At 37.3% G+C, this 144,179-nt stretch overlaps 3 protein-coding genes across 37 annotated transcripts; 1 reads left to right on the top strand and 2 right to left on the bottom strand.

Moving 5' to 3' along the window:
• Positions 1-47,423: 47,423 nt before the first annotated feature.
• Positions 47,424-64,593, top strand: LOC114299608 (disease resistance protein At4g27190). Of its 2 annotated transcripts, XM_082887010.1 has the most exons (5): positions 47,454-47,581; positions 49,422-49,558; positions 58,899-62,092; positions 63,831-63,925; positions 64,297-64,593. In XM_082887010.1, exons 3-4 carry the CDS (start codon positions 58,907-58,909, stop codon positions 63,876-63,878), a joined length of 3,234 nt encoding a protein of 1,077 aa, XP_082743136.1. In that variant the 5' UTR covers positions 47,454-47,581; positions 49,422-49,558; positions 58,899-58,906; the 3' UTR covers positions 63,879-63,925; positions 64,297-64,593. The 2 variants fall into 2 exon arrangements, with proteins under 2 accessions (XP_082743135.1, XP_082743136.1); XM_082887009.1 differs by lacking the exon at positions 49,422-49,558 and having other exon boundaries at positions 47,424-47,581.
• A 1,643-nt stretch (positions 64,594-66,236) lies between these two features.
• LOC114299609 (uncharacterized) lies at positions 66,237-100,732 on the bottom strand. 34 transcript variants are annotated; one of them, XM_082886999.1, is made up of 11 exons: positions 99,984-100,732; positions 97,119-97,645; positions 88,293-88,418; positions 88,001-88,098; positions 87,428-87,742; positions 86,979-87,130; positions 82,306-82,496; positions 78,297-78,493; positions 73,024-73,103; positions 66,609-66,707; positions 66,237-66,530 (listed from the first exon to the last, which is right to left on the bottom strand). In XM_082886999.1, exons 1-2 carry the CDS (start codon positions 100,346-100,348, stop codon positions 97,636-97,638), a joined length of 375 nt encoding a protein of 124 aa, XP_082743125.1. In that variant the 5' UTR covers positions 100,349-100,732; the 3' UTR covers positions 66,237-66,530; positions 66,609-66,707; positions 73,024-73,103; positions 78,297-78,493; positions 82,306-82,496; positions 86,979-87,130; positions 87,428-87,742; positions 88,001-88,098; positions 88,293-88,418; positions 97,119-97,635. The 34 variants fall into 34 exon arrangements, 31 of the variants coding, with proteins under 31 accessions (XP_082743125.1, XP_082743122.1, XP_082743112.1 ...); XM_082886996.1 differs by having other exon boundaries at positions 66,237-66,707; positions 97,119-97,204; positions 97,284-97,645; XM_082886986.1 differs by adding an exon at positions 71,975-72,039 and having other exon boundaries at positions 66,237-66,707; positions 97,119-98,832; positions 99,984-100,499.
• A 138-nt stretch (positions 100,733-100,870) lies between these two features.
• On the bottom strand, positions 100,871-104,470 carry LOC114299599 (uncharacterized). Its single transcript, XM_028244375.2, has 4 exons — positions 104,369-104,470; positions 104,171-104,240; positions 101,526-101,682; positions 100,871-101,086 (listed from the first exon to the last, which is right to left on the bottom strand). Exons 1-4 carry the CDS (start codon positions 104,468-104,470, stop codon positions 100,930-100,932), a joined length of 486 nt encoding a protein of 161 aa, XP_028100176.2. The 3' UTR covers positions 100,871-100,929.
• Positions 104,471-144,179: the final 39,709 nt, after the last annotated feature.

Below are 144,179 nucleotides of genomic sequence, written 5' to 3'. Positions count from 1 at the left end.
GCTCGAGTGTCACTTCTTGCGCTCGAACGAAAAAACTTATTGTATCTTACGCTCGAGCGTCACTTCTTATGCTCGAGCAGACTGTGCATATATCAGTTCGTAACAACCATTTTTTACATCACTTTTTTTTTTATCTCTTTCTCACTTTAAAACATTTCAAAACCCTAGATCTTGAGTTTCTCTCTCTAGAACTCACATTCTCTTTACATTTTCATCTAGATCTGTTAGTTTCTCTACCTTAGTGTCTTTGGAAAAAAGATAGAGCATCTTAAGGGCTACGTTTTGATCTGAATAAACCTTGGTTTTGGAGTCTTTGGAGTTCCTCCATTGCTTTGCTCGTCTTCACACTTTGAGGTAGGGACTTTCCACACTCTCCTATGACTTTTAACTTAGTTATTTGTTGATTGTGTGAATAATGTTGGGATTGAAGGATTTTAGACAAACCTAGGGTTTTGGTTTAAAATCTAAAGAGGGCTTTTTAAATGAAGGTATTGAAAATGGTTATAGGTGTAGACATGAGAATGTGTTGTGTTAAATTTGTTGATTTTTGACACATGGGTTGGATTTGGAAGAAAATAAAGCTTTGCACTAAAATGTTTCAAATAATTATTTTGTATAAATAATGAAATTGGTACTGGGAATGTGAAATTAGATGAATGTATATATATAAATGGTAGAGTTTGATGTGTATCATCCCTCACCTATGGAAATTTGGATAATTTATCTGTCTTGGAGATTGTATATCTGTTTAGAAATATCTGTTTTGGGATATCGGTAGAGGATAGCTATGATTGTTGTAGAAATTGCATAAAGATTAGGCGAATTGGAACTAATCTCTTATTTGTTGTCATTGAATATGACTGTGTTTTAAATACATTGTATATGTAAGATGTTTGGAGGAGAAAGATGATGTACTCCATGTTTAGAAGAAGAAAAGAAATGGAATCCATTGAATTAAATTGGCCTGTGTGTCCAGGGTGAAAGTCCCGAAAACCACATGTATGCATGGGTGCTGATCTGTGGACGAAATTTTCGAAAAATAGAAAATTTGAAGTGTTTGTGTAATGATTGTATTGGTTAGAGAACCATTGAGTTGTAGCCTTAGTTGGGTTGTTTGGATAACAATGGACTTGGCTCATGGATTGAGGCGAAATGAATTGCCATGAAATGAATTAAGATAAAATGGCCTGAAATATGAAACTTGGCATGTTATGATCTTGTAAGAATATGAATGATTTTATTATGGGCATTGTATATGCATATCATACTTATATCTTTGTTAAGAATCATACATTATGGTAGATCGCTTCTACTAGGCTTTGGCTCACCCTATTTGGGAAAACCATTTTTAGGTGTTGGTGATATGTCTTCTCCAAGACAATAGCTCGGGAGGAATTGGAGCTGAAAGCTTCTTTTGTTTATTATGTCATTATTTTGATTCAAGCCAAGGGCTTTATATGTATTGGATTTGTATCCACTTTTGTTGTAACTAGGCACAGCCTTGGAAAGATGTAAGCCTTTAGGGATATGAATATTTGTTTAACTTTTATTTCTTATTACTACTTGTAACACATGCTATAGATTTAGAATGAATCATTTATGAATGTATAATGCATGTGTCAACTTTTGTATATCAACTCTAATTAATGAAAGAATACTATTTTGTTTATGTCACTGTGTATATGTTGTTGAGAGTCGATTTATGACATTTATTTCGGGGCGTTACAACTTGGTATCAGAACGTACTGGGTTTGAATACTTTGGGTATGTAGGAAGTGGTTACTACCATAATGGGTTTGTCTCGCTAGATAGAGACATTAGCATGTATGGTATGCCATGTGATAACATGCTTATGTGATTATATGGGTTTGTAATTAAATTTATAGGATATTGATCAAGTCTACAGGTTTCTATGAGTCCTATTAGAAAGGCACTTGATCACTGCTGTTTTTAATTGGAACTTTGGCAATGCTGCGGAACAGTCATTATCTGGGAATGAAATCCGTATGTGTTTACATAACTACGTGCTTATGTGGAATGAAATATTGTTGTCTACTGCATTAGGACACGAGTGAGTTAGCTTCGACACATTTGTGAAAGTGCTAATCTCTTTCGTTACCTTCATTAGGATGTTAGGACGTGGACGTGGTGGTGGTAGGCGTGGTAAGCCTAGGAGGCATGAAGTGCTTTTACCATATGAAATTTTGGCACAAGAAGAAGGGGTTGGTTAGGCCAATGTGGCCGAATTGGTTGATCAACAAACCACGGGCGCATTAGCCTGCAAGATGGCTGGAGCATTGCAGGAGTCTATGGACATTCTCAAAGCTGATAATCAAGTCTAGGCCTAAGTAGCTGAGGCAAGGCTGTCTTTCTTGAAGCGAGAGTTTTTCCAGTCGAATTTGGATGAGTTTGTGGGTGATCCTAAGGAGCCGCTGAAGGCAGATGAGTGGCTAGAGACAATAGTGAAGACGTTCGAGATGCTTGGCATAACGACCAGTTAAAAGTGACCATAGCATCCTTCCAGCTGAAGGGAGATGCGGATCAGTGGTGGAAGTATGCGCGTGGGCGCATTGGGGTGACTTGGGAGGCTTTTGTCAGCGTCTTCTAGGATAAATTTTTGCCTCCCACTATTCGGGAAAAGTTGAGAGATCAGTTCTCTAAGCTAGTGTTGTTGAACACTTCAGTGGTAGAGTTTGAGGCCATATTTACTAGCTTGGCGAGGTTTGCACTAGAACTCATGGTGACTGAGGAGCGCTATTGTTTGGAGTTTAAGAAGAGGTTGAGGACTGGGCTCATGTTTAAAGTGGTCGGGTCGATGATTATAGACTATGGACGCATTGTGGAGGCGGCGACTCATCTGAAGACCGTGATTTAAATGGAGGAGGAGAGAGTGAGGGGCTCCAGGAAGAGTTAGGACATTCAGGGGGACAGTAAGAGGCAGAGGGGTCCTACCCCACAACAGTCCCAGAGAGCACAATCGAAGTCTACCTTTCCAATGCCGAGTTCGGGTTCTGGAAAAGGTAGTCAGAGAGATTTTACTTGTTACAAGTGTGGTCAGTTGGGCCATAAGTCTCCAGCTTGCCCGTAAAAAAGAGAAGGGCAACGGCCTGCATCGTCCTCGACTCATTCTTAGAGCCAAAGTTGGGAGAGAGTGTACCCGCTTGTTATCAGTGTGGGCAGGTAGGGCACATAAAGAGATTTTTCCCTCAATTGGGTAGCACACCCTGTGCGTCTGGTTCAAGACAGACACTAAGCTACTAGCCTGCACAGTCAGCACTGGCCTCAAGGGCCATTCAGGGAGCCTCTTCGGTTCAGTTAGTACATCAACCTAATGCTCCGAGGGGTGAGCAAGTTGAGCAGAGATCTACAGGATGTGTGTATGCTATTACCGCGCCTGATCTAGTACTAGCTCCTTCAATAGTGAGAGGTACATTCTTGTTTTGCAATTCAGTTGCTTATGTGTTGATTGATACAGGTGCACCCCATTCATTTATCTCATCTGCATTTGCATCAGTTTTGGGGTTAGAGTTGGCTCAATTAGTATCTCTTCTCTATGTAGAGTCCTATTGGTAGTGAGATTGTTTTGAAGCAAGGGTGTCGGGTTTGTGACATAGAGGCTACTGGTCATCGACTTCTTTTTACATTTGTGTTGATTGATATGTTTAGCTTTGACAGTATATTGGGTATGGACTGATTGTCATCCTATCGGGCTGTTATAGACTGCTACCGTCAGATGGTTACTGTATGTACCTTGAGCGGTGATTGCTTTTATTTCTTGGGGGACCGGGTCGATAGTCTTATCACCGGTGTATGATCCGTGTGCGCGTAGTGAGCTTAGTTGCCTTCTTACTAACTTATTGAGTACTGAATTTGATGAAGTCCGAGTTGAGTTGTCAAGGGTAGTTTGTGAATACTCAGACATTTGCTCTGAGGACCTTACTAGTTTACCACCTCATCAGGAGATTAAGTTCACTATTGATTTAGTGCTTGGCACGACACCGATTTCTATGGCATCGTATAGATTTGCACCTACTGAGTTGAGTGAGTTGAAGATTCAACTCCAGGAATTGTTAGATAAGGGTTTTATTCACCCTAGTACTTCACCTTGAGGAGTACTGGCTTTGTTTGCTAACAAGAAAGATGGTGAGTTGCGACTTTGTATAGATTACCAGATGTTGAATCGGGTAACTATTAAGAACAAGTACCTAATGCCTCGTATAGATGATCATTTGTTTGATCAGTTAAAGGGGTCTTGTTACTTCTCTAAGATAGACTTGAGATTGGGCTATCACCAATTGAGAGTAAGGAAGGAAGATATCCTGAAGATGGCATTTTGTATGCAGTATGGCCATTATGAGTTCCTAGTGATGCCCTTTGGGGTAAGCAATGCACCAGCAGTGTTTATGGATTTGGTGAATTGGATTTTCCATGAGTTTCTAGACCGTTTTATGGTTGTCTTTGTAGACGATATCTTGATTTACTCACCCTCTATGGAGGAGCACAAGGAATACTTGTGAGTGGTGCTTGAGTTGCTTAGAGCCCACAAATTGGATGCTAAGTTTGGGAAATGTGAATTCTGGCTGAAGGAAGTTAAATTCTTAGGCCATGTGGTATTCGGGGAAGGGGTGACTATAGATTCATCCAAGATAGAGGTAGTGCAAGATTGGGGATAACCTAAGAATGCTTTCGAGATCCATAGTTTCTTGGGGTTGGCCGGATATTATCATAGATTTGTGAAGGACTTCTTTAAGCTAGCCTCACCATTGACTAGATTAATGAGGAAAGGGATTACGTTTGTGTGGAATGAGACTTGTAAGAAGTCTTTTCAAGAGCTTAAGGTTAGACTTACCACTGCTCCAGTATTGATTATTCCGGAGAAAGGTTTAGGGTATTCGGTGTATTGTGATGACTCATGGAAAGGTTTAGGTTGTGTTTTGATGCAAGAGGGGAAGGTAGTAGCCTATGGCTCACGGTAGTTAAAAACACATGAGAGGAACTACCCTATTCACGACCTAGAGTTAGAGGCAGTGATATTTTCCTTGAAGATTTGGACACGTTATCTGTATGGAGAGAAGTTTGAGGTGTTTTCTGACCACAAGAGTCTGAAATATCTATTTACATAGAAAGATCCGAATCTGAGATAGAGGAGGTGGATGGAGTTCATAGAGGATTAGGATTTGAGTTACACTATCATCCAGAGAAGGCTAATGTGGTGGCTGATGCTTTGAGTAGGAAATCCATTAGTAGTGTGGCTAGCATTGCCATCAGAAAATGGGAGATGTTGAGTGCCATTGGAGAATTTAACTTGCATCTTGGCGAGTCTGTTGAATCTACAGCCTTGTTTTCGGTTATTGCACAACATACACTTGTGAACTGAGTGACAGAAGCACAGAGGGGCAACCTTGAAGTGAAATCCTTCCGAGAGAAGATCTCCGGTGGGAAGGTGGAGAAAGGCTTGAATGTGTATCCCGATTCGAGTGTTAGATACTGTAATCATCTTTTCGTGTCGGAGTCTTGCCGAGAGGAAGTACTCCAGGAGTTTCACCATTCACAGCTTGCGGTGCATCCAAGAGGCACAAAGATGTTTCACGACCTTAGTTGCCAATTTTGGTGGAGGGGTATGAAGAATGATGTAGCTATGTTTGTACCGAGGTGCCTTACTTGTCAACAAGTGAAAGCCGAACATCAGAGGCCAGTGGGTTTGTTACAACCATTGCCTATAGCCTAGTGGAAGTGGGAGTATGTCTTAATGGATTTTGTTGTGGGCCTTTGGAGAACTCAACGGGGTAGTGATGCCATTTGGGTGGTAGTTGACCGGTTGACTAAGTCGGCGCACTTTATACCTATGTATGTGAGTGACTCAGTAGATTATCTTGCTGACCTTTACATTAGGGACATAGTGAGGTTGCACGAAGTCCCTGTGACTATTGTTTCGGATATAGATCCATGTTTCACGGCTCGGTTGTAGTAGAGCCTACAGAGTGCCTTGGGTACGAGATTGACCTTTAGCATTATGTATCATCTTCAGACTAACGGGCAGTCAGAGCATACTATTCAGATCCTTGAGGATATGCTTCAGGGTTTTATCCTTGACTTTAAGGGTTCGTGGGAGAGAAACTTGCCCGTAGTAGAATTTGCCTATAATAATAGTTTCCAGTCGAGTATCGCCATGGCACCGTTTAAGGCCTTGTATGGTCGACCTGTAGATCTCCTGTGTGTTGGGTAGAGGTAGGTGACGCACCTATGTTGGGTTCAGAGTTAGTCCGAGAAACGACGGAGAAGGTTGCACTTATCCGTAAGAAGTTGGTTATGGCCCAGAGTCACCAGAAAAGTTATGTCAATCATAGGAGGAGACCCCTGTCTTTTGAGGTAGGAAATCATGTCTTTTTGAAGATATCACCTAGGAGAGGTTTAATGAGGTTTGGAAAAAGTGGGAAGTTGTCCCCTCGATTCATTGGGCCTTTTGAGATCATTGAGTGGATTGAAGAGGTAGCTTATCATTTGGCCTTGCCGCCACAACTTTTTGGGGTTCATAATGTATTTCATATTAGTATGCTTTGGATGTATGAGCTGGATCTATCGCATGTGTTGGATTGAACTGACTTAGAGGCATATGAGGATGCCTCGTATGAGGAGAGACCGATGAAAGTCTTGGATACCCGGGACCAAGTCTTGTGAGGCAAGACAATTCCCCTAGTTAAGGTATTGTGCAAATATTACGAGGTTGAGGAAGCAACTTGGGAACATGAGTTGGAAGTCTGTGAGAAGTACCCAGACTTGTTTGTTAATGTTTGATCATGCATTGTATATGTTATTTATGTTTTGGAAATGTGAGTTTATTATGAACATTGTATTTGTTTTGGAAATATAAATTGTGTATCCAGTATTGAGAATTCATTTATTATGTTGATGGAATTGAATGACCGGAGAATGGGTCATGGTGATGGAATTGAATGATTATCATTATGGTTGTAGTTGGTTTTAACTTAGTTTTAAAACTTGATTTTAAATTTTGGGGACAAAATTCTTTAAGGGAAGGAGGTTATAACCTCCTTCCCTTAAAGAATTATAGCGATTCCGGTTTTGACCCGACTCTTGTTGTGTCTTGGACTCTGGTTTAATGGTTCCATATTGTTGTTTACATCTTGCTTCCCTTGTATCTCCTTAAATTTGGCTATGGGATTATTGTGGTTGCGTTTGGGACAAGTTGGTTGCTTAGTTTGCAAACTCTTGTTGCCTAGAATTTTGCTCCTCCGCTCGAGCGGCCCTTCTTGTGCTTAAGTGCGATTTGAAAACTTTCAGTACTTTTGTAGGTCTGTAAAACTATTGAGAGAGTGTATTTTATGCTCAAGCGGTCATTTCTGCGCTCGAACGGGTTCAGCTCGAGTGGGCATTCTTGTGCTCGAGCAATTGGTTTGTTGTCTACAAAACTACTGGGAGTGTGCATTCTATGCTCGAGTGTCCCTTCTTGCTCGAGCAGAACAACTTATTGTGTCTGACGCTCGAGCGTCAGTTCTTGCGCTTGAGCGGACTGTGGTCTATTAGTTCGTAACAACCACTTTTTATAACACTTTTTCATCTCTTTCTCTCTCTAAAACATTTTAAAACCCTAGATCTTGAGTTTCTCTCTCTAGAACTCACATTCTCTCTATATTTTCATCTAGATCCATTGGTTTCTCTACCCTAATTTGTTTGGGAAAAAGGTAAAGAACCTGAAGGGCTACGTTTTGATCCGAATAAACCTTGGTTTCGACATCTTCGGAGTTCCTCCATTGTTTTGCTTGTCTTCTCACTTTGAGGTAGGGATTTTCTATACTCTCCTATGACTTTTAACTTAGTTATTTGTTAATTGTGTGAATAATGTTGGAATTTGAGGATTTTAGACAAACCTAGGGTTTTGCTTTAAAATTTAAAGAAAGGCTTTCAAATGAAGGTATTGAAAATGGTTATGGGAGCAGACATGATAATGTGTTGTATTAAATTTGTTGATTTTTGACACATGGGTTGGATTTGGAAGAAAATAAAGCTGTTGATGTTCAGAGGTGAAGCAAAGGAGGTTCGGTCACGGGTGGTTCTCGACGGCAATGGAGCCTGAGTGTTCGGCAAGTATGGAGGTTGAGTGTTCGTCAATGGTGCAGGGTGTTCGGGTCAGGTGTGGGGCTCAAAAGTGTATCAGTGTTTGAGTCAGACGTGGGGTGTTTCAAGAGTGTATCAGTGTAGCAGTGTGTAGCTATGTTTCAGGTGGGGGCTCAAGTGTGTGGTTTTTTTTTTTTTTTTTTGTATTTTAAAATTTAAAATCGTGAGGCTTAGGGGTTGGTTGTAAGAACGCGAGTAGCAGTAGTAGGAGAGTGAGTATTTACTCTTCAAATCTCTCTCATTGCATTTTATTTCCTTGTCATTTTCAGGTACAGGTAGCATGCCACCTCCAAGGACGTAGCTTGGGAGGCTAGAGGCGGGCAGACTTTTGTTATTTAGTTTCTTGATGTAATACTTTTTGTAATGGAACTCTGATGAATGGAAGAATGTGGAACTTTTATATATCCATGCATGTCTATATTGATGGGTTTAAGGTTATTATTTTGAGGGCGTTACAAGAATCTTGTTTCCAGATCTTTGTTAAGTAAGAATGGGTTTAGGCTAATTTTTTAAAGTGACAAGTTTGTACTTACCAAAAACGGGATGTATGTAGGAAAATGTTACATGTCTGATGGCCTTTTCAAGATGAATGTAATGACTGTTGTACCCTCTGGTATTAATAAAGACACATCTTCTTCTTACTTGCTTGAGTCTTCAAATTTATGGCATGGTAGACTAGGACATGTTAATTATGGATCTTTGCGTAGATTAATTAATATGGAATGTTTACCTAAATTTGACATTGATTCAAATCATAAATGTGAAATTTGCGTTGAGGCAAAATTATCTAAAACTCCTTTTCATTCAATTGAAAGAAGTTCGAAACCACTTGAATTAATTCATAGTGACATTTGTGATTTTAAGTCAACTCAAACAAGAGGTGGGAAAAAATATTTTATCACTTTTATAGATGACTATACTAAATATAGTTATGTTTATTTAATTCGAACCAAGGATGAAGCTTTAGAAACTTTCATTCAATATAAGAATGAAGTTGAAAATCAACTTGGTAAGAAAATCAAGAAAATAAGAAGTGATAGAGGTGGTGAATATGAATCACCTTTTGGTGAGTTTTGTAAAGAACATGGAATAATTCATCAAACCACCGCTCCTTATTCACCTCAGCAAAATGAAATTGCTTAAAGGAAAAATAGGACTTTAAAAGAAATGATGAATGCTATGTTAATAAGTTCTGGATTACCTCAGAACTTGTGGGGGGAAGCAATACTTTCTATTAATTATATACTTAATAAAGTATCCCGAAAGAAAGTAAATCAAACACCTTATGAAATGTGGCATGGTAGAGTACCATCTTACAAATACTTAAAAGTGTGGGGGTGTTTGCCTAAAGTGGCTATTCCTAGTCCTAAAAAGACTAAGATAGGTCCTAAGACCATTGATTGCATTTTCATTGGTTATGCTAAGAATAGTAGTGCATATCGGTTTTTGATTCATAAATCAGAACATACCGAAATGCATGTAAATACTATTATAGAATCGAGGAATGCATCTTTCTTTGAACATGTATTTCCAAATAAGACTAGACAAGAGACTAGTAACAATAAAAGATCTCATGATGCTATTACAAGTCATGATCAAGAACAAGAGTTAGATCAAAATGAGAAAGAGGAACCTAGGCATAGTAAACGTGCTAGAACCTCAAAATCTTTTGGTCCAGATTTCCTAACATTTTTGTTAGAAAATGAACCTTTAACTTTTAAAGAGGCTATGTCCAGTCCTGAAGCTCCTTTGTGGAAAGAAGCTATCAATAGTGAAGTTGAATCCATCTTGCAAAATCACACTTGGGAATTGGTGGATTTGCCACCAGGTTGTAAACCTTTTGGGTACAAGTGGATTTTCAAAAGGAAATTGAAAACGGATGAATCAATTGACAAATACAAGGCAAGACTTGTGGTCAAAGGTTTTAGACAAAAAAAAAGGTCTTGAGTACTTTGACACATACTCACCAGTTACTAGAATAACATCCATTAGAATGTTAATTGCCATTGCATCTTTATACAATTTAGAAATTCATCAAATGGATGTGAAAACCGCTTTCTTAAATGGTGAGTTAGAGGAAAAAATTTACATGAAACAACCAGAAGGTTTTCTGTTCTAGGAAAATAAAAAAAAGTGTGTAAATAGGTTAAATCATTATATGGTTTAAAACAAGCGCCAAAGCAATGGTCTGAGAAATTTGACAAGGCAATGATGTCAAATGGATTCAAAATTAATGAGTGTGACAAATGTGTTTATATTAAAAACACAGACAAAGGTTATGTCATTGTATGTCTTTATGTAGATGATATGCTCATCATAGGTAGTAATAATGATATGATTAAAACTACCAAGAAAATGTTGAATAAACATTTTGACATAAAGGACATGGGCATTGCAGATGTAATTCTTAATATGAAAATTACCAAAACATCAGAAGGTTATGCTTTGTCACAATCTCATTACATTGAGAAAATACTTGACAAATTCAGCAAAGATGATGATCATCTTGCTAGAACACCAGTAGATATTAATTTGTTCCTATCAAAGAATGTACAAGAAAGTATTTCTCAATTAGAGTATGTCCAAATTATTGGAAGCTTAATGTACTTGATGAACTGCACTCGCCCAGATATAGCTTATGCAGTAAGTAAATTAAGTAAATATACAAGTAACCCAGGAGTAGAACACTGGAAAGCAATTGTAAGGGTTCTTAGATATCTCCGATTTACTCGTAACATTGGGCTTAATTATACTAGATATCCAGCAGTACTTGAAGGATACTGTGATGCAAATTGGATATTGGATACTAGAGACTCAAAGTCCACCAGTGGGTATGTCTTTACTCTTGGTGGGGCGGCTGTATCTTGGAAATCTTCCAAACAGACTTGCATTGCTAGGTCTACTATGGAATCAGAATTCATAGCTTTAGACAAAGCAGGGGAAGAGGCAGAATGGCTTCGCCACTTCCTTGAAGATATTCCAATATGGCCAAAACCGGTGCCTGCTATATGTATACATTACGATAGTCAATCAACTATAGGTAGAACAGAGAGTCATATGTACAACGGTAAGTCACGACACATTCGTCGTCGGCATAACACCGTAAGACAACTACTCTCTAATGGAATTATTTCCATAGAATATGTTAAGTCTAAAGACAACATAGCGGATCCACTAGCTAAAGGGTTAGCAAGAGAGTTAGTTGAGAATTCATCGAGGAGAATGGGACTTAAGCCTATTAAATAAGAGTTACCACAATGGCAACCCAACCTAGTTGACTGGAGATCACAAGATCTAGGTTCAAAGGGACAACCGAGTTGTGAATGACTCAGAAGGATCACTGGGGAGTCTAACTCCTACCCATTTCTATGATGAAATAGTGATGTCTGCAGCGTCTTAGGTTAAATAACATTTTAATGATTCTTATATCTAAGTAAATCCAGTGGAGTATGACAGGATTCTTTTCATAAGAATCACCTATGTGAGTGTGAACTGGGACGGTTCTATAAGATTTGTGAAGGGCTACAAGTCTTTAGAGCACTCATGACAGACTAGGTTGTTCAAGGCCAAAATGAACACAATAGTGAGAACTAAACTGTGTCTGGGGATATACTGTGTGAGTTCTATTGTCTTGGTTTACACAAACGGCTGAACAGTTCAAAACATCATGTTCACTGGTTAGCTAGTAAATCCGATAGTGTCTCACAAGGGAAGGTTCAAAGCCAAAAGCTACCTATCTTTTGCAGAATATTTCCAATTTCTATACTCTCTGTAATGAGATCATGTTGTTGCATTTTCTCTCCGTCAAATTCCATTCATGTGGGGGATTGTTGGAAAATTTGGTTTTTTAGGCTTATTTTGGGCCGACTTTAAGCCCAAAATTGAGTGGGCCCCGAACGTCTTTTGGAGTGGGTTCGAAGAGGTGAAGTGTTCCTTGCTGCGTGGCAAGTCATACGGTGAAAACGGTTCGTCAAACCATTTATGAGTGAATGGGAACATGACGTCGTTTTCGGGTTCGTGGAATAAGAAATTTAAGGAAGTAAATGTGGGTTTCCTTATGAGCCTTGTCCCACATTGAAACTTTAAGAGAGTTTTGTTAAGTATATAAACTCTAGCCTACAACACTTGGGTAGGGCCCCGTGGGGCATCCCAAGTTTGTAGAAGGGAGGAGTTATGGACAATGTGAACCTTAGCCCAAACCACCACACACGCGCGCGGCCACTGTCCGTCCGGCCGAGCCGTGCCAGGTGTGGGTTGTGGGTCGGGTCGGTTCTTGTATTAATTTTTTGGACAAAATACATTTGAATTTGTTCAAAAAATTATTGTAGGAAAATTTAATTTAATTCAAAAATTGAATTAATTTTCAGTCCAATTTTTCTTTCTTTAGTCCATAATATTCCTAACAGATTCAAACTATTTTAACAGTAGGAAAAACTGCCAAACAGTTTTCATGTCTGTTCAAAACAGTTCTAGATTTGTTGCACCGGAACAGATTCATTTTTAGACAGATTCAAAATCAAAACTGTCCGAGCAGTTTTCAGCAGTTTATGAACAATTTTATAACTGTACAGTTACCAGATCTGTCCAGTTTGAATCTTGCATCTGTTCATTTCAAAAACTACCTGTTCGGGTAAGTTGAATGGTCACCAAGTGGGCTATAAATATAGATACATTTCCAGCGGTCTGGACAATTCGAAAATCTGTCTGCAAAACCCATCTTTGCTGTCCAGATTTTATTTTGCATTTTAATCTTCATTCTAGTTTTAGGAAAAATCAAAGAGAGTATAGAACACAAGATTCGGTTCGCCGTACAAATTTGTTTGGTGTGGTACAACAATTTTGTGAAAATCATTGTATCCTGGGAGATAAACGCCACTCAACCGTAAGCACCGTAGCGGGGCGAATCTGTTTTAAGGATAGAGTGTCGCACACTCGACTTGGTCTTTGAATTTTCTTCTAATTCGGTTCAATAAATAAATTCGGTACGTTATTTATTTATTTGTTTAGTTTTAATAAAATTTATTTTATTTACACAAAAGATTGTTCTAACAATTTGTAATTTTCATAATAATAAGAGACAATCTATATTTTAAATAAATTTCAACGGGTGCATTTATAATTTATTCAAAATATTACTATAACACCAGAGAAAGAAAAGATCCTGAGACATCAAAAAAAATCTAAACTAGTGAAACAAAAGCCTGTTTCGACAATAGGTTAAAATAGTTAAAAAGTCAAAAAAATACTACAAAAAAGTCAATTTTTCTGTATGTCTTTATGGAAAAAGTCAAAAAAAAATAAAAAATCGTCAATTCCTAAAACAACTAGAATATCACCAAAACCGGCCCTTTGTTATAAGGAAAAATTACAAATCAATGTGATATTTCAGAAATAATTAGTCAACCATGGAAATCTTTATAGCTTTAATCATTAAAATTTGTAAAGTTTATCATTAATTTAATTTATTTACAAAAATGCTCGGAGTTGTTGTTTTCCCATGTATAAATCAAAGTAGCTTTGGTTGCAAATTATATTATTAGTTCCTGTACTTTGGTTATTGTGTTATTTTAATTATTATAATTTCAATTGTATTAATTTTGACCCTAAATATTTTATTTTGTCTCATATTGATCCAACTGCTTTTAATTGTTAGCATTTTTTTTATAGCAAATGTGCATATGACTGACATTTGTCATACTTTTAATAGCAAAATTGTAAACTTGATCAATGTAGTAACTTAGCGTCAACCAATTCAATGAAAATTTTCTGTCCAAAATCCTAACGACATTATCAATTAGACTAAATTGACGTAAAATCTAAATTAAGGGTTAAAATTGAGCCAATTGAAAATCTAGAGACTAAAATGACACAAGCGACAAAATATAGGGATAACCGATATAATTTGCTAAAAAATCTATGGTAATATAAAAAAATTTATGATGTGCATCTTTGAAAAGAGTACATCCTAAAATGTTATGATTTTTCAATAAAAAATTATCAATGTTTAATGTTATGTTAATTTATGATATGCATGTTTTATTTTTGTTAAAGAAAAAATATCATATCATTTATAATTTATATTACAAAATTTAACGTAAAATATAAATTAAGGGTTAAAATTGAGCCAATTGAAAATCTAAAGACTAAAATGACACAAGCGACAAAATATAGGGATAACCGATATAATTTGATAAAAAATCTATGGTAATATAAAAAATTTTATGATGTGCATCTTTGAAAAGAGTACATCCTAAAATGTTATGATTTTTCAACAAAAAATTATCAATTTTGTAATGTTATGTTAATTTATGATATGCAAGTTTTATTTTTGTTAAAGAAAAAATATCATATCATTTATAATTTATATTACAAAATTTAAAAATATTATTATGATGGACATACCACATTCATAATTTTAATGTTGTTATGAATAAAATAACATATGCCTCAACATCATGATCGTAGCATAACAAAGGGTAAAATTACACTGACCTCATTTGCTATTTAGAAAAGAAAAAAAAAAATTGTTTGTACATGTTTGACTCGCCCAGGAAAGGAGTCCAACAATTTTAGTGGTGTTATAAATATAATAGCATTTCCCTCAACATCATGATCATAGTATAAGAAACGGGAAAATTATAAGACTCAAACTTTCATACATTATGCATTTTTTAATTTAACCCTCATATTTTAATTAATATTAATTTTATTTTTAAATTTTTTAAATTTTGATCAATTTGACTCTTATCGTCACATTCCGTCTACAATTGGACGGAATGTGCGTAGGGGCAAATTGATTTTTAAAGTATAATTTGAGGGATAAAATAAAATTTCAAAGGAACTTTAGTGTCACATTAGCACATTCCGTTTAATTATAGACGAAATGCGACGACAGATGCCTAATTGATCAAAATTTCAAAAGTTTATGTGTAAAATTAAAATTAATCGAAATCTGGTGATCAAATTAAAAAACACATGAAAATTTAGGGGGCAAAAAAATATTTCCTCAAACTACAATGCCCTATTTGCTGTATAATATTTGTAGAATGTTTGACTTGCTTATGAAATGAGTCCAATCACATGTGAGGAGCGTGTGGACAATAAAATATAAATAATAAATTAATCTCTCTATTAACTGAGTTGGTGGTTAACATTTCTACAAAAAAATATCATAGATAAATTAAGATCTTGACATATAAAGTATCTTAAAATAATAAGATTTTCACATATAAAGTATCTTAAAATAATAACCTAATAAGTTATATGTAGCACTCTATACGTCTTGGTATAATAGAATTATATTTCACTTAAACTACATTTACCAATAATAAATCTCAATCTCTCTCGTTTAAAAAACTCTCTCTCTAAAAAACCTCCATCTTGGGCCTCACCGTTGGCTAGCCAGTCGCCGCCTTTGGCCATGGTGGTTGGCTGGCCTAGTTTTCTCTCTTTCTGTTGTTGTTTTTTCTCCTAATAATCTTGAGCCCCCATTTGTTTTCCGTTTCCTCCTTTTCAGATCTAATCTCTAGATTTGCTTAGGGTGCTGTTTTAATCCTTTTGTTTTTGTTTAGGATGCTTGTGTTCACAGGTATTCTTTGGGGTTTCTAGCTGAATATTCCTTGGGTGGTTTTAGATCTATCTTATCCGGCGGTTTGAAAGCTTGGTGGGTCTTCACTTTGTGGGTTTTGGTGTTTTTGAAAGCTTTGATGGGTGGTTTTGGTGGGCTCTTTTCACGAATGAAGAGGTTCCGTGGTAGTGGTGCTTCGGCCATGGTGTTTAGTTTCGGCCATGGGATTCGGTTTAGGGTGGTTGCGTTGACCAAGGGTGGGTTGGTTCAGGAACTTCATTCGGGCACTTCTCTACGAGAGGGAGTTTGAGGGGTGGAGGATCCAGAGTTGTTTAGGATTTTCATTCGAGCGCTCCGTGCGAATGGGAGTTTGAGGGGTGAATTCCGTTCAATCCTATGGTGGTCAGTGTTTGTGTTCGGTTAAGCAAGAAGAGGAGAGTAAAGCAAGAAGAGGCTGTTGATGTTCAGAGGCGAAGCTAAGTAGTTTCGGTCTCGAGTGGTTCTCGATGGTGAAGCAAGAAGAGGCTAACGATGTTGCAAGGCGTCTGCAATGGAGGGGGTTGTTTGGGTCTCGGAGAAGAGGAGAGTGAAACAAGAAGAGGAGAGTAAATGGTGCAAGAAGAGGCGGCCTTATATGGCCGACTGTGTAGGTCTCCCGTGTGTTGGGCCGAGGTGGGTGATGCACCTATGTTGGGTCCAGAGTTGGTCCGGAAAACAATGGAGAAAGTTACTCTTATCTGTAAGAGGTTGGTTATGGCTCAAAGTCGCCAGAAAAGTTATGCCGACCGTTGTAGGAGACCTTTGTCTTTTGAGGTGGGAGACCATGTGTTCTTGAAAATATCACCTAGGAGGGGTTTGATGAGGTTTGGAAAAAGTGGAAAGTTGTCCCCTTGATTCATTGGGCCTATTGAGATCCTTGAGCGGATTGGAGAGGTAGCTTACTGTTTGGTCTTACCGCCACAACTTTTCAGAGTTCATGATGTGTTTCATATTAGCATGCTTTGGATGTATGAGCCGGATCCATTGCACGTGTTGGATTGGAGTGACTTAGAGGTAGATAAGGATGCCTCGTATGAGGAGAGACCGATGAGAGTCTTGGATACTCGGAACCAAGTGTTGCGAGACAAAACAATTCCCTTGGTTAAGGTTTTGTCGAAACATCACGGGGATAAAGAAGTAACTTGGGAACGTGAGCTTGAAGTCCGTGAGAAATATCTGAATCTATTTGTTAATGTTTGAGCATGTAATGAAATTTTGTTACGTTAATGAACTATGAAGGTATTGTATATGTTTTGAGAATATAGAAACATTGTATATGTTGAATATGCTTTGGAGACACAGGCTCAAAATAAACATTGTATATGTTGTTTAAGTTTTGGAAATACAAATTTGTCATAAACATTGAATATTTTTTGGAAATATGAAATGTATATTTAGTATCAAGAATTTGTTTATCTTGTGATGGGATTAAATGACCGGCGGATGGGTCATGGTTTTGAAACTTGATTTGTAATCATTGTGGAAGTTGGTTAAAACATGGTTTTGAAATTTGATTTGTAATTTCGGGGATGAAATTCTTCAAGGGGGGAAGTTATAGCATTTCTGGTTTATTCCTAACCCATTTTGTATTCTGAACTTGGGTTTCATAGCCTCGTATGGCTGATCATGTCTTTTCCCTCTTATTCTTACTTGAGTTTGACTATTGAGTTGTATCGAGTATGTTTGGAATAGGTTGGTTGCTTAGTTTTCAAAATTTTGTTGCCCAGGATTTTGGTCCTCTACTCGAGCAGTACTTCTTGCGCTCGAGCGGGATTTGCAAACTCTCAGTACTTTTGCAGGTCTGCAAAACTACTAGGAGAGTGTCATTTCTTACGCTCGAGCGGATGGGCGCTCGAGCGGCATTTTCTTGCGCTCAAGCCTTGGTCTATTGTCTGCAAAACTACTAGATGTGCGTATTCTAAGCTTAAGCAGCATTTTCTTGCGCTCAAGCTGAACAACTTATTGTGTCTGATGCTCGAGCATCACTTCTTGCGCTAGAGCAGACTGTGCGTATATCAGATCGTAAAAGTGACTTTTTACATCACTTTTCATACTCTTTTTATTCCTAAAAATCCTAGATCAGGACCTTCTCTCTCTAAAACACACACACTCTCTCTTTCTCTCAACATTTTCGCCTAATTCTAGTGATCTCTCTACCCTCTTGCCTTTGTTAAAAAGAGTGAGCATCTCAAGATCTCCATTTTGATCTGAATAGAGTTGGGTTTGAGCATATTTAAAGTTTCATCTTTGCCTTGCTCATTTTCTCTATTTGATATAGGGATTTTTTATACTTTCATATGATTTTTAACTTAGTTATGAGTTGTTGTGTAGCAATGGTGGAATTTGGGTTATTATGAACAAACCTAAGGTTTGGATATTAAATCAAAAGAGGGGGTTTCTAAGGGGCTCAGTTATAATTGGTTATGGGGTTAAACATGAGGTTGTAATGTGACAAAATAGTTGATTTTGACATTTGGGTTGATATTCGAGAAAAAACGAGTTTGCTCTAAAATGTTACAAATATTTATTTTGTATAAATAAATGGAATTGGTATTGTAAAATATAAAATTGGATGGATGATGACATAAAGGGTGGTGAAGAATATGTATTATCACGAATCTATGGAATTTTGAATAAATTATCTATCTTGATATTGAATATCTATTTAAAACTATCTGTATTGGGCTATCGGTGGAGGATAGCTACGATTGTTATAGAAATTGCATGAGGATATGGTGAATTGAAACTAATCTCTAGTTGGTTGTCATTGAATATGACCATGTTTTAAATACATTGTATATGTATGATGTTTGAAGGAGAAAGGGGATGTACATCATGTTTGGGAGGAGAAAGGAGATGGACTCCATTGAATTAAGTTGGCATGTGTGTCCAGGGTGAAAGTTCTGAAACCCGTATATACCTGGGTGCTGATTCTCGCAGACGAAATTTCCATGAAGTGACTGTGAAATCGCTGTGTTGATTAGAGAACCATTGAGTTGTAGTCTTAGTTGGGCTATCTGGAAAATGATGAAATAGGCTCATGAGTTGAGACAAAATGAATTACCTTGAAATGAATTGAAGAACAATGGACTAAAATATAGAATATGGGACTTTGTGATGTTACCGAATATAAATGATTTATCACATGCATTATATATGCACATTGTACTCATACCTTCGTTAAGATTTATATACTGTGATAGATTGTTTTTACTGGGTTTTGGCTCACCCTATTTGGAAAAAACCATATTCAGGTGTTGATGATATGCCTCTGCCAGACAATAGCTTGGAGGGACTTCGGAGCAAAGGCTTCCTTTTGTTGTATATTTTCTTTTGTATAGCCAAGGGCTTTATTTTTATTGAGCTAGTCTCACTTTTGTTACAACCAAGCCATGACTTGGAAAGTTGCAAGCCTATAGGATATTTACTCATGCTAAACTCTTTTGTACCATTAACTCTATGAAATGAAAGAATAGTACACTCTGATTCATGCTGTTATTTATGTATGTTCTTGGTTGGATTTATGGTTTATTTCGGGACATTACAAGATTGCTTACGAAAAATTTGTGTTAATTTACGCATTTTTGTGAATTTATGAAAACTGTCGTTATTTTCTGTTGTCCCAAATTTTTTGGGAACACTTACAGGAGTTTGTTACTAACGCATTTTTGTGAGGTCACTTACATGATTTTGTAACGCCCCCAAAATCATACCATAAATACAACCCATAAGCAGAAAGATAATAGGAATAAGATGTTTTCATTAATCAAGTTTGTATACAAAAGGTAACACATGCGATATATATTCACAAATGTTCATCCTGAATCTACAGCATATGTTACAACGATAAGAGAATTAAAAATTAAACAAGTAATCATATATCCTATAGGCTTACATCTTTCTAAGTCATCGCTTGGTTACAACAAAATGAGCCTAGCTTGGTACAATTAAAGCCCTTGGCTATATAAAATAAATACACAAAAGAAAAAAGCTTTTGTTTCTAAAAGTCCCACCAAGCTATTGCCTTGGCAGAAGCATATCGTCGATACCTGAAAATGGTTTTTCCAATTAGGGTGAGCCAAAACCCAGCAGGAATAATCTATCATAATATATGAGATTTAACAAAAATATAAGTACAATGTGCATATACTATGCCTATGACAAAACATCCACATTTTATATAATCATAGAGCACCAAATACATGTCTTATCCCATTTTTCTTCCATTTATTTCAATTTATGAGTCAATTTCATTATCTTTCAACAACCCAACTGAGACTACAACTCAATAGTTATCTAATCAACACAATTACCTCACAAACACTTCCTTGTTGTTTACGCATTTTTGTGAGGTCACTTGTGTGCAACTCAATAGTTATCTAAGCTCTCCGTGTTGTTTCCACAATAATTGTATGAGATCACTTACGAGAAATTTATGTTTACGCTTTTTTGTGAGATCAATTACGTGATTTTGTGAAACTTATGTGATTTTGTACTGTTCCAAATTTTTTTGAATCACTTACGAGAGCTTGTGTTACATACGTATTTTTGTGAGGTCACTTGTGTGCTTTTATAAAAATTTATGTGATTTTGTGTTATTCAAAAACTTTATGAGATCACTTATAGAAAATTTTTGTGTACTTGCGCATTTTTATGAGATCACTTACATGAATTTGTGAGAGGGTGAATTACACCAATGGTTCCTATAATTTGGAGTTTGTATCACTTTGGTCCTTGACTTTTCAATTGTGACACATTTGACTCTGAATTTTGAATCTTCTTCCAAATAAGAACAATTGAAGATACTATTAGATTTTTCAAGGGCAAATTTGTCAATTTGATAAAATTTAAATTAATTTGACAAGAATAAATGTGAAAAAAATATTTTTGAATTTTTTAAAATTGTTTATACTTACTAAAGATAAAATTATATAAAATTGATAAATCTTTTAGACATTTATTTTCTTTACCAAATTAAATTTTATTATATATTTGGATGATGAACATATAAAATTAATTTTTAAAAATTAATCATGTAATTTTTATTAATTTTTATCAATTTTACATAATTTTATCTTTAGTGAGTAGAAATAATTTTTAAAATATCTAAAATATTTTTTGACATTTATTTTTGTCAAATTAGTTTATATTTTATCAAGTTGATGATTTTGCCCTTGAAATTAAGCAATGGTATATTCAATTATCTTTATTTAAAACAATATTCAAAATTCAAGGTCAAATGTGTCACAATTGAAAAGTTAGGAACTAAAGTGACACGAGTTCCAAACTATAGGGACTTTTAGTGTAATTTGTCCTTTGTGAAAATTTACATGATTTTGTGTTATTCCAATTTTTTTGAGACCATTTACTAATTTATATTATTTACACATTTTTGTAATGTCATTTACGTAATTTCGTAAAAATTACATGATTTTGTTGGGCAATTCCATGGTAGGCCTTGCCTGCCATACGCAATTTTTTTTTTTCTTTTTAATGCATTTTTTTGGTTTGATTACACAGTTTTGTGGTTGTAGTGATACATATTGACTTGTTAAGCAGCTCAATTTGCAGGTTACAAATTTTAAAATAATAGATTATATTATAAATATGTAAATAATTTTATAAAAATATATAAATAATACAAGCTTGAGTAAATGATCTTAAAAAATTTGAAACAATACAAAATTACGTAAATTTTTATAAGTTCATATAAATAATTTCATAAAAATACATAAATTAACACAATTTTTTTCCGTGAATAATCTCATAAAATTTTTAAACAATACAAAATCGAGAAACCATTTCGTATTTGAAAAACATAAAAATATCACGTGTTACTGTACGCATTTGGGTGAATATCCACTTTCACCATACTATTGGATCAGATTTCCAAATTTTCTTGTCGTCTTTAGGGAAAATATCTCGTCTTTATGGAAAATATCAAATCAATAATTTATATGGTGATATAATTTTAGGATGCTGTTATGGTGTGCAACCCTTGCACACCATATGCAATCAATACAAAAGGTATAAGTGGAAGGTACAAACATAAAACAGGACAGCAAATAGAAATGTGTAAGCGTAAGATGTAAGTTGCACACTTAAGAAAAGCCCATAACTTTAATGTATGCATAAGTTAAATTCTCCATATAAATATACCTCGATTGGCATGTAGGTTTTTTTTAAAAAAAATTTTGATTAAATTAGTCATAAAAAGATAAAATAAGTTAAAAAATTAATAAGAAAAAATATTACATCAAATCATAATTATTTTATTTTTTCTCTAAAAAAAGTTAAAAAAGCTAATCCAAACGAATTTTTTGGTCCCAGACTAAAATAATTAAAAAATAAACCCACTTTCCAAACAAAGCCTAGTGTAAATTTTCACCATGTATTAAAATTACATCACAAAATTTTTTTATCTCTAGTAAGAAAGGGGCGCAATTATATTATGTCTATTTGTATTAGACCTAGTCTGGCAAGAGAAATGTCCCCACTCTGGAGTGGGCTCCTTCCACCAATCTGAAGGCCGAGTTATGGGTTGGCCCTGGCTTATTTTCCCTCTCCGAAGTGGTTAAGGCTATGGGCCCACCCCAAGCTTCTTTTTCTACTCGGATGTGGGCCGAGATAAAAGTTGAACCTTGGTCCTTTCCTCACTTCAAAGTGGGCTAGGCCATTTTGCTCCGAAGTGCGTAAGTCCATGACTCTTACTTACTCTGAAGTGAGTCAAGCTGAATTAAGCTCCAACAAATCAACTAACACTATGTGAATGAAAGGTGCGTAATGCCCACAAATAACAGAACCGTTCAACAGAGTCTCTACTCTCCTCCAATCAGGAGCGACCTAACATAACGACCGAGTGCCAAGTGGCAGAGAGAGGAACTTGGTAAGTAAGTCAAGTTCTCCTTATAAAATGTAGTCTCACTCTCCTTCATAGAGAATAGATATCTTTATCCTCTATACATATTTGTCTTCTCTACTTTCCTTCTATCACACTTCGGTACTAACTCGACTGTCGGAGGGGTTTCCGACTATATCCCGATCAGGCAATCTAACCATCTGTTCCTTGTGCAGGCATTCACTCATCGATGTACTAGGGTTCGTCCACGAAGCTTCTAAATACTCTATTGCGAAAACTAGGGGTGGGCGTGGGTCGGTTGCGGTCACGAAACCTCCAATTCATCATCCGTCTACCAGATTGGCGGATTGGCGGATGGATGCGAATTGGTTTGGCGGTTCAAAGTTTTATAAATTTTGAACATAATAAAAAAAAAAAAGACAAAATATGTTAAAAATTAATAAGATAAAATGTCATATTTAAATCATAATTATTTTATTTTTTTATAAAAATAAAAAAACTAAAAAAAATCAAATAAACTTTTTATCTCAAATAAAATAGTCAAAAAACACTTTAAAAAATTAAAAAATCAACCTACCTTTCGAGCGCAGCCTAGGCCAAGTTTGGGAAGACTAAAAAAATGCACTTTTTGTCTTTTTGGACTAAAAAATTGAGGTTGAAAATATGGATGTTTGGGTTAACTTTTTGACTTTTTATTGAAAAATGTGCAATAAAAATTTGTAAAAATTGATTTGTAGGGAAAAATTTGAATTGGGAGTTGTGCAGCCGTAATTGTTGACTTTTGGTGAATAGTGTTAACTTTTTAACTTTTTGAATAACTTTTTGGCTTTTTAACTTTTTTAAAAGTACTCAAACTTGGCCGTATAATAATTTTTTACTATTTTTTTTTATTTTTTTTTATTATTTTTTTTAACGCGGTTTTCATTATCACATTGATATTTCCTCACCTCTTTACGCCATTTGGAGAGATCCCAAATCTGATCGATGAGACTAGTATTTGCCAGCTGCAACGCACCATGGAGCAAAACGCGGAAAAATTATCCAATCGGAGTCACCCTCATCTTTAACAAAAATTAAAAACTATAATGAGTGAGAGTTTCTTATCAATTTATTTTTAAAAAAATTAAATTAAAATTAAATTATTTTAATCGATGAGGTATCATATAAACCAATAAATAATTTTCCAATGGAGAGTTTGGTTTTGTTTTAGAACTGTGATTTTCTTTTGAAGTTGTGATTTGTGTGTGAAATTGTAAGTTGAGTTTTGAATGAAAAAAATTTATTTGGTTATAAATTTTGAAAAAAGTTTTTGAATTTTAAATTTTGAAAAGGAAAATTTTGTTTTGTTAAGAATTTTGAGTTGTATTTTGAGGTTTGAATTTTTGAATTGAATTGTATTTTGAATTTTTTGGATTTATTTTTTTAAAAGAGAACATTTATGAAATAAAAATTATATATTTAAAATAAAAAATAATTTTTTAATATTAAAAAAGTAAACCACATAAACGTATGAAATATAGTGCACATTAAAATAAATAAATATTTAAAATATAAATTATTTATCCTAACAAAATAAAATTAAGAAAGTTTTTAAATATTTAAAAAAAATAATTCAAAAAAATTTCAAAATACAACTCAAAACTCTTTTCAAAACTCGTAACCAAACAAATTTTCTCTTTTCAAAACTCATAACTCAAAACACGACTCCGTCATAATTCTAAAAATGATTTTAAAAAATAAAATAAAAATATTTTTTTCAAATTTTTTTTTAAATAGAGTTTTAAAAAAAATTGAATTGAATTTTGAATTGTGTGATTAGTTATGAGTTTTGAAATTAATTTTTGAATTAAATTTGGAATAATTTTGAATTGTATATTTTGTTATGAATTTTAAAAAATGATTCAAAAATTTTGCCTTTAAAATGATGATCCCAAAGACAAACCAAACACCGCCGTAGTGTTTGGAATGATAATTATTGGTCAAAATAATTAATAAAAAAAATTTACTCATCCAAAAAAAAAAAAAAAAAAAGAAAAAAAAGAAGAGTAAGTTAAAAGGATAAATTACACTGACAACCTTTGAGATTTTTATTTAATATAGATCCCTTGATATTTGAAAAATTACACTAATTCTCTTATCAACTTAAAATGACATACTTGTCCATTTACCTTCATACATATAAAATAATAAAATAATACAGATATTTTGTTCATGTTATTTCAAGGGAAATAACAATAATCTCCTTTGGTTTAATTTTTATTTTTCATGTTTTTTTATTCCTACTGATTTTATTTTTTTTAATATTGTAAGTAATTTTTTTATTTTTTAGATACACCTAATCTAGATATACTTAAAAAATATAATATTTTGTGATTTTTTTAAATTCACCAAATATAAAAAAATATAAAAATACAAAAATTCAATACATTATCTTATTTTGTTATATTTAATAAAAAAAATTTGAAGTATTTTGTAAAAAATTTATACTTTTTAAATATATATGTAGATTAAGTCGCTGTTTGGCATTGACTTTTTTGAATTGAGACTTTTTTAGCTTGAGACTAAAAAATTTGTTTGGTTTGTCTTTTTTGAGAGAAAAAGTGAAATGATTATGATTTAGATGTAACATTCTATCTTATTGACTTATAGCCTATTTTGTTTTTTATGCTTTTTTTAGCCCAACTTAGCCAAATGAAAACTAAATTGATCTAATCTAAATAATGGTAGAAATAAAAATGAATTCATATATAAAAAATATCATAAAAATATTGTGATAGTAATATTGTTGTAAATATAAATAATATTTATGAGTGTTTTGTTTTAAAGTGAAATGTCATCATTAAGATATATTATTGCCTTTAAAAATTCTATATCAATTTATGTTTGTATATCATCACTCAATAAGAATATGTTCAGGTAGAATTTAATGATGAAAAATTATAAAATGCAGTCATGATGATAGGAAGAAGAAATAATAGGGAAAAGGGCAAGATAGTCATTTAAAAAATTTTAGAGCATAACATCAGTAATCTATGAGGCAATTTGTAATGAGATTACAAACATCAAGTAGGAGAATGTAATTTTTCAAATATAAGGGGATTTGTATTAAATAAAAATCTCAAGAGTGTCAGCGTAATTTATCCAAGTTAAAATAATCAATAATATGAAATGTCATATCTTACAAATTTTCTCTTTTCAAAACTCATAACTCAAAACACGACTCCATCATGATTCTAAAAATGATTTTAAAAAATAAAATAAAAAATATTTTTTTCAATTTTTCTTTTAAAATAGAGTTTTAAAAAAAAATGAATTGAGTTTTGAGTTGTGTGTTTAGTTATAAGTTTTGAAATTAATTTTTGAATTAAATTTGGAATAATTTTGAATTGTATATTTTGTTATGAATTTTAAAAAAGAATAATGCTTGGGACCCCCTTTTGGGGGTCACCCCCTCACCTCCTTTGCCACGTGGCGGGTGCTGATTGGAGGAGCAGGAAAAAAAAGAAAAAGAAAAAGAAAATGTAACCAATGAGAGAAAGAGGGGGTCAAAGGGGATGGAGAGAAAAGGGGATGAATCATTGTTGTTTAAAAAATGATTCAAAAATTTTGCCTTTAAAATGATGATCCCAAGGACAAACCAAACACCGCCGTAGTGTTTGGAATGATAATTATTGGTCAAAATAATTAATAAAAAAAAACTATTCATCCAAAAAAAAAAAAAAAGAAGAAGAAGAGTAAGTTAAAAGGATATATGACACTGATAACCGTTGAAATTTTTATTTAATATAGATCCTTTGATATTTAAAAAATTACACTAATTTTCCTATCAAATTAAAATGACATACTTGTTTCTTTACCTTCATACATATAAAATAAAAAAATAATACAAATATTTTGTTCATGTTATTTCAAAGGAAATAACAATAATCTCCTTTAGTTTAATTTTTATTTTTCATGTTTTTTTATTCCTAGTGATTTTTTTTTAATATTGTAAGTAATTTTTTTATTTTTTAGATACACCTAATCTAGATATACTTAAGAAATATAATATTTTGTGATTTTTTTTTAAATTCACCAAATATAAAAAATATAAAAATACAAAAATTCAATACATTATCTTATTTTGTTATATTTAATGAATTTTTTTAAAGTATTTTGTAAAAATTTTATACTTTTTAAATATATATGTAGATTAAGTCGCTGTTTGGCATTGACTTTTTTGAATTGAGACTTTTTTAGTTTGGGACTAAAAAATTTGTTTGGTTTGTCTTTTTGAGAGAAAAAGTGAAATGATTATGATTTGAATGTAACATTTTGTTTTATTGACTTATTTAGCCTATTTTGTTTTTTTATGCTTTTTTAGCCCAACTTAGCCAAATGAAAACTAAATTGATCTAATCTAAATAATGGTAGAAATAAAAATGAATTCATATATAAAAAATATCATAAAAATATTGTGATAGTAATATTATTGTAAATATAAATAATATTTATGAGTGTTTTGTTTTAAAGTGAAATGTCATCATTAAGATATATTATTGTGGGAGCCAGATAATTGAAAGAATCAGAAGCGTACGCTACAGAGCAGACATTACTCGGCTCTATCCGGCACGACCAAGGTACCGAATAAAATGGATAGATGGGCCGAATAGTTATTGAACTATGCAGCCGAGTAAGTAAGAGGATAACAAGTGGAAAGTGGGCCCGACCACGAGGCCCAGGGAGTGAGTATAAATAGAGAAATAGCAGACTGAGAAAGGTATGTGAGAATTATTATGCTTAACTTAGAATACAAGCATTCCTGAGTGTAAAGACTGACTTGTTCGTCGGAGTGCTAATTCCGACATCCCCGACCGGAGTGTTTATCTCTTTTCAGGTGATTATCAGCGGATCTCGAGCGCTCCCCAGGATCAGAAGAGTATTCTCAAACCACTTCTCCACAATTGGCGCCGTCTGTGGGAATACTCAAGCACATCCATGGCAAGTGTGACAGAAGATCCTCCGACAGTCACTGTCGACCCGATACCGCAAGATGAAACCACTCCAACAAACTTGCTTGGAGCAAAGACCATCGTCGCGAGACGTGCCTTGAATTTCGCCTCACCCTCCACTTCGGAGCACGAGACAATGCAGACGATCATGGAACAAGCAAAGCAAAATGAATAGAGGTTGGAGAACATGATCACTGAAAACGAACGTCTTCGTGAAGATTTGGCCTTGGAAATGGCGAAGTCCAAGCAAGCTGCACGCCTAAATCCAGAACAACCTCCGAAAGCAGATGGTAGACAACCTCGAGCACGACAAGACACTGATAGCGACTCTGACTCATTATCCCCGGGGCCCAGGAAGAAGCGACGACATGAAACCACCAGTTCTTCCGAAGAAAGTCCTCGTACAATGCACAAGCGAAGAAGGAACAGTTTGGACGAAGACCAACACGATCCTTTTGTACGACGGATTGCAAAGGCTGCGCTACCTAAGAAATTCAAAGCACCGTCGTTCACCTTGTACGACGGCAAATCAGACCCCACCGACCACATCCGCCACGACAAGCAGGCCATGACATTGCATGCAGATGACGAGGCCCTCATGTGCCGAATATTTCCCAGCAGTTTGGGACCATTGGCGGTCAGGTGGTATTATAAACTGCAGCCGGCTTCGATAAAAACCTTCCACCAACTGGCGGTCAGATTCATCACCAACGAAGTCCAGCTGAAGCAAGCCGACTCTCTCTGGGCAATGCAAATCCTGCCAGGAGAAACACTAAGAGCATATTTGGCGCGATACTAGGAATGCTTTAATCTTGTTGATGATGCTTGCAACGACCCCATGGCCATCACCACTTTCAAAAGGAGATTACACCCGAATAGTGCCCTCCGCAGTTCCTTGACCAGAAGACCCCCCAAAACAATCTAGGGGTTGATGAAGAAAGTAGAGGAATACTGCAAAGTGGAAGATGATGCCTTGCGGGTTAAAGCCGGATACAGTGCCATAAAAACGGCCCCCCTTAAAATTGCTCAGCCAATAAGTTTCGTACCTCCTCAGAGCCCTGAACCACGACAGCGGGCTAAACGAGGCAAGAAACGGGATTCTCGCCGATTAAGCGAACAATGCTCACATCAAACAAATGAGCAATTGCAAGTTGATAATAGGCGCACAAAGCGCGCCGACAAGAAATATACGGAGCTATCAGAGCCAATCAGCTCGGTTATGTCCCAAATCCAGCATCTTATGTTCTTTAAATGGCCGTCCAAAATGGTGGGACGTCCCGACACGAGAAGACGGGACAAGCGGTGTGAGTATCACAAAGATCACAGTCATGATACGGACAGCTGCTATGCTCTGAAAGGCCACCTTGAGGAATTAGTGCAAGATGGTCGACTCCAGCAACATGTCCGAAAAAACGCAATCAAAACAGTTGCCCTTCGGCAGGATTCACCTCCGCTTGGCAACATTCATATGATATACGGCCTCCCAACGCCACTTGCCGTACACGTAATTCAGGCGGCCCCCCGGAAGCAATGCACACCATCGCAGCCCCACCAAGCACTGAGTATTGTCTTCGATGATTCCGACCTTATCGACATAACACTCCCCCATAGTGACCCATTGGTCATTGAGCTACATGTGAATCGATTTATCATTGAGCGCGTCCTCATAGACCAAGGGAGCACTTCGGAGATTATGTATTACGAAACCTTCCTCAAACTCGGCTTCAACGAATCAGATCTGTTTCCAGCTCCTCATCCTTTGTTCGGCTTCAACGCAAATCTGGAGTACCCGTTGGGAAAAATCACACTACCCATTCGAGCAGGCTCCCAAACAATGGATGTAGAATTCTTGGTCGTCAAGCTCCCATCGCCATATAATCTCATCATGGAGCGAACTTGGTTGCATGCTATTCAAGCCGTGCCAAGTACCTACCATCAGCTGCTGCGCTTCCCGACCAAACACGGCATTGAGCAAATCCGTGGTTCCCGTCAATCCGCACAAGCATGTTATCTCCTTTTTGAAAAGACGCCTACGAAGTCGCAAGCTAACTCCTCCGAAGTGCCGAATCGAAACATCCTCGACGATGTCAGACAAATCCCTAGCAAAAAGCATGTCCTAGGCGATACCAGCAGTAACTTGCCAAGTCATATAATCAACGCGTTTAGCTGCGCCGCTACAGACCGGGAAAGTTGATCCTCAATTCGGTCATAATTGAAACGGCCATTATCGGAAAGATTCCATATCGGCTCGGAAATACGTCGCGGTCCTGGAACTCGATGATTCTGTCATTAAACCTGACTTATGGGGAATGATCTTAGCTCTAAATGATTCTCCATGTATACATTCCAACTTTGTAATGCAAGGATTCTTGTTCAACGGTTGTAGTCCTGTCTACTGCGAAATCTAGCTAAAAGGTACTCCGACAAAGTCTCCGAATTCGGAGCCCCCTCGGCGCATGACGTCGTTGGGCCGATAAAGCCTCCAGATTCGGAGCGCCTTTCGTGGATATCACGATTGGCCAATCAAAGTCTCCGGATTCAGAACCCCCTCGGCGCATGATGTCGTTGGGCCGATTAAGCTTCTGGATTCGGAGCGCCCTTCGTGGATATCACGATTGGCCAATTAAAGTCTCCGGATTCGAAGCCCCCTCGACGCATGACGTCGTTGGGCCGATTAAGGCTCCAGATTCGGAGCGCCCTTCGTGGATATCACGATTGGCCAATTAGTCTCCAGATTCGAAGCCCCCTCGGTGCATGACGTCGTTGGGCCGATTAAGCCTCCGGATTCGGAGCGCCCTTTGTGGATATCACGATTGGCCAATTAAAGTCTCCGGATTCGGAGCCCCCTCGGCGCATGACGTCATTGGGCCGATTAAGCCTTCGGATTTGGAGTGCCCTTCGTGGATATCATGATTGGCTAATTAAAGCCTCTGGATTCGGAGCCCCCTCGGCGCATGACGTCGTTGCGCCGATTAAGCCTCCGGATTTGGAACCCCCTCGGCGCATGACGTTGTTGAGCCAATAAAGCCTCCGGATTCGAAATAAGCCGGCACAACCGCGCGAACAAAACAAAGCATGCCAACACTCGAAATAAGATGCATAACAAAAATTCACAATGAGATACAAACTTTTAAAATGAATGAAATTGAGTGAAATATAAGGAGCGTATTTTGGTCCTATGTAAATTAAAAATGGGTAATGTTAGAAATCTCAAATTTTTAGGTGCCTCTATTTACGCACCATCTTTTATCTCAAGGCATACCACTACTCAAGACACATCTTTAGCAATTTGATAAATAAGAAATTTACTCAATACACACTACAATCTTCCATCTTTACCCTTACTCACACACCTCACCCACGATCTTTTCCAACTAACTCTAACCCTAACCCTAACCCAAACCCAAACCCAAACCCTTGCACATCGCCAGCCGTCAGCCACCAACCTCTACCCATCTGCCCTCCTCGTCACAACCCTCATCTTCGCCACTACTACCATTGTTTAAGGAAACAACAATCTAAACCTATCCGTCACTGACAACTACTACAAAATTTGCCATCGACACACCGCTGCAAACCTTCGTTTTCGCCAGCAACCACTACAAACCTTGCTGCCGGCGCACTACTGTAACCCTTCTTTATTTCTCTTTCTTGTTCGACCCTAACCCTACCCACAACCAGCAACCGTGATAGAAGAAGAAAAAGAAGGATCATGGGTCAATGATGTGGAGGTTGTCGAAGGGGGCTACGATAGTGGTGGTCGCGAGCCTTTGTGGCAATAGGATTTGAAGAGGAGGGTAACAAAGTAGCGATGGTGAGGAGAGGTGGCGGCTGTCGCGGTGGTCGTGGCAAAGGTGGTGGTAAAGTGTGGTTAAACTTAGAATGTGTTGGGTTCAAAAGATCCCCTAAATCTAAAATATATTTTTAGCTCACAAAACTCTCAAATCTGTTTTTGAGAACCTGTTTTTGATCACAAAATATATTACTGTAATATATTACTTGATCACAGTAATATATCCCAAAACTCTCAAACCTGTTGAGTTCAAAATATATTTTTTAGAATCTATTTTTGAGGTTTAAAAAATATATTTTTTGTAATGGAAAAGATATGCTCCATGTTAGTAGTCATCTTGGGCATATAATTGATCGTATTTATATGTATGCATATCTTAGCTTGGTGGCGGGTTGCTGATTTTGCTAAGATAAGAAGCTTTCTTTCCATAATTTTAACTTGCTAAAACATCCCCTAAACCCAAAAATATATTTTCAACTCCCAAAACTCTCAAACCTGTTTTTTATCACAAAATATGTTACTATAATATATTACTTGATCACAGTAATATATCCCAAAACTCTCAAACCTGTTGGGTTCAAAATATAATTTTTAGAACCTATTTTTGAGGTTTAAAAAATATATTTTTTGTAATGGAAAAGATATGCTCCATGTCAGTAGTCATCTTGGGCATGTAATTGATCGTATATATATATATATATATATATATATATGTATATGAATATCTTAGCTTGGTGGCGGGTTGTTGATTTTGCTTTGATTTTCTGTCAGACTGTATTGATTTTTTGTTGGTTTCAGATTCTAAGAATGTATCAGAGATACATTTTGTTTAAGGGTTGAGATCAATCCCAAGTACATGTCAATGGTAAAGCAGGACTGTTGTTGTTTTAGTTCCTACCCAAACATTTCTCTCTCTAACCATGTTTGCCCACGTCTGCCCCCCTCCCACTTTCCCTCTCTATCTCTCTTTCACTCTCTGTTTTTCTGCTTGAACAGAACAAAAAAAATCCTTTGGGAGCTGTTGTAATGCTATCATTGATTTCAACTCAGAAGGTAATTTCGTTGATTTCGGTCGCTATTGATAATGTTGTTTCTCTCATTTCCTCTTTTGAACTGTCATTGATTATGTTGATTGTGTTGTTTTTCTCTTCTCCTCCTTCAAATTGGCTGATGGCTTTTTCATGGCTGCATCTATTTTTATTCTTATTTTTGGCTGTGTTGGGTTACCATTTTTACATTGAAGTTCCCTTGCTAACGCTACTCCTCCTTCGGCTCCCTTCAACTCCCTTCAAACTCGCACTCGCAAGGTAAGACTTCGAACTCACTGCTCTTGATCACTGTTGTGTTTTCCCATTTCTCTGCTCTTGATCGCTGTTGTTGGTTTATTATGTTGTTTGGATTTGTCTAATTCTCTAGCTTGAATGAGTAATTTTTGGTTTTGTAGTTTAGGTGTCTGACAAAATGTCTATGAGTCCTTCATATTGGTTTGGAATTTTAGGAAATTAGGAGACATGAGCATCCTGAAGGAGTTGGAAAACTTTGTTCTTTACCTACTCGCAAAACTTTTTGCTTTATTGTTGACTATAAACTATGTTCACACCAATATTTTTGTTCATGCTTTATGTAAAAAAAATAAACATAAATTTCTATTTTCTATAAACAAAATACTAAAACTAACTGTAGGCACCCCATTTTTGACCGTCCTCAAGACTTGGTTGTGCTTGCAGGTACACCCAACAACTAGTTCGATTGCCCGTTGAGTACTCGACTATCACGGCGGAACGTCACCGGTTCGAGCTTCCCGGACCCTGTATCCTTTCTGCCCCATTTTTGGACCTTGACTAGGTCCTTTCAAAGTGGACCCTGTGGTGCACTACCGGCCATGGCCTGGCACTGCCGGCCATGGCTTTGCTCCTGCCGGCCATTGATGAGGCCCTGCCGGCCATCGATGAGCCACTGCCGGCCATTGATGATGGCCGGCAGCATCCCTCTCTCAGCAGGTTTCACGGTAGATCTTTTGAGCCAGCTGGAATCCTTTAATTTCCCCTCCATACACGTGTATGGAGGGATGAAGCTCTTGTCAAGCTTGTTCAAGAAGCTTTGAATTGATTTTCTTCTATATAAGCAAGAGGCCACCCTCTATATCAAGGTTCAGAGCTTTTGGAGAGCAAAAACTCCCTTTCTCTTTATATTGTTAGAGTTTAGTGCTTAGAAATTGGATTTCCTTGCACTTTTACACTACAACACATAGATATACACCACCACCATTGAACCAAGCTTCTTGGGAGGTCTTCTTGAGGGCTGAAGGCAAGCTTCCACCCCTGAAATTGCTGGTTTCGAAGAGGGTCTTCAAGGGTGAGCATTTCCCCCATTTTTGTACTTTCTTGTACCTTGCTTTATCCCTCTTTGCATATTGATTTAGACTTTGCTTATAACTGGAAAAAGTCTTGTTTTTAAGTGCTTTTTAAGTTTGGTTAAGGTCATTTTGCTGTTTGGAGTGTGTAGCCCCCTTGCATGCTTTGTTTGGCTTTGTTTCAAGCCATATCTTGAGGCCTCCGAGCTAGCCTTGGTTTGGCCTTCCTATCACTGAAATCCAGTGGGATTTTGGTGGTAGAGGTGTGATTTTGAGGTCCTAAATCAAAGGGGGTAGTCCCCTCTCTTTGTGTTCCTCTTTGCTTGCATTTTTGGCCTTCCAAAGGACCATCCCACTATGAATTTTTTAGGCTTAGTTCAGGTCTATTTTTGTGACTTTTAGGACCTGCCTTGGCCCTGTCCATGGCTGGTTTGGTCATGTCTTGCTTGCATCTAGCATGTGTAGTGTAACTCCATCCATAGCTCATCAAAGTAGCATGTGTGCTTGGCTTTTGTTGAGTCCATTTCAGTCCATTTTTGGTGATGTTTTACCATGCCATGAACCTGTTTTGGGTTGGTTTTGTTACCCCATGCTTGCATGATGCACTTGTAGTGTAAATCCCTTAAACTAGCTTCATATGCTCCATGCCATGCCATGTCATTTTAGCTTGTTTGGTTTACATTTCAGCCTGTATTTGGTCATCATTTGGCATGATATGACCCTATCCATAGTTGGTTTGATCATCCTTTGCATGCTCCATATAGGTGTAGAACAAATCATGTTTACTAGCCCTTTGTGCATGATGTTTTGACTCATCATACTAGCATATTTTGGCTTTACTCAAACTTGATTTTATGCTTATTTTGAAGTGTTCTAGGGCTTTTTTAGGCTGCCATACCACTCATGCTTTGAATAGCTATAGTGTAAATGCTTAGACTAGTCTTGGGTTTTGAGGCCCCTACCATGCCATACATGTGTTGTTTGCATGCCTTGCCCTCATTCCACATACTATTTCAGTCCATGAAATATTGTTGTTCACTCGCATTTGGCATGCCATGAATGCTTTGTATAGCTTGTGCTTTATGCCTCAAGAATGGATTTTTGCGCATGCCACTTAGCCTAAGTCTTTGGCTCATCATTTCAGTACATTTTGAGTCCTAATATATCATGATGTAACTTTGTTTTTGGTTGTCCAAGTCATGCCATGATTGGTTCTCATAGGTGTAGTGCATTGCCTCTTTTGTAGCCTTGCATATCCTATTTTTTAGCATTGTATGCTAGCTTGCTTTGGCTTACTTCCTTGCATGTTTTAGTCTCATATCAACATGTATTAGGACTGTTTTGGGTTGCCCTTACCATATCCTTCATGCTTTGTGTAGCTGTAGTGTAATTGGCCTTGCAAGCTTTGTGCTTCGGTGATTCATGCATGCTATCCTTGAGCTATTTAAATGATTTGGCATCATTTATCATCTCATTTCAGTGCATATAGTGTTGTTACACTTGCACATTTGTCACTTCTTAGGCACTTTTGAGAGTTGCCCTTTTAGGCCCCTTTGATGAACCTTTCGCATTTCGCATGCTTAAGTGTGTTGTTTGGCTTAATTCATCGCTATGGCTACTGATTCGGACCTAGTCAAGAGCCGTCCATCTTTGGTGTAAGCCCATCTTACCATGTTGTCGCATGCTTGTTTCATGTTGTATGTTGTCGCATACTTGTTTAGCTTTGCATACCTTGCATGCTCACATGTTCATGTTGCATTTTGTCATGTTGTCCAAGGTCATCACCTCACATCATGCTTATATGCTTGTTGCATGCTTGGTTTAGTTGCATGTTTGCACATTTAGGTCATATTACATGTTTGCCATGCTTATGTGTTGCATTGCTTGGATTAAGTGTTAATCCGAGCACGAGGAACGAGGGACGTTTCATACTTCAAGTGATGGAACGTGTCTTAATTCTCGATCGCCGAAGATCTTGATGATTCATGATAGAGTTCTAGGTTTTACTTGCTTTATTTGTGCATTCATTTTCATATTGATTTGCACAAGTTGGATCTTTGGCCATAATGCATCGGGATGCGTGATTGATGGTCATGGATCCGACTAGGCCTCTCCCTTGATGTTTTGAGGTGATTTGGGGTGCCATGGTGCGTACATGTCCTTGGAAAACCCTTCATTTTCTCTATTTTGTGCTTCGTTGCAGTTTGGTGTCACAGCACACCAGTGGCCGGCAACCTGCCGTTGATGGCCGGCAGTGTGCCACCCTTGGCCGGCAATGGACCATCTCTGGCCGGCAGATATCCTTTCCTGGCTGGCAGGCCACTGGTGACCTCCCCTGCAGTGTTTTGGTAAGGTCCAGCAACAAGCACTGGAAGACACCCTACAAACAGAGCCTCTAAAGAGCAACCGGAAGGCGTTTCGAGGCGAAGAACCGAATGCGAGCATGCACACCTTCCTTCTTCAAACAGAGCTGGAACAGCATCATTTACTGCTTTGCCTATTTGTTTGTTGTCATTCATTTGTAGTTTAATTGATTCGTTAATTAATTAAGTTGTGTAATAATTAGTTGTATCTAGTTATTCAATTTGGTTCTGTAATAATTAATTAGCTTGTGAGTTAGTTAATTAGGTGGCTTGTATTATTTATTCGGTCCCTCCGAGCGAGGGCACAATTGTAATAAGTGTGCATGTGTGTGATGCATGTCTTCCAACCCCATTTCTTTCTCCCTTTTATTTAGCCGCTTACAATGGTTAGATTTAGGGCATATTTCAATTAGCATACCTTATGCTATGCATACGTGCATTCATTCATCTGTATTGCATGCACCGGGCAAAGCGCATCATACTAACTGCATAGTATTTCAAATCTAACTTGAATACGTGTTATCTATTACATTTCACATGCCGTCCTAGGATTAGCCGAGCCTTTTCTAGACTGCATTCTGTATGCGATACATTAGGCATCTAACATGGACTTGGATCATACATGATTGCTAACGAGTTCTCTGTTTTGGCGTGGAATACAATGTGAGTATTTATGCTTTAGCATCTCGCATGAGTGTGAATGTTAACATAACAGCATGCTTACCTTGTGGCTATATGCTTATGTGATATACCTGCCTGAATGCCTGTGGGTGAAGGTTGGGTTATTTGGATTGGAACAATTCATCGATTGTGAGTTTCAAGCCCACCCGATGGTGGCAAATCCACGTCTTAGCCTACTTGCGAGTAACAAACCGTTTTTCAAATAAACAAACATGAGATGTTTTGTTCCAATTCAGGCGATCCAGTCTATACTTGTATGCTGTGCGCATCACATAGTAAATCTAGGCTAATAACCGGAATAAGAACGCATAATGTTTTCAAAACTAGATATCATGGTTAGTAGAGGCCGATCTTTGATCGGGCGAGCGGGGGTGCTCACGAAGTGACCTTCCCCAATCGTACCCAAGTTCCCGAGCCGAGGCAACTTTGGTGATGACGGACACGTGGCCTTAGGCAACGAGTCAGGGTTTCTTAAATTTCCCAAAAATAAATATTTAGGTGGCGACTCTGTATCTGGCAAAGCAGTCCATGTTTGGCACTTCTTTTAAAAAATCTGTTTTCAAAAACGATTTGCTGGATTTGGACTCTTTGATGATTCATCGGTCTTGCATTGCACTCTGCTAGATTAGATACAGGACCGTGACATTGAGTCCGAACTGTAGTGAGGCCCAAGGGCGCGTCTACACTAACACATTACCAAACAAAATGTGAGAACACTCTTTTCAGTTCTCCTTGCAATATCTATTCCAAAAATGAAAAATAATACATGAAAGTGTAAGGTATGCATTCCTTTTAAGCACTAAATTGTATAGATTCAATCAGTTTGTTTTTTATGTTTTTGCTAGGAAATAACAATCACTTTTTATAATAGGAATGCACTTACAAATACTTGGTAGTATGGGATTTGTTACATTTGAGAGGGACACAAATGCCTTGAGAGACAGAAAAGTATTGATACCTAGAATAATAAACTCCAATTCCCTCTCAAAACAAGAATGAAATTAGAATCCAGATAAGCTCAGAGTGTTGCTATAAAAAATAAAGAATAAAAAAGCATCCAGAGGGATTGCCCCCATTTTGGTCTAATAATAACCCAGACGCCCTGTAACATCAATGGGCAATTTTGGCCACAATTTTCCCCAACTAAGAAAGCAATATCAGAATAATGGTTCCAGACCTTTCTGTTCAACTCAAAAATAAATAAACATATAATTTCACAGCCATTCCCATAATTAGATTTTGATTTCTGACAAACAAATAAGGTATGTGTACAGTACTTTTGAGATCACATGGTTATGAACAAATATCAAAGTTCTGTTTCATTCAAGCTAGAATAAGCTCCTTTTGCTTAGGATAGACATGCTTATAAACCAAATTCAATATTTTATCACATAATGCCTAACCATATAGTCAATTTTCTGTCAGGAACAGAACCCCAATTTAAAACAACATTATGCCAAGAGGTGTTTAAACAATCATCTAAATATCGCTGACCTCTAATTCCGGTTCTGCATGCCAAGCTGTTTTGGGAGATGATGAGCAGAAACTGGTTCAATGAGAGAAGAATAGTGTTTGGCATCGGAGAAAGAGGATGACTTATTGAGAGAGTTCATGAAAAGGCAAAGAATCAGACATTAGTTAAAAATAGAGGCAAGTAATCTTAGTAGCATTTTTTTTTCTTTTTTCTTTTTTATATGTTGTGACTGAGAAGGATGAACCAGACACTTCCTACTATTTTTGGGTCTCAAAGGTACTGACTCAACACACACACACAGAGTTAATGAAATTTTTGATTCTTTAATGAGAAATGGGTGTTAATTTTTTATTTATAAAATGGGTTTTTCTATATTATGAGTTTTTCTATTATTTGCTAAATACTCATAAATGTATATGGATCTATAAATACTTCTAAGTTTGCTAAATACTCTTTAAATACTGATATGGATTTTCCTATATTTATTGGGTTTTTTGTGTTTTTCTATTTTTTTTCCCCCTTTATTTGGGAGTGGGGATTGGTAAGCTGTGATAAAAAATATATATATAATTTCCGCATTGTCTATTACTTTTTTAAGACCCTGTAAACAATTGTCCCCTTACTGCATGCTGTTGATTTGTTGTTTTATCCATTGAATTTTATTATATCAGTTTAGTCTTATAGTTTATTTAATTTCAATCTAAATTTTGTTGGTTGTTGCCCATGAGCTAACCAAATAGATCCAAAGGGGTTGGTTTGATATTTTTCTTATGGTTATGTATTGCTTAACAAATATTCAAAATTTATTTAAGGTTGGAAGCAAAATGAATCTGAATCGGTGTAGGTCAAGATTGAAGAACGTGATGGAGGGTTACATACACAAAACTGATAGGACTAAATTGATATAATAAATGGCTTTGGGTTTTTGGACAAAATAAATGGGGTTTTTTTAACCTGTATTAATTTGTAAATGATGGAGGAATTAAGTTAGTTAGAATTTGTTGTTGAATTACGAAGCGAAGAGTTTGCTTTTTGAATTTTATTTTATTAAATTCTATTTTATTAAATTCTTTCTTAAGAACTTCTTTCTTAAATTTTCCCTCTAACTTTATGTGATCAATTAAAGGAAGTTCCAAAAAGAAAGAGTTGACAAAAATAAAACCCAAAGAAAATATTGATTGATTTTTGTAAATTAATGTTTTTATCAATCATTAATTTGTATCTGTGTTGACAATGTGTTGTGTTTGTTCGTAGTGTTTGCATTGGGTAACCAATTATTATTTTGCAACAATGTTTATGTTTAGTTTGAATTGGATGGTCTATAAAAAAAACCTTTCATTAGTGTGATAGTGCATGTGTTTGTTTTGAATTGGACAGTCTCTTTTAATTATCATATTGGCTTTTTCTGTATTTTATAGGTGGATGAAGACTAAAAGCGAATTGTAATATTGACTCCTTTTTTACAGGTCTATATTTTTTTTAAGCTTAAGTTTTTCTTATCTCTGTAATGATTTTGTATTTATTGTTGTGTAAACTAAACGTGTACTTCTTTGATTGATGAGTGTTGAAAGAGAGGCAATCTCGAGTGAGCAACCTCGAGTGAGTAACAATCTCGAGGGCAAAATTTACACTATTTTTGGTTTTATCGTTGACAAACTTTGAAAATGATTGATATTGTATAAAGTTAAAGATTATTTAAAGGCAAACTAACGTTATGTAAACTTATATAGATTTGGTTTGGTTTGAGAGGTAGACATTTGGAGGTGTTTGCTATTTAGATTTTGATCAAGAATACCATTTTCGTATTGGCATGGTGTGCTCCAAAGGGAGAACACCATTTTGTTGTTCCTCTTATTTTGAAGTTGTGTCTATAATAAAGGAGATCCTCTTGCTTAAATGTATGTGATCTATTCATTTTTTGTATGTCATGGGAAAACAGAATTTTACGTATACTTGATTCTCAATGTTCCTAGCTTAAGAGAGAATGATAAATGAAAATTATTCAAACAAAACATTATTGATACCGTGCCTTTAGGCACGGGCATAAAACATTATTGGCTAGCGTATTACAATCATTCTACAAAAACAACATAAAACAATAAATTCATTTTATACACTCATATCTTTTAACTATTCAAAATTTTGATTAGTTTTGCATCATATTTTTAAAAAAGAATATATACCACTCGACATGCTGTCACGACCCCATTCCGCCCCTAGTAGAATGGTGCCATGATGGCCAGTAATCCGAGATTTACCGAAGGCCAACTTTCTAAATTCACACACAATCAGAGTATTACATATGGGGCTAACATGTGCGGAAGCAATATATACAAATTTAATTAGTCCATAAGAGCTGTGCATAAGTTAAATGGAATGGCATACATTCATACATAGCTTTAATACAACAAAATGAAGTACAAAAATACATCTTGACCAAAAGGCTTCTCAGCTATCAAATACAAAATACAATAAAATACAATTAAGAAGCATAATCTTCCAGATGCGGCAAAAGTGCATAATCCAAAACAAGTAGCAAGTACATCTAGGTGTCACCGCCGTCCTGCTCGTCACCTATATATATATAGAGAGGGGTGAGCTTGGATACTCAGTGAATGGTATAAATAATAAAGGGGTTTACATGAATGATAACCGAAATCTTTATCAAATCAAGGCACATCACATCTTGTACAAAATCCAAGGGCAAATCAAGTTTATCTAACAATCTTTCAAGTCTTAATAATTTAAGTCTTTCAAGGCTTTCAAGTTCCAAGGGGTGACATTAACAAAGGTTGTGCTACAAATGCTTATAGTCCCCTAGCACGTACGGACTTTTCAAGATTGTGCTACAAATGCTTATAGTCCCCTAGCACGTACGGACTTTTCAAGATTGTCATTCAAAACAAGGCTAATACTTAATATATAAAATAGGGATCATCATTCATGCTTCACAAAATACTTTTCCAAAACAAGCAAGGCAAAACTTTATCAAAACTTAATAACATAACTTTATTAAAAATACCACTCACATAGCTCTTCAGACGTCGGGGTCAAGGCAAGTCCAAGTCCTACAAACACATGGCAAAGTCTGTTGAATGCACTTTCAAACAAGTTCACATGCATACAGATGATCTCGGCATCCTTCAAAACCAAGCTAAGTCAAAACAAAACACTGTTTCTCATCTCGGGAAAACATGCTAGGCGACTACCAAGTCTAGGCCGAGGTCCCACACCTCCTTGTCGAGGTGTTGCCTCGATGGCCACATTCAAGGAAATGAGGTCGGGAAAATCTGGGTTTCCCTCTCTTGAAGAACATGTCGAACATGAAGAACATGAACATGAGGAAGATGAATGCAAGATCATAATTTGCTATTACAAAATCTGAGATTTCATGCTATGAATTCAAAAACATAGACCTGGGTACCCATATTCAAGGATCTTGCGAGAACAAACACAAAATATGAATCTTAAGGCAAACTTTCGGATCAATCAAGGCTTTTTCTTCAAAAACACATGAACACTATCTTCTCTTTCTAAAACCAACTTTAAACCAATGCATAACATGCAAAACAGGTTCGATCGTGCAATGCAGCTAGATAAACATAAGGAACAAAAAAAGTAAATTAAGAATCTAACCTCAATACACGAATCTAACGGTTTGATCTCTAGGAATCAAGCTCGAAAGCCCACTCTCTCACTCTAAAACTTCTTCTTCTTCTTCTAGAGCTTCTCTCTCCTCTCAAACAAAGACATGTAGCAAATGATACATTTCTAAGTCTGCTGGCTGACTTAACACTCAATTGGGACACGTGGCACTACCGGGTTGGTTCTCTTCAAAAAGGTGGCTGAGTGAAAAGACAAGGCTATGACAAAGTGTGTTCAACAAGCAAGATGGCATGGGCACTCCGGCGGGTAATGATCTCGGCTAAGAACAAGACATCGGCAAGTAGGGGAACAATGATCTCAGCTAGGAAGGACAACACTTGACTAAGCTGTGCCACACCTTGGCCTAGTTGTGCCACACCTTGGTCTAGGTCACACCACTTCAGGACAATATCACTTAGGTGCAAAGGTAACATCTCGGCCTAGATAATACACATCTCGGCCTTGGTGATGAACACCTCGGCCTAGATAATGACATCTCGGCCAATATGTCAGGGCGAAGGTGGAGGTCAAACAAAGTGGTTCCAAGGAAGTTCTAGACTAAAGATGACCTTGGCTAAACTCACACCAAGCAAGGTACAAAACATGCGAGAAACACTTAAGCAAGACGAATCAAGGTTTGCAAAGATGCAACATATCAAGACAAAATCATGTAATATATGCAAGCATGACTACGGTAGAGTGAGGGTTGTTACACATGCATTTGTCATTCTCTTGCCGGAAGGAACCATATTTTCTTTTCCTTTAGACATTGGGTTGACCTTTTCTTTTTCTTTTGCCTAACAAATATAAATAAAATATTCAATAGATTAAAAAAATCTTATATAATCTTATATAAATAAAATACATACAATGTTTGACTTGATTTTGTACTTACCGCATGAACACTGATAACATTAAGGTCGTGCTCATCACGGATGACCACACCAACATTTCTAGATAGAGTTGTAGGAGGAGGCCTACAGAAATAGATTTTGAACAAATTAAAATTTATATAATAAAGTGGTAATACTAAGAGTAAAAAATTCAAGATTGTCTTGGGTAAAAAATTCTTTTTCTTTTACCAATTTGGTGTTCAAGAAGGTTATCTTGGGTTAATACATTCCTTTGATCTTTCTCTTTCTCGTTCTCATCGCAGGCGTTGTCCCAATTGGTATGCAGAACATGGCTTTTGATTTTTTTCACGTTCTCGCCGTTCACGTTGGGCCAATGCAGTTTTTGATAACACATTATCATTATGTGCCAAAATGAGAATATTATATAAAAAGGTGCATAAAATGTGAAGATTAACTAACTTGCTTCCCTTTCATCATGTATTTTTTCTTCCTTTTAACTAACGTTTCCTCTTCACTCGATTAAGTTGTTAGTCATATAAGAATCAATGCATGTATTGATGAAATTTAAAAAGGGGGGGAAAAATAATTTGAAAACACATTAAGCACACAAAACTGCAAACTCACTATGCACGCACTTATTGGTTTAAAGACACTACCTATTTCTTTACAAAATGTACATTGAAAAGGTAAATATTAGATCATTAGATACGTAAAATGTGAATATTAGCGTGTAATATTTTGTACTTTCCTTTTCACTCTTCTTGTTGTTTCTGTTATATTAAAATGCATTTTTGTCTTTTTCTTCTTTCCTTAAGAACTTATAAGAAAAATAAAAATTAAAAAAAAAATTATATTATGCAGTTTCCTTTTCATCACATATTTGTTCTTTCTTCTTATTTTTCTTTTTCGTTTTCTTCTATTATATTTTTATTATGCTGTGTTGTAGATGCAACATGTGTTCATACAAATAAACAAACATATTAAAAATTCAAATTAATGTTCATACAAATGCATTAACATGTTGTACAAATGCTTACTTTAACATGCTTTAGAAAAATATTTCACATTCAATAAAAAGAATTGAATAAATTTTTGAAAAAGAAACTTTTGAAAAATGTACATAAAAAAGAGGTCTACATTTTGACTCCTTTTTTACAGGTCTACATATATATATATATATATATAGTATAAATTCTTTATTTTTATAGGTTATATTTGTTTGAACGGACTGAATAAGACAGTTTGTAATATAATGGATTAATAATTTTGGAATACATAGTTCATGGACTATATCATTAGAAATGATATGTATCTCATGTTTATTTTTTTATGAGATTAAATATATGAAAATGACTATTTTAATGAATCTCATATTTAATTTAAAAGTTATAAAATATATTGTTTAAATTGTTTACAGTGACAATACCTAAATTTGAAGTGTAATTTATTTTATAAAAACGCTTTTAATTTTATTTAAATACATCATTAGAAATATATTTGCATTTATGATTTTGTTAATACAAAAAAAAAAAAAAAAAAAAGAAGACAATTATGTGTGTGTTTGGGAAGTTGCTATTTTGGTAGGCTATTTTAGTTTTTGGCTATTTTAATAGGCTAAAATTTTTTTGTTTGGGAAGATGATAGAATTTTTTTGTAATTGTATGCGATATTTGTGAGGGAAAAAGTAAAATAATTATGGGTTTAATGTGACATTATCTTATTAGTTATTTTAGCCTATTTTGACTTTTTATAAATTTTAACCTAAAATAAGCTAAAATCTTTGTTACCAAACACCCCTAATATATCATAAGATTAATTTACATAGATTTAAAATAATTCAGCATGTTTAAAAAAAAAATCAAAAAATTAAAATAATAAATTTTATATATACTTGAGAGTTAATTTCGTCATTTAACTAATTAATTGGGAAGTTGGCCCAGTTCGCTCATTTCTATCCCACACCGTTCCATGGTATGAGTTATCTCATATATAAGAGATTATTAATCCGACCGGACTAATAGTACAAACTTTATTTTTTCAACTAAACATTAGACTATCCACCCTATTAAACACAAAATTTAATCTTCTACCAAACAAACACGCCCTAGTGTAAATTTTCACTATATATTAAAGTTATATCATAAATTTTTGGGTAAATTACAAACACACTATATGAGGTTTACTTAGTGCTTGTTTGGCATGTGCTTAGCACATCATCTTATTTGAATTACAATCATCTTATTCATGTCATATCATTTCGTATTTGAGACACATCACTTCTCTACCATATCACTTCAAACCCAACCTATATTTTACATTTTTTTATAAAAAGTCAAAAAGTATACTAATCTAGCACTTTCCAAACAATCCCTTAAATTACAAATTATCCTTTATAGTTCTAAAAATTACATTATGCCCCTAGGGTTTCTAATTTTATAATAAATAGGTCTTTTTATTAATAAATCATCAAGTTAATTAATAGCTTTTCATAATGTTAAAATTTTATTTCAATTAATAATTCAGATAATTTTATTATTGTATAAGTGAATAGTTAGAAATTTCACTTTTTTAATTAATTTTGTTAAATAAAAAATTATGATAAGGAGGTATTTATAATTTTTTAAACTACATAAAATAATTCGTATTTTAAACAAATTTAAAGAGATGTATTTATAATTTATCAAAAAAAAAATTTATCTCTAAAGTGCAACGTGCCAGCTGCATCGCACCATGGACAAAAACCCAGAAAAATTATTCGGCCAAGGACAGGAATATCAAATTTTCTACTAAATAAATGACTAAATATTTTACATAAATGTAGAGTTTGTAATTTTATGAAGCCCACATTATGTAAGGCATTTAATAATTTATTTGGTGAAAATTTTGAGCGTTATAATATTTTCCAAATTATTCAATCGGAGTCACCCCTATCTTTAAAAAAAAAAAAAAAATTATAATGAGTGGTCCCTTCCAAATTATTCAATCGGAGTCATCCTTATCTTTAAGAAAAAAAAAAAAAAAAAATTAAAATTATAATGAGCGGTCCTTTCCAAATTATTCAATCGGAGTCACCTCACCTTTAACCAAAAAAAAAAAAAAAATTATGATGAGTGGTCCTTTCCAAATTATTCAATGGGAGTCACCCTTATCTAAAAAACATAAATAAATTATAATGCGTGGTGCTTTCCAAATTATTCAATCGGAGTCACCCTTACCTTTAACAAAAAAATAAAAATAAAAATAAAATAAAATAAAATAAAATTTATAATCAGTTGTCCTTTCCAAATTATTCAATCCGAGTCACCCTTATCTTTAACAAAAAAAAAATAAATAAATAAAAATTATAATGAGTGGTCCAAGAGGAGCGTTTATTATCAAGTAATTTTTAAAAAATTAATAGAAAAAAAAGAAAAAATAATTAAAATAATTAATATATAAAATGTCACATCTTACATACCAATCAATTATTTTTTTCTCACAATAATCTATTTAATTAAAAAAATTCACAAATCATTCTAAACATAATTTTTTTTCTTTGGCTAAAATAATCAAAAAATTTAAAAACTAACTAGCATTTTGGCAACATAGTAAAAAGTTAACTTTTTGAATTTTTGGGTTTCTTAAATCACATTACCTCTCTATTTTTTTTACACACAAAAAGCTAAAAAGTCGCAAAGAAAATCAAAAAAATTAATATTTTACCAATTTCTCAAAATATCAACATCCCAAATGAGGGCCAAGTAGCATTCATTGGGAGTATAGTACGGATTAAATAAGTTAGGCTTGGTTTTAAAAATTAATTTTGAAAGATAGTTTTTAAAAGAATTTTTAAAATTTAAAATTTTTTTGGTTATATATTTTGAAAATAGTTGATTTGTATTATTTTTTTTGGTAGTTAAATAGATAGGTATGAGAGAAAATTGATTAATTGATGTATAGAAGATGAGAGAATGAGAACGGAGAGAGAAGAGAGAAGAGAGAAAAGAGAAAAAAAATAATTGATTGATGTGTGAAAAAAAAAAAAAAAAAAAAAAAAAAGAGAAGGAGAAAGGAGCAAAAAAACAATTTTGAAATATTGCAAATCAAACATGTTTTTAAAATTTTTAATCCAAAAGTTAATTTCAAAGGTATACCAAACACGGGTATTTATAGCTTATTTTGGTAGTTTTTCTTCTTTTTTTTTAGATTATTTTCTTCTTTAATAAATTTTTCTTTTTAAATTTTTGCAAAAAATTTTAGACTTCCAGATTTAACAAGATGAGACAAATCGAAAACTTAGAAAAAAAATTCAAAAAAAATGGAGAAAAGATTTTTAAAAAAAACAAAAACAAAAATAATGAAGTTTTTTTTGCTTATTTTAATTATTTTTTTATTTTTTAATTCGTTTAAACAAAACAGACAAAAAAATATTAAAAAATTAATATAATTTTTAAAAATATCACTAAAATTAAAAAATAAAATAAAATAAAATAAAGGACTTATAGAAGTTCCAAACCCATTATGAGTCAATTTGAAAAGAATTAAAAAATTAAAAAGTTAACTTTTAACTTATTTTATGTCACATCACTTTATATATTTTTTTATATTTTTTTTTAAAAAATTAAATAAAATTAAAAAAATCAATTTTTAATCATACTTCCAATTCATGCTATTCGAATATTAGAAAGTAGGCAATATAGTGAGTAGAAAAAAAAGTAGCTTATGTGAAGATTAGGAATCTCCTCTCTGTGGTCTTCCCTTCCGTCAATTCACCTCGCTCAGCCCAACCTACCGCTGCCCAACCTTCCTCCCTACACAGACTCACTCCACACTCACACCATCCACAGGTACTCTCTCTCTCTCTCTCTCAACATAGCTAGTTACAAAATAAATGGGCTAGTCTTCCATCAAATTCAGTTAAATCTAAACTTGAAAGAACATAGTGATTCGTGAAGTCCACATGATTCTTACTTTTATTATTTAAATTATCCATTTTATAGGATTGTCAGGATATCATTTATGAGAAAAATATCATTATGTTATTCATAAAAAAAAATTAGTCTCATTCAATGATCATGACTTGTTTATTTTATTACGTTTATTTTCTTTTAAAAACAAATAATGTATATGTTTTTAAAAATAGACTTTTTAATTTTAAAAAAAATTACATATTGGTGGTTTTTTGTTAAATATTTATTGATTAGTGAAAAAATTTATGAATTTAATCACTTGATTTTTTTATTTATTTATTTTTTTTTTGCAATAATACACTGAGTTGTAATTCATCTTTTAATTTTTTGGAGAACAAATTATCAGATCGATTTAAATTTTTTCAAGAATGATATAAATTTAAGAATCTTGCAAAATGAACTATTCGAATTATCAAAATAAAATTTGAGTGAGTCTCATAAGTTCCTCAAATTCTCCCAAGTAAACTTTGAGAGAAATCCAAATCCTTATAAAATTATATTCTATCTTACCAAACAATTTATCCTGTCAAATTTCATAGTTAAAAATGCAGTTAATACAAAGTAGTATTAATACAGGACAAATCAATCTATTGAGATAGCAACTGCCAACAACTTTAATACTAGATAAACATAAATAATGAAGAAAAGTCATTACACCTAAGCAAAAGTGGAAATTATGAGCAAAACATATGAAACATACAAAAAGTAAGAAGAATTATTCACGCCTAGTCAGGGAGAAAAAAGTTGAAAGAAATGGAGAATTTTACGTACCTATTTTGTTGAGCCCTTAATAGGGGGTGATAAATTTTTTTTTTTTTTCTCAAATTTAATAGATATCTTCTATCTAAATAAAAGAGAAGTTAAATATATCTCAACCAATGCAAGGCGCACCCCTTTTTTTGGGAATTATTTTAATCATTACTAGTACAATATAATAGGTCTGTTTGGAAAGATGGTTGGTGGCTAAAATAATCATAAAAGATAAAATAGATTATTTTAGTCTCAACAAACAAAATATCACATCCAATCCATAATTATTATATTATTTTCTCACAAAAAAATTTAAAAACTCAAAAAGTCAAAAAATCCTTCCTAAGCTAAGCTTTTTAACCCAGGCTAAAATAGTTTTAAAAAAAAATTAAAAAGCCAAAAAGCCACCTACTTCCCAAACCAACCCAAAATATTTTCAATTTTTTGAGAAGCGATCGCCCTTATACGCTTCACTCAGATTAATTGGCTTCCTACAATGTTCTTCAATATGTCAATCTAAACAAAAAGGGTAAATTATATTTTGTCTCTTTTATATTTGTTCATTTTTTTTTTTATCCTTAAATTTTTCTTTTCACTTTTAAAATTTTTATATTTTAAGTTTTTTTCAATTTACTCTTAAAATTAACTTCTGTTTAAAATTAGACATGAAATATCACAATAATTGTCACATAACATACAAAATATATTATTATATTAGGGTTTGAATTTGTGTTAGTGGTGTGAGTTATATATAATAAAATATTGTTATGCCAGGTGATTGTGAATGTGTTATTTTCTGTTTAATTTTTAATAGAAGTTAGTTTTAGGAGTAAATTGAAAAAAAAAAAAAAATATTTATGTTGATTAGGTATGTGCTTGGATTTGTGTTTCTAGGATTTGGGTTTGGATTTGTGATTTGTAATGTGTTTTAATGAATGTTCTGAGTTGATGAATTTTCATTAACTAGGTTATGACTCCTATTGGAAACTCAAACTTGAGCAACAATGGAGTTCAAAGAGGAAGAGAGAGATGTAAAGAAGAAAGAGAGAGCTCTTTGCTTAAAAAAGAACAAAAACAAAAAGAAGTAGAAGAAGAAAAGAAAAGGTAATACAAACCCTTAAAAAACACAACCCCTGCAACTCTCACTCATATGTGATTGGTTCATGAAGAAAAAAAAAAAAAACAAAATACGTGATTAATCCATATCATTTTAGGGGTCATGGGGTTCCTAACTTTAAGAGTTACAATCATTTTTTAAGAAATTATAAAAATATTATTTAAAGTGAAATGTCAATGACATTTTAAAATTAGGAGAATAATAATGATTATTTTGATTGAAAATAAAGAGACTATAATAAGTCATATTATTATTTATAAAAATTTTAATAAAATGGTGATATTTATCATTATTGACATACAAACATAATTTATTTCGATGAAGATATCGAATTTATTGGATTGTTAGTTACATTTGACATGTGGAGTTTATCCTCCACGTGTTTCTTTCCATTCATAACTTAAATGACCACTATATAAATTGTAATTAAGCAACACATCTTCAATTATGAAAAATAAAGAAAATAAAAAAAATTATAATAGGTCATAATTAATATCAGAATGAGTCGTAACTAACTATTACTTGATATATAGTCATAACCAAAATAACAATGGGAAGAAATTATGACTAAATTATATCTAACACTATAATGTGTTATAACTAAAAATCGTGAAGAATATAATTGCGACATATGATAGACACTTTTCTTGTGGTATGTTTTATAGAATTTCTCTACTAAAATATATCATTTATATCTCAACTTATATTCTTTTTTAAATTTCCAATCCACCTATAAAATAATTACTCCCCAAGTATAAAATTTAATCTCAAATCCTTTAATTTAAAATTTACATTTATCTAAATGAACTCTTAATATTTAAGTTTAGTAATATCTCATTGTTGTTTATTACGAAAAAAAAAAAAAAATATTGTCATTAATTCGTGCCATCTCTCTACTAAATTCTTGGCTACGCCACTAGGGACAACCCACGTGAGTCTGCTTTTCTTTATGAAGGATTCCCACTCAATCCCACCTCATAAAGTAATACAAAATATGTTGTGTAATATTTTAAAATTTTATAATATAAATTTATTTTTATATATTTTTATGAGAAAAGGTATTATTTTTATATTAAGTTGATAATTTATTTTTATATAAGATTGAATTGGATACGAATTAATCTATTTGAATAGTTGTTCATTGCACACTGTCTGGACATGTTTATTAAAAAAATATAAAAAATAAAGTATTTTTAGTTATTCAGAGACTTAGGCTAAGTTTGGGAAGACTAAATAAGTGTATTTTTTGACTTTTTTTATATTATGTGTAGAAAAAGTAGAGAGGAGATGTTGATTGATTTGAACCAAAAAAGATAAAAAGATAAAATAAGTACACTTTTTTATGTTAACCAAACTTGGCCTTAACATCATTAAAAATCTTTATATTTATTAGTGTAACGCTATTAAAAAAAGTGATTTTGTTAAAAAATGATTGTGTGAAAAATTGTTTATTTATTTTTGATAAATTGAGTTCAAAATTTAAATTAAGTTCTATTAAAAAAAATAGTGATAAAAAAGTGGTTTACGTTTCACTATGAAATTTGAAAAGTTGGCAAGTGCAGACGAGAGAGAAGAGAGATAATGGTAATGATGTGCGGTGTTTGGGGGAAAAGAATTTTGGGTTTTTTTTTTTTATTTTTTCCGTTAAAAAGGCAAAGCTTTTACAAAATTAAAAAAAATAAATTTAAACAAAACATCATATCCAACCTCGTAATCATTTCACTTTTTCTTTCATAAACATCATATCTAATCATAAAAAAATTTAACTATCTTTCCAAACACTAAAAATTTTTTCTCTAATAATATTTTATAATTAAAAAAATCTACATAAAAACTTACTTCCCAAAACACCTACTAAGCTGTTTGGTATTTGATTATGTCATCAGTAATACTAGGTATCATGAAAAACCTTTCATGAAAATAATCATGAAACTTTTGTGATCCTTAGATTACACTTAGAATAAAGCACCACATACTATTCAAGATAATTCAAGGATCATAAATCTTTCATGATCATTTTCATGAGAAAAATTTCATAATCCCTAATTTTTCTGTTATGTCGTGGTTGGTGTACGTATGGGTCAATGAGAAACAGTATTTATAATGATGGGATTAAGTCCTCTCTATCCTCTCGTCACCCTTGCTCTCCCTTTTCTCTCTTTCTTTTGTCTTCTTCTCTCTTCTCCCGCCTCATCTCTTCTTTTCTTCCTGATTAAGGCCTGGTTTGAGTTGTTTTTAAAAAAAAAATTATCACTATTTACAAATAAAAAAGTTAATATATATAATATTTTAATCAAATTAATTTTACACAGTTTTCAGGACTGACTTGACCTCTTTAGTACTGTAACAGGGGAAAAAAATTATATATGTAAAATTACTAAGTTGGATGATAATGTTGGGCCCGTTGGGGCCCACCACAAGTCCCGTTTTGATAATCCGAACCGTGCAATATGTAGAACTCATCCAAAACTATATACTTATAAAAAATCACGTTGATCAGATATCGCTAACTACATGATCAAATCAGTTTTGTATAAAAAAAGATAGTGTTATAGGTAGCAGTTGACAAAAGAAAACTAACACGATCAGATAGCTATCGATATCTAATTAATGTGATTTTTTACAAACATATAGTACTCGACGAGTTCTACACATTGAACGGTTCGATTAGCAAAACGGGACCTGTAGTGGGCCCCCACGGGCCGAATAACACCGTCTAATTCAAGCCCAAAAAAGAGGCAATCATTTCCCATCTCTTACCCAACCCACTACCCTGCCCAAATTGTACACCTACTCCACTATACTTCTCCTACACACTTATTTATACAATTTTTTAATACACATTTTTTCGTAAAAAGTCAAAAAGTTGACTCAAATATCCATCTTTTTTTCCTCAACTTTTTAATCTAAAAAGACAAAAAGTACACTTATTTAGGACACCCCAAACAACCTCTAAATTAACCTATCACCCGTGTTATACACGGAATAAAATAATATATTATTTATTAAAAATGTAATAATTATATTTATTTTTTTATATTTTATCTCCCTTAAATAAATTTTATATATAAGTTTAAAAATTTTCTTTAAAATGATCCTTTACTATAATATATATAGTGAGTATTTAGGAAATTGCTATTTTAGTAGGTTATTTTAGTTTTTAGGGCATCCACAATGGAATAGCTAAAAAAGTGTGTGATATGACAAAAGGTGATAAAAGTGGACCAAAAAATACGTATTAAGGTGTGTTAAGAGTTTGTTAATTTTAGAGAGTGAGTGGTGGTGCAATGGATGTGTTAAGGGGTGTGTTAAATATATATATATATATATATACATAATAAATAAAATAAATAAATAATTTAGTTTAATCAAAAATTTCAAACCTAAAATTAAATTTCAAGTCCAAAAAAAAAAAATTTGTCGTTAACCGGTCAACCCGCAAGAACACAAACACACTCCCCTCGCTAGCTAAAACCATCGCTGCAGATGACAAACGTTTTAACACACACCACTAACACACTAACTGATCCACTGCAGCACCAAACACCAAACCTTGCTAGCTAAAACTTACCAACTGACACTAACACTCTCCTTAGTGTGTCCATTGTGGATGCTCTTAGCTATTTTAGTAGGCTAAAATTTTTGTGTTTGGAAAGATGATTGGATTTTTTGTAATTGGATGTAATGTTTGTGAGAGAAAAAGTGAAATGATTATGAATTTGATGTGACATTTTGTCTTATTAGTTATTTTAGCCTATTTTGTTTTTTAGTGTTATTTTAGCCAAAAAAGCTAAAAAGCATTCTTCCCAAACACTCCCATAGTATAGATAGATTAAAATTATTGTATATTAACAATTAATAATAAAAATTATACTTTGTAAAACCTCTAAAATCATGGTTAAACCCGCAAATCATTCAAACAAAAAATAGTTTAGCTAAATTAGTTAGGTCAAAAGACCAATCAGATTACATAAAATTAATTAATTAAAACTTTTAAATTTTATTTGATTAAAATTTAAACTGTCACTAAATATAGAAAGTAATCTATTAATTTAAATTTAAAATCGACACAATATAAATTTAAAATTATAATAATCTATATCATAATTTATAAATTTTAAATACAAATTTAAAATTATCATAATTATCTCATAATTTTTGTATTAAGGAGCAACAAAAGTGACATTGAGATTATCGATATATTTATATATTTTACGAAAGAATAATTTTAAAGAGAGATATTATAAGAGTTTCAAAATCTCATACAAAATTATTTTTAAAACAAAAACCTCTATGTAGGATTGTACAATAAAAATTAAATAGAAGTTAGCCAATCAGGATTTTCTTAATTGTTTAAAATTAAAAAAATCAAAAAAATTAGTATGAGATATTGATCATAAGATTTCTTACTAAAAATCTCATTTTACTTATATAAATAGAAATATAAGATTCGCTTTATGTATATGAAACAATTCACTTTTTTTCTTTTTTTGTTGATGTGTGATTATAAAATAAAAGTTAATGAAATCTAACCAATGGAGATTTTCTTAATTGTTCAAAAATTAACAATTGTTTTGGCAAGAAGTTTATTTTGAATCAAGCAATCTTAGCAGCTTAATCTTTAATTAGATCAATTTTTAATTTATTTTGAATCAAACAAATTTAACCAATATATTTTGATAAAACCGCTAAAATCGCAATTAAATCAGCAAATCAGGTAAACCGAAAATGGTTTACCTTATCGGCTAAGTCAAATGACCAACCAACTTATACAAAAATTAATTAATTAAAACTTTTAAATTTTATTTTAATTTTAAAATTTAAACTGTCTTGAACTGAAACATACGCAACACTACAATATTAAATAGGAGTATTAGGTTTATATAGTAAAACAATTCATTTTTTCCTCATTTTTCTAATATGAGATTTTAAAATAAAAGTTAATCGTTATTTGGACGGAAAGTTCATTTCTAATCAAGCAATCTCAATCGTTTAATTTTTAATAAGGTCAATTTTAATTTATTTCAAATCAAACAAATCTAAGCAATATATTTTGATAAAAAAGCTAAAATTGTAGTTAAACTAGTGAATCAGTCAATCTGAAAATGATTCAGCCTAATCGACTAAGTCAAAAGATCAACCAATTTATAACAAAATTAATTAATTAAAACCTTTAAATTTTATTTTAAAATTAAAATTTGAACTGAAATATGCACAATACTATAATATTAAATGAGAGTATAAAATTTACTTTATATAAGTGAAACAACTCACTTTTTCTTTCTTTTCTCTATATGAGATTACAATTATTTTGAAGTTAAATATTATGAGAGTTTCAAAATCTCATACAAAATTATTTTTAAAATCAAAACGTCTATGTGGGATTGTAAATATAAAAGTTAAATGAAAGCTAATCAATGGAGATTTTCTTAATTATTTCAAATAAAAAAATAAAAAATAAAAAATAAAAAAATTGGTATTGATTATATGACTTCTCAATAAAAATCTTTTTTTGCTTATATAAATGGAAGTATAAAATTCACTTTATACAAGTGAATCAATTCACTTTTTTTTTCTTTTTTTTTTTTTTCAATGTGGGATTGTAAACTAAAAGTTAAATGGAAGCTAACCAATGGGGATTTTCTTAATTATTTAAAATTAAGAAAATTCAATAATTTATATAAATTGTAGCATAAGATTCACTTTATGTAAATGAAACAATTCACTTTTTTTTTTCTTTTTTTTCCCAATTTGGAATTGTAAAATAAAAAGTAAATGGAAGCTAACTAATGAAAATTTTCTTAATTGTTTAAAATTAAGAAAATTTAATAATTTTAGAATGAGGGTTTGAAACTTTTAGAAGGTTTTTCTCTTAAAATCCTTTTATAAGATTCAATTTATATAAGTGAAATAACTCACTTTTTCTTTCTTTTTCTGATGTGGGATTGTAACACTTTATCTAAGTGAAACAACTCACTTTTTTTTTTTTCTCGATGCGAGATTATAATTATTTTAAAGTTAAATATTATGAGAGTTTCAAAATCTTATAAAAAATTATTTTTAAAATCAAAACGTATATGTGGAATTGTGAAATAAAAGTTAAATAAAAGTTAGCTAATGAGGATTTTCTTAATTGTTTAAAATTAAGAAAATCAAAAAAATAAGTATGAGATATTTGATCATAGGGCTTCTCACTAAAAGTTTCCTTTTGTTTATATAAATGGGAGCATAAGATTCAGTTTATGTAAATGAAACAATTCACCTTTTTTTTTTTTTCTTTTCTTCTGATGTGGGATTGTAAAATAAAAGGTAAATGAAGTTAGCCAACGAGAATTTTCTTAATTATTTAAAATTAAGAAAATTCAATAATTTTAGAATAAGGGTATGGAGCTTCTAGAACATTTCTCTCAAAAAACTCCATTTTCCTTACATAGATAATAGATAGTGAAACAACCTTTGTTTTTTTTTCTTCTCCCAATGTAGGATTATAAAATAAATCATAAACTAATTAGAGTTTTATTTTTATATGGTTAAATAGAAGTTAGCCAATGAATTTTTTTTTAATTGTTTAAAATTAATATAAGAAATCATGATTAAACCGGCAAATCGATCAAACCGAAAATGGTTCAGCTTAATTGGTTAGGTCAAATGACCAACCAACTTATACAAAATTAATTAATTAAAACTTTTAAATGTTATTTTAATTTTTAAATTTAAACTATCTTGAATTGAAGTAAACACAATATTACACTATTAAGATTCACTTTATATAAGTGAAACAACTCATTTTTTTTTTTGTCTTTTTCCGATGTGAGATTATAAAATAAAAGTTAACAATTATTTAAATGGAAAGTTTATTTTTAATTAAGCAATCTCAGTCTTTCAATTTTTAATCAGATCAATCTTTAGTTTATTTCGAATCAAACAAATCTAATTAATATATTTTGATAAAATTGCTAAAATCACGGTTAAACTAACAAATTAATCAAATCAAAAATGATTTAGCCGAATTGGCTAGGTCATAATTAATTAATTAAATTTTTTTAAATTTAAACTATATTGAATTGAAACATGCACAACACTACAATATATTAAATGGGATGAGAGTATAAGATTCACTTTATATGACTAAAATAACTCATTTTTTTTCTTTCTTTTCCCGATGTGAGATTATCAAATAAAAGCTAACCAATAGAGATTTTCTTAATTGTTTAAAATTAAGAAAATCAAGAAAATTAGTATGAGATATTGAAACTCTCACAAGGTTCCTCACTAAATGAGATGAGTGTATAAAATTCCCTTTATATGAGTAAAACAACTCATTTTTTTCCCTTCTTTTCCCGATGTGGGATTATCAAATAAAAGTTTACCAATGGAGATTTTTTTAATTGTTTAAAATTAAGAAAATTAAGAAAATTAGTATGAGATATTGAAATTCTCACAAGACTCCTCACTAAAAATATCCTTTTCCTTATATAATATATAGATAGATAGATAGATAAATAGATAGATAGATAGATAGATAAATAGATAGATAGATAGATAGGTAGATTTCAAAAGAAATAGGTTAGGAATCTCAAATAATTTATTAAATTTTTTATCAAACATCTCATATGGATATGTGATCTATATATATGTAAGTTTGTGTGAATCTCACATTCATATAAAAAATTTGATAAAATATTTAGTAAATTATTTAAGATTGATAGTATTTTCCATTTCAAAATTCTCTTTTGTCTACACTCTCTCTTTTAAAAAAAGAATAATGTGGTGAGAGTAGAGTCTCTCCACTCTCTCTCTCTCACTCTTTCTTTTGAGTATTTTTTTTTTCCAAAGATTTATTATATAAATGTGTATTATTGAATAAATCTAAAATTGAATCTATATTTATTACTATTTTATATTTACATGAATTATTACATTGAAAAACTAATTAGATTTCTATTCATATATTGACTTTAAATTTTTAGTAACAAATTAAATAAATTATATTTTAATCCAATAATTTTATATTTAATTATATTTTGATCTCATTATTATTTACACTGTGCCTTTAAGTATGGACATACATTAGTGTATATGAAAAATTATTAGGTGGTATTAGAGATTCTTTTGATATTGTTTATGTGGTACTCTTAACAAATAAAGAATTCCAAAACATATCAAGTAGATTATTCTTTTCTCTTAACTAACAAAGATGGGTCAAAATTGTCCCACCCATAAAGTTTATGATATGTTACTAACAGTTGACCCATACAATACACATTATAAAATATAAGTATATATTTTGAAAATCATACTTTTATAAATTTTATTCGAATTATGTTTGTGTATATCAATATGTATCTACCTATGAATTTATTATAAAAAGTAGGGTCATTCTACAATACAAATTTTTCTTTGCCATGTACCATATACAAGTTATGATATTTGTGTAGTGATAACTAAAAAAACTCAATAAGTCATAACTTATGAAGCACGGATACTCCAAAAATGGTGTTGTACGAGTACCGGGTCCTTACCAGGTGCGGGTATGCGTACCGGGTATGCCGGATACATGTCGGGTACGGTAAATACATTTGGATACGTCGTGGGTACGGCACCGGTACAGCGAGGTGAATTTTTTTTTTTTTTTGGCGGCTGATTGAATTTGTTGCAACATTTATTTCCAACACCTTGCTCTCTTTTACATCCTGTTTTAGACAATCAAAAAAGAAAAATAAATAATTATATAAATTTTTAAACAAACTGTTCTCTTTTTAGTTTTGATATTGAAACTTTGATTTGTATGTTGGATGTTTAGCTATAAATTTAAAAAAAAAAATTTTAAAAATTTGACATACCATAGCCATACCCGTATCCATACCCTACTTTTTAAAAAATTTGCCGTATCGGCGTACCCGTAACTATATTTGTACCTACACCCATGCTTCATAGGTCATAACTAAATACCACTTGAGGAATTACCAAAGACATTTTGTGTCATAACCAAAACAATAATCACAACTAACATTACAATGAGTTATAATCAAAATTATTTGAGTTTTTATTTGTGAGTTTTGATTTAATTTTAATTTATTTGAGTTAGTTCATGTCGAAATATGATGTGAGAAGTATAAATAATTAATTGTATTTTTTTATAAATATTTTTATAGAGAAAATTAGAGTAGGACTTTTTTTGATAAATAAAGTGCACTCTATTGGACTGGCTTGCAACTTCTCATTTATTTATTTATTTTATCAGCAAGCATGCAGATAGTTATTACTGCCAATAGTACAATATTATTTATTTATGTTTTTTTAAAGTATTGCTTTGTTTGTTATCAGACTTGGCTATGGCTGTCAGTGATTGTCTGATTTTCATTGGAAAAACGGTTGTTGGATTATTGGTGGAGCCAGTTAGGCGTCAATTCGATTATGTCTTCAATCGAGTGAAATACATTGAAAATCTACGAGAGCAAGTTCAAAATTTAGAGGCTCAAAGAATAGATGTGCTCAACTCCATGGATGCAGCAAAAAGGAACAGAGAAGAAATTCTAACAAGTGTTGAGAATTGGATTGGCAAAGTTAATGGGTTCATTCTTGAGGCTAAAGAGTTTCTTGAAGGTGGTAGCAATGTGAACCAGAATTGTTTCAATGGGTGGTTTCCTGATTTGGTCACACGACGCCGGCTAGGTAAGGCAACAAAAAATAAAGCAGAGGAGGCTAAAGAGCTGGGCAAAGAAGGCACATTCAATAACAACATATCCAAACCTGCCCCTCCCTTGGGGATAGAGTCCATACCCTCTGAACAGCTCGTGCCTTATGCTTCTACAAATTTGACAATGACCAATGTAATGGGGGCACTAACTGACAACGAGATCAACTTCATTGGAATACATGGTATTGGGGGCGTTGGAAAGACAACTTTGGTAATAGAAATCGGCAAAAAAGCAAAATCTAAGAAGCTTTTTGATGAAGTTGTGATGGCTGTAGTGTCTCAGAACCAAGACATTAAAAACATTCAAAGTCAAATAGCTAGCATGTTGGGTTTCACCAGATTAACTGATCAACAAAGTGTAATTCAAAGAGCAAGCATGTTGTATGCAAGACTCAGGGATGTGAAGAAGATCCTTGTTATATTGGACGATGTTTGGGAAGAACTTGATTTGGCAGTCGTGGGCATTCCATTTGGCAATGATCACCAGGGTTGCAAAATCATAATCACAACACGGCGTGAGCAAGTATGCGATTCCATGGGAAAGGAAACGCCGAGGACAGAGATTTTTCATCTTGGTGTTTTATCTGAAAAAGATTCATGGGACTTGTTCAAAAAGAATGCTGGCGATGTCATTGACTCTAACGCAGTGAATGCTATTGCTAATGAGGTTTGTAAAGAATGTGGAGGCCTGCCTATAGCACTTGTTACAGTTGGAAGAGCAATGAAACGTAATAAAGATAAACCTGATTTATGGAACGAAGCAGCTCGAGAATTGAGAAAATCAATACCAACATATATTGAAGGTGTTGATGAACGAGTATACAAATGTCTTAGGTTGAGCTATGATTACCTGCAAGATGAGGAAGCCAAGGCTTGCTTCTTGCTTTGTTCTCTATTTCCTGAGGATCATAACATCTTAATAGAAGATTTGGTACGATATGGGATGGGGTTGAGGGTATTCAAAAGAGTTGATACAGTGCATGAAGCCAGGGGCAGAGCAAAGTCAATGATTGAAAATCTCATAGCTTCATGTCTCTTATTAGCTAGTGATAAACGAGATTGCATCAAAATGCATGATGTTGTACGTGATGTTGCCATAGATATTGGATCCGAAAAGTATTTTGTAAGAGCTGGTTGCAATTTGAATTATTGGCCAAAGATCGATAGTTTGGATCAATACACTGGCGTATCATTGATGAGAAATCAAATTAGTAACCTTCCTGAGGTCTTGGAATGTCCAAAGCTCCAAATATTACTATTACAAGACAATAAAAATGCAAGGTCATGTTCACATGAATTCTTTTCAAGGATGACGGAACTTAGTGTTTTAGATTGGAGCCAACGCGATCGGAGCCGCTTTGACCCTCGTCTTCACAATTCAATTCGTAGTGCTGATGCTTTCAATAATCAAATGTGTCTTCGAACATTAGTTCTTGAAGGAATAGAGTTTGGGGACACTAAATTTCTTGGACAATTAAAGACACTTGAAGTTCTTAGCCTCAAGCATGCCTTCTTTTCTGAGGTACCAAATGCTATAAGGGAGTTAACTAATCTAATGTTGTTGGACATGACTCAAAGCCGTCATGAATTTCTGATTCCGGCCGCAATACTATCGCCCTTATCCCATTTGGAGGAGTTGTACTTGTTTGGCACCGAATATTCAAGGGGGATCGGAGACCCTACAGTAGAAGTAGCTGTTGCACTAAGATCTTGGCCTCGCCTAAAAGTGCTAACCATTTCTATACCTGACATTGCATATATACCCAAGGACTTTGTTTTTCCTGAGCTGGAAATTTTTATTATTTTTATTGGAAAATCGAGTTCTGGGTTTATGGTTGAAAATTATTCCCCAAATTATTTGGACGTGGTTGGATCCATGGTTAATTGGAGTAAATCGCTAAAGATGGGGTTGAAGAGAGCTACATATCTGGGGATCGAAGATTGTTCTGAATTCGAATACTTGATCAACACAGAAGAATGGGGGATTTCATCACAGGCACAACCACGTGATCTGCAATTGCTCTTCAACCTGGAAGAATTGGTACTCGGGGCTTTGGATAGTTTCAAAGGGATATGTGAAGCAAGTGCACTTGCAACTTCCAGTTGGGTGTGCTTCCCAAAGCTTAGAACTTTGATAGTTGGCAGTTGTCCTGAACTATCAACTGTTCTTCTTCCATTCAATTTGCTTCAAAGGCTACAACATTTGGAGAACCTTTGGGTAGGAGATTGCAAGACATTGGAACAAGTATTTGATTTTGGTTCTGAAGGAGAAGGCATGAAGCTACTTTCTAGTTTGAGAGATTTAAGACTAGGCCCCTTGCCTAGATTGAAGCATATATTGAACTGCTGCAGTCGTCAACATGTGGAACTCGGCAACCTAAGAGTTATGCATGTCAGTGAATGTGGTAAACTGAAATATGTCTTCCAACCTTCCATAGCTCAAGCTCTTCATCAACTTGAAGAGCTTTCGGTATTTGGCTGTGAAGAAATGGAGGAAATTGTTGCTGCGAAGCAAAACGAAGGGCACGAAGAAAGAGTGGACTACAAGATGGTGTTCAAAAGTCTCAAACAACTCTACCTTACAAGTCTTCCAAACCTAAGTGGTTTCTGCACAGGAGGAGACGACTTTCCTTTTGAATGGCCATCCTTGGAAGAACTTACAGTGGAAAACTGCCCCAAAATGAAGACTTTCGCTGCCACTACTTCCGACAGCACACCAAAACTGAAGGAAGTTGATGTTGGTAACTTCAAGAAAATACCGCTACAGGGGATGGACTTGAATCAGTTTGTGCAAACCCATATCATTTCAAAGCCACCTAAGGTACTTCTCTATTTTACCACATTTAACACACACACACACACACATATATATATATATATATATATATATATATATGTATATCAGGTAATTAGTTACTTATATTATGAGGCAATGTTTTTTTTAAAAAAATAAAAATAAATTAATTAATTAAATTGGGTCCTTGACTAATAAACTAGTAAATCAATGGACTATATATATATTCATTGTGCTTGTATGATCCATATCTGACTAATTTTAAATTTACATCATATACTTCAATTTCAGAATAAATTTTAAGATGAAAATTCATGATAGCATTTTTGAATGAACTACAAATCAAATTATCAACTCCTCCTCCTTGTTGTGAGTAGTTGATAATTTAGTTTATAGATAATTAGAGATCTCTAGTAATTTTGAATTATATTTAGAGCAATGCTACATACACAAAATTTGTACACCTAAAAATGCTCAAAAATTTTAATATACGCTCGAAATTTATTCAAAATGTGGACTCTACTACATAAGAGTTGAATCTTAACTACATTATTTTTTTAGGTATATTATTGTGCATGAATTTTGTGCATAGAGGCCCTTTATTACACTAAAATAACATTTTTAAATTTTTTTTATATAGATTACACTTTTTAATGTAAAATTTATTGTTTTCTTTTATTATTTAGTTAAAATTTAATATATTGTCCTCTTTCGTGCATAGAGTTTTATTTTTATTTTTAAGTGTTAAGTTAAGTTGATGGATAGAGAAATTTTACTTTTTATTAGCCTTTTACAATGAATGTTCATTTATGTTTTTATTATCAAAGGCCTTTGACTATCTAAAAAAAATGAGATAATAAATTATTTAATATTCTCGCAACAACTCACATGGTAATGCTCCCTACAATGAACCATTTGAATAGTTCTATTTTTGTTTGGGAGTTTTTTTTTAGCAAATTTTAGTATAAGGACATTTGGACAATGAATTTTTTTTTAGGCCTTTGGATAAAGATGGAAGAGACCTAGTGGATTGAGATAATGCCTTCCTTAAATAAAAAAGAAAATGCTAATAATGGATTTCTTTTTTTCTTTTGTTTTTATGCCTCTTAATAAATTTTATATTAGGTTTTGGTAAGGGATTTTTTTTTTGGTTTCAAGTTGTCAAATTTCAAAAGTGAGGCCTTAGGCAATTGCATTAATAGCCTAATAATGATGAATTGTTATTAAGTCAACTGTGCTACACTACATGTATATTTATATTAAATATTTTATTTTTCTTAAGACCAAAAAAGAAATTATATTCAATCAATCAAAAAGTGATAGAGGTCATGACTTGGAGAGATGATAGAAAGTGTCATTCGCCAAAAAGTGAAAGAGGGGAAGAATGCCTCCTTGCTATCTCTCTCAAAACAATTTTTGGTCCTTGTGCATTTTGTAAGATCTTTATTCAATCGATAGGTAATTTGAAAATGGTGTGAGTTTTCAATATAAATTTTATTACATAAGGAATAAATAAAATTAATTGGCCTTTCAATCTGCATATTTTCTTTGAGGTCCATTCAGCATACACTTGATAGATTTGTCAGCCTATGAAATCATGCCTAGGTTGTTTAAATATTTTATTTTCCATCTGCATAGACAATATTGTCAGGTTTCTCACATTTTTTTTTTTGTTGTCTTATGAATGTTTCCTATCATAATCTTTCCTAATTTTTTTCTTTTCTTTAATCTTTCCTAATTTTTTTCTTTTCTTTCTTTTTTTTAGGCAAGACAGACTGGTACTCTTGAAGATGAAATCCATGTTGAATCCTAATTAGATTGTGAACTAGATTATGAATTTATGAGGAATAACTCTCATGAGTAAGTGGACAATTCATGATTTACCTCAAGCTATACCTAAAAAAAATACAATTCTTATCTGAAAGGAATTTTCTATTACAGAAAAATAGATATGTTTTGTAGAAAAAAAAATTTGAATACTTTTTTCAAAAAAATTTTCTAAAACCTATCCCATTTTTTAGGAAACAACAAAAAGTTATTTCCAAAATTTCAAATGTTGTTTTTATGCAAAAATGAAAATAGTATGATGACGATGGTGTTTTTGAATTATTATTTTTTTTTTAAATAAAAAACAAAAAGGCAAACATTATATGTTACAAAATACAGATATCTCTATCTTTCATAGAAATATATTGCTAGATTATTATTGAGTTTTCATTTTCCTTTTGCAGTTGTCAACCATAAAGAATGTTGAGTTGCTCCCTATATGTGATGTCTACCTTAAGATTTTATTGTGTAAGGACATATGCTTCCTATGATTTGTGTTTCTAAATAATTGTCTGGCTTTGCAATATCAAACTACTACTCTAAATAAAGGTATGTTTACCTAATGTGTGCTAAAGATTTGAAGAGTGAATAAAGGTCAAAAAAAAGTATCAAGTGTGTGTAATTTTACTTTCCTTGCATTGTAATGGAGCTTGTATCCGAAATTATTTATCTCAATTAATAGTATTGTATGTTTGTTTTCATGCTTGTTTGTATTTGTGGTAAAAAAATATATTGCAATTTACTTTTTACTGAAATGTGATTGACTAGTAATAATTCAGAGTAAAAAAATATATCCGAAAAAAAAGTATAAAGTGTGTGTAATTTTACTTTCCTTGCATTGTAATGGAGCTTGTATCCGAAATTATTTATCTCAATTAATAGTATTGTATGTTTGTTTTCATGCTTGTCTGTATTTGTGGTAAAAAAATATATTGCAATTTACTTTTTACTGAAATGTGATTGACTAGTAATAATTAAGAGTACAACAATGAATTGTTGCTTGAATTTGTTAAGGGAGGCTTGTAATTCATTCAAATTGTTGCTTGAATGCTTGTAATTCAAGCGGATCAAGTTATGTTACAGAATCCAATGAGTCCATACTTAGATTTATGTTAGGAAATCCAAAGTGTACATACTTAGAATTAATACACGTTATTTCAAACATGCATCTACTTAATGGCTTAAAAATATATGGAGTAAATCCATCTGACATATATTAAGACTTTTCTTTGCTTTTATTCCAATATGGGACTAGTTTACTTCAAGAAATTCCAACAATCTCCCCCTCAAATGTGAACTTATACATCGGGCAAAGTTTTCTCTCGAGTCTAATTTACTCACTATGCCTTATGCCTTGTAATGAGGTTTGTAACAAGTTACTCCAGAAAGATAAACTATCTTTTGCAACATTTCAAAAACATAGGATAATCATAAAAACATGTGGAAAAGAATGTTTCTTTAGCAATGAATCCTTTGCAATTGAATCTTATATTTATCTCAAGTGAATATCCAATGATATTGAGGAAATAGAAAATGACACACATTAAGAAGACATAGGATCTCCATTTAGAAATAGAAAGCCATTGCATGCCCCTTTTGGAAAGAAGTGCTTTAGTCACTCAGGTAATATCCAAGCAACTCCTGTATAGTTTGTGGTCTATATGTCCAAGTCCAACGAATATCGACAAACAACATTTATTCATACATATCAACATCGTCAATTACGGAAAATTTAATTGGAAGGAAGTTCTTAGCTACTATAGAAATATCCAAGCAAAGTGAATCGTAATATGTGGTCAATTTTAATTTTCAATCAATAAAAATCAAAAGATTAGTTCAATGCCAAATTTTATCCAACTTTGACAAAACCAAACCGTTAAACCCTAGTGAGCATGCTTGTAACTACAAAGGCAACAACTAAGTCTGCCTACCATCGAATTTGTTAGCTATCTGAGCTTGCTAATTTTATTACTTATCTTCCTTCTCTTAACCAAGAAATCTTCCAAAAGGCCCCCACAAACAAGATATATGTGGAACACAAAAAACTAAGAAAAAATTAAAAAAGAAAAAAAAGAAAACACATACTAAATCCTTAAACAAGCTATGTGAAACACATCAAATTTTGATAGCATGAAAAAGGACAATTATTGTCCAGCTTCAAACCCCTACCAGATAGATGAGTTACCAAATGTAATGTCTAAATTTCAGTATACTGTTATGTAGCTTTCCCTTCCCCTACCAATTTATATATATATATATATATATATATATATATTTATATTGTAGCAAGCATCCACCTGAGTCCATGTTTTGTTCACAAACGAGCATCCAAAAGCACATGAAAAAAAATCACTTTATTGATATAAATCAAGAAATGAAATACATCAATAAAGTAGAGGGAAGTGCAGAAAGAATCAAAGCTAAACCGAAAAACACACACACACACACACACGCGCACACAGAGAGAAAGAACAAAAGCAGAACTCATTCTCACACAACTCAAAAGAGTAACAGAAAAACTTCTCCAAAACTCCCAAATCAAGAACAACCCTCAGCCTTAAAAAGCAACAACACAGCCTTATAAGTTATAACTTAAGGCTATGAAAGCAAGACCTCCCTAGCCAGCAAAGCAGCAACCCTACACCACCAGCAACATCAAAGAACATATCAGCAGTAACAAGAAGAACAATAAAAAAGAGCCAAGCCCCCATCGCACCTCAACCATCTTATCGCTTCAATGTCTGTCAAGGCGGCTTTGAAAGAAGCTTTAGTTTGAGTTTCCTGATTCCGTCAAAGCAGCTGATAATACCAGACACTGGGTAATTGACAATACCAAAACAAGCTTTAGCATAAAGAGCGAAACACAAGTTTACTAGGTGAATCACGTCATGAACATGCTGTTCTGAGCGGTTAAAGACAGTAGCATTTTGAGCTTACCAGACAACCATGTAGAAGACGGTCACCCAAAGTCGTTTCTCAGGGTTCCAAAAAGGAGGATAAAACCACCACATAAAAAGATCAAAGAAAGAGGCAGGGCAGACCCAACAAACACCACCCACACCAGTTTAAACAACAAGACTAGTGTTCCCAAGCGAACTGACAGTCAATTAAGATATGGTATACCGATTTGACAAATCTCAAACACATTGGACAAAGTGCTTAAAATTCATTTAGGATTACCCCTGTTAGATAAATTATTATGAGAGGCTACTTTACCTAGAATAGCTTGCCAACAAAATATTTTGACTTTGAATGGGCAAAGATTAATCCACCAAAGAGATGGGACTTGTGAGGAGAAACCTTAAAACCACAAGATAAATTTTTAGACATTATAAAAAGATCTAATCGAATAGGTTCCATCATTTTTATCCCACTTTCATTGTAGCTTATCCTCCATGTCAAGAGTCAAGCAAAGCGAATTAAGTTTATTCATTAAATTATCCAAAAGGACATTCTTCCAAACAAATAAACTCCTCCTGAATTGCAAACACCACTTGTTCAAGCTTCCATCGAACAAAAGAACATCATTAACCATAACAGCTATCTGAGACAAAATCTAGAATAGTCTAGGAAACTCATCTTTCAAAGATTTATCAACGAACCATAAATCATGCCAAAACAAAACTTGACGTAGATCCCTGAACAAATCATAACAGAGAATCCCTCTTGAACAATATTCTTATTTCCAATGCAAAGACACTTGGGATCAACCAACATTAAAGTCTTATTTGATAACCCTGGTAGGAGTTGGGATTGGATGGGTAATTTGATAAGTATCGCACAATTCATGTTTAGTTGCACACAACCCCCCCCCCCCCCCCCCCCCCCCAAAAAAAAAAAAATGAGGAAAAAAAGGTGTGGGTAAACAATCCCATTAAACAATAAATTCCCAAAAATGAGTGAATTAGGAATACCATGTGATCAATTTGCCCCGTGAGAATGTGTTAAAAGACAATTTTGCCTCCACAATATATAAACAACAAAATCAACTTCTATGTAATGAGGTTTTATATGAAATTTCATGCATTTAATCCTGACAAACTAGTGCAATACAAACATTAGCAATTTGTATTGATGTAATAATCCCGTAGTAAACAACTGTGAGCATTTGGTATTACATATTCAACCTAATACCATCATACTAGTAATTTTTAAATGTTAGCCATGGCCAATGAATTTGCATGCAAAGGCTGTAAGGTTCATTAATAATATGAAAATGTAGTTGTAGTGAGTTGAGCTATGTGTAAAACATTTTTCTCAAGAAAATGAAAGATTATCAAAAGGAAAAGAAAAATAGAAAAAAAGGAGTTGGTATATGTTCTCTGTCACCTTTTATCCCTATAAACAATCAAACATCATACCATTGAACTCATGAAACTGCATACAAAAAAGGACTGCAAAGTAAGGTTCATTTATGGACAACCCATGTGTAGACACCCCACTTTTGACCAGCCTTAAGATTTGGGCGCTCTTTCTTGGGTACCCAATGATGAAAATGAGATGTGCTAGTCCTATGAATCTCTTAGCAAGAAGCCTAAGCTACAAGCTTTAAACTTTCCAAACACCGGTTTTGGCCAAAATGCTTTTCGACGAAATGAGAACCTTTTTCAAAACGAGTTTGGTTGTGCAGTTCCAAACATTACCAATATATCCTGTGGCTCATTATTTCTCAAGCTAGAATAACACGCATTTTCAAACAAACAGAGCAACGGATACAATGGGAATGAATGGAAGAGGTGAAATCCTCTGAAATACCTGTTACTCCTCTCAATTCAGGCTAACCTTACCTTGTTGATCTAACGATGTACTTTCTGACTGGCTGGACAACATAAGATGGCCAATCAAAAATGCATTCGGTTGGACATCAAATGGTACGGCCAGCTGAATTGTCCGAGTGCAGAGCATTTTGGGGAAGTTCAGCTTGTTCAACACACTTTTCATAAATATCTTAGATATTTACACCCGAGGCTATATAGATAGAGCTCGTCAGCCCTTTCTAGGGTTTGGAAAATTTGCCCAAGGCTAAGATAAGCCTCTTGACTTCTCTCTCTTTCTCCTCCATCTCCTACCTACCACCCTCTAACTTTGAACAATCAAACACCATCAAAGCTTGATCCTAAGCTTCTTGTGAAAGTTCTTGGACATTTTAAAACATATCTAAAAGGACTTGAGGGAATCAAAAGAGAGTTTGGTAAACAAACAAGTTTTTAAAAGGTGAGATTATTAAACTTTTGACTGTCATTTCTTCTCCTTTCCTTTATTTTTGACCTTATTCTTCATTATATAACTGTTGTAAATATGTAACAAGTCCTCGTGGATGTGGAGGGAGTAGAAATTAGCCACCCCTCCATTGAGTTGATAGTCTTTCTTTCCTTTCTTGCTTTCTTTAGCTAAAGTCTCTTATTGCTGTATATTTTGGAACCTTGTAGATGTGATTGGGAGTAGAAATTAGCCATCCATTCACAAGTTTAATATGCAGAGTAGTTTTTCTTCTTGTTACACACTTTCTTTTCACATATCCTATCTTCCAATCACTTTGATCCATGTGTCTCAACTCTTCACTATATGTCAATGAGTGCTAGGGGTTGTTTCATAGGATTGCTTGGATGATCCTTGGGATTTGATGTTGAAAAAGTTGTGTTCTCCCTTCTATTGAGTATTTTTAGAAGCAAAACAAGAGATTTTATGTCAAAAGGCATTGAACTCTTTCTTCTCGATCATTTGTGAACATGCAAAGGGGTAGAAACACTCTTGTTCCATGAATAAAAAAAGAGTTTTCAATGGATTTTTGATGAATCCCTTGCTTTCAAAGCAAAGCTTCCGCTAAGAAATGATGTGCATTAATCTACTCTCTCCAATTATAGCATAGATTTGGGTACTAACATGCCCTTATTCACAAAGAGATGATGTAGGCTCCCATCTATTTCTTAGGCTTGAATTTGTTTTTTGCTTTGATCCTCTTATTTCGTCAATTTGTTGCAAAACATCTATTGTATATATCTGTTTATGCTATTGTGAAGGGTTGAGACCCATCTACCTCTTCCCTAAGTGATTCCTGTAAGTGGAAGAGGTAGAAGGGATGAGCACCCCTTGGAAGATGTTCTTAGCTTCTGTTCTGGACTTTCTGCACTGACCTAAATCTCAAACGAAAGAAGAGTTCAGCCGGCCAAATTCCAGTTCAGCCAACCCATTTTATGTCCAACCAGATGATCTTTCCCAAGAATAGAGCAAACAATTTCTAAGGGGTGCTCTCCTGGGAGGTTCTGAAGCTGTTGGATAGTTTATTTTAACTATTTAGTATAATTTGTTAGATTCAACAATAACTTAGCTGAATTAATTAAATGTTGTAATAATTTCTCTAATCCCGACTCTTTTCTTTTATTATCTATTCAATTATTGTAACAATCTCTCACTTCCTCCCCCTCCCATTTCTTATTCAAATTGTTGTAATAATCTTCCAACCCCACGTCTTTCTAACTTTTTTATTTACAAGCTTTATGTATAGCATCATGTCTCATTTATCACACCCACGTATTACATCCATTTTTCATGCATTAGGGTCTGGCTCATTTGCATTTGTAGAGTTTGTCACCTCATGTCTTGAGATGATATCCATGTCATGTCTTAATATCCGGACTTATAGATGCATGTCATATATGTATTTCATTAGTTATTTGTATATAGAATCATGCATATACTCTAACCTATTCTTTTGACTCACCTCGGAGTACTAGGTGAGCATTTCTTTACTTTAGCATATTGTGTGTATATTTCCTCTATCATGTTCATTGCTATACCATAAGGCTAAATGCTTAATTGAAATATCTGTATGAATGCCAGTGGGAAAGTTGTGTTGCTTATATTGGAATGTGATTGATTTTTATGCTTCGGGATTTGTACAAAATGGTTTTTCAAAAATGCATGAAATCAAAACATAACCAAAATCAATGACAGGCTATATTTGATTGCCTCGGATAGTAATGTTAGCATTAATAATAACCAGAATATGAATATATAGACTATAAAAATCGCATCATGACTTAGTAGAGACCGATCTTTTGATCGGGTCAGTGAGAGTGCTCAATTAATGACCTTCCCCCCTCATACCTACGTTCCCGAGCCGAGACACTTTTGTTATGACGGACAGTGGCCTTTGGCACGACTCACGAGTTTCCTAATTTTCCGAAAAGATTAGATGGCGACACTGAGATCTGGTGATGTAGTCCATTTTTAACAAAATATTTGCAATAAAACGATTTTTTACAAAAATTGTTGAATTTGGACTATCATCTATCGTTTCACATTCACTAGTGAGACTAAATCAGGAGATTGGGAGTCTAAATTATTGGGCGCACTTGGTAGCCCCGAAGGCATCCCACCATGTCTTCCAACTTATTATTCTCATCTTCATTAATATTTCATTTGGGAGATCATTTACTCCCTTTTGACGAAAATTTCACTTTAATTCCTATTATTTTAATTTGAACAATGTTAACCCTAAGATTCATCCAAATTATCATCAAAACTTTCCACATCTACTTTTCATTTGTATAATTGCTCATAGAAAGAGAGGTACACTTAAAAGTCTTGCTTCTTTTTTTTTTTTTTTTGGTCGGAAATTTAGCTAAGTAATTGAATATATAAATAATGCTAAATGTAGTCCATTACTTGCTTATTCTATTCATAATGCAAAGCTAATTGAATGATCTGCATGAGCTACTAAGTTCCATTGTACATCAGAATATATAGTGGCCAATGGACATGACATGTATGGCCGCCGATGGGGTGTGGTGTGAGTATATTTTATGCGTCATATAAAACCTCTGTAATGTTGATTTTTTTTTTCAAGGTTCTGTGTTTATTTACATATATGAACTATTTAGAAGAAAAATGGTTGACTCATCTACTTTCCCCCTGTACGATTCCATTTTGTTTCATGGCACATGAAATTTGAGGAAAGAAATGATTTCAAAAAATGTTTCAAAAAACAGGAAAAAATGGAAAACATACGAACCGGGAAAAAAAATTCCATATGATAATGCCAATTTTGAGGTTTGAGGTTTGTGGTTTAGAGAAAGCTACCTCATTCTGTAGACTATGCAAACGGATCCAAACGAAAAGAATTGCTGGAAGATTAAAGGAGATATCTGCCATTTTTAATGTGTTTATTTATGAAGATGCTATACAAATGAACTTATTTACTAATAAAATTTCAACATACCAAATGGAATCCAATGAACTAATATGAAGGAAACTTCAAAAAAAAAATATTTGTTAACATAGCATTACTCTTTTATTTATTTATAAGAAATCCATCTTTAGCTAGTTGGAAAGACTATGTTTAGATAGTAGAAATAGAGGTAAAATTAGAATTTTATCTCAGTTCTCCTTCATTATGTTGTTTGAGTGCATTCAAATACAAAATATATAATATAATTTTGGGTTACCTTCCCAATGTGAGAATATCATTCCCCCACTCCTACAAAAAATCTCAAATTTCTTTAGCATTCAAGTGTAAAAAAATGGTTCCACATTATTTAAAATTGAACTATTTTTCATGGAGAAATTTGTACTAATCCAAACAAACAACGAAACTGTATTAACCTTGAAATCCTATTTTTTATAGGATTCATATTCTTTCGTTTTAAATCCTACCAACCAAACATAGCATATGAAACTTACTTCCTAGAAAAATCATCTACAGATGATCAAGAGGGCTACTAGAGTAGAAAAAGCACAACTAACTTGCCTAGTGCAAGAAACCCCCCGAGTAAAATTAAAAGAAAAAAACAAAAACAAAATCAGCTTTTAATATAATCATGACAAAATAATTACTTCTAAGCAAAAATACACTAGTAGACGGATAAAATTAAAAATCAAGAAAATGATAGATCTCCCAATAATGAGATTCTAGCAGCACAGTAGTGCAAATTCTAGCGGCACACTTCTGTCAAATTGGTTTCATATGCATTGTTTGGTTCGTGTTGGAGAATAAGTACATATGTTTTATGCAAGTACTGCATCACATAACATAAATAAGAATTTATGCAAGACAAGTAAAAATTTACCCAAATTATTCTCAGAAACAAAAACAAACTTAGCACAATTTCAATGTCAAAGTATGCTCATACCAAATTGTAGGTGTAGACATTCTCCATAAAACAGTTCATGTATGTCACAAGCTTCCAGCAGTGTTCCTCAATCTGTCAAACTAAAACAAAACACACAAGACTTTTCAAACACCTTTTTGCTATATGAGAAGTATTATAAGCTCTACAAGAATAGTATAAGAACGACAAGATCATATAGTTGCACTCCTTGTTTGTTTACTCTTATTGCAAAAAGGGCTGAAAGATCCTCTTTTTCTTTAAAATGTGACCGTTAGCATACCATAATATTAAACTTGTAAATCAAGGCAATAAGGCCTTATTAAATCAACAAAACTAATCCCATACAATAATTTATCATCATACAATTATATCAAACCCGGTGCCAATCAAAAAACAAAAAAAAAAAATCAATCCAAAGGTTTCAAGTGTAAGCAGTTGATCCACACACAAGTTTTTCTTGTTTTTAGTAACAATAATACTCTCAACAATTTTCACATGTCGCTTATTCAATATTTGTCTTCAGATATTCCAGTTTCCGTTGGATGAAAAGTTGCTAAATCATTGGCAGAGCTAGTTGGGTGTCAGTTCAGTTATGTGATTCACCGAAAAAAATACATTGAAAATTTGACAAACCAACTTGAAACGTTGGAGGCACTGTGAAATGGGGTGCATGGATCCATAAATGTAGCGACAGGAAATAGAGAAGAAATATCAAAATGAGCTCCACCTTACTTGGATGTCATTTGTGTGCGGCCAAATGTTTCCAACTAATTGTCTTGCTTTGCAATATCGAAATTGTTACTCTAAATAAAGGTCTAATGTGTGCTAAATGAAGAGAGAATAAAGGGGATAAGTGTACTCTTGTGTAATTTTACTTTTTGCATTGCAATGGAGCTTTTGTCCAAAATAATTTGTCATTAACAATGTCTTATGTTTGTTTTCATGCATCTTTGTGACCTATAGTAAAAATATTTGGCAACCCCAAGGGGTTAGCCTGGTGGCAAGGCCTTAAGTCTTGGGGGTGTGCTCCCTCCAAGATTCAAGTATTGAAATCTCTCAGGTGCTAACAATTCCTTGGGGTCATCAGACTGGGGGTAAACCCTTGAATTAACTGCAGTGCATTTGTAGGAAACTCCTTGCCTAGGGCCTGTGTGCCCTTGGAGATTAGTCAGGCTGTGATCCGAACATCCCAATGCCAATCAAAAAAAAAAAAAAAGAAAAAAAAGAAAATTTGGCCATTTGCTCTCTATTGGAATGTGATTGACTACTAATACCACAAGAGTACAAAAATGAATTGTTGCATGAGTTGTAAGGAGTGGTCAAGGACAAAGAAGAGATTGTGGTTCATTTGAAGTGAGCTTAGGTTGGGGAACCTGGAGGGTCCACCTGTGCAATTACTATGCCCAACACATTGTTTAGAACTTATACTGCTCTAGATGACAACAACTAGATACTAGTCTGGAATCTGCATTCCACCAATCTCACAGTCATTCTATCGGCAACCATCCGAGGTTAAGTTAAAGAAAGAAATTTCTTGTAGCTCTACTATCAAAAAGCACTTCTCTTGATTTAGTAAAGTGGTACAAGTGATGCCCCATTTTAGGAGGAGAAACTATGCACTTTCAAACAAAGGTTAGAAAAAATGCACAAAGTTTAAATCTATGTTTATATATTTGGATGCTTTTCACACAAAAAAAGACAAAACGGGATTGGATTTCCACTCATAAGGAAGGATACATATCAGGGTTGTATTTTTGGTTGAAGAAAGTGTTCAAATTCTATAAAGGACGAGCTGTTCAACTTTGAAAACTTAGCTAAGGTCAAGGCCAACAGTATTCTATTGTACAACCACTTAATCTTAATAGTACAACAACTATTTTTGTTTAATAGTACAACAACTATTGTCGTAGTACTGAAGTACCAAGGAAATCTTCAGTTCCCCTTGTTAGCATTGCATTCATTACAAAGTAAACTAAGCCTAACTAACCACAACATACTCGATGCAACCAACAATCTGCACACCTAGTCAAAAAGAAATAGGTTCATTCCTATCAATAGCAAGAGCCCTCGAGTCTGCTTTAGGTCTAGATTGATTTTCATGCTAGTTCTTGCTCCAGCATGAAAGTTCCATTTTAGGGAAGGATGACATACCGCAATACTTTTTGTTTTAACTTGTATGTGGTGCATCTGTTCAATATAAATTAAGACCCTTTCCTCTGACTGGTTACTCCTCTAGGGCTTAGCTCAACCATCATTCACCTTTTACTCTCTCTCCACATGTTCTCTTCATCATCTCTCCTTTTCAACAGTTTTTCTCTCTCCCCCCCATCATTTGTCTTTCTCCCTTCTACTCAAACGACAACTAAGAAAGGTTTTTTAAAACTTCAAAACACAAATGAAGTTTCTACTTTGGACCAACGGTATAAAATGAAAACCCACTTATAATCACTCACTGTTAGGGAATGGAGAATTGACTTTTAAAACGACCAAGTAAAGATCTTAAGACTCACTATTTTTTTTCTTTGACAAAATGTCCCAAGGACTTCACATTTTCAGTTGAAAAAAGCCTATTTCTCAGCCTATCAGCTAAACAAGCCTTACTAAATTTCAAAGACTCCAAAAACAAAAACCAGAAAGAAGCTTCAATTGCTTAACGACATATTAAGCACCCCAAAAAAATTTTGGAAAACCTATTTTTCAGTCAAAAATCTTCAAGAGCAAGATGAACAACATCATTTTATCATCAATTCCTATATTATCAAAATTATCGGTGTAAAAAAGGGTAAGAGAGAGAAATGGCAGGGAGAGAGAAAGCAATGAGAGGTGGAAAAGGTGATGATGTGAAATGAAGAGATGGTGCGAGGGAAAAAATTTCAAATCACAATAATTGTCGTCTCGTCTCGTTGCACAATAAAAAGATAATGTGTCGTTATTGTCATTTGCCACCAATGCTTTTCCTTTTCTTCTTCTTCTTCTTCTTTTTTGCAAAACTTTAAAATACCTCAAAAAAACATAAGTCACCAGGGAAAAAATGCCAGTTGACAGGGTGATAAATGGCATTTTAACTATGGCTCTTGTTTTAATGTACATAACAAATTGTAGTGTACAAATAGTTTTATAATTAAGTTTGGACCTTTGTTGCTGCTCACTGGAAATAGAGCCCCTTTTGGAAGGAAGTGCTTTAGTCACTATGGAAATGTCCAAGCAACTCCTTTGTAGTTTATATGTCCAGCGAATATTGACAACAACATCTATTCATATCAACATCATTAACTACGGAAAACATTGCAGGTCCTTTTTAAAAGGCAATGCTTTAATCACTATGGAAATGTCCAAGCTACTCCATTATATAGCTTATATGCCCAACAAATATTGACGACATCTATTCATATCAACATCATCAATTAAAGAAAACAAAAAGAAAATGACAAGCAAGATTGTAACTACAAAGACAACAAGTATCTACAAAAAGAAAATGACAAAGCAAGATTGTAACTACAAAGACAACAAGGGTCAATCTCTCTCATTTGTTTAGGTAAAAGAAGGGTTGTCCTTATTACCTCAAAATCGCCCATATATGTATAGTCTTCCACCAACTTAAAGTTTCAAAACCAATATACCACTCTCTCTCCCCACGAGCCATGGAATTGTTAACTATCTGAGTTTGCTACTTTCACTTACTCCTATCTTCCTCTTCCTAACCAAGAAAACTTCCAACAAGCTCCCACCAGGTTCCATGGGATTACCCATCATAAGCCATAGCCTCAGCCTTCTACATGCCATGCGAGCAAACAAGGGTGAGGCATGGTTCCATGAAAGAATAAGAAAGTACAGTCCCAACTCCAAACTCAGCCTCTCTGGAACTCCTACAGTTTTTCTCCATGGACAGGCTTGCAAACAAATTTATATACACGTGTGACAGCACGATGTTTTCCAACCAGCATCAATGAGGTGAGTCTGTGGTGAGAAAAATATACTGGAGTTGAGTGGCGAAGATCACAAGTGAATAAGGAGCACTTGTATCCTTTTTGAAGCCTGAAGCATTAAAGCAGTATGTTGGGACAATGGATGAAGAAGTTAGAAAACACATGGAGATGCATTGGTTAGGCAAAAATGAGGTCAAGGTATGTTGCAACTACTGATGTAAATTTCAAAACTCTAGATTTAAATCCATAGTAACTAGTCAATAAAATTATAATGAAATGAAGTTCATTCTTTCTTTGCAAAAGCAAATCATGACGTCATGAGTGGAACAAGAGACGCACATGAGGTTTCTGTTTGGCTAGTAGCTATTTGAGAATCTACAAAACCAACCACATATACACATGGAGAAATGACAATTTCCATTGGACCTTAGACATGTTAACCTATTAATTTTTCCTCCTTGCATTAATAGTATGAAACAATTTGTTGATAATATAGGTGATGCCTTTGATGAAGACCCTCACATTCAACATTATTTGTTCACTCATATTTAGAATAGAACGAGGAGCAAGAAGAGATGCACTAAGAGGTTTGTTTCAAAACAGGATTGAAGGAATGCTGTCAGTACCAGTGAATTTGCCTTTCATACGCTTCAACCATAGCCTCCGACCAAGGGAAAAAATGAAAACCATAGTCATGGACCTTATAAGTGAGAAGAGGGTAGCCTTGGAAAAAAAATGGTGCTTCCCCTCATCAAGATCTCATCACTTGCTTGCTTGGTATCCACAATGAAGACAATTCAGCTCTACTGTCTGATGAGGAGATTGAGGACAGTGTGGTCATTATAATGATTGGAGGATATGACACATCCTCCATCCTCCTTACCTTCTTGATCAGGCTTTTAGCCAATGAACCATCCATTTATGTTGTATGCCCCCAACTGGCTCCCTCATCATGATTCATGAGAAAGATTTAAGAACTGAAAAGTTAGAAGCATACTAGAAAATAGAACATACTGAAAAATTATCTGTTTTGAGATTGCAGAACAAGAGAAGATTGCTAAAAGCAACACCCTGGGGGAGCTTCTCACATGGGATGATCTTAGCAAGATGAAGTACATTTGGAAAGTAGCAATGGAGACTCTAAGGATAACCCCTCCTGGGTTCTGTTCCTTCAGAAGGGTCCTCAAAGATACAGAATTTGGAAGATATCCAATACCAAAAGGGTGGCAAGTATGTGTAAATATTGCTAATATTTCCATAATTGTAGATTAATTACCAGAACAAATGTGTGTAATGTAAATAAAATAAGAGCTAGAAGTAACACAAATTTCTGATAAACAGGTGGTATGGGCAGCAAGCATGACTCACATGGATGAGACGATTTTCCCAAATCCATCAAAGATCAATCCAACACGCTTTGAGCAGCAACCACCAGCCCCTTACTGCTTTGTGGCATTCGAGGAGGACCAAGAATGTGTACTGGGTATGAGTTCGCCAGAATTGAAACACTAGCTTTACTTTGTGACCCAGTTCACATGTAAGCTTTCCTGCATTGACGATTCTTTCTGCAAAGATCCAATGCCAGTTTTCAATCAGGTGCTACCAATTCATATTAAACCAAAGAAATCAAATGGTGCGATTTAAGTTCACACAGCTTTCATTGACCTTTGATGAAAACAATATTTCCCCTATTGAATAAACCTAATGCATCGGTTTCATGGAAACAATTCAGCTATAAAAGTAAAAAAATAAATTAAAAAAATCACTTTCTACATTTTATTAAGAAGATTTTGCTGCAGCAATTGTGCTGCAAGGCTTCTTCACAAGGTCAAGGGAATCACTCCTTGACAATTTGATTGATTTTCATGTCCAAGCACTCAAAAGGAATCAGTGGGAGCATTTATGTCACTATTACCATTTTGGTTCCTTATGAAGAAAACGGTGTATAATAAAAAATGCCAGTTATTTTGATGACCCTAGGCATAGCACGATTTCCAAAAAGTTCAAGTTAAGTCTAAATGCTATGTTGCCTTCAGTTCATTTTATCCCAGAGGAACTTTTATTGAACTTATGACATTCCACTTTATGAGTGGGGTTACGTGACACATCTATAGGTAATCTGGCTCACCTAACTTCTCAATGGGTAAACATTTTTCACCACAATGTTCAATTTGTCTAATCTGATCCATAATGAAATTTGGTCAAAACTTCATTTTTGCTTTCTGCCAAATAAAAAAAGAGTCTTGTCGGACCCATAAAGGAACTAACCGAAATTAATGTCGGGACAGTTTACAGAGTCTTGTCGGACCCATGAATGAGCTAACCGGAATCAATGTCGGGACAGTTTACAGAGTCTTGTTGGACCCTTGTACAAGTTGCACCCTTAAAAGGTGTGCCCAATTTTTCAAAAGGCGTGCCATCAAAAGGCGTGCCCAATTCATCAAAAGGTGTGCCGGACATGATGGCGAGGCACGTGGGCGCCTTGGCTTGCGCGCCCGTGTTGTCGGCTGGTGGTAAGAGGCGCGCGATGCGCGTGGCTGCCTCGGCTATAAGACGGAGGCTGAGGCTGAGGCAACAAAAAAACTGCGAGAGATATTCTGAGAGAGATTTCTGAGAGAGATTCTGTAACACTCTGTTTTCTGAGAGAGATTTCTGAGAGAGATACTGTGTAACACTCTGTTGCCTAGAAAATGGCTTCATCGTCCTCCCGCGGGCTGCTCACCCTCTTTCCCGACCTCAACGAGTCAACGAGAGAGAGAACTGGTGCGGTGGCACTGGAAACTCAACCAAGCGCCCCGGAGTTTGCTCCGTTGAACTTTCCGATGCGGTCGGTGGAGCAAAGAATGGCAGTGCAGTCGGATATTGAGGCCAATCAGTATACTCTGAAGTCATGTGTGGAAACCATGACTGCGGTCACAAACTTGTCGCATCGGCTGCAGAGCAGGACAAATGAGGTGCAACAGTTAAACTCCCAGCTGGCTCTGCTCCAACGCATGTATAAGGATGCGCGAGCAGAGATAAGTGTGCTAAAGGCAGAAAATAAGGAGCTGAAACGGAAGGCCACCGTGATGTTCCGATTTGGAGGGCCGCCATATGCTGCAGTGGAGGAGCAGGGAGTAGTGATCGTGCCCAGTGGAGTGGGAAACACGGAGGCAGCACCGGCAAGGACTGCCCAGGACGGTGGCAAGAAGAAAAGACCGGCGGAATAGGCGAAGAAGTGAGGTCGGTGGGTGGCCGTCTGCAGAAAAGAAAACAAATCTTTTGGTGTTGTGTTTTGGTTTGTTGTTTTTTTTTTTTTTTTTTTTTTTTTTTTTTTTTTGTGTGTGTAAAATTGTGATCGGGGTTGATCCCTGAGATGAATAAATTATGGTTTGGTGTGCAAAGCTATATGGTATGAATGGAATTTGAAAAAGATTAAAAAAATGTGAAAGAAAAATAAAGAAAGAAATAATAAAAATATATTTGAAATCAAAATGAAAGATGGGGAAATAAGGAAAGTGGTTTGGAGAAAATAAATAAAAATAATGGATTTTGAAATCAAACGGAGGAGAGAGAGGGGACAAGCCCATGTGAGGGAAAGAGGGGTTTAAAGAAAGTGAGGGAGTGAGTTGATTAAAAAAAGGATTGTGGGTTTGAAAGTGGAAAGATGAGAGAGAGAGAGTGAATTTGTTTGCTTTAACAAGATGACAAACTTGGGCACAAGTCTCTGTGGCAGCATTGCATTTTTCTGCCCCCCTCTGATACTGGGAAGCTACCCTTCTTGCTTCTGCAAAGGTAATGTTCATATGGTGAGCATGCTCTTCATTCACTGTCTCCTGCAGTTCCATCTCCTCTGTCAACAGATCCACAAACTGCTTTTCCGTCTCCTCTTTGAGATCTGGGTCATCTCCTCCACAGTCTGTAACAGAAAGATTTGCCAAGCCAGGAGCAATCTTGAGAAGGGAGAGAGGAGGAGGACAATCACAAAGGCAAGGAGTGCAAGAACCAGTACAGGTTTGGACATTGAAGCCCCAGTAGTATGCTGTGAATGGTGCTTTTGTACAGTCAGCTTTCACTAGCCCGCCTCTCGTGGCCCAGTCATCAGCATTCCAGAGGCTAGAGTAGATCTTCATGGGTTGGTTTTTAGGGAAAGGGACACCAATTGATTCACCATTCTTGAATACCCTTATGGGAGTGTTATCCACCAAGAAAATGATTTGCTGGGAGGTCCAGACAATGGAGTAGGTGTGAAAATTTCTGGTAGGGTCAAACCAGAGATAGAACTGTTGCTCTCTATTTCCTTTCCCTTGAGTGAACACATTAGTATGAACAATGTAAGGGTCACCACTAAGGTTTCCCAAAAACTCAAAGTCAATCTCATCATGTGTTGGCCCTTGAGAAGACAAGTAGTAGGCAGTAACAGTGCCAGCAGAGATTTTTGAATTGAGTAAAGGTGGTTGGAGAGGAGGTATGTGTTGGAGGTTTCAATTGGTTGAGGTCTGGCGGGCGGTTAAGGCAAAGTTGCCGCCCGCCAGAAGGCGAAGAGCACCAAGAGCTTAACCTATAGCTCTGATACCATGTAGATATTGATGTATTATTGATTGATGTCTTGATTGATAGATTACAAGATACATTAATTACAATTCCTATACAATCTATATATAGAAGAAAATGTGGTAGTAGGTGTAGTGGAGGTGATAGTGGGTTAGGTGAAGTGGAGTGTGTAGTGGAGTAGAGGTAGGTGAAGTGGAGTGTGTAGTGGAGTAGGTGAAGGTAAAGATGGGAAATTCTAACAAACTTCAAAAGAAGAAATAAAGTTTTGTTAAACAACAATTCAACTGCCCACTCAATCAAACCAGAATCTAGAATTATCCTACCAAGAAGTTAGTCGGCATTTAATATTTGTCAAGACTAGCATAATGCCTGATCCCTTTTTTCAATATTATGTGATATTGCAGAAGTACCATCTGAAGCTCATTCAAATCCCTGATTCCACTGGAATTTTTCCGGCACTAACATAATCAAATTTTATATCGATAAATTATCTAATATCCAAATACATCTCATTCTAAGACAGGAACATATTAGACTCTGCTAACATTCAAGCTCATTACGATGGTGAAAAAACCTTAGCCTTGAAACTTCACATCCTGTTGATCTCCATATGTTTTATGTTGATGTAAGAATGGATGTGCAACTTAGTATATCATATAAAGTCCTGTATTTGATAAAATATAGACACTTCCACTATTTTTAGTCAGGAATCCTTACAACATAGAAAAGAATATTATTTCAACAGACAGAACAAAACAAATTCAAACAAATACCAATAACGATCGTATTACCAAATCAATAATATTAAATGCAAAAAGCACCTTTAAAGTATAGAGGCTATTACCACGTTTTGGTACTCTAAAAGCTTTTTTCCTTTGATTCATGGAATCTGCCACGAGTGATGCAATTTGTTTCACTTTTTTGCTTCGCCACCTTCTCCTGCTCTTCTACTTGCCGCCCTCTTTTAATTGGGATCCATTTTCTAGGCCAAAGCCTCAACTTCTTGAGAGCACTAAACAACCCAAGGAACAATGGCTACAAATGAGAATACAGAACATGGGTCAATTTCAAAGGTCAACCTCTTTGGCGCCCCATGGTTCTAATCAAGCCAGTTGCAAATAGATTTGTACTTATTAATGATAGGATTGTACTTTGCAATGAGCAGCCACAACCCTTTGTTTAGTAAGCTTTTACTACCAAAAAAGAAAGTACCCAAAAAAGAAGAATATACAACGGAACTCAAAACACTACCAAGAGGCCACCTTGCTACAGAGGCACACACAAAGGATCTAACCTAGAAAGGAAAGCCCCTCACAATCCGAGAGGAATAGGCACAAAGGACACTCAATTAACACGAGACACCAAACCCAAACCACCAAGAAACAAGCCACTCACAACCCAAAAGAATGGGCACAAAACACACTTCTCACAACCCGAGAAGCTAGACACAAAAACAAAACATAAAAAGAAAGAAAACCACTATCACACATTTTCTTGCAATTTCACAATAAAGTTCTCAGGATTGGTAGACAATTTAGCAAAGGATTTTGCCCATGCAAGCTTTAGATTAAGAATCTTCTTGTCGAGCTTCCTCTTGGTCTCATCTCTAGAACAAAGAATGCAATCCATATTTCTTTTAGTTCATCCTTGATTTCCTTTTCTCTAGGAGTAGAACACACATCTTTAGAAGCCACACTTTGAGAAAGGACAAGCCCATCTAAAGTCTCCTCCCTTGAAGGGGTGCTCATCATTTTCCTTTCATTCACATCCCCCAGGTTGTGCAAACCTTCGGAATACACCTTCTCCTATTCCTTACACTCGACCGCATTTGTTTTCTCCACCTTTTTTGAATTACACGATGCTAACACATCAAAATTATTAGATGAAGATGGACGGTAATTGAATTCTACAAGAATTTATTGACGAAATATTACAAGCAAGTGGACAGTTCCAGACACCAGAAGCATTTAAGACACAATAAGATTAAAGGGCCAATCATGTAACACCTAGATATGCATGATCAAAATATGGTCTACAAAAATTCTTAACCCAACCATTGCAATAAAATTTCACTTTCTAAAAAAGAAAGGAAGAATATCAACAAGAAACTAGTATTGTACATGTGCTTCTCTATGTCCTTAACAAAGGTAGTAGAAAATCTCCCACTCAATCTAACAAAAACTTTCTTACATTAACAGAACACTCAATGTACCTGGAAAAGATTTCTTTGAAGCATATCGTATCATTAGCAATAAGTTGAAACTAAGGTCTTAGGTCACTCACTAAAGCACTACTTTTGTGACAAGAATTAAATTCCCTTTAAACTAATGGAGAGTGTTCCTAGAAAAATTTTCCTTGCAACTAGTTGTAAGTTAAAAGTGAGGTAACTCAATAAAACACGAATATTTTTGTCAGGAACTAACTTCAGTAAATCAAATGGGGAGTGTTTATCAAAATGACTATTACAGGATCTTTTTTTTATCAGAAACAAAAATAATATAATAAAAAGCATAAATAAACAAAATTACAAGAAAGTGGGAAACAAGAAGTCCACCAAAAAAAGATAAAAATAAATAAAAAGAGCAAAACTCATCAAGGTTATAGACTACAAATGACATAATGCCCACTGATTCTAAAAAAACTAAAATAATTGAATCCCCTTTAAAGGAAAAGAAAGCAAAGCCCCAAATGAGGATAAAAAACACTCTATCCCAAAGAGAATCAATGTCCTTCAATTTGTCCAGAAAGATTCTAGCATATTGCACTCCAACCAAATACCCATGAACAAAAGACAATTCCACAAAGCCAAGTTTTCATGTTGGTACCCTAAGAAGCACGGGAACTTCTGTAGAGAAAGCATGTCATGTCCGATACCCCGTGTCCAACACCAACACTCTTTGGACACTCCTAAAAGCATGTCCAACACTTCTTCAATGTGTCCTAGTTAAAACATCAAATTCATAATACTGGACATTTTACTGACACTTCACGAACACTTTGGCGACACTACTTCAATCCTTCGAGCACATCTTATATGATGAATCTCTTAATAATAACAATATTCTGCATACTTTTAAACACAATTTATGAACTGTAAATATGTTTTGAAACATTTATAATCTTAATACATCATGTGCATACAATATTCTATAATTGTTTTGCATTACTTAGAATGTAATTGTTAAGTGAATGATATCTTGATGTTTAAGTTATGAAATATACAGCTTTTTAATGTAATTTGTATTAACTTACATATATGACATACAATAAATTTGTAAAAATATAAAATTTTAACTTGTCCCAAGTGTGTCCTGTCCTGCACTTTTTGAAAATTGATGTGTCGCGCATCCGTGTCCGTATCATGTCCCGTGTCCATGTCTATGCTACTTATTTGGTACCAAAAGCTCTAAAGTCTATCAAAAGCAATTGAGAGCAAGAAGATGAAGCCACCCAACACATATCCGCCACTTGGAATAACCAGTGCCATATAGACAAGGCCAAGGACAATGCAAAAACAAGGGATCCAATGATTTCTCATCCCTGCTACATACAATACACCATTGAGGGCGAAGATCGCAATTGGGTCTTCTTTTTTGAAATATGTAATTGGTCATAAGACTCTTGTGAGCCAAACTCCACACAAAAACCTTGACAATTTGCTTCATTTCAAATTGTTTCAAATCCTAGAATGATGGAGAAAAGGACGAGCATTGTGATTACCAATGATCTTGTTGAAAAATTATTTGCTTGAGAAGATCCCCGAAGAATTAAGTGACCAAACCCATTTATCATTGACATAAGGTCTGAAGGAGAAACCTTCAAGGATGCTCAACAAGGATGCCAAGTTGCCAACTCAATCAATTCACGATCATTAATATTTCTATAAAAAAATTGAAATTTCATGAAATTGGTGCCAATTGGGAAAGCACCATATATGCGATGGAGCATTATGAAAACAGACCAAATGGTACAAATGTGGGAACAAAACATCAAAAGAAGAATCCCCAAGCCAAGTATCTACCCAAAAAGGAACATTCCCACCATTTTCAACCCTTACAGAAAGGAAGCAGGAGTACACCATCTAATGTAATTTTTTTTTTTTTTTTTTTAATCAACAACAAAAACAGAATTTATTGATAAAGAAAGTGAGGTTACAAGATGAGGACAATGAGTCCTCTTACAAGTAAAGACAAAGAAAAACCACTGTCAAATATAATGAAGAAAACAAGCCAATATTCACAAACAGCTCTCTAATCATTAGATATCAAAAAAGTAAATGTAAACCCTAGAAAAGCCTCAAGACCACCTCATCTAACTATGATTACATATGACTATAGTTGTTAAGGATTCCTTTGAACTCCAGAAACTGAATGCTGTATTCTGTCTTTCAATGATAACTTCATATTTGCATGGAGTCACTAGTAGTTCAAGTACTGATTAATGACAAAAGACAAAACTGTACATTTTGCTCAGGGAATGCTAAATCCCAGAAGAAGGGTGAGAAAAAAGACCATTTCTCGTAAATTGACTGTTTTATTTCTTAAACTGAAACAAAAACATAACCCAATAATATAGAATCTTCCTAGTTGTGATTGGTAACACATCAGAAAGGTGTCGGAACCCCATTCAAAAATACCCAATTCCTAACTTCTTGTCAATTGATACAAACATATAGTTCCAAATTTGAGTTATACGTCGGATAGTTTTCTAAAACAAAGAAGACAAATGAGGTAAATGCACTTTGTCAGAAAACACATCCTGCATAATTCGGAAACTAAGAAGGCAACTAATGTTATTTTTGTGCCAGCTATTTGATTGATGAAGAAAATCATATGTGACAACATTTACGCCCTTCAAACAAGGAAAGTAAATTCATATGCTAGGTAGTGATTTTAATGTCCTGACATGTGGGCTGTGACTATTCACAATTTGCCCTGTTCATGATTTTCACCTCATGGCACAAGGAATGTGATTTTCCTAAGTAATTTTACATTTTTTGTTGACTAGTTTCAACGTTGGACTTAAATCAAGCAGAAGGATCCATAAAGTTGTTCCTGACCTCATACACGAGTAGATGAATGGGATAATGCTGTGCATCACAGAAGATGAGCTCAACACTTGCACACTCAAAAACATAGTGAAGATAATGCAGTCCCAATGATGGGAAGATATTGTGGATAATGCTATTATTATTATATTTTACGATATGGGGCATTGTCTGACCTAACTTTCCTAATGCAGTTCTGTCAATGGCTTCAACATTCATGCTAAGGTTCTTCATGCACAGGAAAAAAGAGATGCACAACTCATACACATGCATGAATATGCACTCAAGTAATTGTACCTCAACTGGACAAGAATAGGAAGTAAATACATTTATCAAAAAACTATACAACAACTGGGCTCACAGAACAAGAAAACAGGGCTAGGAAAACAGTTTCAAAGAGCTTCTCACTAGAGATGACCTAACAAAATACACATGGCAAGCAATAAGGGTGACGATGAGGATAATCCCACCTCTCCTTCCTCTATTTGGTTCCTCCATGAGAATCCCTAAAGATTTTGAGCGTGATGGCTACCTAAAACCCGAAGGGTGGCAAATAGAGGTAGTTTTGTGCTTCAAGTCTAATTAATCTTCTTTTCGTACGCAAATATTTTGTGCTTCAAGTCTGACACAAAGAGATGAACAAAACTTTTGTCAATCCATGGAAATTCAAAATCATGAAAATTAACTCCAATTCTAATTCACCAACAAAGCACCGGATTTTGATACAAGTTGCAGAAAAGTGAATGAAATTTGAACAGAGTGAGCAAGTGTCCAACTGAAACAAAAATTGCATCATAAATGCATCCTTCTAAATTTTGAAGACACTTCTTCGGAGTTATGAAGCCTGAAAACATTGACATTAACAATTGTGGATGAATTTGCAATGGCATGGAAAAAATCCACTGAATAAAAAACTTACCTCCTTCGAGACTACTTGTCCTAACGTCCACAGAGACAGAACATGTACATTTCTTTTCATGCTATGTTACTGATCAAACCAGCAATGGCAGGGAGAGCAGTTGAAAGAAGAGATGAATTGAAGGTGAGAGATGCAACAAGAGAAGAATGCTGGTGAGACTGAGATGGGATAGGAAAAAATACAAGGCCTGAACAGAGATCTCTTGATGTACATGTTCCCTTTCCCAGTACCAGCGTTCTTGTTATCAACCATTGCTTGGGTCTGCCAGTCATGGGGACGTGAATGTTACGACCTCTTCTTCAAATTTTCCACAACCTATAATGCAAAACAAGTGATTGAGGTCTGACAGTTATAGACCAGCAAAACAATTAGGTAATAGATTCTCTAATGCTTCTGGAACATCATCAATGAGATTAAATATCACTTAGACCTGATCAATAAGGTTTTCTGTGCAATATTCCCCCATCTTGGGGGTTGTTTTACTGAATAGATGAAATGTGGGGTGAAATTAGCAAAATAAAAACATCTGGAAAGAGATGGACATTGCATGACAAAAAGATCAAAAGTTATCACCTATCCGTATCTATGGAGTCAGCCCCAATAGCATAGCAGTGCAGCCACAAATTAATTCCAAATAAGATGACACGCACATAATAATTCTTTGACTGAAACTGCCATATACAGAAACAACATTCAAGGATCAGAAAGCATTTAAGCATCTTCAATTTGATTATAAAATGGGGATACTAGCTCTATGAAGTTATATAAAATTGCACCAAGTACCAAGTTCTGATAATTAGATAATGCAGTAAATTATTTGCAGCATAAAATCCTCTCTATCATATTGTTAACTATAACAAAGAACCTGTTAGAAGATGGCAACGATCCATGATCCATTCCTTGCTATGAAGATCATAAGGAAAAGAGTTTCCTGATCAAGAAATACTTTATGAACTTTCTGATTTATCAACGATCCATGATCCATTCCTTTCTGTTTTATAAAAAATTAAAAATTAAAAAGTAAAGTAAAAAACAAAAAATTTTAGTGGGTTCAAAAATTAAAGTTCAAATCATATTAGGTAAGCCATTTACAATAGAATTTTAAAAGTTGGCCTGCCATTAAATAAATCAGTATTATATCTGACAGACTGATCCTACTTCATTGAAGAACCAAAATACAGGCATACTTCAGTTGCCATACACAACTGTGCAAGGCAATCAAATTTAGAATGATTCAAAACAAAGAAGGTTACAATTACAAGACATGTGAATCCGGATTCCTTCTTAACAAACTTATCCTCTCTCTTTTCCAAATGAAAACTAAATGTTATGAGGAAACTGAACTTTTTGTTGCGACGTTATACAAAATGCATTTCATAAAGAAAAACGTATAATAAGACCGTGGTTCTAGTATTGACAAACAGCCACAATGTGGTATGCAATGCAACTCCTTCAAGTTGTACAACAGGAATATGCTTAATAAGAACACATAGTTGCAACATGATCAGATAATTTTGAACTTCAGAACGACTATCTTTGTCTCTTACCCAAAGAAAAAAGACTATTTCTGTCCATTAAATAGTTACGAAAAGAATTTTTATCATTAAAAGCAAGATCTGTCTATTTAATTTTGAACTTACTAAAATTGGAATAGACTGTAAAAGTATAACAGTAAGTTATTGTATACACATGAAGCTCTTGATCTACTGAACCATTTACGTGATTTTACGTAAAATTTATGCTCTAGATTCAATATATCAAAATTGATTATTCTTTTTGTTTGATCTTATGGAAAAGTTAACTAATGGAAACAAAGGACAGTGGAGTTACTTTCCAAGCCTTTCATCTTCTCTTACCAATTCTACATCCCGTCCAAGTGTGAAGTAACTTAGCCACCAATCAAGAAAATACCCATGCCACAAATATAGCAAACATTGAAAACCACCCCTATCAAACCACTTGTCAATGGATGAGGAGATGATTCACCATTTCTCCTACGTCTTAACCCACACTACACTATTGTGAAGAAATTCTCCCCCATAAAATTTCCTATATGCCACAGCCAACCATCAGAATTATGCAACCTTGAAGGGCATTTAGCGCTTCAAACTCCTTTGTAAGGGCAATGAAATATTTGCGGTACCCACCAAGACTTTATAGAACAGTTTAAACTCAAATGTTTCATTTCTAGTGGAGAGCCACTGAATCTCATCATTTCTACTTCTCACAAAGATCACTTTATGTCTCAAAGGACACACCACCTTATTCTTCTAATCAAAAACCAAGATCCTATGTCTGACATCCCTACCACCCCATCACTCTCTTGCCTATTATAATCTCATAATCTGCCATTGCAGCATTCCTTTGTGCTACTATACCCTATTAAGAATGGGGCAATGACTTCCAAACCAAACACCACGCCCAAAGTCTCTTCATCGTTTTCCTAATAAGGAAATTCACCCAACTTTCCTCATACCCTTCATACACTAACCCTTAGGAAGTAGTAGTCCAATCACTCAAATCTTCCCCTCTCACAAGCATATCCCAATAAGGTACTCACCTAACGGGCACGAACATGTAACACGATATGGACACAACACGACACATTGACCCAATAAATTTCAAAAAATGTAGGATATAACATGTAAGGGACACTCAAAAAATATATAGTTTTATGTATTTATTTATTTTATTTTTTTCATAACTTGGTATCGGCCTACTAGACCAACTAATTCGGGAGACCAATCGCACCATCCACTAGCGAGGAGCCCAATTAAAACCAGGGCAAAGCCCCGTATGGATTAGCCCGAAGAAATTGTTTGCAACTAAAAGGTTTCGAACTTGAGACTTTGGAGTGAACACACCCCCAGGCCCCAAGTCTTGACCACCAGGCTAACCCAATTATTAAATGTCATGTGTATGACTTTTTAATTCACAGATAATAATAAATTTAACGTAAAACTAATTCAAAAGTCCAAATGAAGAATTGGTATAAATTTACTTATTTTTTCTTTTATCATTGAATTTAAAGTTGTTTTATTTAAACTTGTAATTGTTACACGGTCTTGGATAAAACTCAACCCCAAAAGCTAGCCCAAGAGGTGAGAGTGCCCTCACGCTTATAAGCTTAACATTACTTTAGTACTCGGGCAATGTGGGACTTCGTTCCACATTACTTTAGGAGTGGAGTGGTACAGGTTACTTGAAAATTCAAATTTATTGATACACCTAAGCCCAAGGCACAAGGCAACCATAAATCATAACAATCAGCAACACAAGTATCTAGAGACTACTATGCATGCACTCCACTAAACAATAATCATGCCATCTACATAGAATAAATGAGGCTTTGAGATAAATAATGTTAAAAATCAATGTATAAAGAGAAAAATACAGAGAGAATAAATGTATCTGATGATCTTATTATTGATTGATGATTGATGTATGTTCTATATATTACAAATGGTGAGGGGTTCTTTATATAGATGTAGGTGTAGTGGAGTAGGTGGTGGTAGGTGAGGAGTAGGTGAGTGTGTGGTAGGTGAAGGTAAATTTTAACAGCCCCCGCAAACTCAAGGAGGATAGGAACTAACCAACTTGAGTTTGGAGAGAGGAACAAAACAAGAAAATACATAAAAATAAAAAAGGATAGGAGACACTGTATGGTCGTGTCAGACCGTTGGGGAAGACACTGGATGGTGGTGTCATAACGTTGCAGAGGACACTGTATGGTGGTGTCATAACGGTGTAGAGGACACTGGATGGCGGTGTCAGACCGATGGAGAAGACAGTTTATGGGGTCATGTCGGACCGTTGTAGCAGACAATGTTGTGGCAGGTGTTGTGACAGTTTACGGAGTCTTGCTGGACCCTTGTAGAAACTAACCGGAATCAATGTCGGGACAGTTTACAGAATCTTGTCGGACCCATGAAGGAGCTAACCGGAATCAATGTCGGGACAGTTTACAGAGTCTTGTCGGACCCTTGAAGGAGCTAACCGGCATCAAGGTGGGGACAGTTTACAGAGTCTTGTCGGACCCTTAAAAAGTCGCACCCTCAAAAGGTGTGTCCAATCTTTCAAAAGGTGTGCCATCAAAAGTTGCGCCCTCAAAAGGCGCGCCCACTTCATCAAAAGTCGTGCCCGACAGAAAGCGTCGAGCCATCAAAAGGTGAGCCGGAGACGCGGCGAGGCACGTGAGCGACAGAGCGGCGTGTCGGCCGCGTCGTCAGTGTCAATATAAACCAATGCGGAGGCGGAGGAAACCAAACCAGACTGAAACCTCTGAACTGGTCATTCTGAAACAATCTGTAAATACTCTGTATCCAACCCTTCTCGGAAACACTCAGCAACCCAAAAAACATGGCCTCTTCTTCCCGTTCAGCTACCCAGAACATGGCCTTCTTTATGAAAGTTTTTACTTGCCTGAAAAGTTTCCAAAAGAGTTACAAATCATATATTATTGATTGATGCTTTGATGTATTACAAGATTGATTAATTACAATTCCTATACAATCTATATATAGAAGAAAATGTGGTAGTAGGTGTAGTGGAGGTGATAGTGGGTTAGGTGAAGTGGAGTGTGTGGTGAAGTGGAGGTAGGTGAAGTGGAGTGTGTAGTGGAGTAGGTGAAGGTAAAGATGGGAAATTCTAACAGCCCCCCGCAAACTCAAGGAGGAGAGAAACTAACCAACTTGAGTTTGGAGAGAGTAACAAAACAAGAAAATACATAAAAATAAAAAAGGATAGGAGACACTGTATGGTCGTGTCAGACCGTTGGTGAAGACACTGTATGGGGTGTCATAACGTTGTAGAGGACACTGTATGGTGGTGTCAGACCGATGTAGAAGACAGTTTATGGGGTCATGTCGGACCGTTGTAGAAGACAGTTTATGGGGTCATGTCGGACCGTTGTAGAAGACAGTTTATGGGGTCATGTCGGACCGTTTGTAGAAGACAGTTTTGTGACAGTTTACAGAGTCTTGTCGGACCCTTGTAGAAACTAACCGGAATCTATGTCGGGACAGTTTACAGAGTCTTGTCGGACCCATAAAGGAGCTAACCGGAATCAATGTCGGGACAGTTTACAGAGTCTTGTCGGACCCATAAAAAATCGCATCCTCAAAAGGTGCGCCCAATTTTTCAAAAGGCGTGCCATCAAAAGGCGTGCCCAATCCATAAAAAGGCGTGCCATCAAAAGGCGTGCCCAATTCATCAAAAGGTGTGCCGGACATGATGGCGAGGCACGTGGGCGCCTTGGCTTGCGTGCCCGTTTGTCGGCTGGTGGCAAGAGGCGCGCGATGCGCGTGGCTGCCTTGGCTATTTAACCAAGGTTGATGCTGAGGCTGAGGCAGAGAAAAGCTGCGAAAACCCTCTGAAAAAAACTTCGTTGTGCTGAGAGAGAGAGTCTGAAAAACTCTTCGTTGTGCTGAGAGAGAGAGTCTGTAACACTCTGTTGCCTAGAAAATGGCTTCATCGTCTTCCCGCGGGCTGCTCACCCTCTTTCCCGACCTCAACGAGTCAACAAGAGAGACAACTGGTGCGGTGGCACTGGAACCTCAACCAAGCGCCCCGGAGTTTACTCCGTTGAACTTTCCGATGCGGTCTGTGGAGCAAAGAATGGCAATGCAGTCGGATGTGGAGGCCAACCAGTATACTTTAAAGACATGTGTGGAAAGCATGACGGCGGTCACAAATTTGTCGAACCGGCTGCAGAGTAGGACAAATGAGGTGCAGCATTTAAATTCCCAGCTGGCTCTGCTCCAACGCATGTATAAGGATGCGCGAGCAGAGATCAGTGTGCTGAAAGCAGAAAATAAGGAGCTGAAGCGGAAGGCCACCGTGATGTTCCGATTTGGAGGTCTGCCGTATGCTGCAGTAGAGGAGCAGGGAGTAGTGATCGTGCCCAGTGGAGTGGGAAACACGGAGGCAACACCGTCAAGGGCCGCTCAGGACGGGGGCAAAAAGAAGAGACCGGCGGAATAGGCGAAGAAGTGAGGTCGGTTGGTGGCCGGCTGCAGAAAAGAAAACAAAGCTGTTGTTTTTTTTTTTTTTTTTTTTGTTTTTTTTTTTTTTTTTTTGTAAAATTATGATCGGGGTTGATCCCTGAGATAAATAAAATATGGTTTGGTGTGCAAAGCTATATGGTATGAATGGAACGTAAAAAAGATTAAAAATAATGTGAAGGAAAAATAAAGAAAGAAATAAGAAAAATAAATGTGAAATCAAAATGAATGGAATTTGTTTATTATTTTTATTTTTTTTTATTTTTTTTTTTTAATTTTTTGAATGAAATTTCATCCCACAATTTCTTGCACGGTTACCGACTCAGTGGAACACTACTAAATAAATATATATAAATAATCACCGAAACTATTTATATATATATATAAAGTGACAACCTGTAGCTCATCATTCCAAGCACGCTATCAAAAACAGTGGGCAAAAGAAAAGTGAGAAGTGTGATTTTAAATTGGCAAAAGGAAGAGAGAGAGATTAATAAAATATAAGAGAGTAATGATAAATATGATTAAGTGGGTCTGGTGGAAAGAAGGAACCCGATAGAGAGAGATAAGAGATTGAGTGGGTGCTGTGCCGGGTGCATGGTGAGTCTGATGTGTATATTTTTATTTTTTATTTTTATTGATTTATTTAATTTTTTTTTTTTTTTTTTTTTGCTTCAAAAAGATGCTTCAGAAAGATGCCTCCCTAACCTCTCTCCCCCCCCAAACCGAGAGAGAGAGATCGAGAGTGGTCTGATGGCCTCAGATCAGTTTGAGGGCGACTTCGGCGGCGGCGTGCTCGGCCTGGCGAAGGTGGAGAAGGCGGCGCGGCGCAACGCCGAGCTATCTGCGAGGGCGGCGCAGCTGAGCACGGAGGCGCAGGCAGGGCAGGCTCGGGAGGCCACGGCTGCGGCGCTGCAGGAGCAGCTTCAGCAAGCCATAATGAGCGGCGGCAGCGGAGAGGAGAGGAGAGGGGATGTCGAGTCAGCGGAGGAGGACGGAGAGGAGTAGGCCGGCGAGACGTCGGGCGACGGTGTTACAGACTCGGGGGGTTACGCCGGAGAGAACCGCCCTCCCTTGTGTGTTCAGGGATGTATTGGAGGCCATTGGCTACATCAATGGCGATTCTTAACCTTGTTCTCCAAGTCAACTTTCCCTTCTTGTTGTCGTGTAGCCATGAGTGTAGAGATCCATTTTCAACGTACTCGTAAACGAGATAGCAATTTCCATCATCAGGGTCTACGCAGAACCCTTCTAGCTTCACTAGATTGCTTATGGCGTTGCAGCCAGACTTTGCTAGCCCAAAATTGGCAACCTTGGCTCTCATGTTTGCATCCAAGAGAATTAGAAAATTTGGGTTTGTCCGGCGGACGGCCAAGGCGAGGCTGCCGTCCGCCGGTAAAGTGGAATCACTAAATTTTTTTTTTAACCTTGCTCTGATACCAAGTTACAAATCATATATTATTGATTGATGCTTTGATGTATTACAAGATTGATTAATTACAATTCCTATACAATCTATATATAGAAGAAAATGTGGTAGTAGGTGTAGTGGAGGTGATAGTGGGTTAGGTGAAGTGGAGTGTGTGGTGAAGTGGAGGTAGGTGAAGTGGAGTGTGTAGTGGAGTAGGTGAAGGTAAAGATGGGAAATTCTAACAAAAAGTTTACATATATCTATACACATATATGCTATATGTGGTTATCCATTTTACCAAAATGAGGTTGGAATGGGTAAACTAGAATTTGAAAAATATTACTTAACAAAATAATGAAACTGTCTTGTTTGTTTCCTCTATTAGGTTCTTCCTAGCCTACTTCCGGGGACCAGTACAGTAGAGGACACTTTGGGCAGAAACCATTCTATGGGTGGGGTGGGGTGGGGTGGGGTGGGGTGGGGGGTTCCATATCTCCTTTAGATACACAAAGCCCCGTGCTCCTAATGTTGAGCTAGAACTATTGCTACTGTGGAATTCGCAATCACACAAGTACTTCACCTTCCAAAAAAGCGGCCTTCAATTCGCTTTACTCATAAAGGATCTAACAAACTCATTTGAAAAGTCGACTTGCTAAATCAGGTCATAAAGAACACCAACACATAGAAAAAGGGCTGAAGAAACCAGTCCATGCTCCTTATTGTAGTTAATGTTCAACCATTAACCAAACTTCTTTACTTCATTCGATTAGGATTTAAAAATAAATAATTAATAATAGTAATAATAAAGGAGGAGGAAAAAAGCACAACCTTTTCAATGTCCAAAAATGCCAAGTGGCTATTTTTAAAAAGGATTAGTTGCTATGAAAACCTCAACATTTTAGACTTTATCATGTGGATAGCATACTTTGATTTATATGAGAGCTCCTCAATTATTAGCGTTTGTAAATAAAGACATGTGCAACCAATGCATCATCAAACACGTCTACGATTCATTAATACATTGAAAATGAGCAAACTTATTATAACCTATGTGGTACTCGAACAACTTTCATATACTGTTGTGCATATATATTAACTTTCAAACTCTTTAACGAAAGATGGAACATTGTACCTTTTATGACTCAAACCCAGTCTTGTTTCTTTCAATCACCCCTTATAGGCAACAAGCACCTAAAAGGATATGCCCAAAGAGGTGAAAATAGAGAACTGTCCGTTAGGGCCTACAAACTATTAGTGTTGCATAATTGCAATCTAAGTTGCATGCATTTGGTTGAACTCTCATGGTCCTAATTCATTTTTTATATGAAGAAATCAGATTCTATTTAATAGGGGTATGTTTTTTCACACAGGCCAGCTTTTATCCCACACGGTGGTGTCCAATGGGCCAACTAAAAACCCTACAAGGTGTGTGTCCATGGGTAGTTTACATAAATGGTGTAAAGATGGTTATAGTCCATCCACTGAAAGCTAAAACATCTTCAGTTGTACACACCAATAACCACTCAACAAATTAGCTGTCTTTTGTTATAAATGGTAGAAGTGTATCAACCCATTTAATCCAAGTGTAACAAACTGAAGCATTGTCCAGGCAGCCCACAAAAACAAACAATTTTAATGATTGGAACATTCAAACCAAGGAACTGCTATGTTGAGTCAATCCAATTTTTCCAATCTCCAAGTCGCTATACCAGCACCAGTTTTCCATGGCTTCTAAACTTGAAATCCACTCAATAATTACAACTATTTGGGTGTCTGGGAATTAGCTTTTTTAGTGACTTTTTGGCCTTTTATAAAAAGATGTACAGAAAAAGTAGAGAGAATGATTTGACTTGTAGTGGCTTTTTGACTTTTTGGCTAAAAATCAATGTTCCCAAACAAGCCCGTGTTCGAGGTCAGTAAGTTAGAACCAAAGACAGCATTCTTGGTTCCAAGGAAACATGTAACCAAGCCACAGGAGTAATTACTACCAGACTCGACCACTGCCCTCAATGAAATGTTCCAACCAAATAGATATTGAAAGCAAATAAAGAACATTTCTAAAAATTTGTTTTTTTTTTTTTTTTTTTTTTTTTGAGCGACAAAGCTTGATTCGACGGAGAGAGGACAAAATGAGAAGGTTTTTACTTGGCAGACAATAAAAAATTAACTTTGTTCACAGAAAACAACACAAACCCTGATACAAGCACAAAATAAGTTCTAAAACAAGAATCATATAAATATTATAACTCTCACATATTGAACTCATTGTGTGACTTACCATGTTTGATTCTTCATAAGCTCGGTCAATTACTTCACTGCCAAAGTAAATTCAGAATATTCTTCATGTCATACAGTTCTGCATCTCTGCTAAGGGACCATTTAGTAACACCATTCATTTCTGTCTTCTTTATCTCACATGATGCTAAGAAATTAGATTCCATACCTTCTAAAGTAAGACAATGCCAGATCTCTACTTTCTGAAGTTTTTTACATTTTGATAGGAAATTCTTCAGACTAACTTTTGAAATATGAACCATTTCTAATCTCAATAGTTTCAGTCCCTTTAGACTCTTGGCAATTTCAGGAGACAATTGTTGAGTTAAGACCAAGCCTAAAAATTCTAGGGCTTCTAGCTTCTTGCAGTTTATGCCTATCGCTTCAATGATACGAAAAATGTCATTATTGCATATAACTGGACCAATTGACATCTCCTCCATCCTGTTCCAGTAGCGGATTGCCCTTGACAATCCTTCATGTTTAATATTTCTCCCAAAAGGTAGGGAGAGTTCTCTGAGCTATGGTGACCTACAATACGAACAATAAAATTTGTGCATAACTTACATGAATTATGAACAAAATTCTCTTGCACTGTTAAGATTTTTATGCTTTCTCTTGCAAATAGTCCAAGTCCTTCACTAGTTGCTCAAATCAAACCAGAAACATTTACTGAATAAATTAGCAAGGAGATTATTTCTCAATAAAATTAAGGGCACCGTGTTGTCTGGGAACTAATATAGAGGAAAGAAAATTCTAAAACTTTTTTCTTTTCAAAACGAAAAACGAAAAATAGAAAGTAATTTATCTATAATTTAAAAGTACAATTGTTTAATTGTCTCCAGGTAACAGTGGCTTACTATTCCACTACTCCTGCAAGTACCCCACCCAATTAAAAGTGTATTCCATTCCATGTATTTTACTTAGAGAGAAACAATATAAGCCAAATCAGTGAGAGCAATCAGAACACAAAAGGACAACATAAGTTGGCAGTTGGAAAGTACATATAATGTCTATCTGAATCGTCAGTTGCCAAAGAAAAATTATTTAGGAAAAGAATTATTATCCGCAAGATCATATGGTAGTATAAACGTTGCAATAAAATAAACAGGTCGAAGAAGGCATGTAGCATTATGAGCAAACCCTATTTGGTAAGCTAGTCATAGGTGTGACATGACTTCAATATCGTTTGAACTTAGAGAAAAGGCCAATTCTTATATTAAAAAAATCTTTTTTATTTATTTTTTTTTTTTTGAGCTATCTTGACGCTGTTTTTGCAACCTACTCTTAGATACGAAACCGAGGGGATTCTAAGACTTTAGAACATTAACTGCTTATTCTCCCACACATTAGAAAAGAATTATCTGTTTCAATCACCCATCCTGATACCTGCTTAATATTTCAGTCCAAGCGTAGTATCACATAGCTAACTAGATTTCTTTCCAACAAGCCTTGAGGCCCTTAACCTAGCATCCAAAACCCTTACAACCTTGTTGCATAAAAATAAAAAAATAAACTCTAGCATCTTTTTCCAAAATTTCCACTAAATAATCACAATCAAAATTTCCTTATTATACACAAAGATTAAAAAAAAATCTTCCATCTGTTTTCATTTTCAGAAGCCAAAACCAACAAGCTTTCAACAACCTTAACCCTCCACATAATGAATTATATATGCTGCTCCGCATAATGAAAATATTATATTATTGGGTAGCACCCTGCCACATCACAAACAAATACACATCAAAGTAACCAAATAAACACCAGGAAATATAACACACATGCATATAAGGAACGAGTAAAAAATCTATACCAGAGCAAGAAAAATAATAGAATTGCTCCGAAAGATGAAAACCCCACTCTTTCCACTGCCTCTCAGTAACTACCAAATTATTCTCTAACATTTTGACATCCCAAACAATTCCCATTTTTTTCAATTTTCTCAATTGTTGGTTTTCTCTCAAACAAATATATTAATTGTCCTTCAAACTACACCCAATACTTTCTCAAAGAAGTTATCAAATAAATTTTATGTTGCAAAATTGTTTACTCCATGCCTTGTAGTTTGATAGATAGCTGCCATATCTATGAAACACAGACAGACAAACTACCAAATAGATGAATACATATATCACATACAAACTACTACGGAATTGGGGTGGCTGCTATGTGGGAGGCACCTGTAGCCACTGTTGCATTTGTATTCAATTTTATACTTTAAATCACATTTACCATTATTTTATTTTTTTTAGATACAAATGTAATTCAATGAAAGAGCTATCGATACCTGATCAAATTGATTTTTTGCAAGTATTTCTTCTCAATGTACCCTAACCCCAAAATGGGCCTATTGGGCACACTCCAATTCCCATACCTTTCAAAGTTTTATAAGTCATTATCCAAATTCAGAATTTCCAAAAATTACAGCTTTTAGACAAATTTGGACAACCTGATCCTTTAAAAAAAAAAAAAAAAACAAAAGCTAACTTAAACGAATTTCAACCGTATTTCCACAAAATTCAGATTTAAGACCAAATCTTTAGTTTCAATAACATTTTTATGCCGTTGGCATCAACTCAGTATTTAAATGGGGTTTTAGTTTAAGTTTCTGATATTGGGATTTTATAAGATAAAGTACCTACAACATTTTCTTACAAATTGGGGTCACTCAGCATTTACACAACAAAATTCAACACAAAAATTTCAATTTTCAGAGAAATTTCTCTGGTTTCACATAGAAATTTGATCAGGGACCTCTCCTACTACCTAAAGTTAGAGAAGAACGTTTCATTAATTTTCCCTATTTAAAATTTCACTAAATTGACACCAAAAAAATTGGGAAATTCTGAATTTGGAGAAATTGATGTACCTTTCCGCAAGGTAAAGAAGGTGATGATCAGTCAATTGAAGAGGCCCAGAAGGAAACACCATTCTGGTAATCGAAGTAACCCTAATACCATCTTCATCATCATCATCATCATCATCATCATCATCATCGTCACGTCTATACACATCCATGACACCACGAAGAAATTTCATCAGAAACGCCTTCTTGAAATGGGTAACTTTGGATCCAACCAGCCTCCGACAGCAATCGCAGTTGAGAATGGTAAAATGGAGGGTGTTGTCACCATCTTCGCCGGACAAATGATCGAAACACACGCGTCCCGAAGATCGACAAACCAAAGAAACGGTGGATATCAAGAACAAGGGTTTGAAAAGAGAGATTCCCATTTGGAAGAAGAACCCATCTCAGCATTGTTATTGTCGTTGTTAGCATCTCTTTTCCATTGGATTCTCTCGCTTTGACTGACCCCAAATCACATGATTTGATTTAAAAAAATATTTAAGACCCCTGCATCTTTACGAATGAATTTAAAATTCTAATTTACGAGTATCTAACGTTACTCTTTTATTAATGAGAAAAAATTCTAATTTACGAGTATCTAACGTTACTCTTTTATTAATGAGAAAAACTTGCACATCAAATGTTCCCAAATTCAATACCCAAATATGACCAACGAACATTACTCCATTTGATTTGGCCACGTTAGCCAGAAAAAATAAAATAAAAAATAGGACCATAGAAAAACAAAAAATGGTGGCTACAATATCACACAACACTCAAATCCATTTTTTTACAAATCATTTATACGATATTTTTGAGGATGTTATTTTATTCACCACAAACCTCTAATAACCCAGCACACAAAGATCCTATTTCACATAATTCACAATACCGAAAGTTGCCTCAAGCATATCATCTAGTTAAAAGAAAAGATATACAATCCAATATATAGCATTAAGATGGTGTCTTAAAAACAGGAATTATATTTCCTATGAATAAAAAAAGCATATAGAAAAACTATTGAATGTTCAACAGGCTGGGAGTGATACGTGCGGTGCCTCAGCTGTGATTCTGGAGTGGGTTGCTGTAGAAAAATTATTGTTGGATCATTCGGATCAACATATCTGCCAAATAAAAAATCAAAAAAAAAATCAGGAATTATGGAACCACAAAGGATAATCTTCAGCCATATCACTTGCCTTTTATGGTAAAGGAAATCAAATTGAGGATCGTCTGTAGGCCAGCTACTAGGGGTCAGAATTTGCTTAAGAAGGCTCTCTCAGATCTCTTTCTTGATTCTATAGGTAGTGGTGTATGGTCATTCTTAACTGGGCCGATTTGTTTGGTTAATTCCGTTAACAAACAATACCTCAAACCTGTTAACAGCTATGTGAAGACATACCCTTCACAACTAACTTCTTAGAGGACTGGCCCTTTACGACAAGGAAATTGAGGCAATAAATAGGTCTGTGATGCCATTAGATGTTCTAGGCCACCTTCAAGTTCTTAGGGGAGGTGTGAAGCAAAGTGATTAACTCACTAATAGGACCTAAAGTCACTTACGCGTGTCTCATCATTTCATCCACTGGAGTTTGTGCTGCTTGCAAAGGATCTGCACGCTGCTCCTCCCTAGAAGCATATTGTTGGTTATATTGCCTCACTAACTTGATCAAGTTGAAAAATAGAGGAACAAATGTTCCACAACTGTCACGACCCAAACCTGCCCCTATGGTTTAGCATCGTAACCGACCAGTAATTCGTGATTACCAAAGGCCTGCTTAATAGTAATGACATTAGTACAAAATAAGGGACTGGCGGAAGCCAATCAGTAAATAAAAGATGTCCAATGAGCTGTGAAAATCTGAATGCAAAAAGACCTTTATGGACAAAGCCACATTCATAACCAAAGCATATATATACATATCAGATATACATAACATCCAGGTTAGGGACCTAATCCCTTCACCATAACTGTACAATCAAAAGTCTTATTCAGTCAATATAAAACAGAGACAAAAAAGGTGAATCTAAAACACCCCAAAAACAGCCTTGGCTTGAGTAGACTTGAAACCTCGAAGTGAGGCACAATGGTTGGCTTGACAAAACATGAGATTAACTCGACGCTCTAGCTCTGGTCCAGTTCCTGGACACCTACATATAAATATAAACAGTGAGCTAAGCCTAGTGAATAACAACTGCGTAAAGAGGTTAAGAATGAATGTCCTTTCAGTAATTGAAACAGTCATTTGCATCAATAAATCAGTTATTCAATCAGTGACTAATAGTTCATATCATATCAGTCATTTAGAAACCATAGCAGTCATACGTGGTACATCCCATAGCCGAACAGTACAGTAGACAGTAGGTCTTAACAGACCGAACAGTCAGTTGATGGCCATCAAAACAATATGCAGTATCGGTTCCAAATATTGGAACTAACAGAGATCTCTGTGACAGTAGCAATAACAGTACAGTACAGTAACAGTAAGTTGCTATGGACGCCACAAGTACAGTTCATAAAATATGACAAACATTCATTCAGTAAACAGTGTCACTTCAGAAAGCAGTACAGTCGTTCGTTCAGAAAATAATTATAATTGAACATATCTTTACAACATTATTACTCACAGAGTACTGGGCTATAGGCAAGCTAATCAGCGTCCCCGGGTGCCAACCCTACAATTGCAGAACGAACATACACTAAATTACACACTTGGGATTAACATCTTAGCCCATATCTTAACTTAGTGTGGTTCTATAACATTATCCTCATTTAAGATGCCTTAAATATGGCCTGGGAATGCCTAGGATGGAATGAGGATGCAAAGATGTACTTTAAAATACTTTTCAAAATTTGCTGAAAACAAGGGTCTCGCTCGAGCGTGGCATTCTTCGCTCGAGCGAGCTTACCAAAATAGAGGGGTCGCTTGAGCGTAAACTCCTTCGCTCGAGCGGTCTGTAAAAACATGAAAAGTACTAGTTGCTAAAATTCTCCGCTCAATGCTCGTTTGATGCTCGCTCGAGCGTGAGACACAATCCTTCACTTGAGTGCAGGTCTCGTCGCTCAATCGTGCATCTGCGTCCACAAAAACCTGAGAGCTTGCAATCTATGCTCGAGCTAGATTCCGTCGCTCGAGCGGAATTCAAAAAACAAAGGTGCTCGCTCGAGCGTGGAATCCTTCACTCGAGCGAGAAAGCCAAAATCTGGGTTTTCCAGATTTGCCTCCAAAGCTCAAACCAAGAATTAAACTTACCAAAACTCAACCTTTTGGGCCCATTTTCCGGAAAACACTTAGAAACCAACAGTATAACATGTTTTGAAGATCATTTTACAAAATCAAAACCCAAAGGTAAGCCAATTGAACACAAAATTAAATATAAACATGAAGAACAATACAAAATCATACATGCATGAGTCCTCATGAATTCTAGTGCCCCAAAGTATGATCAAATGCAAACTTGAACTCAAAAACATGGTGAATTCATAGACCACAACTAAAATATGAACATACATGTAAGAATTTCATGAAAACAACCTCGAAATTCTATGATATGGACATGCATGCATGAGTTCGCTCTCAAAACAACACTTTAAGCCAATTCTTGACCCAAATCACTAATTTCTCATAAACCATGCGTGTAACAACTCAAATTCATAATTAAGAGGGTGAATTTCCTACCTTAGGTCTTGAATTTCAAGTATGGAAGTCTAATTTTGCAAATCTCCTCCAATTCCTCTAATTCTCCAAGCTAAACCTTGTTGAACCAATTCTTCTCTCCTACTCTCCCTCTCTCTCTCTCTCGGTTTAGTCTTCAAAAGGATGAAGGATGACAAAATAAGGGAGAGTAATGTGTCAATAATTGAATAAATCCACTCAATGGCACACTTGTAAATATCTAGGTTCAATTAGTTTAACATTATTCAATCTAATTTAATCATTCTAAATCAAATCTTTATTAAACCTACCATAAAATCACATAAATCCTAATTAACATATAACACTAAACGATTTCTGAATCAGTCGCCGATAAGGCCTTTAATTCGCAATTCGAAATTAAAACATGAATAGATCATTCAACGACAAACAGATAGAAATGCCATTAAGCAACATGCCAATGAAATCAAGCTAGGATTTCATCTTAATCAATTACTTATCATGCTTAATCACAGTTTAACACTGATCAGAGGTGAGGGTTGTCACAACAACCCCTTTCCTTGAAAAGGATCTTAAAGGCATGAGTTGAGTACAGTGCCCTGTGCTGGTCATCTGGGATGACCTGGGATTGGTCAGAATAGGAATATGAGTTATAATCTTAAATGTATGAGGCAAAGTACAATGTGAGTGAACACGGAAAAACATTGTAGAGACTTCAAAAAATGAAACAAAAATAAAAAGTGTACTTACAGGCTCCACAAGTCTAGAAATATTGTTGCACAAGAATATTGGTTGGTTAAATTTTTCATCATGGATGTGAAGCGGAAAATAAAGCAAGTTACAGATCAGCATGAGGTGAATCTATGCTTCAATATAACACACCTAAAGATATCAAATCTGTACATAACCCAGCATAAAATAACATTAACAGAAGTTTTAATTTCCTCGCCATTGACTATACTTAACGAGTGTAATCCCAGTCACTTGGATCTAGTACTTTAATCCATCTTCTCTGTTCAACTTGCATAAACCCATATTCTTGCTTAAGGTTTAATGAAGTTGAGTCATTTCTAGAAGCCTCAACTTAAAACCTGCTTGACATCCTTCTTGTCCCGTAAAGTTGGATCAAGTCTAATAAACACTTACCCATCTCAACATTTTCATTTCAGTCTTTTTTTTAATATGTTATTCATTAAATGTCCAATACAATATACCATACAACAAATTATCCAATTGTTGGATAGTAATTCACTTTCCAGCACATTCAATAGCATGGATAAGACGAGAAGCATTGCCTTGGTCCAAGATACACTTGGGAGAAGAATGGATAATTATGATTTGGAAATCTCAACAAGTCTCTTTGTAATCCCTATGCCAAATAACAACAATGCTACATCCTCCTAATTTACCACCCCTAAACCATCCCTAATGATGTGGCATTGAGGTTAGACCCCACATGATTGAATGTTTGACAAATCAAAATTTAACACTTGTTAGACACATCATTAGGGGTGGTTTTAGGGGCGATAAATTAGATGTCTCAAGCATTTTTCGCCAACTAATTAATATAAGAATTCTAGAGGAGTTTGGTTCCATGTAAACCTCCATCAAGATAAATAGATTAAAATTAAGTTCTTCAGTTCCAATCCTAGAGCACTACAGTAGCAACTCATACTAGTAAAACTATCAAAGTGGTATCAGAGCTCTTTGCTTTGATATTAACATAGGAATCTGCAGATAAGCAATATTGTAAAAGAGCATGGCATCCTCTACAAGTGCTGGAAGTTCCAAGTACAGTTCTTCCATTGATGGAGAAGATTATGAGCATTGGAAAGTCAAGATGTAAGATTCATTCAAAGCAGAAGGGTCATGGAATGTTGTTGAGAAAGGCTACACAAAACCAGAAAATGAGAGCCAACTTCCACGGCTGAACTGAAAAAATAGACAAATAGAAGAATGGATGCTAGTGCACCTGTCACGACCCAAACCCGCCCCTATAGGTTTAGTATGCCAGTAATTCGTAGATTACCAAAGGCCTCTTAAACATAAATCAATTTATTAGGGGCTAACGGAAGCAAAAAACAAACATACATTGTTCATTGAGCTATGCAGACTTATATGAGACATAAAATATTTAAAAATTTTATGTACATATATTATCACATCATTCCTAAGTCATCATATATACAAATGAAACTAAAGGGATCCATTCTAACTCGAGGCTTCTTGCATTTTCTAAACATATTCTTATGGATCTTTCCTACCACAAATTTCCAAATACATTCTTTGATTCCATTGTTGGCTGGCACTGGCATGGACAATTTACGATTCATTATTTCCGTACTCTTGCAAATTCTCTTGTTCCAAGAGGTTCTTTAAGAAATACACATTCATAACTTTGACGAAATTTATTTTCTTGTTTTCTATTACGTATTAACTCTTCTGAGTAGTATTAGAAGCGAACTTCTTATTATGTTGTCTAGGCTAGGATTCATAACCTAAATTCTGTTATGTATTTATATGGTCATATTATCATTCCATTCTAACTATTATTCATATACGAAATTACTATGTCTCTCTTCCCTTTATTATTATTATTTTAAAGTCCATATATTTGGCTTCACAGCTTAAATGGATTAAAAGGGCTCTTTTTTCAACGTTGACAATACGATCTTAGTAAATAAAATCGTTCTCCTTAAAATTTATCATTATAATTGTGAATAATTCTTCATTAAATGCTCTATCTTTCCACATTTGAAACACACTCCCGAAGTTCGATACCACTCCCTGTATAACACTTGTAACAAATCGAACATTTTGGGGGTAAACTTATATCTTGCTTAAAATTACTTAGTCTCTCATACTTTTGCTTAACAATTAACACTCCACTTCTTAGACATATTCTGCAATTTCTTCTTTGACTTGACACTTGACTTTTTCTTCTCTTGTCTTTTTCTGTCTAAATAGTCTGAAGTTTTACTACGCTTATACTTACTTTCTCAAATAAATGAGGTTCCCATTTCACATATTCTTTCATTACTAAATCTTTCTTTTCCAGATAGACTGATTTCTTACTTGGCTTCTTAATCAATTACTACTAAATTAATGATTTATTCTTTAACCAACTAATTTATGTTGATTGTTAGCTTATTAATCTTCACTGAGTCATAATTCTTGCTTAGAAATGTTTAGGAGGAGATGAGATGAAAATATGAACACATGATTCAAAAACTTTCTTAATTTGTCCAAATTTAAATTTAATTCATTTCCTTCATATCAAACCCAATTTCAAACTTATAAGTTCTAATATATGAATTAAGCTTCCAAAATATAATTCCAAAACTTAGGTTTAAGCATGATTTGTCTAAAAATATACAAACCCTTAAATAATTAAGAAAACTTGATCATTTTTAAACCATTTACATCAAAACTCCTTTAATATAAAAATTAGGCTCATTCTTCATGAACTCATATTTTTTCCAAAATTTAGTTCTTGTTATTTCAAAATATGAAATCAATTTTTAGAACTCTACGATGCATGTAAATATGGAATTCAATTTCATGAAAAATAACAAAAATCAAACTCAAATGATGATATTATGAGGTCAATTTCCATATTCATTAACCTTAAACATGTTCATGAATTAATTCTTTAATTTCTCCAAATTGCATGCATGTAAAAATGAGACTCAAATTCATGCAAGATATTCAAAATCAAATCCAAAATAATTAATTTCTAAGTTTATTTCCATAACCATGAACATGCATGTAACCCATTTCATGCTCAAAACCCAATTCCTTTCTAATTTCATGAATATAAGCCCAAACATAAAAATAATATGCTTAAATTGAATAAAATTCTTAAATTACATTACATGCATGGGTTTAGGATTAACATCCAACTATTTCTTCGTTTTGAAAACAAACCAAAAACTCCATTTATCTTCAAGATTAATTCTAGATTTCCATATATTTCTTCAATTAAACCCCAATTTCATATTTATGTGTTTAATCCATGTAGAGGAGACTATAATCTTTAGGAAAACATTTGTCTACAAAGAATTTGGAGATCAATTGACTTAAAACATACTTTCCATGAAATTTTCTTGAAACCCTATCTCAACTCAAAGTTTCTTCAAATCTTTATTTTTAATTCTTTCAAAATCCATCTTGAATCAATTTATGTCTAGATTATTTAAACAATACTAGAAAGAGGATGAAATTTCTTACCTATTGTGGGGACATAATTTTTGAATGACAACACGTGGCCGAGGTGACACCAAAGTGTCAGCCGAGGTGTCACATGTCCTGGTCATGACGCCGAGGTAATCTCGGCTAGGCCGAGGTTATCTGCGAAGATACCGGAATCCGGGATAAGCAGATAAGGGACTAGAGTCCTAAAATGAGAGAGGACTTCAGCTTGGATAAAGATAAGACTCTTAGAGAGTTTATCCTATCTACCTAGGAGTCCAGGATAAGCAATGAAACAGAGTCCATTGAAGCTAGGCTTCTATTGGGATTAGGTCAGTGTTGGCTATAAAAGAGAGGCACCCCCATGGGTCTAAGGTACGCTTTTTATATTCTGAATAGTGAGTTAAGCACTTTTGCTATCTTTGAGAGATAACTAACTTGATCGTCGGAGTGCCCCCGGGTGGATAAACCACCGTCGGAATCTCTTCTTTTTGTGACAAGTCGTTCGGGCTTAATTTATTCTGCCAGTGTTCTCCAGCTGAGTACCAGTTAGGCAGTGTGGTCGGAAATTGACACACACAATTTGGCGCCTGTAGACAGCCCATTTTTGACCGTCCTCAAGATTGGACGTCACCATTAGAACACTCGGTGATTATCCATGTTTGTGTTCGTTTGGAGTTCCCGGAGGTCTCGGCTACGCGCCCTGCCTCAGGATCTCCGAACTCGACCGTTTTGTGTCTGGTTTTGCACCAAACACTTGTGTTTTGCCTTGGAGGGGCAGGGAATGTCTTGTGAGGCATCCCCACACACCACCGGCAGTGGCTAGAGGCCACCGGCTGGTTTTTGCTGCCACCGGCAATGTATATTGCCGGCCGGCACTATTTGTTGCCGGTCAGCACTATTTTCTGCCGGTCGGCACTCTTTTTTGCCAAAATGGTATTTTTGGCCGGCCGATTACTGTGCATCTGCTTTTGCAGATATTTTAAGACAGCTGTCTTGCTTTTGGCTCCCCTCCATACACGTGTATGGAGGGATCTCTCTCTTGGAAGCTTGTCTTGTAAGCTTTACAAGACAATAAGCTTCTATAAAGAGAAGTCTTGTCTCTTGGCTTTAGGTTAGACACTTGAGAGACTTAGGATATTATTAGACAGCCATTTTTAGGGTTTTGAGTTCTAGGGTTAGAAACCATACACTTTCTATCTCTATTTCTCCCTCTTATGTGTGTTTTAGTGCACTTGTGTCTTACTATTGCACACAAACACCTAGTGTTTCACCTTCCTTTGGCTCTTGAGGGTCTAAGGGACTGGTTTTGAAGTTTTGGTGTTGGATTCAAGCTAAGGAGGGCCATTGGAGTACCATTGTTGAAGAGGTCTTCAAGGGTAAGAATCTCACCCCTTTATTCCCCATTTTTGCACCTTATTTCTACCTATCTTAGAACTATTTTTGTACTTAGTGTATAATACAAAAAATTTCTATTTTTTAGCCCTCTTGATTGTTTATTAAGAGTGTTTTGTGATTTGAGGGTGTTTGACCCCTCTTAGGCCTTGAAAGGCCTCATTTTGTGCTATTTTGTGCTAGTTTTGGGACTTTGGTGTTTGGGCCTCTTCACCACTGAAATCTTGAGGGATTTCAGTGGTGGAGATGGTGCCTTGAAGTCTCCAAAAGGAGAGGGCCACCCCCTCTCCTTGTTGTCCTTGAAAAGGACCATTTTTTGGCTTCTTGAGGGAGCACCTAGCTAAGCTTCATGTCGACCATGCCTTAGTTGTTTTTTGTGCTTAATATGTCATATTATGCCTCTGTTTTTACTTGGTTTTGGTACTCCATGCATGCTTAGCATACCTACCATGTAATGCCTTGTTTATGCCTTAATATGCCTTAGGTTGTTAGCCTTTGTTCGAGCATGTTTTAGGCTTAGTCTTGTGAAGATTTTGTGCATATTTTGCCATGTCTTAGGTCTGTCCATGGTTGTTTGGGTCGGATTTGGCATGCTTAGTATAGCCTCTTTGCATTCCGGCTTGTTGGTCTTAAGCATGTGCATGTATAGCATGACATCTTCGCATTGATTTGGTGATTTGGGGCCACCCTACGTGTTATTTCAGTCCCATTTTCATGCCTATGTGTTTGCCTTGAATGCTTCTTTAATGCTTTGAAAGCATGTGTGGCATGTTCCATGTTTTGGCCATAGTGCATGCTTTGAAATTGAGCCCCTTAGATGCCATCTAGGGAGTCCCTTTTGCATGGTCTAGGTCTGTCTTGAACCTATTTTAAGCCCTCTTAGCCTTGTGAGGCTTGGTTGGATTAACCATGGTTCAAGTCCCCTTGACCGGCTTCAAGTACTTGGACCATTTTGCATGTTAATGTTAGCCTATCTTGTTGCTTGGTTTGACACCATCCTCATGCATTTTCAGAGCTTATGTTGCATGTTAATTGTCCATGATATGCCTCTTTCGAGTGTGCTTGAGAGTGGCCCAATTTGTGCCTAAGTGTTGGTCCTTGAGTGCATGTGTGTTTGCATGCCATTTAGCCCTCATTTTATAGCACTTTGGCTACTGTTTTAGGCCTATTTAGAGTTGCCTAAATCATGTATAAGTCCATCTTTGCATCCATTTGCATGGCCCCATGTTTGCTTGTATGCTTGTATAAGTTTGTTACCATGCCATGTTGCATCCTTAGCTTGCATGCCTAGGTTACATTGCATCTTGCATGCATGCCTTGTTCCTTGACTTGATGATAGGAATTGGGCCTTAGTTTGTTTGATTGGTTTGCATTTCATTTGACATGAAAGTTGCATACTTGATTCCTTGGGCCATCATGCATGGAAATGCGTGATTGGTGGTCCGAGAATCGAGACACATGTCCCTTTGAGTCACAACCATGATACGGGGCATGATTAGTGCATACATGCCTTGAATTGTGCTGCCATGCTTTGCCTTGCCCTCTGTTGCTGTCAATTGCAGATTCTGCAGGAACACTTTGCCGACCGGCAGTGTCAAGTGCCGACCGGCAATCCTTTCTCTGCCGATAGCTTCACCAATGGCCGGTGGCCACATCTCATTGCCGGTGGCAATTCCATTCAGCCGGTGGTGTTCCCTAATATCCAAGGAAGCAGTCCTCAGGTTTTGGCAACCTCCAGAAGAGTGAAGGAAGGAAAACAGAGGCAGCCTATGCATGACGACGCATTTCCTGAGGCGATTTATCTGTTTTCTTAGCTTAAGTCAATTTGGTTAGCTGATTAGGCAATTTGTAATATTTAATTAGCTTGCGTAGTTAGTTATTTGTATTATTTATTTGGTCCCTCCGAGCGAGGGCAAATCTGTAATAAGTGTGTGTGAGTGGTGTGTATGTCTTCCAATCCCCACTTCTTTCTTCCCTTTTACTTACCTGCTTTGATGGTTAGTATTAGGGCACGTTTAATTTAGCATACCTTATGCTATGCATGCGTGCATTCATGCATTTGTATTGCATACATTAGGCTCGGTACATCACGCTAACTACATTTGTACTTCAATTCCAAATTGAATACGTGCATCGATTGATTGCATTTCACATGACATGTTTAGGATTAGCCGAGCCTATCTAGTTGCATCCTGTATGTGTTGCATTAGTCAAATTGACATGAACTAGGACATGCATGTTTGCTAACTAGTTTATTGTTTTGGCACGGAGTACGATGTAAGTATTTTCCTACTTTAGCATCTCGCATGCGTGTGAATGCTATCATGACAGCATGTTTACCATGTGGCTAGATGCTTATGTGATAAACTGTTTTAATGCCTGTGGGTGAAGGTTGGATTGTTTGAGTTGGGAAACCTCGTTGAAATCCGTGTTTTAGCCTACTTGCGAGTAGTAAATTCTAAAGCACTTTTCAAAACAAACGGATATGCAATGCTTATTTCCAAATTAGGCAATCTAGTCTATACTTGTTTGCTGCATGCATAACATAGTAATTCTAGGCTAATAAATGGAATAAGAACACGTAACGTTTTCAAAATCGGATATCATGGTTAGTAGAGGCCGGTCTTCGGACCGGGCGAAAGGGGGTGCTCATAGCTGACCTTCCCCGATCGTACACAAGCTCCCAAGCCGAGACAACTCCGGTAATGACGGACATGTGGCCTTCAGCACCGAGTCAGGGTTTCATAAATTTCCCCATAAAAAATATTTAGGTGGCGACTCTGTATCTGGCAAAGCAGTCCATGTTTGGCACTTCTTTTCAAAAATCTGTTTCTCAAAACGATTTGCCGGATTTGGACTCTTTGGTTCAGATTAAGAACCGTGACAATTTGAGAGTCCGAGCTGTAGTGACCCCACAAATGAACAGAACGGGAAATCCGTGTTTTAGCCTACTTGCGAGTAGCAAATTCCGAAACGCTTTTCAAAACAAACGGATATGCAATGCTTGTTTCCAAATTAGGCAATCTAGTCTATACTTGTTTGCTGCGCGCATAACATAGTAATTCTAGGCTAATAAATGAAATAAGAACACATAACGTTTTCAAAATCGGATATCATGGTTAGTAGAGGCCGGTCTTCAGACCGGGCGAAAGGGGGTGCTCATAGCTGACCTTCCCCGATCGTACCCAAGCTCCCGAGCCGAGACAACTCCGGTGATGACGGACATGTGGCCTTCGGCACCGAGTCAGGGTTTCCTAAATTTCCCCATTAAAAAATATTTAGGTGGCGACTCTGTATCTGGCAAAGCAGTCCATGTTTGGCACTACTCTTTCAAAAAATCTGTTTCTCAAAACGATTTGCCAGATTTGGACTCTTTGGTTCAGATTAAGAACCGCGACAACAAAATCGCGAGTCCGAACTGTAGTAGCGAAGGCCCCCTCGCGGGACGCGTCTACAGTTTCTGGCGACTCCGCTGGGGATTTTTAGAGAGCTTGACTCGAACTCGTGATATCCTGTTTTGATTACACTTATGTGTTTCTTTGCATTGCATGTGCATTGGTGCGCCTAGGGACACAGTGTTTGCCATCTGCCATTCCTGAACGGTTTGCCGGAGGCTTGTCTTGTCAAGGCATGACCATAAGGCTGACTGGTTATGGGCTCTGACAGCATGGGAACACAAACCCCGGTTTACCGAGGCACCCCTTTTCGACCATTCGACCTAGTGCATATTCGAATCCATAGTGACCATTCCAAATTAGGACAGGTTGCCTACCCGATGCTAGGTTGTTTGAAAACCGCTGTGTGCGTAGTGAAACCCTAGTTCCTGACAAAATAGGACAGGGAAACCCTACCCCAACGTAGGGGTGTTTTGGTTCTCTTTACTTGCTATGTGCTTTTAGAATGTATCTCTATAGGAAAGTACATGTCAGTTTGCAAGTTTGAGTATCAGACCTGAGGACACCAGTATCAGTATCAGTTATGAGAATCAGTTATCCGCGGGTATCAGGGTTCAGTTTTCGGGAACAATGATTTCTGGGAACAGTGATCAGCAGTAGAGTACAGTTGTTCACCTGCATTAGTGTTTGATCTGTTTGGGCTGAAATGCTGTTTGCTTCTCCTTTTAGTTCAGAGTATCCAGAATCGATACAGAATAGCCAGTATCCCCCTTTGCCACGGCAGGGCTTGTGATGACGCAGAATTCAGAAGAGATCGTAGTTATGACGACTGCATTGGAGCAAGGGATCACCCTGCAAGGTGAGGCCAACATTGATATGTCACATCCACCCAGGTCGCCTGTTGTGCACCCGGTCTGGGCACCCCAGTTATACCAGGCTCGCGAGCCTACTATATTTGAGCTAATGGGGATGATAGTAGGGATCGCAATTTGAAACCAGCCCGACGGGGATCCCCGATCCCGACCCCGATTTAAGCGGTTTTTCCCCGAAAAATACCCCCGACGGGGAGAAGACGGTATCTGAAAATCAATCCCCGATCTGTTTCGGGCCGGGGACGGTGATCAGTGTTTAAGCCCCGCCCCGGCCCGATCCCCGGCCCCGTCCCCGACCCCGGCCCCGTCCCCGAATTTCCCCGAAGTGAAATTACCTTTATACCCCTTATATTATATATATATAATAAAAAAAAAACAAAACCAAACCGTATATTTAAATAAACCAAATCTGTGTTCAACTCTAATATACCAAATCTGTGTTCAACTCTAATATTTAAATAAACATATTTGATCACTCTTTTCCCCCAAATCTCTGTTCAACTCTAATATTTAAATAAACATATTTGATCACTCTTTTCCCGATTACTACCAAAGTCAAATACTCCCACTAGGCTCTGCAACACCCAACTCAGGCAGTTTTCATCAAAGCCCATATTCATCAATACCCCAATTTCTCAACCTGGGTTTGGCTTTTTGTTTCGTCAGAGCGAGAGAAGATTCAGAGGCGGAGTTGTAGCCATGGCTGCTTCTGGATCTGTGCAGAAATCAGACGAAGAGTGGAGGGCATCTGTTTCGCCTGAGCAGTTTCGGATTCTGAGGAAGAAACAAACAGAGTATGATTCTTATTCATATATATATAGATCTGTGATTATTATTATTTAGATCTGTAATTTAGATCTGGGTCTCGTTGTTCTGGGTCTCGTTGTTCATTTAAATCTGTGATTATTATTTAGATTTGTAATTTTTTTTGTAAATTTAGATCTGTAAATTTAGATCTCTCTCTCGTTGTTCTCTCTGTAAATTTAGATCTGTAATTTTTTTTTTAAAATTTAAATCTGTAAATTTAAATTTAGATCTGATTTGTTGTTCTGGTGTTGAAGCTCGGGGAGTTTTCGGGGTCGGGGAAACCCGATCCCCGTTTGGGGGCGGGGATGGGGGCGGTAGTGGGTTCCCCGTCGGGGATGGGGACGGGGACGGGGGGAAGTTCTGCCATCGGGGATCGGGGACGGGGAAGGTGATCCCCGGCCCCGCCCCGCCCCGCCCCGTTGCCATTCCTAGATGATAGGTGATCTCTAGAGGTCCGTGGCGGATCTCGCCTACGGAATGTCAGCTTCACCCCCAGCGGCACCGTATGCCGGGAATTTCATACCACAGGAGCCCCCGCTGCTGGGGCGGATTGTGATAGAGCTCAGCCGGCCAGAGGTGGCTTTCAGCTACAGCCACGACATGTCAGCAACAACCGGACTTCGCTCTGAAGTAGCAACCCAAACCCTTGACCAGGCTGAGGCCGGAAGAAAAGACAAAATGAAGGCAGATGCCGATCCTATCGAACAACTGCTGTGGGCAGTCGAGGCTTTGAAAGCCGGGGGGATGAACAAGCAACAGATATCCGCAGTTGTGATAAAAACTGTGGAGGACGCTTTCCCCACTCCACCTGAGGGTAGTTCGAGTCAGTCAGAAAATCGGGATAGGCCCCGTCAGGCCAAGACAGTTCCTCCTATTCCCGCCCCTGCACCCGGGAAAGATCAGAAAGCCAAGGTGGCGCCTGCCGACCCCTTCGCCTGTGCAGCTAGTAAGGGCGCTCAAAAGTACCTGCCCCGGGGGCGCAGAACCTTTCATGCTCTCTACATGCCTTTGTCCAAGGCACTTCAGATCCTTGCCGAGAAGGGGCACCTTAAACCCTTGGAGCCTCGGCCTCTCCCGAAGAATCTCCCCGCTACGTATGATGCTGCTCAGTACTGCGCGTACCACCAGCAGACAGGCCATGCAACTGACAATTGCTTCCGCCTCTGTCATGAGGTGCAAGATTTGATTGATAACGAGGTTATCCTCCCGCCCACCTCAGCCAAGTCCGTTACTACCCAGTTGTTGGATTTTGAGGACACAGATACTGCAAGTATGTGATCAGAAAGTGAACCACCTGCGGGCGGCTTTCGGTATATTTTGGATGTGGCGTCTGGCACGCATTTTTGAGTAGCTGTGGACGCTAGCTTTGTAAATCCTGGCTTGGGTATCGATTCAGTCTTTTGTTTTGAGTCTGTCTCTTTGTCTTGAGTCAGTCTTTCTGTTTCAGGGACTGTCTTGTTGTAGCGAGTCAGTCCCCTTTGTATAGAATACCAGGTGATTCTGGGGTTGTTGTCCCGAACACCGTTTTGTCTTGTAAATTACCTGTTTTTGTTTTTTGAGTCTATTTCTGTCGAAGAGCCAGTTACACCAACAAATCTGAATGAAACAGTTGTTGCTACCTCACTTTCATACTTGCTTTCAGTGTAAGTTAGTTGTGCCAAAGAATTTGAATGGGCTGACAGTACATCTCGTCTGCTCTCCTGCGCGCCAAACTCATTGCATTAACCTAAGTTTTCGAAAACCCCTTTTGAACACTGCGGTGATAAAAAAAAAAAAAATGAAGAGGAAGGTATTCCTCAGGTTTTGCAAAATTTTGATCATTCTGAGAGAAAGAGAGATGTGCTAAGCCTTTTAATGAATGAAATCATGCTTGTCAGCATGAGTACTGGGAAGGACCCTGGCTTGATCCAGATTGGTTCCACACTATCTTCGGCGCGAGCGATTTGTCGCTTTCTTAAAAACTTTCAAAAACAAATGTTTTACGCGGCCCTGTGAAAACCTGTGTGGAATCGCTCTTGAGATTGCGCAGCCTAGGATCGCTCTCAGCCTCAAGATTCAACCCGTTCGTTTTCAAACTTTGAACCCGTTCAGAACGTTCAAAAAGTTCAACGGTCAAACGCCATGCAAGGTCTGTATGGCCAGATCAGGAGCATGCCCCGACCAAGAGGCGCCGAAATTGAATCAAGAAGATCAGATCTCACCAGAGGAAGCTCGTGGAGCAACCATGATGGATTCTCCCACAAATCATTGCAACAGCCGTTCTCCTAGACACAGAGAGGCTTCAACTTCAAAAACCATTTGGCATGGACTTGTTACACTTTTACCCTTGAGAGGCTCACTGGGCCGAAAACCCAGAAGGGCGGCCCAGGCAAAAGTTAGAGCAAGAAAAGAATACAAAAAAGAAAAGAAGAAAAATACAAAAGAAAAGAAAAAAAGAAGAAGAAGAAAAGAAAAAGAAATGAACAAAAGAAAATGAATAAAAAGAAGCTCGCAAGGTCGAAAACCCGCATCGGGCGCCTTGGCAAAAATTAGAGCCTAAAAAGTGAAGGTTAAAATACCCGAGTGTACCTTAACCGGAACTACGTAAGGCTTGATTCCCATGTTTGGGATACGTAGGCAACTTCATCATGAAGTCCAGCCCCCAACGCTGTCATAGCGTCTCAGTCCATGCAATGGTTTCGATTTCATCCCAAGGTCCAGTTGCCAACACCTTCCAAGGTGACTGTGTCCATATATTTGTTGTGACCGTCTTCATCATCTCTGTGTCCAAGAGTTCAACCACCGCCAATGAAGACTGTTTGCGGACTGTTGCGGCATCATCCAAACAAGGGGCAACTTTCCGTTGCCATGAGCCGTCGTGAGCCGCCATTCAAACTAGGGGCAACTTTCCGTTGCCTCCCACCCCCTTCAAACCAGGGGCGATTTTCCATTGCCTCCGATCCGAGGTTGCGCATCTCAAAGAGTAAGTTCCATGCTCGTTGAGCATTGACTGTTTGCAAAATAGTTTTTGAAAATTTTTACTGAGGTTGACTATTTTCTCAAAAACTATTCCATTTTCCAAAACTGGACCGTTTTCATGGACCCAAAAAGGAAAATTTTCAGTGCTTACAGCCTGACTTGCACGGTTTTCAAATCAAAAATCGAACAAGTACGTTAATCTGAATCTCATTTTGATCAAAATTGTTTTAGTAGAAAACCAAAACGAAAAGAATGGTTAAAATGATGAACTAGGGGCACAGTTGAGTCAGGCGTCCTGTCTTTCCCCCGTCATCGACGTACTTGCCAGGAGAGCGCTCTACCCGCCAGAAGAAATAGCCGTGAGCTAACGGTGTTGAGTATGAACCCACACGCTTTTATTTATCCATCAATCACCCCGGGGAGGGACGAAAAATGAGAGAATGAAGAATAGAGAGGTGTAAGTTGAGAGAAAAGTGAAGAAAAGGGTTTTGAGAGAAAAACTGAGTTTGAGTGCCAGAGTGATGTGAGAGTCACAAATCAGAAAGCGTGGGAAACAATACCCAGAGAAACTGGCTCCTCATGATCAGAAATCCCCCGTCTTCATTGACGCGTCTGTGTGTCGTGTCTTTTTGATTTGACGGTCTCGTCTTTTGTTTTTAGTCTTTCCCGAGCGTGTCTCGTTGTGTTTAGGTCGTGTACCTCTTTGTTGGAGTCCTCCCTGCTGTGTTCAGTTGTAGGCTCGATACCCCAGTTAAGAAAACCCCTTTTCCGAAAGTTAATCATTTATGCTCAGAATGTTGTGCCATTCTCTATATCCAATTGTATTTCAACTCCAGCTGGTTTCACCGCTGTAGTCCGTCTTGTCAGATTGGGCCGTTTGTTCAGAATTTGCTGTGTGCAGAATGAACCAAATGCTTCGTTATGGGCTGTACGCAGATTAATCCCCAACAGAGTAAAGGCTGTGTGTCCAGAATCAGGCAGTGGGTTGTTTGGGTTTATTTTGCTGTTAGCTGTTTAGTTATCTGATTATTGCAGTGCAAGTGTTCAATTTTCAGACAACCAATCAATTTCATTTACATTGAGGTGTAACATGCTGGAATGCGATACAATACATGAGATATATAAATGTAACACTTTTTAAGCAAGAAATCTGTTCATTTCATAATCTCTTTCAAAATACAAAGTTTTGAGGAAAACAAAATCTGCCTGCGGCAGTACAAGGTAATCTAACTACCAAGGAAAAGAGGAAAAGTACAAGAAAGAAGAAAAATAATAAAAATTCGCATCTGCGTCGAGCACTCCAAGGGCCATCAGTCTGTCCTGGTCCTCTTCCTGGACGAGGGTCCAGGAGCATCATCAGCATCGTCGTCAGAGCCCGAGCTAGAACCGCCTCCGATCTCCTCCTTCGATGACTCGGACTCCGCCTCTGCCTCCGCCTCTGACTCCTCGTCATCATCATCATCCGGGACTGGAGCTCGCGAGCTACTCCCGACATGAATACGCCCCGCTTTAGAGCGGGGGAATACTCGGCCCTCCTCATCTCTCCCTCGGGCAGGGACAGGAGGTCCAGCTGGAGCACCTCCTGCCATAGGAATCTGGAAAGGAGGCTGAAAAGTACACAAAAAGGGAAATGCATCAGTATACTGTTGACAGTTTATCAGTGCAGAATGCAGTGTGTGAGTATAGTGTATGGATGCCGTGGACAGTTTAACGGTGCAGAATGCAGTGTATGAGTACAGTATGTGTATGTTGTGGGCAGTTTAACAGTGCAGAATGCAGAGTACAATGCAGAAGGCAGTGAGTGCAGCGTGTCAAATGCTGTGAGATCAGTGTATCAGGTGTTGTGCAGTGCATCAGATTGTGTGAAGCAGAATATAAATGGTTTGAGGCCAGTGTTAGAAGAACATACCGGAATGCTGTAGAGCGCTAGAAGATCAAAAGTCCGCTGGAGCATCCCCATCATGGAGGCATTCATCTCTAATGACTGCCGGGTGTACGCAGAAGAAGCCTGCAAAAATGTCAGATGCATCAATATTCTGTGGAATATCCTATAAACTGAAAAGAAATGACTATACAAAATGTACAGTAATACATACCGGAGGCAAGTCGGGGACACCAACGAACTCGTGACCAGCTGGCGGAGGGGCGAAGGGGATCTGATAGGTCACCCCACCCTGCCCCTGGAGAGTCAGTACAGCAGGCAAGACGGGCCAACCAACCCCCCGTCCTCCCTGAACTCCCCCCCTGCCACGAACTCGGGCTCTCCTCGAAGCTCCCGCTCCAGCTCCTGTTCCTGCCCCAGCTGCTGGCGCCGCAGGCCTAGCTCCCTCCGCTCGACGGCCGCCGCTCAGAGGTCGCATCAGGTACATCTGCACGTACTCTCGGTAGTCGCCGATGCCTCTAAAGCCGGTCTCCTCCCAGCCGATGGTGTAATCGTCCATCTACTCAGTGGTGAGTCTCTCGGTCTCCCTCATATCCGCAGGAGGGTGAACTAGGACTATCTGCTCAAGTAACCCTAGGGTCTGGCGTAAGAAACGCTCACCTAGGTACCAAGCCCGACAGACCGGGCCCTCTTGCAAGATCCGGAAACGCGAAGTCTCCTCTGCACCGGCAAAACGGTCCCGCGTCACCGCCGGCAATGGAGCCCACGGCCGCCAAGTGATCTGAAAATGCAATACAATTTGTTATCTACTGTCTTTGAAATATGCAGTGGAAAAGCGAAGCTTAAATTGACTGCAAGTAAAACATACCTCCGCGGGGGTGATGGTGTCGAAGTATCGGCAGAAAAAGCCGAATGTCTCCCGTGGCCTCCGGGTGCATCTCCCGTCAAAGCGACGTGAAAACGGGACGACCAGGGGAGTCTCTGTGACTGGTACGGGAGCGAGCCTAGGAAAGTAGGCGTAAACCCACAACTGCAAAACAGATGTCAGTATGACTATCAGATAAAGCAGAATATGAAATAAAGCAGAAATAGCAGAACCGTGCGTTGTGCAGTGTATTGTGCAGAGTGTGCAGTGTGAGCAGTGTGCAGTCAGTGTAAAGCAGAACGTATGTGTGTGCCGTGTGTACAGTATACAGCAAGTATAAAGCAGACTACAGTGTGTGCAGTGTACAGAGTACAGAAAAGATAGAAAAACAGAAATGAAAAGCGCAGAAGAAATGTACCTCCCAGGCTCGCCAATAGCCTCCGAGCAACTGACCGCTGCCGCGGGAAGCTGAGCTCATGTATCCATAGAGGGTGGCCAGAGCGGCGCCACCCCAGTCGTAGTGCAAAATGTCCCGGACGTCCACCAGTGCACTGAGAAGGCAGAGAGGCACGGTGTTCGCCCGGTCGGCGAAGATGGTCATCCCGAATAAGAACATGAGGAAGCCGCGGGCGTACCTCTCCTCGGCCTCTGGGGTCATCGGATCTGCATCACCGAGAGTGGGCTGGACCCTAAACTGTACCTCGAACCAGGAGTACCGCACAAAACCTGGGCGAGCGAGAGGTGGGGCCTCCCCCAGCAGATAGACCTGAGCGGCGGTCCACTCGTCCATATCAATATCAAAGGGGATTGGATCACCCCCTACCCCGATGCCTGTGAGCATCGAGAAATCATAAGGGGTCATCATCATGTCCCCTGCTGTGGAAAAGTGAAAAGAATCGGTGGTGTCCCACCACCTCTCCGCCAGAGCGGCAAGGAGAGGTTTGCACGTGGTGAGCCTAGAGAGCCCTCGGCAAAAGGCGCCGAAGCCCGTCCGGTCCACTATGCGACGAACCGCGTTAGGGAGCTCGTCATACCACTCCCGAGCGCCAGTGTTCCCATACCCGCGGATGGTATGGGAATCCTCTTGTAAAAAGAAAATAACAATGGCAAAACGACGTTCAAAATGCAGTTTTAGGAGGCATACAGATGTAGCATGTGTGCAAGTCTGACAAGTTTAAAAAATACCGGGTGCCGGTGTGCTTGCAGTGAACTACAGCGTGTGATGTGTCAGCGTGTTTGAGTGGTTCAAAACAGATATAGCATGTGTGCAAGTTTGACAGATTTGAACAGCTGTCGGGTATCGGTGCGTTTTCAGTGAAATACAGTGTGCGCTGTGTGTTTGGGTGATTCAGGACTAGTGCAGTGTGTGTGCATGTGTCAGTTTCAAGCAGATATCAGTTGTATGTATATTTACAGTCAACTACGGCATACGACATATCAACTAAAGCAGTTAAAGAGCATAAATAAGCTACGGCAGTTTTTGTGCCCTACATTGCAGAAAGTAAAGTAGAGGAAAGAGAGTTACCTCGGAGACGCCGAAGGACAGGTGAGAGGTAGGCTCACGCAGCAATAGCTCGGGTGGCACGTGCCTCTCGAAGCTCCGAAACTGGCGCAGTCCGTCGGGGGACAGAACATGAATCGCCGGCCGGTAGGTCGCCGGGTCGAACGGGCGCTCGCCCAAGGGTAGGAGCTCGACCTCGGGATCCATCTCGTGGTCCGGGGGAGTCCCGCCGTGTGGAATGTCGTCGGCCATGTCAAAAATAGTGAGAAAATAGCCGGAAGAAGGAAAACCGGGCTGGAATACGAAGAGTCAATCGAAAAGCCGACTCCCGAGAAGGTCGAAAATGGCCGGGAAGACCGGAATATGGAAGGGCACGGAAATCAAGAGGAAAGTGAGGGAAACAAACCCCGAAAAGGCGGGAACGCCAAACGAGGCACCAAAACAAAGTTTTGTTCGGTTGAAAATGTCTGAAACGCGAAGGAAATCGCGAATCCGATGACGAAACGGGTGTAGAACGCGAAGAAACGGGCGAAAGAGGAGAGAGAAACACTCTAGAGAGAGAGGGTTTGAGTTTTCGGCGGTGGTGGAAATGAGAAAATAGGGTTCGAAACCCTATTTTAAAACACCCGAGGTGAATGGTCGAAACTGCCCCGACTCAGCAACTGTTTGCCGGTCGGCAACATTTTGTGCCGACCGGCAGTATATTGTGCCGATGGAGTTATTCTGCAGCCAGTGGACAGCCGGTAGCCTCCCCTTTCGGCCGGTGGTGTTCCCACAGCCTTGTTTAGGCCATATGAGAAGTTTCTGGTCTTCATAGCTCAAGAAAGTGCAAGAAAGTGCATCTCCGACGCTCAACCGGCCTCCGTCTTGACCTCGGGTCGTGTCTTCTGTGCGTGGCACTCGAATTTGCGCAAGGTGTATCCTTTTTGTATCATTTTAAATTCAAAAGTTGCCCCATGTGCGTTGCACGCGTTCATCACACTATTTCGGTGCATTATGTCGCGCTGTCATGCGCCTCACATTCGCATTGTTATGCCCATACTACATGCATTGTAATACGTATCCCTTGCATTGTCATGCACATCTCTCATGCATTGTCATTGCATTTTTATTTCATGCATTGTCATGCATTCCGAAACACGTGCGTCGTTGCACATTTTAGTCCATTTACATTTCGTGTGGCATGCGTGCCCCATTTGCAACGGCACGCGTGCCTTATTTTCATCGGCATGCGTGTCATATTTTCATTGGCATGCGTGTCGTCATTTGCATAGAGCATGTAATCCATCACACTGTTTTGTGCATTTCAATCGATCGCACTGTTTTGTGCATTTCAAATCAATCGCGCTGTTTAGCGCACCGCACTGTTTTGTGCATTTCAAAATCGTTCGCGCTGTTTTGCGCATCGCACTGTTTTGTGCATTGCATTTCAATCGCGTTGTTTAGCGCATCGCACTGTTTTGTGCATTTCAATTGATCGCACTGTTTTGTGCATTTCAAATCAATCGCGCTGTTTAGCGCATCGCACTGTTTTGTGCATTTCAATCGTTCGCGCTGTTTTGCGCATCGCACTGTTTTGTGCATTGCATTTCAATCGCACTGTTTAGCGCATCGCACTGTTTTGTGCATTTCAATCGATCGCACTGTTTTGTGCATTTCAAATCAATCGCGCTGTTTAGCGCATCGCACTGTTTTGTGCATTTCAAAATCGTTCGTGCTATTTTGCGCATCGCACTGTTTTGTGCAGCTTATCAATCGTGCTGTTTAGCGCACCGCACTGTTTTGTGCATTGTATTTCGATCGCGCTGTTTAGCGCATCGCACTGTTTTGTGCATTTCAATCGCTCGCACTGTTTTGTGCATTGCAAATCAATCGCGCTGTTTAGCGCATCGCACTGTCTTGTGCATTTCAAAATCACCCGCGCTATTTTGCGCACCGCATCGCACTGTTTTGTGCACCTCACTTGCATCTTGCATGTATCCTATCGCGCTATTTTGCGCACCTTGCTTATACTTGTTAGTACGTTGCATTGTTTTGAATATAAAACCGGCCTCGCGTGGCGTATAAGTCCAATTTTCAAAATTTTGCATTCCGTGTGGCATGCGTGTCACACTTGTTTCGTTTTGCATCTTATGAGGCACGCGTGTCTCATTTGTATCATCTTGTATCATGCTTCATTTGCATCGGCATGCGTGCCTCATTCTTGCATTGTTCCGCACATTGCCATGGTCTGGCGAGACCTTAAACACGCACGGTCTGGCGAGACCTTAAACACGCACGGTCTAGGAGACCTTAAATCCTTGGACGGTGCAAAACCTTCGGCACATTGATGTGTGCAGTCCATTTTTGCATTGTCATGCATATTGCTAACAACATTGTACCTGTTAAGTTTGTTTTCTTTTCAGGCACGATATTGTATGTACGGTTCATTTGAGACTGGAGCGACCAGACGAACCGCGCAGGTATCCCCAGTCTAGGAGACCTTAAATCCTCTGGAGGTGCAATTCCTTTGGTGTTTGTCGTGCCCGAACGACTTTCGGTGGTCTGGTAACGCCACCTGCCTATGTTTGCGGTGAGTTCCTAGAAGACCAACTGGGACGGTGGAAACTAGAGTTCGAACGGCTTATGCCTAGAACGCAAAGGTTCGGGAATTCCGAGACTAAAGTCTGGTTTAAATACCCAAGGGTGTACCCTCGGCTTGAAATCTGTATGGAAGCCCCATAGATTGAGGCAGCATGTCGGCGCCTCAATTCTGGATACTGAACCAACCTAGTATATCGCCCTGTTGGTAAGATAGGGAAAGTTGCAATCATAGTCGTTGCATCATAGTGCATTGTCATGCATTTGCATTGTAGCTTACATGCATCCATTGCATTTTCCCCAGTAGATCGCATCATACTGCATTGTCATGCATTGTGTAAATATCCATATCTATTGCATTTTAGTTTGCATGCATTCATTGCATCACGCCTTCTATCTATGGCTTGCACCTTTCCATGTTGAGCTTGGTCTGGTATGTGCCCTTACTTTTCACGTTAAAACACAGTTCTGCATGTGTACGCGCCTATTCCACGCTGGTATGTTGGTTTGAGGGTTGCGGCACCTTTTCTGTGTTAGACATGGCTTGTATGTGTACATGCCTTTCCTAGGCAAGATTTGGTTTGGCCTGCGTGCCATATCCATTGCATTTTAGTTTGCATGCATTCATTGCATCACGCCTTCCATCTATGGCTTGCGCCTTTCCATGTTGAGCTTGGTCTGGTATGTGCCCTTACTTTTCACGTTAAAACACAGTTTTGCATGTGTACGCGCCTATTCCACGCTGGTATGTTGGTTTGAGGGTTGCGGCACCTTTTCTGTGTTAGACATGGCTTGTACGAGTACATGCCTTTCCTAGGCAAGATTTGGTTTGGCCCGCGTGCCATATCCATTACATCCATTGCATTGTAGATCGCATGCATTCATTGCATCATCTCCCACCTATGGCTTGCGCCTCTTCATGTTAAGCTTGGTCTGGTATGTGCCCATACTTCTCGTGTCGAAGCATAGTTCAGTTGATCGTTCTATGTTAAACGTGGCTTGTATGCGTACATGCCCTACCTAGGCAAGATTTGGTTTGGCCCGCGTGCCATATCCATTGCCACCTCCCCAACATTTTCATTTTCATTACATTGTAGTGTAATTTTTGCATCTGGCATTAGGATCATTGTCCTTTCTTCAGCGGGTCGTTTCCCCACTTATGTCATTCCACCCAATACTTGTTCTTGTGTCTGTCTACAATGCTCATAGTTCAGTTGACCATTCTATGGTAGACAGACTTGTTACCTCCATCAATCTATTTGACGTAGGTGTGGTTTCGAACCACCGTGATTGGATCGTGATCCAATTGCTTTGCGTGTAATTTACATTATTTCAATTACATTGCATCTTCATTTGCATTGTTTATACATTGTTTTGTATATATTGCATATCATTTTGCATCCATTCTTGCATTGTCATGCATGTTGCTAATGATATTGTACCTGTTAAGTTTGTTTTCTTTTCAGGCGCGATATTGTATGTACGGTTCATTTGAGGCTGGTGCAACCAGACGAGCCGCACAGGTATTGTATCCTCCGAGTGAGACGTATTGAGAATTGCATAATTCTCTTACATCCTTTCTGCATTGTAGTGTAGTTCGGTGTACGCTAGCTTAAAATCGTCGCATGTTATGCCTCGTTACAGCTTTCTTTGCATGATCATAAGTTATGTCCGGCTCTGTGCATTGTCTTGCATTTTGCCCCTGCCTTCGGGCGCATATCTTGTTTGTCTTGCATGTTTGTCTGAGTCTTCGGCCTTGTCAAAAATGGGTCGTCTCTGGGCTTTGACATTCATTCCCGTCATTGTTATGACTTTCGAGTTCTGTCAAAAAGGGGCAACTGTAGACAGCCCATTTTTGACCGTCCTTAAGACTTGGACGTCACCATTGGAACACTCAGTGATTATCCATGTTTGTGTTCGTTTGGAGTTCCGGAGGTCTCGGCTACGCGCCCTGCCTCAGGATCTCCGAACTCGACCGTTTTGTGTCTGGTTTTGCACCAAACACTTGTGTTTTGCCTTGGAGGGGCAGGGAATGTCTTGTGAGGCATCCCCACACACCACCGGCAGTGCCTAGAGGCCACCGGCTGGTTTTTGCTGCCACCGGCAATGTATATTGCCGGCCGGCACTATTTGTTGCCGGTCAGCACTATTTTCTGCCGGTCGGCACTCTTTTTTGCCAAAATGGTATTTTTGGCCGGTCGATTACTGTGCATCTGCTTTTGCAGATATTTTAAGACAGCTGTCTTGCTTTTGACTCCCCTCCATACACGTGTATGGAGGGATCTCTCTCTTGGAAGCTTGTCTTGTAAGCTTTACAAGACAATAAGCTTCTATAAAGAGAAGTCTTGTCTCTTGGCTTTAGGTTAGACACTTGAGAGACTTAGGATATTATTAGACAGCCATTTTTAGGGTTTTGAGTTCTAGGGTTAGAAACCATACACTTTCTATCTCTATTTCTCCCTCTTGTGTGTGTTTTAGTGCAATTGTGTCTTACTATTGCACACAAACACCTAGTGTTTCACCTTCCTTTGGCTCTTGAGGGTCTAAGGGATTGGTTTTGAAGTTTTGGTGTTGGATTCAAGCTAAGGAGGGCCATTGGAGCACCATTGTTGAAGAGGTCTTCAAGGGTAAGAATCTCACCCCTTTATTCCCCATTTTTGCACCTTATTTCTACCTATCTTAGAACTGTTTTTGTGCTTAGTGTATAATACAAAAAAGTTCTATTTTTTAGCCCTCTTGATTGTTTATTAAGAGTGTTTTGTGATTTGAGGGTGTTTGACCCCTCTTAGGCTTTGAAAGGCCTCATTTTGTGCTATTTTGTGCTAGTTTCGGGACTTTGGTGTTTGGGCCTCTTCACCACTGAAATATTGAGGGATTTCAGTGGTGGAGATGGTGCCTTGAAGTCTCCAAAAGGAGAGGGCCACCCCCTCTCCTTGTTGTCCTTGAAAAGGACCATTTTTTGGCTTCTTGAGGGAGCACCTAGCTAAGCTTCATGTTGACCATGCCTTAGTTGTTTTTTGTGCTTAATATGTCATATTATGCCTCTGTTTTTACTTGGTTTTGGTACTCCATGCATGCTTAGCATACCTACCATGTAATGCCTTGTTTATGCCTTAATATGCCTTAGGTTGTTAGCCTTTGTTCGAGCATGTTTTAGGCTTAGTCTTGTGAATATTTTGTGCATATTTTGCCATGTCTTAGGTCTGTCCATGGTTGTTTGGATCGGATTTGGCATGCTTAGTATAGCCTCTTTGCATTCCGGCTTGTTGGCCTTAAGTATGTGCATGTATAGCATGACATTTTTGCATTGATTTGGTGATTTGGGACCATCCACCATGTCATTTCAGTCCTATTTGCATGCCTATATGTTTACCTTGGGTGCATCTTTAATGCTTTGGAAGCTTGTGTAGTATGCTCCATGTTTTGACACTTGTGCATGCCTTTGAATTTGAGCCATTTAGATGCCATCTAAGTGGTCTTTTGGGCTTCATTTTATGTGCTAAAACTCTGTTTTGGTCAATAAGTTCATGCCATGTTTGGTCTTGCTAAGTGTAGTTCAATGCTCCATTGCTTTGCTTTGAGTACTTGGGCCATTTGCATGCTAATGTTTAGCCTATCTTGTTGCTTGGTTTGACACCATCTTAACATGATTTTCAACGCCTACTTTGCATGCCATTAGTCCACATTATCCTTCTTTCAAATGTGTTTGAGAGTGGTTCAATTTGTGCCTAAGTGTTGGCCTTTCAACATGTGCATGTGTGCATGTGTATTTGGTCCCTCATTATAGCACTTTGGCTACTGTTTTAGGCCTATTTAGAGTTGCCTAAATCATGTATAAGTCCATCTTTGCATCCATTTGCATGGCCCCAGGTTTGCTTGTATGCTTGCATAAGTTGGTTGCCATGCCATGTTGCATCCTTAGCTTGCATGCCTAGGTTGCATTGCATCTTGCATGCATGCCTTGTTCCTTGACTTGATGATAGGAATTGGGCCTTAGTTTGTTTGATTGGTTTGCATTTCATTTGACATGAAAGTTACATACTTGATTCCTTGGGCCATCATGCATGGAAATGCGTGATTGGTGGTCCGAGAATCGAGGCACGTGCCCCTTTGAGTCATTACCATGATAAGGGACATGGTTGGTGCATATATGCCTTGAATTGTGCTGCCATGCTTTGTCTTGCCCTCTGTTGCTGTGAGTTGCAGGTTCTGCAGACTTTATTTGCTGACCGGCAGTATATATTGTCGACCGGCAGTAAATCACCAGCCGATAGCTTTGTTTTGTGCCGGTGACAACATTACACTGCCGGTGGCAATTCCATTCAGCCGGTGGTGATCCCCATTGTCCAAGGAAGCAGTCCTGAGGTTTTGGTAGCCTCCAGAGGAGCAGAGGAAGGAAAACAGAGGCAGCCTATGCATGGCGGTGCATTTCCGAGCAGGACCGAGCGCGCATTGCATCTGGCTCTCCTCCCGAGGTGGTTTACTGATTTTCCTAGATTAGTTAATTTGTAATATTTAATTAGCTTGTGTAGTTAATTAATTTGTAATATTTATTTGGTCCCTCCGAGTGAGGGCAAATCTGTAATAAGTATGTGTGAGTGGTGTGTATGTCTTCCAATCCCCACTTCTTTCTTCCCTTTTACTTACCTGCTTTGATGGTTAGTATTAGGGCACGTTTAATTTAGCATACCTTATGCTATGCATGCGTGCATTCATGCATTTGTATTGCATACATTAGGCTCGGTACATCACGCTAACTGCATTTGTACTTCAAATTCAAAACTGAATATGTGATAGTTGTGCATTTTCACATGCCATGTTTAGGTTAGCCGAGCCTATTCTAGCAACATTTTGTATGCGATGCATTAGGCACTTAACATGGACTTGGATCATGCATGTTTGCTAACGAGTTCTTTGTTTTGGCATGGAGTACGATGTAAGTATTTATGCTTTAGCATACCGCATGCGTATGAGTGTTGCCATGACAGTATGTTTGCCATGCGGCTAGATGCTTATATGTTATAAACTGTTTGAATGCCCGTGGGTGAAGGGTGGATTGTTTGAGTTGGGAAAACTCGTTGAAATTCGTGTTTTAGCCTACTTGCGAGTAGCAAATTCCGAAACGCTTTTCAAAACAAACGGATATGCAATGCTTGTTTCCAAATTAGGCAATCTAGTCTATACTTGTTTGCTGCGCGCATAACATAGTAATTCTAGGCTAATAAATGAAATAAGAACACATAACGTTTTCAAAATCGGATATCATGGTTAGTAGAGGCCGGTCTTCGGACCGGGCGAAAGGGGGTGCTCATAGCTGACCTTCCCCGATCGTACCCAAGCTCCCGAGCCGAGACAACTCCGGTGATGACGGACATGTGGCCTTCGGCACCGAGTCAGGGTTTTCTAAATTTCCCCATTAAAAAATATTTAGGTGGCGACTCTGTATCTGGCAAAGCAGTCCATGTTCGGTACTACTCTTTCAAAAAATCTGTTTCTCAAAACGATTTGCCAGATTTGGACTCTTTGGTTCAGATTAAGAACCGCGACAACAAAATCGCGAGTCCGAACTGTAGTAGCGAAGGCCCCCTCGCGGGACGCGTCTACAGCGCCGTCGGTGGGAAAGAAAGAATAATAGATGGCCAACAACAGACAGAAAGAGAGGGTAGGGGAGGACATCTCTACTGGGAGTGGGAAACATATTAATCCTAACGCAGAGGAGGATAATTGCAACGAGGAAACTCAAGATCAGAGTAATAGAGAGAAAGACGCCGGCTAGGAGGGCGGCGTACCAAAGAAATCAGACCGAACCGAGTATTACAACGAGGACGACCTCCAGATATGGAAAGATAGATGCCTGCGAAGGGACAAAGAGATGAAAGGGATGGCAAACAAATTAGCGGACCTGCAAACGGTCGTCAATTTCATGATGCAAAACAATGTCATGCAGCCACTGTTCCCGCTGCAAGGCACGCCGATTCCAGCGGCCAAGAACAATGCCCAAAAGGGAGGGTAGAAAACAGTCTCTGTAGCCCCCCAGCACACCAGGACCAAGGAGCAGTCTCACCGGCCTTCAAGGGAGGTCGGGCGAGGAGAGTCAATGAAGGGAGATTCACGAAGGACGCATCGTACCAAAGAAGCTAACCCCAAAGAACATCAGCATGTTCAGGAGAAGGAACTCTGTTTCAACACAACTAATGGAGAGAAGTCCAAGAGGACTCACAATGACACCGGAAGCAGCACACCGAAAAGGTTGAAATCTGGAGATAGCCGAGCTCCTGGACGGACCAAGGAGGATCTGGGGGATTACCTCCAGAGAAAGTAACAAAATGCCGAGGTAACCTCCCCAGTTAAGCCGAGAACGCCATTTTCGATAGAATTGGACAAATTTGAGGCCCCGAAAAAATTCAATATGCTGAGATTCCAAATATATGACGGTAAGTCGGACCCTAACTTTCATGTCAGCTTGTACTTGAACTCGATGGCACTATACACCGGGAACGAGCCGTTGCTCTGCAAGGTGTTCCTCTCGTCCTTTGGGGAAATTGCATCGGACTGGTGCTGAAAGGAACTGTGAAAACCTGGGAAGGCCTGGTCGAGATGTTCGTGGCCAGGTTTGTGACAAACAAGTTGCAGACATTAAGGGTGGACTCCCTAATGGCTCTGAGAATCAGCAAGGATAAAAGCCTTAGGACTTAAGCCAAGAGGTACTATGAGGTATTCAACCGAATACCAGGATGCAACCAAGAGGTGGCAGTCGTGTCTTTCAAGAACGACCTGAAAGATGATTGTTTGCTTCAAAAATCATTGGCAAAGACACTGCCAACAAGTATGGAGAAACTGATGGCCAGAATTGAGAAGTATGAGAGGGCTGAGGAAGAGACGCCGGGGACAAAGGCGTCGAAACAAGAGAAGGGAAACGGCTCGCCAAAACAAGGCCGAGGTAATGACGGGTACAACAAACAAGAAACAGGATTAAAGGCTGCGCAGGCAGTCACAACCGTATTCCAAATCCTAATTTACAAAGTCTTGGAGAAAATCCGAAATCAACCCTATTACAGAGCACCAGTAAGGGCCCCTGGTGAATTTATGGAAAGAAGCCTTGGCAAGCACTATGCTTACCACAATGAAGATGGACATCTGACTTAGGGGTGCAGAGCCCTGAAAACACATCTAGAAGACTTGGTAAGGCAAGGTCATTTAAGGGACCTTATAGATGAGGCCAGGACAAGGGAAGAATAAGCAAGACTGCCTCAGGCACCGGCAACACCGCCTCCTCCAGCACCACAACCGCAGGCAGGCGGACCTCAGGTGATCAATGTGATTCACTCGAAGGTCAATGAGAACAAAATACGTGGGGAGACTCAGAAGGTAAAGCACTTGCAGCATGTGTACCAGGTCCGGCAGAAAAGACCTAGGGCAGATGAGTGTCAGGGACCAGTGGTGTCCTTTACTGAAGATGACCTGAAGATGGTGCAGCATCCACACAACGATGCCTTGGTAGTGTCCCTCCAGGTTGGGGAGTGCCAAATGAAGCGCATCTTGATTGACCAGGGCAGCTCTTATGACATCATGTATGTCAGATATTACAAGGAGCTTGGCCTTCACTAAGATGACCTGGAGCAATCCAATGGCCTAATGGTTGGGTTCAATGGAACGCCGACATAGCCCCTAGGAGCAGTAAGTTTAGAGGTGCAAGTTAGCACCAAGAAGGTAAAAACAGAGTTCACCATAATTGAAACTCCCTCCCCTTACAAGGCTATCCTGGGAAGGCCATGGCTACATGCAATGGGGGCTGTTCCCTCAACATTGCACCAGCTGTTGCGATTCCTAACAGAGCATGGAATTGAGGAGGTAAGAGGGGATCAAATGCAAGCAAAAAATAGCTCCATGGCAACAATGAAATCCACTTGTAACATACGAGAAGCAGAAGCTGCAGAGATTGAAGATGAAGACATGGAAGTTCTGGAAGACGTCGGCATAGAGCCAACCGAGAAGAGTGAGGAAGCCCTGAAGAAAATCCTTGTCCAGTAAGGGGATGAAGAGTGCTTCTTCCTTCTCATCTCGGGCTTGGCCGAGGAAGAGGAAAAAGAGCTAGAGGCGCTCTTGAGACCAAACATTGAGGTGTTTTCCTAGATGCCGTACGAGATGCCTAGCATTGACCCCGAGGTCACTTACCATAAGTTGAATGTGGACAGGTCGGCAAAACCTGTCATCCAGCGAGCAAGAAGGCCGACGTTGATGCATGTCGAGGCAGTAGAAGATGGAGTAGATAAACTTTTGGAGGCCAGGGCCATTCGAGAGGTAAATTATCCGACATGGTTATCAAACACGGTGGTTGTGAAGAAAAAGAATGGGAAGTGGAGGGTCTGTGTGGACTTCACCAGCCTGAACAAGGCTTGTCCCAAAGACAGTTTCCCACTACCCAAGATTGACCAATTGGTGGATGCCACTTCAGGGCATGGAAGGATGAGCTTCCTGGATGCATACAGGGAGTACCATCAGATAGCTATGTACCCCCCAGATGAGGAGAAGACAGCATTCATCACCCCAAAAGGGCTATATTGCTATAGAGTGATGCCTTTTGGGTTGAAAAATGTAGGAACAACTTACCAGAGATTGGTGACCAAGATGTTTAGACATCTAATCGGCAGAACGGTGGAAGTATACATAGATGACATGGTAGTGAAGACCAAGGAACCTGAGGATCATCTGGAAGACTTGAAGGCAGTTTTTGATATCCTTAAAACATAGTGGCTCCGACTCAATGCATCGAAGTGTGCATTTGGAGTTGGGTCTGGTAAGTTCTTAGGATACTTGGTTATCAGAAGGAGCATTGAGGCTAGCCCGGATCAAATCAAGGCCATCTTAGAATTAAAGAGCCCAACATCGGCAAAGCAAGTGCAGATGTTGACTGGAAGGGCTGCAGTCCTAAATAGATTCATATGCAGAAGCTCTGACAAATGTAAACCTTTCTTTAGTTTAGTGAAGAAAGCCACTGACTTCTTATGGACAGAAGAGTGCGAAGTCGCCCTAGCCGACTTGAAGAAGTATTTGACCACAGCTCCAGTGCTTTCAAATCTAATACCTGGAGAGGAGTTGTTCTTGTACTTGGTAGTTTCAGAACATGCAGTGAGTGCAGTAGTAATCAGAGAAGAGAAAGGAGAGTAAAAGACAATTTACTACGTGAGTAAAACCCTAGCAGATACAGAGACCAGATACCTACCCTTGGAGAAGTTAACATTGGCTTTAGTAATGGCCTCCAAGAAGCCGAATCATTACTTTCAAGCCCCCCAAATTGTGGTGTTAACTAAGCATCCTTTGAAGTCCCTGTTGCAGCAAGGAGATCTGACAGGCAAAATAGCCAAATGGGCAGTGGTGTTGGGCCAATATAACCTAGAATTCAGACCCAGAATAGCAATCAAAGGCCAAGTTTTCGCCGATTTCGTGGCCGAGTTCACACCAGGCGCTATCACACATTGGGCTTCATTGAGCCGAGGTAAACAAGGAGAAACCCAGCTGGGGATAGCCAAACAGAGGAAAGAAAAGAAACTCAGCCCATGCAGTTTTTACATCGGCAACTCCTTCCGACTGTTTGTTAATGAAAGTTCAAACTGACAAGGAGTGGGGGGAGGAGTAGTGCTAGTATCGCCAGATAGACAGGTACTGGAACAATCCATTCGTTTGGGGTTAAGAGCCTTAAAAAATAAAGCAGAGTATGAAGCGCTGATCGCAGGGTTAAAGTTGGCAGTAGCAATGGAAGCTGACGAGGTAATAATCTTCTATGACTCCCAGCTTATTGTCAACTAAGCAGCAGGCGAATACGTAGCCTGAGATGAAAGGATGTCGGCCTATGTAAAGGAGATAGACAGACTGGTAGCCTTATTCCAGAATTGCTGGCTACAGCAGGTTAGCTGAGATGATAACAACCATGCTGATGCTCTGGCCAACCCGGCTAGTGCAATGAAACCTGGAGAGGCAAGGACGATAATGGTGGACTACTTGTCAGGTCCAAGCATAGAACCACTGAACATAGAGCATGAAGCAATGTGTGTGGAGATGGACCAAGTTAGATGGATGCAATAATAGTATTCCTTAAAGAGGGAAAACTGCGAGATGGCCATAAAGAAGCACACAAGATCAGACTGAAGTCAGTAAGATTCAGCCTGATAGCAGAAGGACATCTTTACAGAAGATCTTTTACTGGACCCCTTTTGAGGTGTGTACATCCTTCACGAGTTGAAGACTTCTTGTATGAGATACACGAAGGAGTATGTGGAAGCCACGCAGGGGGCAGGTCACTTACTCATAGGGCCATTACTCAAGGATACTGGTGGCCCTACATGCAAAAAGATGCGGAAGCTTATGTCAAGATGTGTGAGAAGTGCCAGAGGTTTGCACCTTTGATACATCAACAGCGGCAGACTTGAACCCTGTGTCCAGCCCTTGGCCATTTGCCCAATGGGGCATGGATCTTGTTGGACAATTGCCTCAAGCAACTGAACAAAGAAAGTACTTACTAGTGGCAACAGATTACTTCACCAAGTGGGTAGAAGCTGAACCTCTTGCAAAAATTCGAGACATTGATGTGAAGAACTTCATATGGAAGAACATCATCACCAGGTTTGGGATCCCAAGAGCAATAATAGCTGATAATGGTACACAATTTGACAGTAAGCTAATCAAGAGCTTCTGTGCAAAGTACAAAATCAAGAATTATTACTCTACCCCAAGCTCCCTCAGAGTAATGGTCAAGCAGAAGCCTCCAATAAGGTCATCTTGGATGGGATCAAGAAGAGGCTGGAAGCAGCAAAGGAGAAGTGGGTGGAAGAGTTGCCCAATGTACTCTGGGCATATCGGACTACACCGAGAAGATCAATTGGGGAGTCCCCATTTGCCATGGCTTATGGCATAGAAGTAGTTATCCCACCGGAAGTCGGCATCCCAGGGATTAGAACCCAGGGAGTAGAGAATGGGACGAATGATGCATTCTTAGCCCAAGATCTGGACCTACTGGAAGAAAGAAGGGAGAAAGCAGCAATTCAGTTGGGGGCATACCAGCAGCAGCTTGCCAAGGCTTATAATAAGAAGGTTAACCCACGAGAGTTCCAAGTTAGGGACCTCATCCTAAGAAAGGTCGTCAGCAACAAGAAGGATCCCAGAGAGGGCAAGCTTGGCCCAAAGTGGGAGGGACCTTATAGAATCATCTCGGTCCTGGGCAATGGGGCATATCGGCTTGAAGACAGTGAAGGCAAAGAATTGCCAAAACCCTAGAATACTTGCAATCTAAAGTTTTTTTATCATTAAATTTTTTGTTTTTTAAGTTTCTTGTTATTAGCCAAAGTAATAATAAAGTCTTAGTTTGATTTTTAAACTTGTGTAGTATCATTGATCGGTAACTTGGCGATGTTTCTGATTGAAACATGATGAATAACTTAGACTTATTACATGGCAGAGTTCCTACTTGCATATAATAGAGTTGAACTAAGTTGGTGATGTTTTTTATTGAAACATGACGAATAACTTAGACTTATTATATGGCAGAGTTCCTACTTGCATATAATAAAGTTGAACTAAGTTGGCGATGTTTCTGATTGAAACATGACGAATAACTTAGACTTATTATATGACAGAGTTCTTACTTGCATATAATAGAGTTAAACTAAGTTGACGATATTTCTGATTGAAACATGACAAATGACTTAAACTTATTATATGGCAGAGTTTAATTATACTTACATATAATAGAGTTGAAATTAACCTGGACTTGCCATAGCGGCAGAGTTAAACACAAATTAAAACTAAGTACATCGATTAACAGAGAGGCCAAGGTTCGTAACCTTAGCCAGTCTTTGTTTGAATATTACCTCGGCAACGAGGTCAAAGTCACATACTTGATGCGAACCCAAGTGGAACTTAAGTTCACATCAGGGGGCAGAGAGTTGGAGAATGGTACTAGGAAGGTGGAATTTACAAGCTAAAATTGGTTTTAAACACTTATTAAAATTTTTAAGAAAAATTTACAAGTTGAAGTTAAACCGAGGTCATGTTTAACACTTGTTGAAATTTTATGAAAAATTTACAAGTTGAAGTGAATCCGAGGTTATGTTAAAAGGAAGATTGGTTTAAACACTTGTTGAAATTTTTAAGGAAAATTTACAAGTTAAGCCAAGGTTGTATTGAAAGAAGTACCTATGTACTTGCCAAAATAAACCACTAGTGAGTTTAAACCGAGGTATTCCACCTCGAGGAGGTTGCACAGTTAAGGTGTTCATTGAAGACATACAAATTATTCTAAGTATGGAATCATACAAGACAGTAAAGAAAATGCATACATTCAAGCACTCAGAAGAAATACAAAAAGAAAGTTATACTTCCATTCAGATAAGGAAGTTCAAACACAAAGAGACACTTCGGTCTGATATTAAAGATTACTTGTTCATAATAGAAAGTCGCACGTTGGCCAAATTAAAGTATACATTGTTTCAAAAGTAAAGAGTACTAAGTACAAAGAAAACATATTATAAACAAAACTACTCGGCGTTGGCAGCGGGCTATGTCTTGCCCCCAGAAGACAGTTATGAAGACTTCTCGGCAGCCTTCTCAGCCTTGAGCTCAGCGTCGATCCCTTGAAGAGTCTGGTCGACACTCTTCTCGGCAATTGGCACCTCAGAGTTTGTCTTCTAGGAGGAGACATCTTTTGAGGCCTCATCCTTCTCATCCTGAGTCAAGTCCAAGACTTGCTCATTCAGAGTTGGGGACTTAGCCCGAGCAGCTTCTACCGTCTTCTCGGCCTCAGCTTCCTCCTCGGACTCAGCCTCCTCCTCGGACTCAGCCTCGTCCTTGGATTGGCTTGGAGTAGGGGGGAATAGCAGGACGATACGGCTGTGTTCTCAGAGAGACGAGTCCTCGGGGATGGCCAACTCTTTCAAAGCAGCCATCTAACCAAGGGTATAGGCCTTGTTGCATGCCTGTTTGACTTGTTTTTTGTAATCTTCCTTGACGTCAGCCGCCTCCTCGGCGTACGCCTTTTCGTCCGCCGCTTTTATCTCGGCCTCTTTTGTGGCCAAGGCATCTTGAAGCTCTTTCTGGGCCTCAACCATCTTTGCCTCGGCCTCTTTCTTTTTGGTCGCAAGGACCTCAGCAGTGGCCTCTACAGCATTAGCCTTTTCCTCGGCCTCGTCCTAAGCCTTCTTGGCTACCTCGGCCTGATCTGTCAAGGTCTTCATCTTTGCCTCGGCCTTGTTGACGGTCTTCTGCAAGCCAGCAGCCTCCCTGGTCTTGTTGGCCAACTCTTTCTTGATGGCAAAGGCTTGCATCACAAAAGAGTGGCCATGCTGGATCGCCTAGAAGAAATGGAAAAAACAAGTTAGTAAAAACTCTCTAAGTATGAAATAGTAGAAAATGAAAGGTACCAAGTGTTAAGGGCTTACTTGGACGGAATGTTGCAATATTAAAGCGAAGTTTTCATACTTGCTGAATTTGGCGTTGCGGTTGAGATCACTGGGAAGGAGCAAGGTGGTAGTGAGGTCATCGCTGATAATATTGAAGTCGGCAATGTCACCAGCCCTAACCGGCTTGTCCTCAATAGTAATTGGGGGAGCCCAGGGGGCATCAGACTTTATAGCGAGGTTGTGGCTGACTCGAACCTCGGTCTCTTTGACCTGGTTGATTCAGAGGGTGCGACCTCGGCGGGCCTCTTCTCGGCAGCAGAGGAGCTCTTCTCGGCCTCGGCCAATTTTGAGATCGGTAAGGTGTCCTCACTGTCGATCTGAGTCACTATTGCCTTGGGTTGTGCTTTCTTCAGCCTCTTGGGCTTTGGCTTCGGTTGGGATTGGGATGGTGAAAGTTGAGCTGTGACAATGTTGAGGATGTCGGCTAGAAGGTCATCTGCAACGGATTTCTTGCGACCCATCTCGGCGGTGATGGCAGTTCTACATCGGCGTTTTCATTGAGATGGAGGGATTAGTTGTGGAGCCGAGGTTGATGGCTGCTCAGCAGGATCAGATGTTGATCCTTGGTCAGGCCTTGATAATTCGACTTGCAGGGTTGTTGCTGTCACGACCCAAACCCGGCCCTATGGGTTTAGCACCGTAACCGGCCAGTAATCCGAGATTACCGAAGGCCTGCTTAACAGTAATACAGTAAAACAGAGTACAGGGCCTGACGGAAGCCAATACAGTAATTAAACAATGTCCAACGAGCTGTGACAGTCTGTATGCAAAAGATTTTTCATGCATTCATACATAAACAGTACAGAACAGTATGTACAATATTTACGTCCATTCAAACTAGGGACTCAACCCTACATAACAGTACAGAAAACACTCCGTCTGTACAAAACAGTACGGTCTATACAAAATTTACAGTCACACAGTACAGGGACTTAATCCCTTTATAACAGTACAGTAGTCCAAACAGTATGGAGACAGACGGGGGAAAACAAACAAAACACCCCAAAGCCATAGCATCGCAACTCGGAACCTCGCAGTGAGGCACAAAGGCTGGCTTGACAAAACTGGAGTCTAACCCACGCTCCTAGCTCCGATCTGGTGGCTGAGCACCTACATATATATATAAACAGTGAGCTAAAGCCCAGTGAATAACACAATGCGTAAAGGGGTTTAGAATGAATGTCCTTACAGTAATGAAAACAGTTCAATTCAATCAGTATTTCAGTTGTTCAGTACAGTAAACAGTCATATGTGGTACATCCATTAGCATAACAGTAACAGTAGGTCTTAAAAGACCGAACAGTAATGATGGCCATCAGTCAGTAAACAGTAGTGGTTCCACGAGGGAACCGACAGAGATCTCTGTAACAGTAACAGTGACAGTAAACAGTAGTGCTAAGGATGCCACAGTATAGTTCAGAAATAAAGGACGTACATTCATTCAGTAAACAATATCAGTTCAGTAAACAGTTCAGTTCAGTAATCAGAAGATAATCATTTGTGAACATATCTTTACACAATCGTTACTCACAGAGTTCTGGGCTACAGTATGCTAGAGCGTGTCTCCCCAGTCGCCAACCCTACACAGTTAACAGGTTGAACACACTAAGCCACACAGTTGGGAAATCTCATAACTTAATCCCTAATTTGCCTTGGTGTGTTCTACAACGATATCCTCATCTAAATGTCTTAAACTAGGCCTAAGAATGCCTAGGATGGGATGAGGATGCAAAAATACACTTAGAAAACATTTTGCAAACTTTGCTGAAACTAGGAGCTTCGCTCGAGCGAGACTTTCTCCGCTCGAGCGTAAGTCCAAAATCAAAGGCTTCGCTCGAGCGAGTAATCCTTCGCTCGAGCGGTCTGCAAAACAGTAAAAATACTGGATGCTGTGATTTTACGCGCGATGGTCGCTCGAGCGGAGCCCTGGACAAAGGTGCTCGCTCGAGCGGGGAATCCTTCGCTCGAGCGAGGAAGCCAAATCTGGAATTTCCAGATTTGCCTCCCAAGCTCAAACCAAGCATTCTACCACTCCAAACTCGACCTCTTGGGCCCAAATTCTGGAAAACATAACTAAATTCAATGTATAACAAGTTTCAAAGCTCAATTTGTGAATTCAAGCCCCAAAGGTGAGTCAATTAAAACCACATTCAAACCCATTTTCAAGAACAACATTCAAACATGTCATGCATGAGTTTTAAACCAAATTAAAGCTCCAAAGCTTGCTCAAATGAGCTCATTTCTTTTCAAAACCAGATGAAAACATGGTCTATAACAACAATATGAGCATGCATGTACTAATGTCCATGTAATCAACCTCAAAATGCAACAATACTAACATGCATGCAAGAGATGAGCTTCAATCCACCATTAATGAACCAAATCATGACTTAGCTCTACAAATGAGGCATGAATCATGCAAGAACTAGCTCAAACACATCAATAAAGGTTGAGTTCTCTTACCTAGAGCCTCAATTACAAGTGTAGGACCACAAAGCAACAATCAACCTTCAATTCTCTAAGTTGTTTAAGCCAAATCTCAAGAACTACACAAACCCTCACTCTCTCTTCCTCAAGGTCGGCTAGAACAAGAGATATGGCTGATGGAAATGTTTTTGGCTCAAGTATAATGAGCTCAAGGTGTAGAGGTAGTGGCCCACTCAAGGGCAAAACGGTAATTAAGTCCAACTCTTTAATTAGCTTATTTTAATCTAATTTAATCATACCTAATCAGTTTTCAGGTAAATACACCACAAAATCACATAAATTATGTTGATCATTAAACATCAATCAATTTTGGATTCGGCCGCCGATAAGGCCTTCAATTTGCAGTTTAAACATATAAGCATGAACAGATATTCATACAATCAAACAGATAGGATGTAATTAACTAACATGTACTCAGTCAATTCGGTTTTCAATTTCAGTCAGTCAGTTCAGTACTTATAATCAGTTTAATTATCAGTAATCAATGTTTAACGGTAATCAGTGGTGAGGGTTATTACAGTCTCCTCTCCTTATAAAGAGTTTAGTCATCTAAACTCGAGTTACCTTCATTCTGGAAGAAAACAGGGTTCAGTGGGAACAGTTCAGGATATCTTTTAGCCATGTCATCTTCCCTTTCCCAAGTGGCATACACACCACCATGGTTCTGCCAGTCAACTTTCACTAGCGGGATCTCCTTGTTCCTCAGTTTCTTGATCCGTCTGTTAACAATCTGTATAGGCCGCTCCTCGTAAGTGTAGTCATCACTCAGCACTACACGAGTAGGCTCTATTACATGGAAGGGATCCCGAAGGTAGTCTCTCAACATAGAGATGTGGAAGACGTTATGCATGTGCTCCATTTCAGGAGGAAGCGCAACTTGATACGCCACCGGATTGATTTTCTCAATGATCTCGTATGGTCCGACGTATCTCGGTGCTAACTTGCCTTTGACTCCAAAACGAGTCTGGCCTTTCATTGGTGTCACTTTCACAAAAACGTGATCACCCACTTCATACTCTCTGTCCCGTCTTCTGACATCTGCATAACTTTTCTGTCTACTCTGTGCAGTTTTCAGTCTTTGCTGTATCAGTTTCACTTTTTCAGTTGTTTCATACACAATCTCGGGCCCAAGCAAAGGCCCATCTCCAACTTCTACCCAGCAAATCGGAGATCTACATTTTCTGTCATACAATGCCTCGAAAGGCGCCATACCAATACTCGAATGGTAGCTATTGTTGTAGGCGAATTCAACTAATGGCAGATGACTTTCCCAGTCTCCCTGAAAATCAAGGACACACATTCTCAGTAAATCCTCCAGAGTTTGGATGGTCCTTTCTGATTGGCCATCTGTCTGAGGATGATAGGCACTACTCAGTCTCAGTTCAGTACCCAATGCAGTCTGTAGACTTTGCCAAAATCTCGATGTAAACTTCGAATCCCTGTCAGAAACAATAGACACAGGCACTCCATGCAGTCTCACAATCTCATCAATATAAATCACGGCCAATTTATCCGCATTATAAATTGTCTTGACAGGTAAGAAGTGAGCAGATTTAGTCAGTCTATCAACAATAACCCAAATTGAATCCATACCTTTCCTGGAGCGAGGTAATCCGACGATAAAATCCATCGTGATATGCTCCTATTTCCACTCTGGTATGGGTAGGGGTTGCAATAGTCCGGCAGGTCGTTGATGTTCAGCTTTGACCTGTTGGCAATGAAGACATTTGGATACGAAATCAGCAATTTCTTTCTTCATTCCCGGCCACCAGAAATTCTGTTTCAGATCTTGGTACATTTTCGTATTCCCTGGATGGATAGACAATTTCGAATTGTGGCCTTCTTACAGAACTCTTCTTTTCAGTTCAGTATCATTTGGTACACACAGTCTTTCTTGAAATTTCAGTACATTATTCTCAAATTTGAATCCCGATCTCGGTTTAGATTCTCTTTCTTCGATGATCTTTTTCAATAAATCATCCAGTTGTTGTTTCTCTTTAATCTCTTCAATCAGTGCCGGTTGAGCAGAAATAGCAGCTAAGATTCCACCTTGTTCTCGTAAAACAATTTCGATTTCAGATTTTTCAAGGTCACAAAGCAACTCTTTCTGTCCTGTGAGCAAACATGCTAAGTTTCCAATCGATTTCCGGCTCAATGCATCGGCAACGGTATTGGCTTTTCCCGGATGGTACAAAATTTGTAGGTCATAATCTTTGATCAGTTCTAGCCATCTCCGCTGTCTCATATTCAGTTCTTTCTGTGTGAAGAAATACTTTAAGCTCTTGTGGTCGGTGTATACTTCACATGTCACCCCATACAGATAGTGACGCCAAATTTTCAGTGCAAACACCACTGCAGCAAGTTCCAGGTCATGGGTCGGGTAGTTCTTTTCATGTGGTCTCAACTGCCGGGAAGCATAAGCAATAACTCTCCCATTCTGCATTAAAACACATCCCAAACCCTTATGAGAAGCATCACTAAATACAGTATAACCATTCGTACCTGAAGGTAAGGTAAGAACCGGTGCAGTCACTAATCGAGTTTTCAACTCCTGAAAAGCAGATTCTCTTTGGTCAGTCCAGTCAAACGATGTCCCCTTCTGAGTTAACTGAGTCAATGGTAGGGCAATTTTGGAGAAATCTTTGACAAATCTTCTGTAATATCCAGCCAGTCCCAAAAAGCTTCGGACTTCAGTCACATTTGTTGGTCTAGGCCAGTTCACTACAGCTTCAATTTTCTGCGGATCAACAGAAATCCCATCTTTGCTAACAACATGCCCCAGAAACATAACATGGTCAAGCCAAAATTCACATTTAGACAGTTTAGCATACAGTTTCTGTTCTCTTAAGGTTTGTAGGGCAAGTCTCAGATGATGTTCATGTTGTTCTACACTTTTGGAGTAAATCAATATGTCATCGATAAATACAACAATAAAATTGTCAAGGTATGGTTTAAAAATTCTGTTCATGAGGTCCATAAAGGCAGCAGGGGCATTCGTGACTCCAAAAGGCATAACAAAAAATTCGTAGTGTCCATACCTTGTTCTAAAAGCAGTTTTATCAATGTCTTCCGGTTTAACCTTCAGTTGATGGTATCCTGATCTGAGATCAATCTTGGAAAACACTTGTGCACCCTGTAACTGATCAAATAAGTCATCAATACGTGGTAATGGGTATTTATTCTTCACAGTTACCTTGTTCAGCTCACGGTAGTCTATGCACAGTCTCAGTGAGCCATCTTTCTTCTTTACAAACAAAACTGGTGCACCCCATGGTGAGGTACTGGGTCTGATGAACTTTTTGTCTAACAGTTCTTGCAGTTGCACTTTCAGTTCTTTCAATTCAGTTGGAGCCATTCGGTATGGAGCTTTGGAAACTGGTTGTGTTCCGGGAATCACATCAACGGTAAATTCAATCTCCCTGTCAGTCAAATCTCCTGGAAGATTATCTGGAAAAACATCTGGAAATTCTCTGACTATAGGAATGCAATTCACATCAGTTTTAACACTATCATCAGTAGACACAGTCAGTACAGAACACAGATATCCTTTACACCCCTTTCTAATTAATTTAACAGCTTTCACTGACGAAATCAAATACGGAGGAGGTACTACTCCACTCCCATTAAACACAAATTCAGGCAAACCAGGTGGACGGAAAACAACTTGCTTGGTCACACAGTCAATAGTGACATGATATTTTTGTAACCAATCCATCCCCAATATTACGTCAAAATGATCAATGTTCAATGGCAGTAAATCAATAAACAGATGCATATCCCCAACAATGATTTCACATGCGGGGTACATATAAGCACATGTCATGGATCCCCCTACGGGTGATGATACGGCTAACAGATAGTTCATAGGTTCTAAGGGTCTATTCAATTTCCTTGAAAAAGCATGCGATACATAAGAATGCGTAGACCCGAATCAATCAATACATATGCATTTTGTGTACAAATAGAGAGAATACCTGACACAACGGTCTCGGTATTCTGCACATCTCCCGGTACTAGTGCGAACACTCGGCCTTGCCTCACAGGCTCTTTCCCAGTAGCTTTAGGGTTAGGCTTTGGTGCTACCGTCGATGCTGCTGCGCTTGGTGCAGCTTTACCACTGGCTTGTGGAGCAGAGGGGCAGTCTTTAACCATGTGGCCCACCTTGCCACACCTGTAA

The sequence above is a fragment of the Camellia sinensis genome, chromosome 9, assembly GCF_055761805.1.
Source record: "Camellia sinensis isolate YWXY chromosome 9, ASM5576180v1, whole genome shotgun sequence".
NCBI classification, from domain to species: Eukaryota; Viridiplantae; Streptophyta; class Magnoliopsida; order Ericales; family Theaceae; genus Camellia; species Camellia sinensis.
This window is presented reverse-complemented; position numbering and strand designations above follow the sequence as displayed.

Bases quoted from the DNA above. Each gene is read 5' to 3' on its own strand.
- LOC114299599 (XM_028244375.2), bottom strand. From the start codon at position 104,470: ATGCTGATCTGTAACTTGCTTTATTTTCCGCTTCACATCCATGATGAA. The intron at 101,683-104,170 runs GTTGTTGTGACA...CCATAGGGGCAG, and splicing joins GATCCTTTTCAAGGAAAGGG to GTTTGGGTCGTGACAGTTGT. The intron at 101,087-101,525 runs GTAAGTGACTTT...TTTATTTGGCAG, and splicing joins GATGAAATGATGAGACACGC to ATATGTTGATCCGAATGATC.
- LOC114299608 (XM_082887009.1), top strand. From the start codon at position 58,907: ATGGCTGTCAGTGATTGTCTGATTTTCATTGGAAAAACGGTTGTTGGA. The intron at 62,093-63,830 runs GTACTTCTCTAT...TCTTTTTTTTAG, and splicing joins TCATTTCAAAGCCACCTAAG to GCAAGACAGACTGGTACTCT.
- LOC114299609 (XM_082886978.1), bottom strand. From the start codon at position 100,348: ATGGGAATCTCTCTTTTCAAACCCTTGTTCTTGATATCCACCGTTTCT. The intron at 88,099-99,983 runs GTACATCAATTT...TGTATATGGCAG, and splicing joins CTTCTTTACCTTGCGGAAAG to TTTCAGTCAAAGAATTATTA.